At 39.7% G+C, this 144,179-nt stretch overlaps 1 protein-coding gene across 6 annotated transcripts; it reads right to left on the bottom strand.

Moving 5' to 3' along the window:
* Positions 1-94,070: 94,070 nt before the first annotated feature.
* On the bottom strand, positions 94,071-141,563 carry LOC126108595 (uncharacterized). Of its 6 annotated transcripts, XR_007523561.1 has the most exons (8): positions 141,506-141,563; positions 139,416-139,502; positions 132,963-133,105; positions 121,132-121,224; positions 100,665-100,710; positions 100,065-100,223; positions 95,006-95,068; positions 94,071-94,211 (listed from the first exon to the last, which is right to left on the bottom strand). XR_007523561.1 is itself a non-coding variant. In XM_049913893.1 (5 exons), exons 2-5 carry the CDS (start codon positions 139,482-139,484, stop codon positions 120,444-120,446), a joined length of 402 nt encoding a protein of 133 aa, XP_049769850.1. In that variant the 5' UTR covers positions 139,485-139,502; positions 141,506-141,563; the 3' UTR covers positions 119,621-120,443. The 6 variants fall into 6 exon arrangements, 2 of the variants coding, with proteins under 2 accessions (XP_049769850.1, XP_049769851.1); XR_007523559.1 differs by lacking the exon at positions 100,065-100,223 and having other exon boundaries at positions 132,963-133,108; XR_007523560.1 differs by lacking the exon at positions 100,065-100,223.
* Between the last annotated feature and the right edge of the window lie 2,616 nt (positions 141,564-144,179).

The following is a 144,179-nucleotide window of genomic DNA, read 5'->3' as shown; positions in this document are numbered from 1 at the left end:
GCTGGCAAGGAGGAGAGCATTTTGTGACGGAAACCGAGTCACAGACCAGAGCGGGTAACTGGCTGCAGACACTGGGCTGCATTCTCTGATGAGGGCATTGCAAAGCTAGTACCGCGGTATGGCAAATGTCTAAGCCGCAGTCGCAAAGGTGTACAGGAGTAGCTGGAAGGTGTAGCTAAATGTTGCCGATAAAACGTTTTTGATTTTCACTGTGGTTTTGTCTTCGCGACCGATCGGAGATTATATATAATGCCCTCATATTTTTTCTTAATCTTATATGAATCCCCAACGCGTAGGCTTAACGCCACTGTAGCGCATGGAGAATACGCGCAGCTTCAAGTTTTCCCAGCGTCCTCATCATTCAATCAAGTTTCTGGATTGCGGCCGTCCGGCGCCAACTCGCGAGCGTAGTATTTCAACTTGACGGCTGTTCACTGAACCTCGACGTGCCACCCAAATGAGACTCTGGGCAATCACGGCGTGCTGTCTGCTTACGGTCCGCTCCACAGCGGCCGCCTACGTCAGACTGACGTCTTACTGTCTAGTGTTGCGAGGACGCTGCCAACTGTACCGCCTTCAGCGCGGACCACCACTTAAAGTTTCCGAAACAGATGACCTCACTGATACCACATATACCTCGAAAGAAACTGATCTCTTTAAAATAGACTAAAAATGAGGCAGCACGAAGAAATTGTCCGAATTGGACGTAAATACGTAGATGTGATGTATGTGTACAGACGAACAAATCATTACAATAAAAAAACTGGTTGATGGTTGATTTATTGAAGGCAGAGAGCTTCACAAATTGAGTAAGTCAGTACCTCGCTGATCGACCTCTCGTCCTCATGTAAGCCGTTACTCGGCTCAGCATTGATTGGGAGAGTCGTTGGATGTGGTCTGGAGAGATACCGAGCCCAATTCTCTCCAACTGACCTCAAAATCCCGAGCTGCTGTCAGAGCCCTGCCCACAATTCTCCAGACATGGTCAATTGGGGTTGGGGGGGGGGGGGGGGACGGGAGGGATTCGGCGACTTTGCTGGTCAAGGTGGGATTTGGCAAGCACGAAGACAGGCAGCAGGAAGTCTCGCTGTGTGCAGGCGGGTATTATCTTGCTGAAATCTAAGCGCGCGATTATTTGCCATGAAGGGCAAGAAAACGACTTGGAGTGTCATCGACGAACCGCTGTGCTTTAACGGGGCCAGGTGTGGCAACCAAAGTAGGTATGATATGAAGATCTACACCCCACACCAACACTCCTGGTTGTCAGGCCTTATGGGATGTGGGGGGGTGACACATTGGTACCCCTCTGCTGTCCAGATCATATCCAGACATGTCCTTAACTTATAATGTCATTGACTGGAGCCATCGCACATTGAATCGAGCCTCAGTGAACAGTAAAAATGTTCCTGGAGGCGCGCTGGACAGTGGAGTGGTACCAGCCTGTCACCCACCATAGGGTTGGACAACCGGGGGTGCTGGTGGAGGCTACTACTTCTTTTTATGGCGGGACCCCTTTCGTCGTCACCCACAGCACCGTTACAGCACAGCAGTTTTCAATGGTAATCCGTGCCCTGTTTTGTTGTCCTTCATGACAAGCAATCCGTGTCCTTCATTTCAGCAAGATAATGCATGGCGACAGTTTCTACTGCATGTTTCCATACGTACCAAACCCTTGACTGGCGTGGTTGCCGGTCTCCCCCAACTGAGAACGTTTGGAGACTTATGTTCAGAGCGGTCCAACCAGCTCGGGAGTTTGCCGATCCAATGCACCAGTTGCACAGAACTGCGGACGATATCCCTCGGGAGAGCATCCAACAACTCTGTCAATCAGGGCCAGACATAAAGCTACGCACTGTTGACTTGCTCAAGTTGTGAAGCTCTCGAATGAATCGTACAATTTTTCTGACATTCATTTGCTCGTGCGTACATGTACATCACATGTACCGATTATCGTCGCATTCCGATAATTCCTTCGTGGTGCTGTGGTTTTTGTGTCGTTCATTACAAAAACACTGTCAGTCTACAGTTACCAAAATTATTGAGAATATAATTCAGGGTTTGAAGCAGATGTCATACAACTGCGTGTCCATTTCTTGTATCAATGTGTTCACTATACATTTGTGTCTGTGCATGTACAACAGTATTTATATACATATATATATATCCGTGTGTGTGAAACAATATGGCTGTGTTAAGCAAACAAAATCTGTATTTTATTCATCTATTTTGTTGTCGATAAGCATTTATAACCTGTTAAGAAATGGATGTTAGATGTAATTTGTTGTAGATCGAAATATATGTTGTGTGTAAAAATGTGTGTGTTTACCTTGTACCAAACTTCAAAACTCGAAGAAATTCAAAATGCATAGTTTCAGTCTTCTGCATAATAAAAAATGAAGTCAGTGTCTGTATGTGGGAAATGACTGAACTAACTTTACGTTTGCAGTACAAAGAGGTATTAATTACAATGTCCAAGGAAGACAATTTCTATTTGCTCTGCTGGGGAGAATTAAAAAGTTAGAGAGTGAAGGAATAAGAGAGAAAACATGAGGAAGACTCTCATTCCCATTCTGAAGCTTCAGCAGTGTTGGCAGCGCTAGAGAAGGTTTCAAATGGTGGCTACAGTGTGCAAGATTCCATGTGACGTGATATGAAATGTTTAATGTCGTTTTGTCGAAATATTCGGTCGTCGAGCGCTTCCGAGCTGTGAATTGTATTTGTAAATATTGCTTGTCGCGATGTGCAGGAAAGAAGTTTGCTTAAAACTTACCTTTCGTAATGTTAGGTTTGCAGTACAAAGAGGCATTAATTACGAAGTCAAAGGAAGAAAATTTCGGCTGTTTCTGCTTTGCCCGACACAATTAAAGAGTCCCAAAGTGGGGAACACAAGGGGAAATCTGAGAAAGACTGGCATGCTCATTTTGACCACTGGATAGAGGAAAAATTACCGACGGTTGTGCACGGTTCCATAGACGAACTTGTCAAAAATAATGAACTTGTCACAGCTTAGGCAGCTCACTCCAGCGCAGCACAACACAAACGACTAAACGGTGACATACGGTACGCGCCCCGGTGGTCCCGGTCGCCTACGGTGGACTGGAAGCCGAGCGGTGACCTCTCCAGTTGTCAGGATGCTAGGAAATGACTGTGGACGCGTCACAAACGCCAAAGAAACATTATTAATTCGTGACACCTTTATTCCTGCCAAGTACAATGGGGCCCACGTAACACAGGCTGGCTTTCGGCGATATCGACGACCTTCCCCGAGTTCGCTGACTCGGAGCGGTGACACAAGCTCCGGGCCGCACCAGTCTTGCTGGCGCAGCGCCGCGTGCTGTGACGCAGCGGCGAACGCCCTCACTTCGGCCGCGCGTGGCTGGCGGCGCCCGGTTGGCCGGCCGGCTCGGCGGCGGAAAGAAGGCCGCTGCGCGTAGGAGGCTCCGGGTTGGAGTCCCGGCGCTGTCGGCACGAGAGGCGTTCTCGTAGTGCGGAGTGTACTGTCCCACCCCGTCTTCTTCCCTGCTCCTCCTGGTGGCTCGTCCGCGGTGGACGGGCGGAACGGGCTGCAGACCCCCGGTGTCGTCGGTTGTGACGGCGGATGCACGGGGCCTAGGCCCCGCACGATCTCGACAATGGCTCACCGATGTGGTCAGCATTGGCGTCGAGCGAGTCTGCTGCGATGTCTGCTAATCCTGGGTCGACGATTGACAGCGGCAGCAGAGAGGACCGGAGCTGGTACTGTCCCCTCACGTCTGCTGCCGGATGAGCCGCCATTGCTGCAACATCTCCTTAATAAAGATTAACATGTCGGTCACCGAGCTGAGCGCTACTCAGCGATCCAGTACACACCTAACTGCAAGTCTAACTGCGAGTGCCTTGTTGCTATCAAAGCTGGCGTATTTAAAGGAAGCACGAGCGACGTCCTGACGTCATGCTCGTTTGTAATGAAGGCATTCGTTCCACTTATACGGCTGATTCATCTGTCGTACTGTCCCCTTAGGTGTTCTTGTGACAGAGTTACGTGTCGTTACGGCAGAGTTACGCGAAGTTATGAAATGCAGTACAACTGACACTATACCTCTGTCTTACACTCTACAAACGTCTCCGTCTAACACAAACCCGCGTGCTATGCAATTCTCTCTCGCCTGTTGTGTGTAACCGGGCCACTGCCCCTGCGTGACGACACATTTGGATACGTGTGCAATCCTCCTACCTCTTGGCTAACCTACTGCCTCTGGCTCTCGGCACAGGCAACGAAACTTTGACAATATTCCGCGTTTCGAACTCTTTACTGTTGCGCGACACTACAATACGACTGGAGTGTAGTAATGATAATAATCAAAATTCTTGCTTTGGTAATGAAAACAGATTTATGTATGACACCTCCATACACAACACACACCACACAGCAACAACTGTATACACCTATACTCATGTCACCTAATTACAGTTGCGATATTTATGGGCAGTACATTCCTTTCCTTTCACCAGCCGATCACTACAATAATTCCAGTGAAAGCAATCGACATTACACTGCCAAAGAAGAAGAAAGTCTGATTAAACATCAGCAATTTCAATCTTTCATCCCAGAAAAACGAACTGTACATCCTGTAATTTTTCCGAAAGCGTTTAGAAACTCGTTCCCAAGGGCATGCAGTGACCGAAAAAGAATTTCTTACGTTGTAGGTTACATCCAGGATGATGCAGCTGTTTAGGCCGACAGATACGTGTCATATGGACAGTTTGAAAGAGTTTTCTTGGCCACATTTTGTTCGCAGTCGGTATAAGAACATGTAAGGTAAGAGACTGTAGAACCAGATTGTTTCAGTGCCAAATATGGCAATTTGCGCCGCTATTTTGAGAAATACACTACTGGCCATTAAAATTGCTACATGAAGAAGAAATGCAGATGATAAACGGGTATTCATTGGACAAATATATTGTACTAGAACTGACATGTGACTACATTTTCACGCAATTTGAGTGCATAGATCCTGAGAAATTAGTACCCAGAACAACCATCTCTGGCCGTAATAACGGCCTTGATACTCTGGGCATTAAGTCAAACAGAGCTTGGATGGCGTGTACAGGTACAGCCGCCCATGCAGCTTCAACACGGTACCACAGTTCTTCAAGAGTAGTGACTGGCGTATTGTGACGAGCCGGTTGCTCCGCCACCATTGACCAGACGTTTCCAATTGGTGAGAGATCTGGAGAATGTGCTGGCCATGGCAGCAGTCGAACATTTTCTGTCTCCAGAAAGGCCCATACAGGACCTGCAACATGCGGTCGTGCATTACCCTGCTGAAATGTAGGGTTTCGCAGGGATCGAATGAAGGGTAGAGCCGTGGGTCGTAACACATCTGAAATGTAACGTCCACTCTTCAAAGTGCCGTCAATGCGAACAAGAGGTGACCGAGACGTGTAGCCAATGGCATCCCATACCATCACGCCGGGTGATACGCCAGTATGGCGATGACGAATACACGCTTCCAATGTGCGTTCATAGAGATGTCGCCAAACACGCATGCGACCATCACGATGCTCTAAACAGAACCTCGATTCATCCGAAAAAATGACGTTTTGCCATTCGTGCATCCAGGTTCGTCGTCGAGTACACCATCGCAGGCGCTCCTGTCTGGGGTAACTGCAGCCACGGCCTCCGAGCTGATGGTCAATGCTGCTGCAAACGTCGTCGAACTGTCCGTGCAAATGGTTGTTGTCTTGCAAACGTCCCCATCTGTTGACTCAGGGATCAAGACGTGGCTGCACGATCCGTTACAGTCAGCGATACGAGGCCGTTGGTATCCAGCACGGCGTTCCGTATTACCCTCCTGAACCCACCAATTCCATATTCTGCTAACAGTCATTGGATCTCGACCAACGCGAGCAACAATGTCGCGATACGATAACGATAAACCACCATCGCGATAGGCTACAATCCGACATTTATCAAAGTCGGAAAGGTGATGGTACGCATTTCTCCTCCTCACACGAGGCATCCCAACAACGTTTGATCAGGCAACGCCGGTCAAATGCTGTTTGTGTATGAGAAATCGGATGGAAACTTTTTTCACGTCAGCACGTTGTAGGTGTCGCCACCGGCGCCAACGTCATGTGAATGCTCTGAAAAGCTAATCATTTGCATATCACAGCATCTTTTTCCTGTCGGTTAAATTTCCTGTCTGTAGCACGTCATCTTCGTGGCGTAGCAATTTTAATGGCCAGTATTGTATTTGAATATGGGACACATTCTTGATGAACCTGTAGCTACGTGCGAATACTACGCGCACTGAAAGACAGATTGCCTTTTAACATTTAAGAGGAGTTACTGCACATTCCAGACAATGATGCAGAATATTTGCTGACAGGCTTGATTCTGTTGATATGTTATACAGGGATCAACGTTCCACACGGCGAAACAGCTGCCACTGTGTGTACGTCGGCGGCATGCAGAACACGCAGGCTGGCCAACTCAGTCCCGGCGCGCCGGCCGCTGTTGGTTACGTAGCGCAGCAGAATCAACAGCTTCCATCCGCAAACCAATACAAGTATCTACATCAGCAGACACACTCAATTATGAACAGCAATCATAACACATCAAACACGGCAATCGACAACCCACACAAGAGGCGACGCAACAATAGTAATGGAAATAACCGAAATGGAAACAACATAAAACTGGAACGTAAACAGAAACAATTACCAGCCTGTACAAAATCAACAGCAAAAGTGGAACAGTAACTACGGTAATGCGTTCCAAAATACTGGGCCACCACCTAAGTACAGCATCAACGCAGGTTTGTGGTAAATATCGCCACAGCCTGTACAAAATCAAAAGTGGCCTTTACCCACCAATCAGCAGGTAAGTCAAGGTGCTCAACCACAAAAGCCACAACAGATTTGAGAGTTGTATACACAATACCCTGTTGTTGTTGTTGTTGTTGTTGTTGTTGTTGTGGTCTTCAGTCCTGAGACTGATTTGATGCAGCTCTCCATGCTACTCTATCCTGTGCAAGCTTCTTCATCTCCCCGTACCTACTGCAACCTACATCCTTCTGAATCTGCTTAGTGTATTCATCTCTTGGTCTCCCCCTACGATTTTTACCCTCCACTCTGCCCTCCAGTACTAAATTGGTGATCCCTTGATGCCTCAGAACATGTCCTACCAGCCGATCCCTTCTTCTGGTCAAGTTGTGCCACAAACTACTCTTCTCCCCAATCCTATTCAATATTTCCTCATTAGTTATGTGATCTACCCATCTTATCTTCGGCATTCTTCTGTAGCACCACATTTCGAAAGCTTCTATTCTCTTCTTGTCCAAACTATTTACCGTCCATGTTTCACTTCCATACATGGCTACACTCCATACAAATACATTCAGAAATGACTTCCTGACACTTAAATCTATACTCGATGTTAACAAATTTCTCTTCTTCAGAAACGCTTTCCTTGCCATTGCCAGTCTACATTTTATATTCTCTCTACTTCGACCATCATCAGTTATTTTGCTCCCCAAATAGCAAAACTCCTTTACTACTTTAAGTTTCTCATTTCCTAATCTAATACCCTCGACATCACCCGACTTAATTCGACTACATTCCATTATCATCGTTTTGCTTTTGTTGCTGTTCATCTTATATCCTCCCTTCAAGACACCATCCATTCCGTTCAACTGCTCTTCCAAGTCCTTCCTCTTTCATTTCTTATCCCCAATCCATATTCACCTACTACGTTTCCTTCTCTCCTTTTCCTACACTCGAATTCCAGTCACCCATGACCTTTAAATTTTCGTCTCCCTTCACTATCTGAATAATTTCTTTTATTTCATCATACATTTCTTCAATTTCTTCGTCGTCTGCAGAGCTAGTTGGCATATAAACTTGTACTACTGTAGTAGGTGTGGGCTTCGTATCTATCTTGGCCACAATAATGCGTTCACTATGCTGTTTGTAGTAGCTTATCCGCGTTCCTATTTTCCTATTCATTATTAAACCTACTCCTACATTACCCCTATTTGACTTTGCGTTTATAACCCTGTAGTCACCTGACCAGAAGTCTTGTTCCTCCTGCCACCGAATTTCACTAATTCCCACTATATCTAATTTTAACCTATCCATTTCTCTTTTTACATTTTCTAACCTACCTGCCCGATTAAGGGATCTGATACTCCACGCTCCGATCCGTAGAACGCCAGTTTTCTTTCTCCTGATAACGACATCCTCTTGAGTAGTCCCCGCCCAGAGATCCGAATGGGGGACTATTTTACCTCCGGAATATTTTACCCAAGAGGACACCATCATCATTTAATCATACAGTAAAGCTGCATGCCCTCGGGAAAAATTACGACCGTAGTTTCCCCTTGCTTTCAGCTGTTCGCAGTACCAGCACAGCAAGGCCGTTTTGGTTATTGTTACAAGGCCAGATCAGTCAATCATCCAGACTGTTGCCCTTGCAACTACTGAAAAGGCTGCTGCCCCTCTTCAGGAACCACACGTTTGTCTGGCCTCTCAACAGATACCCCTCCGTTGTGGTTGTACCTACGGTACGGCTATCTGTATCGCTGAGGCACGCAAGCCTCCCCACCATCGGCAAGGTCCATGGTTCATGGGGGGGGGGGGGGGAACACAATACCCTAATGTAGACATAATACAAGTGACAAGCGGAGGTCCACCTTTGCCTTTATCATCACCTACGCCAATTACGACGACGTCAAACTAAAGACATTCACTACTGTGCTCCAGGTCGTGGCTGAAGAAGGTTTGGGGGGCGGCTTCCATATCATGTCATTGTTTGATACGCCCACAGATGAACAACACAATAATTATGTAGCAAATAGTTTTAGGCAGCAACTACTGTTATTTATACGCTACAATGACGATGAGAGCTTATCTGATGAACGATTGCCGGAAAATACACAATGTCGTTCATCTAGCAATGAAATATTTTTAACTACTTCTGCTGGTATAGTAGGAGGTATTCCAATCACTATTGTTTTGGACAGAGGAGCGGCTGTAAGTGTTTTGTCCTATAATTTCTATAAGAAAATGACTGCATTTGAATCTGTACCAGAGTTTCCTGTTCAAAAGTGTAAGATTTTTACTGCCTTAGATAATAGCTTGCGAGGTGCCGGTACCTCTTTAATTCAGACGAATTTCAAATGAGAACGAGTCATGCACTAGACTCCCTCCATATGTACAAGCTAATTAATTATGAGCACAACGGTAACGGAAGGAAATGATGGTGGACCTTGCTAGTTGGCAAAATACGGATTGGACACTCACAATAACTTAATAAGAATCCTAATCTACTCAAAAAAAGAGAACTTTATCACAATAAGCAACAGAAAAAGGGATTCTGCCTATATCTACGAAATGATACGAGGATTAAATATTACAATGAGATTTATTATACATCAGAACATAAATGCACATGTCTGTCGACACAAACAGTAGGTTAAAGGACAGGGTATACTGAAATATTATGAGAATAAGAGTTGGCTCGAGAACTAGGGGCTCCTACTCTCTGTGATGCAAACGATTGACGATAATGACTGGAGGTCCTAATGAATCAAATATTAATCTTCTGACTATACAGCAGTATCGCAATTAGTAGTGAGACCTCAAATGGGATCACATTGAGAAACAAGCAAGGTGGACTCGTAGCAAAGCGAACGCGCGTGCTGGTGAGGAATTCAGTACAAAATTGATAAGGTCCTACAATGCCGGAGCCACAAAATGCTGTACCAGTACTGAAATCTGCAGCACGTCATCGGTAGGCAGCTTCCTGATGATGTAGGCGGCGACTTCTGCCGTGCAGCGACTCTGAGTCAACCCCTGGCCTCGAAGACTGTCCGAGAATTCTAAGTTCTTCCGAAAACGAGCGACCAAGTCGCAAGACCGTCCGACTCCCAGGAAGATCAGATCCCGAATCTCTTCTGTGATACGATGCAAGCAGCGGAGCCAGCATTGCTCTACTCCCTACTCTCCTCGAAAAACCGCGAATCGGCATTCAGTTCTGATTCCAAAATTCCCCCACACTGTCTCAGAGCATCATTCGCGCCAATAGCGACCATTCCCTCCAGTTTCGAACAAGGCTTTATGACGTCAACTAGCCTCAGTTTAAGTTGACCAATCATGCCTCTGCTACTCAGCTGAGGGCACTGAACTTGCCTTTTGACCAGCTACGAAAACTACCTGCCTAGGCCACGGGGGATCTGGTGCCAGACAGTCGCACCCAGCAGATCACAGTCCTCAAGTATTCTCAGAATCGAGAGGGGAATGCAGTCAGTCGGTGCCAGGAATCTTCGTTCCGGACTCGCCAGAATGGTAAACACATAAACTGCGGTGACACTCAGATGCCTCGCAGGTCGTTTCGCCCTGCATACAATAGGCGAAACTCGATTTACGTCAGTCGTTCCACCAGGGGCTTAAGCCTATTATACGAACCCCACAGAATACAGGGAAGTGCAGCCCCCATCCGGAAACGCAGTGTGCCGCGTCCTCCAATGCTCTCCTCGGCCACCCAGGGAACTAAAACAACATATTTAGGAATCAAGTGAAAAGTATTTTTTTGAGCTCTCAGTACAAATACTCTCATTAGAATAACCTTGTTCGGTCTGTTACTACCGTGCAGTGACATAGAAAACTAATAAAACTGATAAAAATGAGAGGAGACGAAACAGGTTTATGTGATCATTAAGATTGGTAATGGAAAAGTATAATGGCCATTCCTTGTCGTTCAGAATCTATTGTATTATGGGTTTAGATATTGTATTATAAGTTTAGATATGTTTTGTGATAAGGACAGTATTATTGACTTTTCAAAACGTAAATGTCTTGGATACCAGGACTCTCAAATATGACAAGTATTGTACTAGCTACAAAATTCAATTTTTGCAACAGAGCTACGTAACAAAAATACATACACTTGCACCTGATACAGAATATGATTATTTGAGAACACTGACTATCTATAAGGTAAGTGAAACCACAGCTATTACTGGCGATGAACGCAGTGATCTTTATCAAGTGTTATCTACATATACAGGTCTTTACTAAATGACCAGGTGTCATTAAGACATATGTTTATAAAACTGAAGTCAAACCTCACCAAATTTTCTATCAGAAAACCTATAACGTACCACTGTCTCAACGACCTGCAGTGTGGCAAGAACTGACAGACGTTAGAGTGGAAGATCATCGAACCTTCCACATCTCCCTACTGCACTCCATTACTTGTTGTCAAGAAACCTACCGGGAATATTAGTATGGGTGTTGGACGCACGTGCCATAAACGAAATTATACTCCCTGTACGCACTAAACCAGAAAATTTAGATGAACAAGTACAGAAATTTTCCACAATCCACGTTTTGGCAAGTGGAAATCACTCCTGATTCCAGAAACTATACTGCTTTCATATTCGGGGGGAAGGGGGGGAGGGGGGAGGGGGGAGGGGGTAGGAGGGGAGGGGGGGAGGGAGGGGGCAAGCATATTAATTTTGTGTTCAGTTAAGGTGTATTTATTACTGCATGGGATACTGCGCTTGAAGACGAGTCAGTTGAGACTGTTACAAATTATGTCGATGATCGTTTGATAACTACTAAGACTTTGAATGACCATCTTTACAGCCTTGAAAAGATTCTAGATAAATTTGCATAAGCTGGTGTGACAGCTAATATAAAAAAGGCAAAGTAAGATTAGGTATCTTGGACACATAATTAATACGCAAGGTATACGCCCTGATCCACGTAAATTGTACGCTGTTAGGAATTTTCCTACTCCTCCCACTAAAAAACATTATTTCTAGGACTCTGTACTTTCTTTCGACGTTTCCTGAACAGTAAGTATCTCCCAGATTTACTTAAGAATAATCAGGTATGGATCTAATCTAAGCAGTGCCAGTGACATTTTGATAACATTGGATTGGTGAATGCAAACATTTTAGACCATCCAGACTTTAGTTTAGATTTTTGTATGACGTGTGACGCCTCAAGCAGTGTCTTCGATTGTTGCCTATTTCAAGTAGTTAAGAACGGAGGAGAAGAAGACGTAAAAATCACTGGATTTGCAAGCTGTACTTTAAGTGAATGTGAACGTATTTATTCAACCACTCAACCAGAAACTCTTTCTATTGTCTGGGCTTTCAGAAAGTTTGAAACCTTCCGGTCTCCTCTCTCTCTCTTTTGTTGTACGCAATAACCGTCTCCTCTTTATCTCATTTGTTACTCAACCTTCCCTTCTACAATAACCTATGAAACCTTTCCTTAGGATTTCTATCTCTTGCTTAATAATGACAAATGAAATCTTCTCTTTGAAATTTATTCTCTTTCTCTATCTTTGCATTCAAATTTAATTGTTGCTTATTAAAAGTGATTTTCCGATTATTTCGACGAAACATAGAATGTGTCGTCGTCGTGGCCCTCAGTCGTAATCTGCAATAACCCAAAAGTGTTCCTTACCTTTTTTACTGTTACTGGATCGCCATCTGACTGCTACATCGAACTGCGAACTTACTCTGGTTTACTATACTCTATTAACTGCTGGTGGGCTGTCGTAATAAGTGGCTGTATTTATTATCAAAGCTGACGTTATTCTTTAATAGCAAAGTTGACGTTATTCTTTAATTAATTTGACTGAAGTTACGTTAATCATAGTTACACTTTTGCTTGACAAAATTCAAATTTTTGCAAAGTTTTACATTGATGGTTTTTGGGATGGATTGTAATCAGTAATGCAACATTGCTGGCAAAAATTAATTATATTCTGAAAACGTTTCTTCAAACATTTACTGCTGGTAATGAAATGATTTAACAAACGTTCAAATGGGACTTGCTTTTTACAATAATCTTACAACTAGCATTGTGCAAACATACCTTCAATAGTCTTGAGTTTCGCAAAGAAAATAATTCAATAATATTGGTTCTTCTTATGATAGTAGTTAGCTGCTGTCTCTGTACATCCGTTTATAATCTCCTGTAAATCACAGCTGGTGGCTGGCAGGCACACCGCTCCTCTCAACCTCTCGCTTCAGACCTGCTACCGACTCGCTTCACTTCTCGCTTACTACTGACTTCCTACGAACGCTAAAGTGCGGTCTCTGCTGCCAACAATGCTTTCTGGTGCAGACAATCCCTGCTACCATTACAAAATGTATCAATGCGCGGTCTTTCCTGCTCTTTTCTTAAAATGTATCCATACGCGGTCTCTCCCGCCCTTTTTAAAATTATATCAGTTTGCGGTCTCTCTTGCCAACAATACTTTGGTGCAGACAATCCCTGCTACCACAATTATTTCCAACATGACAAATATTAATTATTCCTACTTAATCCTATTATTAAAATATAAACACCTTAATAAATTGTGCTTTTACAATAGACAAAAGACGTGTATATTTCTATTGATTACATGCTTTGTAATCGGAGGTGGAAGAGCGCGGTTCAGTCAGCTACAACAAGACCTCGGGCTGACTGCGGATCAGATCATGAGCTACTGATTGCAAAAATTCGGCTGAAACTTCATAATGTAGCAAAACGTATCCCAACTTGCTGATACGACCTTAACTCTATACCCTCCGACTACACTGTAGAGGTGCAAAACAGATTTAACGTATTAGAACTGGAGGACAAAAGCTCACAAGAGATGTGGACAGAAGTAGCTAATACTGTCAAGGAGGCGGCAGAGAAACATATTCCCAAGAAAAGGATCAGCGAGAAGGCTAGATGGCTATCAGCTGAGACACTGCATGTTGCAGAAGAACGAAGGAAAGCAAAAATCAAGGGAGATAGATCAGCTATGTTTGAATTAAATAAAGATTTACAGAAATTAGCTAGAAGAGATAAAAATATATTCTTTAATGAACAGTGCAAGGAAGTTGAAGATAGTAACGGAATGGGGAAGACAAGAGATCTTTATACGAAAATTAGAGAAATTAAAAAGGAAAGTTCCAGGCAATAATTGGAATGATAAAAGATAGAAACGGGAAAGATCTGAGTGAAGCAGAGGATGTTAAGGAATGACAGGCAGAATATGCAGAAGACCGATACAAGAAAGAACTGCATAATGACAGGGCTCTTACTGCTGATGTTAATGTTAATTTAGAACTAGCGCCAGATATTTTGGAGAGCGAAATCCAGTAGGCCCTTGAAATTATGGCTGATAACAAAACTAGTAGACATGATGAAATACCAGCAGAATTGTTTAAAGTCACTGGAAAGGATGCAGTGAAAGTGCTGCACTCAATCTGTCAAAAAATATGGATCACGCAGCAGTGGCCAGAAGACTGGAAAAAATCAGTATTCTTCCCCATTTCAAAGAAGAGAAGTTCTAAAGAATGCTCAGATTACGAACAATCGCACTTATCTCACATGCTAGCAAAGAAATGTTGAAAATCTTACAAACTATACTTCGCCAATATCTAGATCGAGAGCTACCAGAAGAACAAGCTGGATTTAGGAAAGGAAGAGGAACTAGAGATCAAATTGCTGACATTCCGTGGATTATGGAAAAAGCAAGAGAATTCCTGAGAGATGTGTACCTCTGCTTTATTGACTACACCAAAGCCTTTGACTGCGTCGATGACAACAAATTATGGAACGTGCTGAAAAACATTGGTGTACCACATCACCTCATTCATCTGATACCTTGACCAAGAAGCCACGGTAAGAACTATGTATGGAACAACGAAATGGATAAAGATTCAGAAAGGAGTCCGGCAAGGCTGCATACTGTCACCGTACTTATTCAATCTGTATGCAGAACATGTTACGAGGAATGCGAGGCTAGATGAAGGAGAAACAGGAATTAAAACAGCTGGAATAAATGTAAACAACCTCAGGTACGCGGGTGATACGATCCTATTGGCAGAAAGTGAAGAAGAATTGAGAACACTCTTGCTGAAGGTGAAAGACGAAAGTGAAAAGGCCGGTCTTAGGCTGAATGTGAAGAAAACGAAAATTATGTCAACTACACCTACCAATTCGTGGGATACAGCAGGAGAAGCCATGGATGTAGTGACCACATTCAGTTATCTCGGTTCCCAGATCTCTGCTGATGGCGACTGCAGCCATGAAATCCGGAGACGGCTGTTGCTCGGTAGACAGGCAATGTCAAACCTTGACAAGGTTATGAGGTCCAGAGATATAACAGATCCGTAGTGTGAGGGCTATGGTCTTTCCAGTTGCGAGGTATGGATGGGAGACCTGGACCATTAGAAAGGCTGAACGGCGAAGAATTGACTCCTTCGAATTGTGATGTTGGAGGAATCTTCTTAGAGTTCCATGGACTATAAAGAGAACCAACAGATAAATATTGGAGCAAATAAAACCAGATTTCTCCCTGGAAGGTCTAATGTTAAAACAAAAGCTGACCTACTTTGGACACACAATGCGAAGGCATGCCTCGCTGGAAAAAAACATTAATGCTGGGGAAGATTGAAGGAACTAGAAGAAGAGGACGTCAGAGGATGAGATGGATCGATGGCAACACAGAAGCAATGTGTTCCAACCTGGAAGGCCTACGGGAGAAAGTGCAAGACAGGAAAAAGTGGCGAGATTTGGTTAATGGGATCACGAAGAGTCGGAACCAACTAAACGAATAGAGAGAGAGAGAGAGTGAGAGAGAGACAGCCACTTATTATGACAGCCCACCAGCAGTTAATAGAGTATAGCAAACCAGAGTAAGTATATTCATGTCGCAGTTCGATGTAGCAGTCAGATGGCGATCCAGTAACAGTAAAAAACGTAAGGAACAGCTTTGGGTTTTGTAGATAAGGACTGACGGCCACGACGACGACACATTCTATGTTTCGTCGAATTAATTGGAAAACCACTTTTAATAAGCAGCAATTAAATTAGTGTGCTAAGATAGAGAAAGAGAATAAATTTCAAAGGGAAAATTTCATTTGTTATTATTAAGCAAGAGAGAAATCCTAAGGAAAGGTTTCATAGGTTATTGTAGAAGGGAAGGTTGAGTAACAAATGAGATATAGAGGAGACGGGAAGGTTGCACTTGGCGACATCCAATCAGTAAAGCTCTTTAGTGAATCTACTGTGAAAATGAATATACTGACTCTGACAATTGTATGAATAAGCTAGTGTTCAGTGGCGCAGCGCTTATACTAAACTGTATACCTTTAATTCATAGTCCATCGGCAATTCTGTATGTTCTATTGATTCTGCGTTGAAAAGTGTTTGTTCAGTGTTAAATTCGCTTTGAACAGTGATATATTTTGTTGCGTGTGCTAATTATAGACAATGTCCCGCAGAATAATTACTCGTTCTCAAAATGATAGAAGTGTAGAAAATGCTGACGAGAAATTCTTTTCAGGAATAACAGAAATATTACGTGTGAAAAACTCGATAGTGAAACGTTAGCTGAACAGATATTAGAGAGTAGTAATAATACGAACAATCAACTTCAGAAATGCCAACTGATGATGAGACATTAGTGCAAAATAATTTGTTTTTAAATACAACAGACGCTACACAGCCACAAATTACGCGTAGCAGACATAATAGTTTCAGTAACGAAACCACTATATGCAGTCAAACAGTGTGACTCCATTACGTGCCGAAACAGATTCAAACGGTACACAGCAACAGAATCTGCGTAACAGATACCACAGTTTTATTGACAAAAATTCCGAAACCACGGAAGAGGTGACACGATTACAATCGTCTGAGGCTGTTCAAATGAACACAGATGTACAACCTTTAACAACGAATACAAATACACACAGAAGTCAAACCGAAACGGATCCCATAATGGCATTTTTGCTACAAATGAGGCAAAACATGAATCAAAACTTTAAGAGAAGGGGCACAAGAATCAGCAGACCTAAAAAGTGAAATCAAGGTAGTCGCTGAAAAATGTTCACAATCAAACCAAGAATTACACGCCAAGATTCAAGAAATAACAGATAAACAAGAAGCATTCGCGGTTAGCATACGAGAAACAATGACAGAGAACTTTTCTAAACAAAACGCTCACATTGATGAACGTTTTAACAATCACACAGAAAACTCTTTGATACGTCACTGCAAACTGGTGCAATCACATGATAAAGAACGAAAAGAACTATTACAAACAATTAATAAACAGCGACAGGACGACAAATAGAAAGTGTTTGCTCAGGGAAAAACTTACGTGGGCAATCACATACACTCGAGTTCGGAAGAAATCGAAACGGTTAAGGAGACAAATATTCAAATACAAGAGAGGCTCACGGAAATCCACTCACACATAACTGAGGCGAAAATTTCTACAGACACTGAAATGCAGAATATTAGGGATAAATTAACAGAAGAAATCCAGACACTAACTGACAAAATATAACACACAGAAATCAATCAAGACCCTGAAAATTTTAAAGCAGATTTTAAGAAAGTAACCAAAAGTAATCGTAAATTACGAAACGAACTGACAGAAAAGATCAACGAACTCACTACAAGAATAGAACTGTTAGATACTAACAGTGACAGTAAATCGGATGACACTACACCAGTCTCAGTTCAACAGATTTCTAATAGTAAAGATACGCAAATTACAAACGTGCAACAATACTTTGGTGTAGACATTCCCTGCTACCACAATTATTTCCAAAATGACAAGTATTAATTATTCCTACTTAATCATATTAATAAAATATAAACATCTTTCATAAATTGTGGATTGAGAATATACAATAGAAATATATACGTCTTACAAGTTTAACTATTATTTGTATGCTAAACAAACGAAAATTTATACAGATCACCAAGCTATGACATTTTTGTTAGGATGTTAGTTCACCCTAGACTATCACGCCGGGCTTCATCTCTGCAGAATTACTTATTTGAGATTGTATACACGAATGGCAAAGAGAACATCATTGCTGATGCTTTCTCTAGTCTTCCACAAGGTTTGAATGATTGTAACACTCATCTAACACTCATCTTGAAAATATGAACGACTACAGAATACTCCTAATGCTGAATAAACAATATTATTGTGTAGAAATATGGCAGCTTTACAAAAATATGATCCGCACTGGAACAAGGTAATAACTTAAGCCATAGATCGACCTAACCGGCCACTGACTAGCCGATCAGATTAATAATGACGTGTTATTCTATCTTCGTCATCCTGATGGCTTTAACTGGTGTGTATGAATTCCCAAGGACTCTGAACACAACTTAATCTAGCATACACAGTTTGGAGACATTATGGAACGAAGACGTGTCTTGAATAACTTAGCACACATTGTTATTTCGCTAATGTGAGACGCAAAATTCACAATGTACTTAAGCCATGCATATCTTGTCAGAAATCTAAACCTCAGAACCTGTCTTCAAAGACAGATCTACATTCCACGCTACCCTCTGCAGATTGTAAGTACGTGTGAGGTACATATTATCATTTTATTACATGTTTTCTAAACATGTTAAGCTGTACCCCATAAAATTTGCAACTGCTAACGCAATCATCAGACAATGCTCACGTGACTACATTCCTTACGTGGGAAAACCCAAAGCAATTTTATCTGATAACGCCACGTACTACACAGGGTACAAATGGCGTAAATTCTTAAGAGACAATAGCAATAAAAGCATCTTTATCTCGACTTTTAGCCTACAATCTAATCCTACTGAACAAATTTTCAGAGAATTGAGCAGATTCATGAGGATTTTTTTCTTTTGGTATGTTATTTGTCACTATTTGAAGAACTTCACAACAACCTGAATATATATGACACAACCTATACACCTAACGAGCTTACGTTCGACCGCAATCCGTTGCCAAAAATTTCCTCTCAGCAGCTGTCGTATGATGAGAAGGTAAGAAAAGTACTAAACACGCTGACGCAGCACGCTGATGCAAGAAACAGACTCCACTCTAGTACTATTAAGAGAAAGCAGGAATTCAAGGTAGCAAAGCCAAAACTATTGCATACTCACCACGAATGTTCTGCACTAAAACGGCGCAACGCGGAGTGGCGTCTGCTGTGCGACGGTCGTAACGTTATTGTCAACATACCGCATCCTGGTGCATACCTATTGCAGAACCCAAAAACAAATAGAATCATTGGGCTTTACGTTCTTCAAGACTTCAGAATATTTAATTCTAAGCAGTAAACTTATATCTGTAAGTATGTTTATATGTGTATGTATATATATGTTTATGTAAGTATATATATATATATATATATATATATATATATATATATATATATATATATATATATAAAGTATGTTTATATATATAAATAACGAGTGAGTTTATAAAACCCACGTACCTCTCAGTACTATTGCAAGGAAATTACGTAGCGTAAGATATTTTATATCAGATTATCCAGCCAGCAGTAGAAGAAGGAATAAGAGATTTCGACTTCGCTGAACCTACATAAACAACATTAGCCTAAATTTTAACGCAAAGTTTATGATTACATTTACACAATTGTTTTGAAAATATTTTTGAGACACATAATTGACTAATTTTAGCGTCGGTCAAAGACTATTCATGACTGATTGACGTATACAGGGTGGTCCATTGATAGTGACCGGGCCAAATATCTCACTAAATAAGCATTAAACGAAAAAACTACAAAGAATGAAAGTCGTCTAGCTTGAAGGGGGAAACCAGATGGCGCTATGGTTGGCCCACTAGATGCTGCTGCCACACGTCAAACGGATATCAACTGCGTTTTTTTAAATAGCAACCCCCATTATTATTACATATTCGTGTACTACGTAAAGAAATATGAATGTTTTAGTTGGACCTCTTTGTGATAGATGGCGCTATAATAGTCGCAAACGTGTAAGTACGTGGTATCACGTAACATTCCGACAGTGCGGAAGGTATTTGCTTCGTGATACATTACCTGTGGTAAAATGGACCGATTGCGGGAAAGATCGATATCGTGTTGATATAGTGATCAAAATGCCCAACGGCCATGTGCTATGTATGCTGCTCGGTATGCTGGACGACATCATCCAAGTGTCCGCACCGTTCGCCGGATAGTTACATTATTTAAGGAAACAGGAAGTGTTCAGCCACATGTGAAACGTGAACCACGACCTGCAACAAACGATGATGCCCAAGTAGGTGTTTTAACTGCTGTCGCGGCTAATCCGCACATCAGTAGCAAACAAATTGCGAGAGAATCGGGAATCTCAAAAACGTCGGTGTTGAGAATGCTACATCAACATCTATTGCACCCGTACCATATTTCTATGCACCAGGAATTGCACGGCCACGTCTTTGAACGTCGTGAACAGTTCTGCCACTGGGCACAAGGTACATTACGGGACGATGATAGATTTTTTGCACGCGTTGTATTTCACCAACAGCGGTAACGTAAACCGGCATAATATGCACTATTGGGCAACGGAAAATCCACGTTGGCTGCGACAAGTGGAACATCAGCGACCTTGGCGGGTTAATGTATAGTGCGGCATTATGGGAGGAAGGATAATTGGCCCCCATTTTATCGATGGCAATCTATGTAATGTTCTTCCGATGTTACTACAAGATGTTTGACAGCATGATAGAATGGCCATGTACTTCCAACACGATGGATGTCCGGCACATAGCTCGCGTGCGGTTGAAGCGGTATTGAATAGCATATTTGATGACAGGAGGATTGGTCGTCGAAGCACCATACCGTCGCCCGCACGTTCACCGGATCTGACGTCCCCGGATTTCTTTCTGTGGGGAAAGTTGAAGGATATTTGCTATCGTGATCCACCGATTACGCCTGACAACATGCGTCAGCGCATTGTCAGTGCATGTGCGAACATAACCGAAGGCGAACTATTCGCTGTCGAGAGGAATGTCGTTACACGTATTGCCAAATGCATTGATGTTGACGGACATCATTTTGAGCATTTATTGCATTAATGTGGTATTTACAGGTAATCACGCTGCAACAGCATGCGTTCTCAGAAATGCTAGGTTCACAAAGGTACATGTATCACATTGGAACAACCGAAATAAAATGTTCAAACGTACCCACGTTCTTTATTTTAATTTAAAAAATCTACCTGTTACTAACTGTTCGTTTAAAATTATGAACCATATGTTTGTGAGTATTACAGCGCCATGTCACAAAGAGAAAAAAGTGGTCCAACTAAAAGATGCATATTCTTTATGTACTATACGATTATGTAATAAAAATGGCGGTTCCTATTTTTAAAAACGCAGTTCATATCCGTTTGACCTATGACAGCGCCGTATAGCGGTCCAACCATAGCACCATCTGGTTTCCCCCTTCAAGCTACACAAGTTTCGTTCTTTGTAGTTGTTTCGTTTGACGCTTATTTCGTGAGATATTTGTCCGGTCACCATCAACGGACCACCCTGTAGTCAAAACCACACGACGACCAAACACTATCACCTAGGAACGGATAAGATGCACTTCATACTGCATAACACATGTTTATGTGAAGCCAGATCCATATACACACTCTATAAACACTTGTAACACGAGAATTGCGTAGGTTTCTTTCTAGTGTGTTGCTTTAGACGTTTGTCCATTAGTGTATGTGCCTCCGGGCTTGTTTGCTGATGTATCCAGATGTTGTGTCTGATCTTTCCAATTTCAGGTGACATCGTGACGCAAATGCAAAATTTGGTTAAATAGTCTGTAATGTTTGTAAAATTATGTGAATCCTTCTATTCCATGTAAAGCCAAAATGTAATATATTTATGTGTAATTATCTATACTGATGTAAAGCAAAATGTAATATGTTGGTATGTAAATTTCATCAGAATTTGTCACATGTATCAAAATGTGTAAAACAAAGAGGTTTATGTGAAAGAGACTGCTTTAAAGACATTCTACATACATCGCAATGCCTGTAACTGCGGTGAAAAAATGGCTCTGAGCACTATGGGACTTAACTTCTAAGGTCATCAATCGCTTAGAACTTAGAACTACTTAAACCTAACTAACCAAAGGACAGTATACACATCCATACCCGAGGCAGGATTCGAACCTGCGACCGTAGCGGTCGCTCGGTTCCAGACTGTAGCGCCTAGAACCACTCGGCCACCCCGGCCGGCTACTGCGGTGAAGTATGTGTGCAAAATTGTTAAAAACTATTCTTTATATATCACTATGACAATAATCGCGATGAAATATTTATGTAAGGAAAAGAAAACCTTGTTAATAAACATTATTTGTAAATCGCCAGATCAATTGTGAGCGTGATGGAACTGCGCATGTGAAGGGCAGTAACATTTGTATTGCAGCGGCTAATGGCGTTTACCGCGATGCAGCTGTGCGAAATAAGAAACTGGTAAACCACTGGACCTACGGTCGCGACGCACAAAAGCATTGAAGACAACTCCATGGGAGGAGAAATTTTGGATGTAACTCCAGGGAATGTAATGCTCTCCAAATACGACAGCCAGTCTCACCTGGACAAATGGAGAACTGATGCCAGCATTTTGCCTTCACGGAAATTATGCTGTGAAATGGAAATTCACTGGTCTTCAATCACGCGACTCATGACCTAGGAAGAACAATGCTATGAGTGAAAATAGTGCAACGAGTGAACATGCCCATATATCGATTGTCAGATGTGTAATCAGCGACGTCGATATGCAGTAACATTTACGTTATGCAAGGTATGCTAGCCACTTTTTTCGTTATACCATGTTGTTTTTAACCGTTACACTATTTTTTCTTGTGTTTTGCAGACGTAATGACTGCTACAGTACATTTGTCCTTTTTTGTTCTATCTCCTGTAACATTAATGAAAATGTCGCATGAAAGTCCTTTTTTTGTTCTATCTCTTGTAACATTAAAAAAAGTGCTGTGCGAAATAAGAAACTGGTAAACCACTGGACCTACGGTCGCGACGCACAAAAGCATTGAAGACAATTCCACGGGAGGAGAAATTTTGGATGTAACTCCAGGGAATGTAATGTGTTGTGTCTAGACAAGACAGTCTAGACACAAGGCGGAGATACCGAAAGGGCACGCGTCAACTCACGCCGACTGGCGTGAATTCTGGAACAGGATACGTAATTAATGCTATAAGAAAAGTACGTAGCTGATGTGATACTTAACTTTTAATTCATCCTTGTGGTACATCGCTATTGTTGATACAAGTGAGATTCTCAGATATGGTTAATGGAGCCTTGCTAGGTCGTAGCCATGGACTTAGCTGAAGGCTATTCTAACTGTCTCTCGGCAAATGAGAGAAAGGTTTCGTCAGTGTAGTCGCTAGCAAAGTCGTCGTACAACTGGGGACGAGTGCTAGTCCGTCTCTCTAGACCTGCCGTGTGGTGGCGCTCGGTCTGCGATTACTGACAGTGGCGACACGCGGGTCCGACAAGTACTAATGGACCGCGGCCGATTTAAAGCTACCACCTAGCAAGTGTGGTGTCTGGCGGTGACACTACATAATGCTCTCCGAATACGACGGCCAGTCTCACCTGGACAAATGGAGAACTGATGCCAGCATTTTGCCTTCACGGAAATTATGCTGTGAAATGGAAATTCACTGGTCTTCGATCACGCGACTCATGACCTAGGAAGAACAATGCTATGAGTGAAAATAAACAGTGTAACGAGAGAACATACCCATATATCGATTGTCAGATGTGTAATCAGCGACATCGATATGCAGTAACATTTACGTTAAGCCAGGTATGCTAGCCACTTTTTTCGTTATACCATGTTGTTTTTAACCATTACACCATTTTTTCTTGTGTTTTGCAGACGTGATGACTGCTACAGTACATTTGTCCTTTTTTGTTCTATCTCCTGTTACATTAATGAAAATGTCGCATGAAAGTCCTTTTTTTGTTCTATCTCTTGTAACATTAAAAAAAGTGCTGTGCGAAATAAGAAACTGGTAAACCACTGGACCTACGGTCGCGACGCACAAAAGCATTGAAGACAATTCCACGGGAGGAGAAATTTTGGATGTAACTCCAGGGAATGTAATGTGTTGTGTCTAGACAAGACAGTCTAGACACAAGGCGGAGATACCGAAAGGGCACGCGTCAACTCACGCCGACTGGCGTGAATTCTGGAACAGGATACGTAATTAATGCTATAAGAAAAGTACGTAGCTGATGTGATACTTAACTTTTAATTCATCCTTGTGGTACATCGCTATTGTTGATACAAGTGAGATTCTCAGATATGGTTAATGGAGCCTTGCTAGGTCGTAGCCATGGACTTAGCTGAAGGCTATTCTAACTGTCTCTCGGCAAATGAGAGAAAGGTTTCGTCAGTGTAGTCGCTAGCAAAGTCGTCGTACAACTGGGGACGAGTGCTAGTCCGTCTCTCTAGACCTGCCGTGTGGTGGCGCTCGGTCTGCGATTACTGACAGTGGCGACACGCGGGTCCGACAAGTACTAATGGACCGCGGCCGATTTAAAGCTACCACCTAGCAAGTGTGGTGTCTGGCGGTGACACTACATAATGCTCTCCGAATACGACGGCCAGTCTCACCTGGACAAATGGAGAACTGATGCCAGCATTTTGCCTTCACGGAAATTATGCTGTGAAATGGAAATTCACTGGTCTTCGATCACGCGACTCATGACCTAGGAAGAACAATGCTATGAGTGAAAATAAACAGTGTAACGAGAGAACATACCCATATATCGATTGTCAGATGTGTAATCAGCGACATCGATATGCAGTAACATTTACGTTAAGCCAGGTATGCTAGCCACTTTTTTCGTTATACCATGTTGTTTTTAACCATTACACCATTTTTTCTTGTGTTTTGCAGACGTGATGACTGCTACAGTACATTTGTCCTTTTTTGTTCTATCTCCTGTTACATTAATGAAAATGTCGCATGAAAGTCCTTTTTTTGTTCTATCTCTTGTAACATTAAAAAAAGTTCCGCATGAAAGTGACCATTGGCAAATATTTTTTGAGGAACAACTTGGAAAGGGTAGTCTTCTTGGTTGTTGTGAAGGTTCAGGGCAACCGATTCCTTGCTCTTGAAACAGTATGACAAGCATATCGCCGAAGTTTTGCTTCTCGCTGATTGTTCGTGTGATTTTCTACCGTGCAGTGTCCAAGTAGGCCATGAAACTGATGAGATCGTCGGCTCCAGTTTCATTGGTGACATACGCCACATAATGGCCTAATAACCACATAGCTGTGTTATTTTTTGTGTACGGGTAGAAAGCTGTGTCGGGCCATAACAATATTTTTGTCGTGTAAATTGCTTCTGCGCTTCTGGTCGCACAAACTTCCAGTTACCCACGTGGCCGCCGCAGGTAAATCTGTGAAGCACCGTCTCTACTAGCCCACAAGTAAGACGCTCAGTCCGATGCGATGTAGCGTGTCATTGGTTGCCACAGTGTTGTGAACCACTTTGTACCATGTGGACGCCACTTCCGACGTGTGGATCCGGAGAGTAATGTTACGCCACACTGTCGACCAACCGATGGTGGGGCACTTGAGCATAATGGTGTTAGGCTTCTCCGTCGTTTGTCACGTTTGAAGTATAGTCCTGGTACATGAGGAAGGTGTGCTGACAAAGCCGTCTCCTAAGTAACTGAGCTCCAGAAAAATTATACTGACATGTTTGAGATGGATGTTTAAATTCCGGAGGTCAATCGGCGGTTGCATGCTCTTGGGTTGTACGATGGCGAAAACCTTTGCTGTGATGGTAGTGCGGCACTCACACGTCAGCCTTGTCGTCCTCTTCAAGTATAATGCAGTGGCCTTTCTACCAATACCAGTGAGTTCAGGTCCTCCCGTCAGCCGTGGTTTTGTTAAAGTGTCATGGTGGACTTTGAAGATTTCTCCTCTCCACACATAACGAGCTGTTGCATAATCTTCCTTGCTTGCAACTTGGGTATGGGGAAGATCTGAGCCACGTAGTAGGCTTCAGAAAACAGGTAGGTGTTAAGTAGACGAACTGGTTCAAGGAGAGCCACCGAATGCCAGGTAGCATCTAGCGCGAAGCCCGTCATTTTGTTGATCGTCTCTCTCCAGTTTTTCGCCGTCATCTTCAACGGACATTTATCGGTAACGATGGGCCCATGGTATGGTAACGTCGTCGAACGCTCTGATGTTCATTAGTTTCGACTTCCCAGTGTTAATTCTAGCCCCAGACAATGCGCTATATGTATCTATTGCACTCATCAGCATGGCTATTTCACCTTCAAGTCGTGTGAGCACGCCCACTTCGTCAGCATAAACTCGGACAACGAGGGATGCACCGGAAAGTGTAACGCCAGACAACTGTCTTTGCGATGCGTGTGAGCAGAGGCTCCAGCGACAGTACAAAAAGCAACATCGAGAGAGGACTGCCCTGTGGCACACCCTTCTCAACGTTGATAGCCTGCGTCATCTGCCCATCGACGCTCATTCTTGCCTTTATCCTGGGGACCAGTTGTCGGACTACTCGTAAAACCCTGTCCTCGAAGCCAGTTCGTGTCATTATGTGCTCCAAGTATTGGTAAGAGCACAGGGAATGTTAGTCACAGAAGCAATAGAAATGACGTCCCGGTAGTGGCAGATCGCTGACATCACGGTCCGGCCTGGGAAACAGGACTGGTTGTTGTGGACTACCTTGCGGATGGGGCGAGTCAATCTATTGCTAACCGCCCTGGCGATGGTTTTATAATAAAAGATTTTGCAACGTAAGTGACCGGAAATAGTCAATACGTTTTTGTCCCTTATTCTTTGGCACTAAAACGATTCTGCCATCCTTCAAATCGCTGGGCACAAACGCTCCCTTTATTATTTCATTTAAAACCTCAGTAAAAATGGAGCCTAAAATGTTCCAAAATTTACAATACAATTCTTTTGACAGTCCGTCTGGTCCCGGGGATTTATCTGCTGGCGATCGAAGGATCAACCAGTAAACGTCATCTTTACTAAAATCAGCTAAAATTTCGCTGTTGTCTTCGGAAGTATAGCCCCGATGGAGGCCCTGAATGATGTCGACCATGGAGTCATCGTCATTGTGTTCCATAGCATACAAGGCTTCATAATGTTGCTGTATTTCTTGTACCATGTCATATTGTTGGCAGAGTAGCCACGCACTGCTGGTCAGTAATTCATCAATGGACGTCCTTCTACGGTGTGACTGATGTTTATGGAGATGATACATGGACATCATCTCTTCTGCTATCAAGGAACGGGCTTTGGACTTAATTCTTAGAGTTGGTGGAGCTGGATACTGACGAGTTTAGCTTTGATATACTTCATTCGCTGGAGACACGTGGGAGAAGTGTCAAATTTCTCATAAAGCTCTCTTAAAAGAGAGTAATAAAACTCCGTAGTCTGCCTAAGACTTACGGCCTTCTGTCACCCATAAACCACTGACGCTGACTTTTTTTCGCAACACTGGTCCACCACTCGATTTTTTACGTATACCTATTCAGTGAATGGAAACGAACAGTCCCTGTCGCTCAAGAGGGAGACATTGAGCATCCACTGGGTTCTGAAAAGCTCTGTGGGCTGTTTGTCTAAGTTGACCGAGACGGAAAATGCTCAGTGGTCAGAAAAAGGGTTTGGGATGACATCAACAGCGGGAACTCTACTACTAATACCATCGGTGACACACACCCGGTCAAGACGATTGCACGAATGTGAGGTAAGGTACATAAATCCCACAAGGATGGGATATTTCAATTCCCAAGTGTCCTTCAGGCGCATATGTTGTACAAGGTCAGGCAACGCCTTGCAATCATTAAAATTGGGTGCATGGTCTTTCACATTCAATACACAATCAAAATCACCACCAACTAGGAAGTACGGCGGGTTTCTGCGAGGAACGTACACAAGATCTTCTTTAAAAAATTCCATACGTTTGGTGACATTACTACTGCAAGGCCGCACGTATAAATTTACAACAGTGACACATAAATTGTGCAACCTATGCCTCGACCGGAATGTACTTTTTCATCGTTATGAACTGGAATACCTTCTCGAATCAGTAGTGCGGTGCTATGTGCCCTGTCACCAGCGCCATATTGACTGGAGTTTACTGGCAGTGAATTATTCCACTTGGCGGTGAGTGCATGTGCATGTATTAAGAATATTAGAGGTACCTGGGGTATTGATCCTACCACCTCCCGCGAGCACTCCACCATCTGAGCTACGCATCCATCCATTTGAGATATTGCACATTCAGCCATGTCAATGTCACAGACACTTATATTGCCATTGTTCCGCAGACAAACACTACTCTCAGTGTGTCCGTCAAGGTATCTTTCAGGTTCCTGCATTTTGTATCAAACCGTAGATGACCACTATAAAAGTCTCCACTGCATTGCACATAATGCAGAACGCATCCCCACACTAGGCATTCACCCATGCAGACGGAATTTGTCTCCATTGCCTTGCACGTACTACGAAACGCTCTCCAGACTAGGCACTCACAGAGAAGACGACTTCAACGACTTTACGCGACGGTCACGCTACTGACATCCTTATTTAAAACTTAGCATCGCACCTAAACGAATGAGCGCATATGTCCTACGGCTTAGGCTGCCCTCCTACTGTGGCTGCTCGATGTCTGTAGGCAGTGAGGGGCTGCAAGCTTTCTGTGTTCGTGCATATATCACCTCTGTTTCTTGAATGAAATTTTCACTTTACAGCGGAGTGTGCACTGATATGAAACTTCCTGGCAAATTAAAACTATGTGCCAGACCGAGACACGAACTCGGGACCTTTGCCTTTCGCAGGCAATTGCTATTGTGATGAATGATCAGGACTGTCTTTATGAGAACAATTTTTGCTTTTGACCAACATTGCATCAGTAAGTGTGTACATTTGATATCTTTGTTACTGTAATTACGAAAAATTGTGAGGAGATGGCGCTGTTTCCGAAGTGACCGTCTCTTGCCATTAACTGGGCCAGGGTAACAACAGTCATGATTAGGTGGAGTGGTGGCTGATATGAGCGTCTGTTGCCAGGACTTGTGCCAGGGTGGCAACAGGCGCAAGGAAATCGTATGTTGGCCAATGTGAGCATCTATTGCCTGGACCTGGGCGAGGAAGGCAGAAGGTGTGGGTTGGTGGCGTGGTGGCAGATGTGAGCATCCATTGCCATGACCTCATCCAGTGTGGGAGCTGATGTAGGGAGGTGGAGCAGTGGCTATTGTGAGCATCTATTGCCAGGACCTAGTCCAGAGTAGCAACAGGCGCGAGGTGGTGGAGCGGAGGCTGATGTGAGTGTCTACAGCCAGGACCTGGGCCAGGGTGGCAGCAGGCACGAGGTGGTGGAGCGGTGGCTGATGTGAGTGTCTGTAGCCAGGACCTGGGCCAGGGTGGCAGCTGGCGTGAAGATAATGCCTTGTTGCCGATGTGTGTGTCTATCGCCAGATCCTTGGCCAGGGTGGCAGCAGTTGGGAAGAGATGGTACAGTGGCTGATGTTATTGTACATTGCAAGGACCTAGTCCTGGATGGAAGCAGATGTGGGGAGGTGGCATGGTGGCAGATGTGAGCATAAATTGCCAGGGCCTGGACCAGGGTGGCAGCAGGTGGGGTGAGTTGGAGCAGTGGCCAATGTCAGCATCTATTGCAGGACCTGTGTCAGGGTAGCAGAAGTCGCAAGGAGGTGGAGTGTTGGATGATGTGTCTATTGCCAGGAAGTGGGCCAGGGTGGCAGAAGTCACAAGGAGGTTGTGTGGCTGCCGATGTGAGCGTCTATCGCCTGGTCCTGTGCCAGGGTGGCAGCAGGTGTGGGGAGGTGCAGTGATGACCAATGTCAGCGTCTATTGCCAGGACCTGGGCGAGGGTATCAGAAGGTGCAAGGAGGTGGAGCAGTGGCTAATGTGAGTGGCTATTGCCAGGACCTGAGCGAGGGTATCAGAAGGTGCAAGGAGGTGGAGCAGTGGCTAATGTGAGTGGCTATTGCCAGGACCTTGGCCAGGGTAGCAGTGGCCATGAGGAGGTGTAGCAGTGGCTGATGAGAGTGTCTATTGCCAGGACTTCGGCCAATGTGACAGCCTGTGTGAGGAGGTTGTGTGGTTGCCGATGTTAGCGTCTATCGCCAGGTCCTAGGCTAGGGTCACAGCAGTCATGAAGAGGTGGCGCTGTGGCCGATGTGAGCATCTATTGCCAGGAAATGGTTTAGGGTGGCAGCTGGCACAAGCAGTTGGAGCAGTGGCCTATGGGGGCATCTATTTCTAAAACTTGGGCAGAGTGTGTGATATTCGCCATTTTTAGCTTCTTTAAAACAGCAAATAGTTAATACTTTCAGCCAGAAGGCAAAGACTTGTTTATAAAGAATGATTAACGTACTGTTTTTCTTAAATAAGATGGATGCAGATTCCTGGTGGTCTGATCTAACTTTTTACTAAAGGTATAAAAACACGACGCACTGGCGACTCTTTTTTTTCCTTTATTGTAATTTTTATACCTATACATAGGTAGGCTGGCAGCAGCATCATACGCTGCTCTTCAGCCTTTGAGTCGACAATGACAAAAACATGAAGAAGATACATAATAGATATTTGACGGACAAAAAAAGTAGACACAAAAATACAAAACATGGAGCCGTTCAAACTCGACGAAAATGACACTGAAACACGTTGGCACGGCGCACAAACACTGATGATTCGATGGCACAGGTGAATGTTGGAGTGTGACGGTGAACACCAACACAAACACAACGGCATACACACGAGAAACTGATGGCGATGATCTCCGGCGCGGGACCTGCCAAGAGGGGAAGAAGGGGGAGGGGGGGAGAGGGGTGAGCAAAGATGCCAATGGCAGAGGAGACGGGAGTAGGAGCGGAGGAATAAGGGTAGGGGAAGCCCAGGGGAGGAGTGTGGAGAGAGGGAGGAGGGAGAGAGGGTGCCCATAGGAACAAGACACATGAGGAGGGAGGGAGGATCAAAGTTGGTAGGAGGGATAGATGGAGGGAAGGGTGGCATCATCAGGGAGGGGGAGCTGGCGGAAGCCACCTTGGGAGAGGATGTGGCGAGTGGAGAGATGGAGAGCAGGGGGGAAGTGCAAGCACAGGCGTGGCAGCAGACGAGGGCGGGAGAGGATGGGAGATAGCAGTGGGTGAGGAGGATCGAGTTTACGGGAGGTGTAGAGGATCTGTATCTGTTCAAGGAAAATGAGGAGGTGGGGGAAGGGAATAAGGTGGTACAGGATCTGCATGGGGGAGGGGAGACGAATGCGGTAGGCGAGGCAAAGAGCATGGCGTCCTAGGATCTGAAGGGATTTGTAAAAGGTAGGGGGAGCGGAGATCCAGGCAGAAAGGGCATAGCAAAGGATAGGGCGAATGAGGCATTTATAGGTATGGAGGATGGTGGAGGGGTCCAGACCCCAGGTATGGCCAGACAGGAGCTTGAGGAGACAGAGGCGGAAGCGTGCCTTGGCTTGGATTGTCCGGAGGTGGGGGGTCCAGGAGAGGCCACAGTCGAGGGTGACACCAAGGTACTTTAAGGTGGGGGTGAGGGCGATAGGACAGCCATAGATGGTGATGTATAAATCCAGGAGGCGGAAGAAAGGGGTGGTTTTGCCTACAATGATCGCCTGGGATTTGGAAGGATTGACCTTAAGCAACCACTGGTTGCACCAAGCGGTGAACTGGTCAAGATGGGATTGGAGAAGGTGTTGGGAGCACTGCAGGGTGGGGGCAAGGGCAAGGAAGGCGGTGTCATCGGCGTACTGGAGAAGGTGGATGGGGGGTGAAGGTGGCGGCATGTTTGCTGTATACAAGAGGTACAGAAGAGGGGAGAGGACGGAACCCTGGGGTACACCGGCGGAGGGGAAAAAGGTGTAGGAGTCCGTGTTGTGGATGGTGATGTAGGAAGGATGTTGGGAAAGAAAGGAGCCGATCAGACGGACATAGTTAATAGGAAGGGCGAAGGTTTGGAGACCGGAATGCCACATGTGGTCATAGGCTCGTTCAAGGTCAAGGGAGAGGAAGATAGCGAAACGACGGGAATTAAGCTGTTCAGAGAGGAGATGAGTGAGGTGAAGGAGAGGGTCATTGGAAGAGGACGGCTGAAAGCCACACTGGGTAACGGGAAGGAGATGTCGGTGGATGTGTCAGGTGAGGATGGATTCCAGGACCTTGCTGAAGACCGAGGTAAGGCTGATGGGATGGTAGGAGGAGACAGCGGACGGCGGTTTACCGTGTTTGAGGAACATCAGGATATGAAGGTTTTCCACTGGTTGGGGTAGTAGCCATTGGACAGGACTACATTGTAGAGCCTGGCTAGGGTGGAGAGGAAAGAGGCAGGAGCTTTGCGGAGATGGCGATAGGTGACACGATTGACCAGGAGTGGTGTTGCATTTCTTGCAGAGTGTGGCTATGAGATCCTGTGTAGTGATAGGGGCATTGAGTTCTGTGTGTTCAATGTTGTCCAAGTACTGGAAACCATGTGCGAGGGGAGGGACAGAGGTGTCAGTTCGATCACAGACATCTGGGAAGTGGGAGTAATCGAACTGGGGATCGTCAGGGATGGTAAAGACATCGGAGAGGTAAGAGGCAAAGTGATTTGGCGTCAGGGAAGGGTTGGTTGCCATGAAGGAGAGGATAGTAGGAGGGGGGTTTAGATCCGGTAAGGTGGTGGAATGCTGACCAGTACTTGGACGAGTTGATAGGAAAGGTAGCGTTTAAGCGGGTGCATGTGTATCGCCAGTTCCGGCGTTTCTTAGCCACGAGCAAGTTACGGATGTGTCTCTGGAGTTGCTGGTGGCATCGTGTGTGTCTGGGTCAGGTGTGCGGAGGAAGGCATGGTAGAGACCGGTCGGGATTCATGGAGGAGGAGGACGGCCTGTGGGGGTAAGGTAGGATGATGGGGGTGGATGGCGATAGAAGGGACGTGGGCAGCCACAGCCTCATACAAGGTCTGCTGGAGAAAGGAGGCAGCATGGGTAATATCGTCAGGGTGGTGGTAGGTGAAGGGGTGGCCATCGACCTGGGTGGAGAGGGTATCCCAGTAGGCATTCAAGTCTTCATGGGAATAATCATGGACATACTTCGGGGAAGGGTTATGATGGGGGTCGGGGTGGGGGCGACGACCATCTGAAATGGTAAGGACAGGGAGATGGTCACTACCAATGGGGTCCAGGACATCCACCATTATGCGGCCAAGGAGGTTAGGGGAGGAGAGGACGACATCAGGAGTGGAGTTGGTTTCGGGGTGGGTGTGCTGGGGAATGGGGACGAGGTCGCCTTGGAGGGAGGAGAGGAACCGATGCCACTGCCGTAATTGGGTGGCGGAACGACTATGGATGTTGAGGTCGGCGGCGAACATGTAGGAGGAGAAGGTATGGTCAATGTGGGAGAGGAAGTCAAAAGGAATAGGGGTGTTAGGGTGGACATAGAATTTGGCACAGGTGATGGTAAGGCCAGGGAAGAAGAGGCTAAGGATCAGGTGTTCGATGGGGTCGGGAAGGAGAGGTTGGAGCCGAACTGGGATCTGATGGCGGTGACCAATGGCAACTCCACCACGTGCTATCGGGAAGGGATTGTTGGACTGGTGAAGGAGGTAGGGCGAAGTGTGGAGGGTGTGATGGGGCTGAGGAAAGGTTTCATTGAGGAGGAAGGCATCCACACGGTGGGTGGCAAGGGTGTTCATGAAGAGGTTCTTGTTGGTGGGAAGGGAACGAATGTTGTTGAACAGGATACGGAGCTGTCACGCCATGACAGGGATTTAGACAAGACTGTCGAGACGGGAGAAGGTGAAATGGGCCATACATTTTTAGGTGAAAGACGGAATGGGCGGCGAGGGATATCTGTTGGAGGGTGTGATGGCGCTGGAAAGGGTGGATATTTTGCAGAACAATGGTGCAGAACCTGATGATGTCCTCAGCGATGGGGGGGGGGGGGACGAAGGGAATTGCCAGGAGGGTTGGGGGCGTCCAGAGGGTGGACAGGGACAGTGAGTTCAGGAGTCGTCGGAGGGGTCGGGCTTTACATTTTTGGGAGTAGGTGGGATGCAGGAGATTGCAGGTATTACAGGAGGGAGGGGACTGAAGTTTAGGGCACTGCCGGAGGAAGTTCACTTGTTTACAGTGCGGGCAGTTGGGGGCCTTGCAGCACTCAGCTGTTGTGTGTGCACTGTAGTGCAGACACCTCTGGCAGTGGAGGGATTGAGGAGGGAAACGGGAAGGGTCGACCTTGTATCACTGGTGGAAGAGGAGGGCACTCTGCTTCAGGAGACAGTCAATAGAGGGGGCATCCTCTGAGGAAACCTGCATAATTCGGGTGGGGCCGGCGGAGTTAAAATGCGGCGGACCGCCCGCATCTCCAGCGAGGGATGCGCCTCGAGCTCCGCCAAAACCTCCTCCTACAGCGGTGAGGGTTGGCGGGCGACGCGGGTGTTGGGGTTGGCAGATACGAGACAGGGAAGGAGCAGGGGTGAGTGAGGCGTTTGGAGCCAAAAAAAACGGGTGATGGGGATGCGGGAGAGGATGTCAGTATGGAGGGTGGGACTGGGGGAGGAGATGAGAACTGAGTCCTGTCTGGGAGTGAGGAGGGAGATGGGGGCTCAAGGGAAGTGTTGGCAGAGGAGGAGGGAGAGGTTCCGGGCCTCGAAGAGGGCAGGTTCAGGACGAGAGAGGAGGTATTTGTAGGAAGAGGGAGGGGGGATGAGGAGGAGGTGGAGGGAGCAGGGCCAGGCGGGGTGACATCCATGGCATCCTGGGGGGGGGGGGAAGGAGGACGGGGCAGGGCCTTTTTGGGAACGGAGGAGGTGGTGGTGCCACTAGGGCGTTTAACGGTGGCGGAAGGGTGAGTGGTGACATGAGGGATGGGAGCTACAGGGAGGTGGCGGGAAGTGGCAGGTCCCAGGGTGGACGCAGTAGTCGGCGCCGGAGATGGCGACAGTGAAGGTGACGGCGACGGCGACGGCGATGATGGTGATGGTGAAGGCAATGGGGAGAGCTGGGCATGGGCAGTGTCCTGTCGGGCCACCACCCTAGCTGGAGCTGCAGTGACAGGCTGGGGGAGTCGGGGGAAAGGATCAGAGGTAGAAGAGCGGGAGGAAGAAGCTGGGGAGGGGGCGACAAAGTGTGAGGGTGTAGGGAGAGTTAGAAGAGGAGGGATGGAAAGAGGGAGGGGGCGACTGGGCACACCATGTAATGGTGGCGGTGGCGGCGGCGGAGGGCTAAGTATAAACTATGGCAGTGTTGGTAGTAGTGGCAGTGATGGTGGGTGCTGACAGGACGACAGGTAGGAACTAAGACAGTACAGGACGAAAACGAGAGAGGAAAAACCGGGGACGGACGAAGATGGACGAAGACGCGGACCAAAGTCCCACGCTGCTGGCGCTGGTGACTGCTGGCAGGAACGCCGCAGCTGCTGCTGCCGCGGACAGGGCCTGGGCCGGGGCCGGAGTCGCTGCTGCCGCTGCTGCTGCTGCTGCTCGGCTAAACCGCTGCTGATTGGCACCTGCAACCCCAACACTTCGATTAGTGACAGGCACTAATCGAAGGACGGTACTCATTGTGAGGTACTGCCAGAGATGCACAGGCGACTCAAGAGGGCAATGGCTATATAAAAGAGCGCTCAATGAACATGAAACGGGCATAAAAATCTACCGTCATTGTAGTACTAAGCTTAAGGTACGATATATGTTTTAGTTATAATAAATATTTGTTCTGGAAATATTGGATCATTTAGCAGTGCTCATTCCTATCATCTGCTCAGTATTATTTTCATTTTAGTCATGCATTTTGCTAAGACTACAGACACCAAGATCAGCAGTCCAATGTGCGTGTTACACTGACAAAAACAAAACTGTTTTATCGTCTTCATGCATCAGCTTTGATATTGAATTTCTATTTTGTGTGATGTTACAGTTGTTTTTGCGCCCATAAGAACTTTCTGGTCCCTTAGGAGATTGTTTTGCCATAAGAATAACTTCACGAACGGGTACGATCGTATCTACGATCATGAAGTAATTAGAAAGACGATAATCCAATTTCTTAATCAATAGCACGCTAGCTGTGACTGCTTCAAGCCACTCGAAACTGCAACTAAAGACTATTTACATTTCATAATGCAATATTTTATGACAATGGTCAATCTATGATTCTTACGCCAATTGTGATTGATAAAACAGTAAGCGAAATCTCAAATTCCAACTTTTCCATTGAATAACAACATCACTTCTATTTTGTAACATCACACTTGGCGCCCGAACAGGGACCTGACCAAAAAATTAGTTCAAATTCTTGGAAAAGTTTCTATGTGCTTGTGTTAATATATGTTTTATGTACACATCATCTCCCGAGAGAAAGACGGAAAATATGCTGGTCGATAACGCAGTTTAATTACCGAGAGAAAGGAAAAGAAAAGAGACGCGAATTTGCTGAGACAACATAGCGGTAATCAAGCCATCAAAAAGTAAGTCAGAATTTTGCATATACAGTGTAGTGCTTCAGTTGCAACGTTGCTTTTCAAAGTCGATCCACATCCTTTCTGTCTCCTTCCCGCTATAGAAAATCTGCTTTATTTTATCTTTCAAAGTAAAATTCTTCGTAGTCTGATAATAGAAATTTTTTCTCCATTGTTAGAATAATTGTATTACATTTGCAACATGGTGGATACTGTGTGCAATTTGCAGTGAAGAGCATCTTCATTTATTTGTCTGAAACGTTTAGGTTCCATCTTGTCTTCTCGCCAGATAGAATTTCATTTGTTGCTCACGCGAGAGCGGTGCTCTTAGCGGACTCACCACATCACTGACAAACGACGAAAGCCTTGCGTAGCACGTGATTTTCTGACGAAAATTGCAGATAGTAAACAGAGAAAGGTGACAACAGGAGACGGGAGTGAAGATGTTAACAGTATTCCATACCCTTTACGATCGCGAACGGTAGGTTCCCGTGTGGAAACTGAACTAACTACTTCTGTAACAGGGGAAAGTGACCCTTAAGTCCAAACTCTTGCCGCTGCAGCTACAAATGACTTCGGTGCGTTAATGGAAATGCTGAAACAACAGTTTGACGCAGTAAATGAGACCATAAAAACACAAAATGAGACTGTTAACGCCCGATTAGATGCTGTAAGAGAATCAATAAAAACACAGCTAGGCACAATCAAAACAGATCTGCATAAAGAAATTACAGATGAACTAAATACCCAGTTGGGTGAGGTGCAATTTAAGATCAGTGATTAAATTCAGAAAATGCAGTAACAGGTGAAAAGTGAAATAGATGAAGTATCTGGAACATTAAACGCAATAATTCAGACAGCTACCAAAGAAATAAACTCAGTTAGAAATGCGGTATCTGACATTGAAGGTGTAGTAGAGGATTTATCCAGGTAGATAGACTCAATCAATATCGAAGAACAGGTTAAGAGCACCGTGAAAGCACACGCGGAGGCATTGTCGGAACACTATGGTGAATGGAGAAAGGGTAAAGATATTTTCATCGAAAAGAAGGTCAGGGAGGAGCTTAGGGAGACTGTCAAGGATGTAACTTATGAAATCTTAGCTGCTCCTGGTAAGTCGGGAGACACAGTGGTTTCTGAATTGAGACAGATTCGGAGGACACTTACACGGGATCTTCCCGAGTGGAGGCAGCAAGTAGTGTACGAAGTCAGAATGCTGAGAAACTGGGTAGAAAATCCGCACACTTCGTCCACTACTTGCTGCTTCCACTCGGGAAGATCCCGTGTAAGTGTCCTCCGAATCTATAGGGAACAACTCTTTAGATGGTGACGAATATCAGTCAACTCCTTATGGTTCACCGCCTGATTACATGCAAAACAACAGTTCTGTTGAGCCCTGAGTGGGGAAAATAAATGATCCACCCAGAATTGTGAGTTTAGTGCAAGAGGAAAGTGTGATTAAGCATCGCACTTTTTCTGTTTTTCATCCGCAGAAGCGAGAAATATCCCCGATCGTGTTCCTAAAGAATTTTTCCGGAATATTTCCCAGGAGGTGGACAGACAGACAGCGTATTCAGTTCGTCACTGCCTTTATTTCCGGTGATGCAGCATTATGGGGAACGGAAATGGTAGACACGTGTAGGAATTGTAAAGAGTTTGAGAAAGTGTTCTTGGCAAAATTTTGGGGTAATGGGGTACAGCAGAGATTAAGGAAAGAGGTGTATGGTGCGGAAATTTTCAATGAGAAGCATGGAAGTCTCCGGCGATACTTGGAGAAGTATCTAGCAAAAATTAAATTCTGGAATTCTCCGATTACTTCCAAGGACGTAATTAGGATACTCGGAAGAAAACTCCTTGTGACTATTAGAGACAAACTAGTAAATGTGTCCGAAGAAGACACAGATGCATTCCTTTCTGTGCTGGATTCCTTAGATTTAATTAGGGAGGACGTGCACTCCAAGGTTGGCAGCGGCAAATTCTTCCCTGGCAGACAGCAGAATGCATCGCACGGGGACAACAATGCGCCGAAGGAGAGAGCGTCTACTGCGATTGCTGCTACCAACCTGCCAGCCGTTATGAAAAGACAAACGGCAATAACTTTAAACGGAAGCAGAAAACCAATGACAGTAATCAGCAGAGATACCACCCAATTTGCAACCACCAGGTACAACATTAGTACGGAAACCCACCGTTTAATTCTGCGCCTGAGCAGTATGGAAATTCTCCACAAACGAGTGGTAATTTTTCAAATGGGCCAGTGTACAATCAAAGTTATAGGTCGAAAAATAGCAAGTGGCATGGGAAGGGCGGAGGCCACCCAGCACAATATCAAAACAACTTTTCACAGGATAGAGGACCGCGAAACAATTTTCAAATGGCACCAAATGCGAAATTTCCTTCACAAGGAAATGGTTTTGCCGGCAACCAAAAGATCGAGTGACAGCAGCCGTCTCAAGTATTCTATTCACAAGTGAATGCACCCAGTGGATTTGGCCCCTTTATACCGGCATTTGTATCACATAACCAGCACCAATATGAAACGGAACAAACACTTCAAGCCATGAATGACAAACAGACTAAACATCCTGCGGAAAATTAGAGGCAGCGCCTTTCAGCCTCCTAGAGGTCGCTGCCGGTTCGAGTGCGGGCACTAACGAATCCTCTGGTTCAGGGTATGTTACTGCGATTCTGTACGACCGTGAGAACGACTTACGAGATGACCTTGCACCTGACAAAGAAGCTCAAGACATTAACGACATTTATGATGAACAGGTCCAAGCTTCGATTAAGATTTCTATTGCCAACATTCCTGTCACAGCCATTGTTGATACAGGAGCAAACATCAATGTCATGTCATCATTTCTCTTCAGACAGGTATCTTCTGTTTCAAAATTTTTATCATTACCGATTCAGGGTTACTCCATATCGGGAGCGATTCGTCCATTGAAACAGAGAGTTAGTTTACAGACACAGCCTCAGCTGCAGATAGAATCTGTTTTGGTTTCTTGCCTCTTGCGTACTGGAAATTTCCTTGTGTAAACAGTTAATGATAAGTATTGTGTTGAACAGCGCACTGACTACATGGTAACGGCTGTTACATGGAAACTTTAACTATTAAATGCTAAGTGTGGAAAAATTGTTTATAGTGATGGACATGAACTGATATTTCTTCAACAAGCTGAAGCACGAAATTAAGGTTGCAAAAAGAATTTCAATTTAAGTTAGTATACAAAAAAAAGGTGCTTGTGAGGTGATTTCCCGGAGCTATATAAATATATAAAGGTGAGAAATGGAGGAAGATGCGTAAATAAGCACTTCTCTCAAGGTACAAGAAGATTTATAGATTTATTTTTAGTAATGTAAGTACTTGAAGTTCCATTGTAACCGCCCAAATTACCTGCTTAAAAAAAAGGTACATGTTCAAACAGTCCAGACAGTGGACAGAAGTAGAAGAAATATCTTACCTTAAAGTAAAGTTAGAGCGTGCTGTTAAATGAGAAAACAAGTGGTAACTCACATGTGTTCCCGCAAGGAGACAATAAGCTGTAGTAAACTTAGTTGAAATGCAGTACAAAGTGAGGCAAACCATGAAGCATGAATAATGTAGCGTAAGTACTCCTCGAGGCTATTTATTAATTGCTATGTAAGTAAACTGTTTCACTGTGATCTGAGCCCAATGTAATGAGTATATGAAGAATGATTCTACTGAAATCAATACGTCCGCTAACAAAGTACTAAATAACCACACAGCAAGCCCCCTGTATTATAAATAAATCCAAGTAAAGAGCTTCAGAAGTTTTATAGTGTAATCTAGCGACCATCAAATACCCTAATTGAACGCTAATCTAAAGGACAAGCAATGCAGTGATGTTTAAACTTAATACTGACTATAACCAGAGTAAGACGTAGAAGTAGCAAAGCATGCTGTGATGAAAGAGGTTAAAAATTTATATATGTGGCTATGTTTATAATGATAATTTTATTTACATGCAGATTTTATTGCAAAAGTGTCTCCTAAGACACGCCTCTTATGAAATCCATTTTCCTTGTGCCCGTTCCTTTTGATCCTGGTTCACTAACCCAGACCAAGGGTCGACTTGTAAAAGGCACGTGTGCTTGGAGGCAAAGCAGTGCTTATGAGAAATGAGACACGTAGCGCAATGAACTTCGCTAGCTTTGGTAATGTTTGTTATGGACAGGTTGCGTAAACCCAGTGAAATGTGGGTAATTCCATTCATGCGAAAAATAGTAGACACGCGTTACTCTATTTTATTTTCATTTTTTTTTCCCAGAGAACGCTTGCTGAGTACATGAAGCGGAGAGGGAGACCTATTGTTATCCAGTCTGCCCTCAAATATAAAATTTTTTGGCAAGCACAAAGGAAAGCACAAAACAAAAGGTTCAGCGTTAAATGCGTACTCGTTGAGTAGTAGAAATGCTCCGTGGCGATAGAAAATGATCTTGGGTGCACTAAAGAATAAATGCAACGAGTGTTGCCTAATCTGTACTTTTCATAATGAGGAGATGAGCCCTCAAAAGAAAGTTTGAAAGAATATTTTTAGGTTCACTATTGAAAGTAAACCTTGTAATGTAAAGAGTCCATTCATAAAGCAATTGTTCACTGGACTTAAGAAAAGGAGTGACCATTAATTGCAAATATTAGCTCGTAAGTGATCTTTTGTAAATAGTAGAATATAAGTCTTTCTGTACCAATGGAGGAAACCTGCAAATTTGATTGTTCTGTAAATTGAGCACGAATGCAGTGTGAAGATGCACACAAAAGTGCGACGTGCATCATAAGAATAACTGTTCAGTGTGTATTAGTGGTAGTGTTATCCTGCAAGTATAAAAAGAAGTCAAGGCTACGACCATAGGTGCAACTCAAAGTTCCGTGTTGTTATAAGTGCAGTGACAGCTAAAATATTCGTCGTCACTTACCTGTGAGCCTCACGGGAGGCAGTTCACAGGGAAGTGTGGAGTCAGCTTCAGTGTCCGGCTCCTCCGATGGAAAACGCGAGCGAGGTGTGTATATCGATGCATTCGCGTGATACTAAGTTCACAACAAACAAAAAGGCGATCGACGACCGGCAGCCCTGTTACAACCTGAGCGCGAATGGATACTGAGTATTGGTGCTCACGCAACACTGTGCAGCCGCTGTGAGTGGCTTACGTGTGGGTGACGAAACAATCCAAACTTTAAACTGCTAACCGCCATGACTTCAATCGTACATACTGAAGGAAAGACATTTGTACACTTGTGTGACTGCATTTTCATACGTAAATTAAGCAATTTTTTTGAGTTGAAGTTAAGATCAATGAGAAGTAGATTGTCAGATTACTCAGACCTTCAAGTCATTAATACCAGCACTCCTGAACACTGCTAAAATGAATTATAATCCTGTCTCTTGATGGGCAAAGAAAATGAATGTGCACTATAGGAAGACCCTGAACTCCAGACCAGTCCCGATCCTTAACCAATTTATCCAATAGGTTGTAAGTTATACTAATAATTTTTCACTTCTTCTGTTTAATATTGTAAATAAAAACCCCAGAACCACTTGAATTCCTGGCACCACAGTGAAAAGGATAGATGTACTGCATGATAAATGCCGTAGACAGCTAACACAGAAAGTGAAAGCATCACGAAGCGTAGTGCTACATCATTAAACTGTAATTGAACCATAATGAGTCAACAGAGGCTCGAACATTGTCCACTCTAGTTTAGTAAAAATAAACACTAACTGTACTCGTGTATTAGATGTTAAGCTCAAGAGAATGTAAATTTTGAATTCTATCCCCTGAAGTGAGAAATGAACGTTCACATATTGTTATAAGCAAATACGGACCAAACTTAAATATGCACATAAATGTGAATCTTGGTATGAGCGAATGAAGTGACTGATGAACAAAGAGTGAAAAACTTTATTTTGAAAAATGATAAATACTTGATATATGTTTATAAATGTAATATAAATTTATGTACTTAGTTCCCTAGTAACTTCCGAAATTATGTCTCATACCAAAAATGGAGAATATCTAATGATGACATGAGGATCGAGGTAATCCTTCGGCACTCCCTCTCTCCTCATGGGAGGCAATGTGATATGCGCTATTTTTGGCTTAATTAAAACAGCAAATAGTTAATACTTTCAGCCAGAAGGCAAATACTTGTTTATAAAGAATGATTAATCTATAATAAGGCGTCGCATAGCGACGGTAGAATTTCCTAAATAATGTAATTCGTCGTCTTTGGGCGGCAATATAAACAGAAAAATATGGATAGATATGCGATCCTTCACTATTTTGTTCGGTGGGGAGCAAATGAAGCCTTGCGTACTGAAGACTTGTGCGTCCAGCTTACTTAAGAAAAACAGTACATTTCTGACGGTCTGATCTAAATTTTTAATAAATGTATAAAAACGTGTTCCATCTAAGTTTCAGTGAAGTGTAAAAAAGAAGAACTGTTATAACTTATCGTGACGACGCACGGACGACTCAAGAGGGCAATGGCTATATAAAAGAGCGCTCAATGAACATGAAACGGACATAAAAATCTACCGTCATTGTAGTACTAAGCTTAAGGTACGACATATGTTTTAGTTATAATAAATATTTGTTCTGGGAATACTGAATCATTTAGCAGTGCTCATTCCTATCATCTGCTCAGTATTATTTTCATTTTAATTATGCATTTTTCTAAGATTACAGACACCAGGATCAGCAGTCCAATGTGCATGTTACACTGACAAAAAGAGAACTGTTTTATCGTCTTCTTGCATCAGCTTTGATATTGAATTTCCCTTTTGTGTGATATTACAGTTGTTTTTGTGCCCTTAAGAACTTTCTGGTCCCTTAGGAAATTGTTTTGTAATAAGAATAACTTCACAACCAGGTATGATCGTATCTACGATCATGAAGTAATTAGAAAGACGATAATGCAATTTCTTAATCAATAGCACGCTAGCTGTGACTACTTCAAGCCACTCGAAACTGCAAGTAAAGACTATTCACATTTCACAATGCAATATTTTATGACAATGGTCAATCCATGATTCTTACGCCAATTGTGATTGATAAAACAGTAAGCGAAATCTCAAATTCCAACTTTTCCATTGAATAACTACATCACTTCTATTTTGTTACATCACAAGTGGCAGCAGTTGTGTGGAGTTGGCACAGTGGCTGATGTGAACGTCTATAGCCAGGACTCGAGGCCAGATTGGAAGCAGGCACGACGAGGTGGAGTGGTGGCTGATGTGAGCGTCTACAGCCACTTTCTGGGCGAAGAGGTAGATTGGAGTCCGATGTGAGCATCTATTGCCAGGACCTGGGCCAGTGTGGTAGCAGGGGCAACAAGGTGGAGTATTGGCTGATGTGAGTGTTTATTGCGAGGACCTGGGCCAGGGTGGCAGCATGTGCAAAGAGGTGGCACAGTGGTTGATTTGATCATCTATTGCCAGAACCTGGGCCAGGGTGTCAGCAGGCTAGAAGAGGTGGAGCGGTGGCTGATGTGAGCATCTATTGTCAGGACTTGGGACACGGTAAAAGCAGGCACAAAAAGGTGGAGGCCAATTTGAGTGTCTTACCAGGACATAGGGACAGGGTGGCAGCAGGTGAGAGGAGGTGGAGCATTGGCTGATATAAATGTCTACTGCCAAGATCTGGGCTAGGGTGGCAGCATGTGTGAGGAGGTGACACTGTCTCCGATGTGACCATATCTTGCCATTAACTGGACCAGGGTGACAGCAGTCATGATTAGGTGGAGTTGTGGCTGATATGACCGTGTATTGCCAGGACCTGTGCCAGGGTGCAGCTGGTGCAAGGAGATCGTATGTTGGGCAATGTGAGCATCTATTGCCTGGACCTGGGTTAGGGTGGCAGCTGACAAAAGCAGGTGGCGCAGTGGCCAATGTGAGCATTTATTGTGAGGACCTGTGCACTGTTGTGAGGACCACGGAGAGGGTGGCAGAAGGTGCAAGGAGGTTGCATGGCTGTGGATGTGTGCGTCTATCACCAGGTCCTGGGCCAGAGTGGTAGCAGGTGTGGGGAGGTGCAGTGGTGGCCAATGTCAACGTCTATTAACAGGACCTGGGCGAGGGTAGCAGCATGTGCCAGAAGGTGGAGCCGTGGCTGATGCATTGTGCCTTTTGTATTCACTCCCGATGGACGTTCACATTGACGATGAAACACAGAAATTCCAAGTATTACAGTAAACCTGCAGCGCTGCATTGGTATCTACTACTGGACTCCAAGTAAAGTTACCAACACTGAATGTATGAAGCGTCACTCCCTCTGGACAGAAGTCGAAATTGTGCCTTTTGTATTGAATTTCAGTGTTCATCATCAATGTGGAGGCCAAAGTTTACAGTTAGCCTGCCATGGTGCATCGATATCTAATACTGGTCTCCCAGGAAAGTTTCAAAGCACAGACTGTTTGAGTGTTACTCCCCATGGATGGAAGTCGGCATGGTGACATATGTATTCAGTCCCGATGCAATTTCTTTGATTAATCGTCAATTTTGAAGGTCCAAGGGTTACAGTAAGCCTGCAGTGGTTCATCAGAATCTATTACTGGTCTTCCACGAAAGGTTCCAACACAGACTGAATAAAGCATTGCTCCCCCTGCACAGAAGTCTTCTTGGGCCTTATGTATTCAATCCCAATGACATTTTTGTGCTTCATCGTCAATTTGAAGATCCAACGGTTTCGGTAAACCTAGCGTGGTGCATCGGATTTGAATACTGATCTCCCACGATAGGTTCCAAAACAGACTGTTTGAAGCATTATTCCCCTTGGACAGTAGTCTGCATCGGGATTATATACAATAAGCACAATGCAGTTTCTGTGTCTCATCGTGATTCTGAGTTCCAATTGTTACAGTAAAATACAGGGGTGCATCGGAATCTATGATTGGACTCCCAGGAAGGGTTCAGTCACATAATTGATGATTTACTCGCTCTAGACAGTCGGCATTGTCCTTTTTGTATTCAATCCCGATGCAATTTCTGTCTCTCATCGTTTATGTGAAGGTCCAACGGTTACAGTAAACCTTCATTGATGCATCGGAATCCACTTCTGGACTGTCAGGAAACGTTCAAAGCAGGGATCGTTTGAAGCATTACTACTTCTGGACAGATGTCGATATTGTGACTTTTGTATTCAATCGCTTTGCAATTTCTGTGTTTCATCGTCTACGTGAAGGTCCAAGGAATACATTACATCCTCCGTGGCGCTTCTGAATATTATACTGGCCTCCCAGGAAAGGTTAAAGCACAGACTGTTCGAGGCGTTACTCCCCCTGGACAAAAGTCTGTATTGTGCATTTTGTATTCAATCCCGATGCAATTTCTGTGTTTCATCATCAATTTGAAGGTCCAAAGGTTTCGGTAAACCTGAAGTGGTGATCTCCCACTAAAGTTTCCAATACAAACTGTTTGAAGCGTTACTCCTCTGGGCAGAAGCTGTCATTGTGCCTTTTGTATTCATCCCGATGTAATTTCTGTGTTTCATCGACCATGTGAAAGTCCAACGGATACAGTAAACCTGCAGTGGTAAATCGGAATCTACTATTGGATTCATAGGTAAGGTTCAAAATACAGACTGTTTGAGGCGTTACAACCCCTGGATAAAAGTCGGCATTGTGCCTTTTGTATTCATTCCTGACAATTTCTGTGTTTCATCGCCAATGTGAAGGTCGAAGTGTTACAGTAAACCTGCATTCGTGCATTGTAATCTACTATTGATCTCCGAGGAAAGGTTCCAACACAGACTGTATGAAGCGTTGCTAGCCATGGACCGAAGTCTTCTTGTGCCTTCTTTATTCAATCCCGATGCAATTTGTGTGTTTTGTCGTCAATGTGAAGGTCAAGGCGTTTCCATAAATAATAAATACTTATTTTTAACGTAATATTTAAAAAACATGTTTTTCACAGAAGTAAAAAATAGAACATTTTTAGGGGCTAAGAAAATGTTATAAAAATGCTTTTTTTTAAATTTGTTTTAAAAACAATTTTAAAAAACACGTTTTTCACAATAGTCGAAAACAGGAAAATTTTGGAGCTAAGAAAATGTTAAAAAAATGCTTTATTAAAAAATAATAGTTAATTACCTAATTTATTTATTTAAATTACATTCACCTATGGGAAATGTATGCAAGATAAATGATTTTTTATTATAGTTATTATTATATTATGTTATTATTAGGTAAAAGGGATAGTAGTTAGATTTTGTAGGTTCTGGATCATTAGATCAATCTTATGGAAAATATAAAATTGCGAGTGTTAACGAGTAATTTTTTATTTTTTATTTGATTGGTCTAGTGGTCCAGAACCTACAAAACTAACTACTGGGGAAGTAAAGCCACAAACGGCCTGTGTTGGAACAATTCCCTGGAGTCCAGTAGTAAATTATGATGCACCCCTGCAGGTTTACTATCACCCTTGGACCGTCACATTGACGATGAAACACAGAAATTGCACTGGGGTTGAAGACAAAAGGCAGAATGCGAATTCTATCTAGGGGGAGTAACGCTTCAAACATTCTGTTCTGGAACGTTTCGTGGGAGATCATTATTCAAATCAGATGCACGGTAAATGTTTTCTGAAGGAAGATTTATTTACAGTTCCACCACTTTAACAAGTAACTTTAATTTTATTACGTTCCTTACAGCATTCTTTACATACATATTTATATCCACCTGTTCGATATTTATCTTTATAAAATTCGTCAATACTTTTTTAATCGTACATTCACTACACTGTCTTAATTGTGGCTTGGCACAGCCTAAAGACTGCTTTAGCTGTTGCTTAGTGTTGTTCATTTAAAGAATATAAATTTTTTCAGTACCTGAAGATTGCAAAACATCCAACACAATGTACTACACATTTTCTGTGTTTCGGTCTTCTCTGACCCTATGTACACAGCGCTACACGAAGACTAAGTTCTGAATTAACAGAACTGCTTCTTTTATTCAGGCTGTTTTTAAATACATAGGCGAGTGTGTTAGATATTTTAGCCAAATGGCTAGTACTTTCCACACAAATATGTTATAATGACCTTTGATATGCGCACTCTCTTTGGTCAACAACTGTGTGAAGTTTGGCTGATGTAAAGGAGCTTGATGAATGTAGATATATTTGGAGTTCTACTAACATAGTATTTTCTAAAAATCAACTTCTTCATCAATTTATTTAAGGCTCAAATTCATTATTTTCTTAACATTATTCCATTTTAAAATTGGAGAACAAGCCTGAACAATTGATTATGTGATTTGAACAACAAAATTAGAAACAAAAAATAGACAAAGTTACATCTAAAGTGAAGTATGTTACCAAGTTATTTTCAATTTAACATACACCAGTGCCATCTGTTGACAGAAGTTGGAATCTAGTTAGTTCAAACTACTTTTCACAGATGTCTCTACAGGTCTGAAAGTACAGCTCGAAACATATTAAATCCAACAAGTGGATAGCTTGAACTATATAAAACGCAACAAACCAAATTTTTTGTTTTAATATGCATCAAACTGAATTTTTTCTTCAAATACGTATGTCCCATGTTCACAGTAGGCCATATACCGAATTTTATCAAAATAACTTAATAAACAAAAAAATTGATTTTTATGACTCAGCACTTTTTGTCTTTACATTAAGTAACGATTTCTCAGTCAAATATTAACCGATTTTAAAAATTCAAAATGGTAGTATAATATACATAAAAAGAGCTATCTAGAAAAAATTTAATAAAATAAATCGGAAATCATTTACTAAGTAAGATACTTAATTTTCAGTTTTTATTTTCTTCTATCTTTCTTACCTTCTTGCTTATATACATTTCTGAAACATTTTAACACTTTTATAAATTTGTTAAGTTTTTCATTCATTTATATAGAAGCAAATGTTAATAATTAAAAATTTTCAGTAAGTAATCTATTTTGTGCAGCGTATGTAAGATTCTTTTCGCATTACATTATTACACAAGCAAGTGTCTCATTTGGAATTTTATCATTAAAAGTTGCACAAAGTTTAATAGTATTTTCCGTGTAGTTAGAACATTCTTTCAGCATGTCATATTGATTACATAAATTGGATAATTATTTATAAAACTAAATGGACTAATATCAATATCTGATTATAGTAAAGTAATTCTTTGAAAATCAGGAAATGCATGATATGCCTTGAGAAAATTATTTGGCGGATTAATATTCCACATTTCTTCAGGAAAAACTTCATTTCTATCGTTTTTAAATAAATATTCTGTAGTTTAACATGATGAAATAATGATGAATCAACCAATTAATTATTTTTACAATTTGTCTGAAATATAACAAATATGAAGTATGGCATAACAAATTCTGTAGTTATAATAATTTGTAATATCTAGTTCAAAACTGTTTTACCAGATAAACCAGCAACTTCTTGTGTTTGAAGTTCATAAAAAGAAATAGGAATTTTCGGATTTTTAAGAATAATTTCACGTGGTTCAAGTTCATAATTTGGTTCATATTTAACAACTGGTAAACTAATTTCCATAGATTCTATAATAATTTTACCTTCTTTAGGAAGAGTATCTTTTATTTCAATTCCAGCATCGTTTTTAGCAGATCAATGAAGAATTATGTCTCCAGAAGATGTACTACATGTAAAAATTACAGTTAAATCTTCTTCCCACATAATTTCTATATAACCTTTAAAAAATCCACCAAGTAATGGTAAAGGGTTAAGTACTTCATTTCTTTTACTATTTATTTTTCCTGTATTAATTATATGTCCTTCTAAACTTATTTTATCAGTAACAAATGAACTTAGATGTAATAAAACTGATGAAGAAATAAAAGGATGTTCAAATCTAGATAAAATATTATTTCCTTTCTTTATCGTTATAAAATCAAACAATTTTGCTACATAATTATCAATAAATTTTTTATTTGATTTTCCATCATTAGTTGGATATTCTGTTCCATCATTTCTAATAATACTAAAATTTCATATACAATTGTGCATGATTTGGATGAAGCCAACCATCACCAATATTTATTTCAATTTCTGTATCTTTGTTAGGAACATTTAAATTATTTTTAGTATTTTCATTCACAGGGAATGAATAGAATTGATAACTTTCAATTTTGTTCATGCCACAGTCTAAGATTCTTTTAGCAATTACTTATTTATTAAGGAAAAAATTTATTAGGATATTTCTGAAACAACTTTTACAGTAGCACCATTAAAGTCAGTAAAATTATCATTTTGATCAGTTATAGTAACTTCTAACTCTTCAATTGTATCAAAAATAGGAACATTTACAAGATATTTTGGTTCATAAATTATCGGTCCACCAAATTCTGCTTTATGTTTAAATGAAGCAATGATATTAGTTTCTTTATGAAAATGATCATTATGTTTTACATACATTCCATCAGCAAGAATAAAATTTATATATATTAATCCAAAAGAAATTATTTTAGGAACATCTTTAACTGCAGATTTTTCATTAGGTAAAATAATTTGATTACTAAAACCACGTAAACTTTCAATACTATCTTCTATATCCATATATATTTTTACATCACTTTCAATAACAATTCTGTTCTGCTTTAATATGTATATTATGCTTTTTCGAATGAATAGATTTTTCTAAATTTTTAAAACTATATTGACCTATAGGAAATTTTATCATGTCTCCATCACAATAAAGTTTATTATTTTTTGTTGTAATATTTGGTGTTAAGAAAGTTGAATGAAAACCATCTAATGAAACATTAGTATAACTATCACGTATCGGAACAGTTAATCTTTTTCCAAGTATTGAAGATTTATCACTAAGTTGAAATAATCTTCTCATTTACTACTAAAAGAAAGTATTAAATAAATGAATAAAACAGATAAGAACCTTAAGTAAGAATTCCAGAAAAGGCATCGAAAAACAAACATGGTAAACTTTTACTAAATTCTATTAGACGTGTGATAATTGGACCAAGTGGTTGTGGAAAAACAACATTAATGATTGATAATTATATTGTAGCTCCAGGATGGTTAAATTGGAATAAAATTATTCATTTATACATTTATTCAAAAAGCTTAGATCAGCCAAAGTATAAAGAAGTTACAAAACAATGTAAAAAAATTGAATATAAAGTTAATGTAAATATTGTTAGTTTTATTGAAAATAACGATGAAATTATTCCTTTAAATGAATGTGAAGATAATTCAGGTGCGGTATTCGATGATTTAATTTTAGAAAATCAAGATATTGTAAGAGAATGTGTCTGCCTCTAGGTATTTTCGAATAAGTTTGAGCTAAATGAAAGCAATCTATATCTTTATTTTACTTAACAGTTAGTTATAGACAACTTAATTTTTTAAAATATCTTCAGACGAGATGATACAAATTTTAACCATATTTATCACGAATTTGTTGGTGGAGATTTAAAGTTCGATAATTTAAAAAAAATATTTAGTAAATGTTGGAATGATGAATTTGGATTTTTCACAATAGATATGTCTAGAAAACCAAATGAAGGTACGTTCAGGAATAAAGTACAACATTTCTTAACAACATAAACATTTAACAAAAACGTAAAAGTAAACATAAAATTAAAATAAACAGGAACATAAATGTTAAACATAAACATTATCATAAACATATTCATAATTAATATTTTTTATTCATTAGTAAATATTTGCAAAGTATGATGAAAAAGTTGTTAAACAAGCTAAACAAAATAAAAAGAAAGCTGAAGAATTAAAAGAACAATTTAAGCTTTGGAAGAGGCAACCAAAAACAGAATATGAAAAATATAAAAAGAAAGATCAACCTTGTTATTGATGTTATTGAAAAAGTAAAACAAGGTATTGAAGGATTAGAAGATAACATTCCAAAAAAAATGAAGAAAATAGAGATGCTGAATAACAAATGACTCCATGTCGTCATCATATAGAAGATTTTGGAGATTTATTATCAATTAAACCATGAAAAGATTGGTCTGATGAAAATATGATTATACATTAAGTGAATCAGAAATCCAAGGTGTATTAAATAAACATCAAGAAGAAAAAGAATCAAATAGCCATCAAAATTCAATTAAAAAGATAAATAAAAATAAAAAGATAAATTATAGTAAAAGATTGTTAAGGTACATTAATTATAGTGAAGACAAAGTTGTTGGTTTAAAACCTGTTGGCATGTTTAAATATGTTGGTAATTTACCTGTTGAATTCAGTAGAGATAAATTAAAAATTCTTGAAAAAACATATGACACTACAGATGGATTAATGAGACATTACTATAGATGATATGAATGACAAGCTTAATTCTGTTGATTTATCAAATTATGGAGACATATTATATAATTCTGGAGCATTATATTCTGATAATAATCCAAATAAAATAAGATCAAGTAAAGGTAATAAATATAAATACTTTGGAAAATAATCACCAACAATTTCTTTTATAAGCTGAAGAAGACAAACTATGGATTCTTCAGATTTTAGTTCTCCAGAACGAAAAGGTAAAAGTTTAATTAAAAAATATACAGATAAATTGATTGAATATGTTTGGAAGAGTGATATTAGACAATCAATTGATAGATTAGCAGTTATTCATGGTGAAGAACTAGATGGAAATAAGAATTATCATAATGAAAAAGTTAGTGTTGAACAAATGTTAACAAATAAATTTAGTGATTTTATAACTAATAATCCAAAAGGAATTTCATTTTTAATTAGATTTTTAAATAATCTTCCACATATATTTCGGAAAATTGGTAAATATGGGAAAGTATTAGTAAATACTTTAATTAACAAATTGCCATTTGAAATGCATCTTCCTGGTTGTAATTGTTGTGGTCCAGGTACAAAATTAGAAGAAAGATTAGCTAAAGGTGATATAAGTATAAATCCATTATATGAAGCTTGTAAAAAACATGATATTACATATAGAGATAATAAACATTTAGGAAAAAGACGTATAGCTGATAAAGAACTTCAATTAGCTGCAAAAGAAAGAATGTATGCAAATGATGCTTCATTTGGTGAAACAGTTGCTGCAACAGCAGTTAGACGAATAATGTATGGAAAACGAAAATTAAGTATGGGAATTAATGTTGATGAGAATGCTTGGGTATTATAAATTTTTAAACTACGTGAGAAATCTTTATTAAATTTTTAACTATATAAATGGTTAACTTTACAATTGATTTTACTTTGTTACCTAGTGGCAAAACAAAACCATAGGCAATTAAATTAAAGTTAAATAATGAACAATTAAATGCAGTTGAAACATTTTTAACAGATGTTCAAAAAAGGAAAAAAGAAAAGAAAGTTGGTGGAAAGTTACTTATTACATTAGGTATTCCTGTTGTTAAAAAAATTATTGAACATTTAACAAAAAAGAAAGATGGTAAATGATTAACACAACATGAAGGGGGATTTTTACCATTATTATTAGCTGCGTTACCATATTTAGCAAAAATATAATCTTTCGCTGGTGGATCTGCAGCAATTGCATATGCGTTTATAAACAAAAAGAAAGCTGATAAAAATTAGAAGAACAAAGAAGTTATAACTTAGAAATAGAAAAAAAGCTGGAACTGGAATAAAGAAAACATAAAAAGTAATTAATAAATATCGTATTGCATTAAGTATTTTTGATATAGAAGAACTTAACAAATATTTTAAAATTAAACACTTTCATGGTGTATATATGATAGATGTATTACCAAATAAGCCATTTAAAATTGAATGTATTATAGTAGTATTATAGTAGTTTTTTATTCATTTGGCGGTAATATACCAAAACAATTAACTATTTAGGAAAAAATTAAGTATATTACAATACAGAAAGAATACAAAATTTTAATGAAGTAATGAAGTCATTTATGTTTATTTGTTTTAAAAATTGTTATGTGAAAATTATAATTTTAATTATATTTTAGAGTTAATAAATGGACATTTTTGGAAATAATATACATCTAATTAAACAAAATGAACAAGTAGTTAATACAACTACATTAAATTTAGGAAATATTGAAAATAGTATTCAACAACTACAATCATCAATAGATCCAAAGATAAGTAATGCAATTAACAATTTCATAAATAATTTAATGTTATTTTTAAAGTAACTAAATGATATATTGGTTTTAAAGGTAGAAGACTTGCTAATGTAATTGATCCAATTGATGCAAAAGGTGTAGTTAACAAACAATACTTAGAAAAAGATTATGTTACAAAACCTGAATACACAAATATTTCAATATAGTTTAAGAATTATTTTACCAAAAAAAAAATAGAAAATGATTTTCCAGATTATTTCACTAAAACAGATTTAACTCCATATGTAGAACAGTTATGCAATTTTAAACAAAAAGTATATAATAAACAAATAATAGAATTTACTTTTATGATGGGTGGTGAAGAAAAAATGTATAATTTTGAATATGATTACATTCTTAAAAGAATTATTATTGTTTCTAAAAATATAAATAGAGATTTAAACTTTGGAGATTTTGATATTACAGACAGTGTAGCTGATAAGCTATATAAAATAAATATTAATATTCAATCAACAATGGTACATAAATAAAAAAATTTTAACTGAAATATTGAAAGATTCTGTTAAAACTGTTCCTGTAGATGTAAATATAATTGTATTTCGTGAAATAATTTAAAATTTAAACTTTTAATAAATCTTTTATCTATATAAATGGAAAATCATATTTCACATGTTTATCAAATTTATTGTTTAAAGTGAAAAAAGTTTACTGATGCACATAATCCGCATAGAGTAACATCTGAAAAATGAAAGACAAAGAATTGAAGGTCTTGTAAATCTAAAAAGAGTCAATTTGTTAAAAGATTTTGCAAGTGCTGGTGAAGGCTTAAATAATATTCGTCAAAATATGATTAATGAATTGCATAAACCAATGAGAAAGAATTTTAAAAGAAGAAATGTCTCTTTTAGTATAGATGATTTATGGCAAGCTGATTTAGTTGAATTGGATTCAGGTAATTTAAAAGGTATTTCTAAAATAAATAAAGGATATACATATTTATTGACTTTTATTGATGTCTTTTCGAGATTTGCTTGGGCTGTTCCTATTAAAGATAAAACAAGTAAGAATGTAGTTGATGCCTTTCAACAAATTTTTATAGATAGACGACCTAATAATTTACAGACAGATAATGGTAAAAAATTCTACAACACTGAATTTAATGATTAAAAAATTAATGAAAATATATAGCATTATTCTACTTTTCAGAATTAAAAGCATCTGTTGTTGAACGTTTTAACCAAACACTTAAAGAAAAGATGAAAAAAATTTTTTACAAGGAAATTATAAATGGATAAATTTAGTTAAAGATTTAATTGATGAATATAACAACACAACACATTCTACAATAAAAATGAAGCCAGTAGAAGTAAATAAAAAAAATTTAAAAATAGGTAACATTATATCTAGTGAAATAGTTAGTCAATTTAAAAAATGTGATAAAGTTAGAATTAGTAAACTTAAGGGTCATTTTAAAAAAGGATATGCAGCTAATTGGTCACCAGAGATATTTGAAATTGAAGATGTTATTCATTCTAATCGAATTAAACATAAATTGAAAGACATAAAAGGAAATTTTTATGAACAAGAACTACAGAAAACGAAATATCCAGATGTATACTAAGTTGAAAAAGTTTTAAAAAAGATAATAAAGTTTATGTTAAATTGTTAGGTTTTGATAAATCACACAATACTTGGGTAAATAAAGATAAAGTTATTTTATAGTAGTTCAGTTTTATTAAGACTAATTATATCATGAATCAGTTGTTCTAGTGTATAGTTATTCAAAATACTGAAATATTTGATATGACAGTGAATCGTTAAATTTTATTTCATTCCTTGAAACAGATTCATAGAATTAGGATTATAATTCCACCTTAACATTTCTTCACAGTTTAGATGCCTATCTTCCATTTTATATAGTTGTTTCTGTAAATGTTTTAGTTAGATGACATAATAATCATATACACATTCATCATCAAATAATTTAAAAAAAAATGAATGTTGGTCTTAAGTGTTCATTAATTGTTTTAGGAACTAGTTGTGGAAATAAATTATTTATTTCTTAATTTCTTTTACCTATTATTTCCAAAGCCACATTAACTGTTTCTCTTATATTTTCGATTTGTTTTTTTATCCAATGTACGTATTTCATGTAAAGATTCTATTTGATATTTATAAGCATCAAACATCTCTTTTCTAATCTTATATTCACCATGCTTTCTAACTGATGGTAAAACTTCTTCATAAACCCAATCTTGAAAATATTCTGCAAAATGCATTTTCTATTTCATAACTAGAGAATAGAGACCAGGTTCATTGATAAATTTTGTATATATTTAGGTAGCACTGTAATAGTGCTACCAAAATTCTTGTACGTTTTACAGTATTTTTGTTTAACGTTCTCTTCAATAGCATTCCAAGGCTAACATACCCTAACAGATCGGCAACTTGATTTGCATAAAACCATCGATTATTTTCTTCATCAATAATTATTAAAACTTGCTTATTGTTGTAAGTAAGCTTATAGTTGATGATATCTACAATTGTTTCCATTTAAGAGAAATATTTTTTATTAGTTTTGCAAAAAATAAACATGTGAAATTTAAAGTTTGTATTTATGATTAAATTAAATTGTAAACGAAACAAAATTGGGTATTATATTATTTTTAATTCTATTTAAATGAAGATTCTTGTGTTATTACTGTTTGTGAAATTAATAGTAGCTGCTCCAGGCTTAGAACTGCAAAAGAACAAGGTAGTTAAATATATAAAAGATTTTGGTTACTTAGATATTTCACCAAAAACTGAAATAACCGAAGTTCGTGATTAATTATTAAGAGAATCATTAATGTTATTTCAACTAACACACAATCTTGAGGTTACTGGTGAATTAAAGGAAGAAACGTTACGTTTTATGAACGAAGGATGTGGTGTAAAAAATTCATTTTGTAGTTATAGAACCAGTATGTATAAATGGAATAAAAAGAAAATAAAATGGGATTATAAAGTAGCAAATAAAAGAGTATTGGAATTAAGAAATGCATCTTTCAGTCTATGGCAGAAATATAGTGGTATTCAGTTTATTCATGATATATGAATTTAATAGTCAACATTGTCCAAAGGAGTTAGATGGAAAAGGAAATGTGATAGGTCATGCTTTTTTCCAAATAGGAATAATGATCCATTAGAAATACACATGGATAAATATGAAAACTGGTACTTGGAAATTGATAAAAATGCACAAAAATATCAAACAAATCTATTTGCAGTTTTAGTGCATGAAATTGGTCATGCATTGGGTGTAGAACATTCAGATGCTTTTGAATCAATAACGTATCCTTACTATTATGGTTCACATTTAGAATTATCTCAAGACGATGTAGATGCTATTAAAAGTTTATATGGAACACCAACAATACCAACAACAACAACTACTACTACTACTACTACTACTACTATTGCTACTACTACTACTATGTCACCTAAATCAATTGAACCAACTCAATCATTATGTGAACTTAAGAAATTTGATCATCTGCTATTTGCAAATGGATTTTGTATATTTTCCACAATAAGTGGGTTTCAATAAATGAGAATAAGTTGCAATTAATAACTAATTGGTTAACATTTTTACCAGAAGGTTTACAGAAAATAGATAGAATATATCAAAGACAAAGTGGTGAAATTGTAGTATTTATATACAATATGTTTTATATGTTAGATTTACACACATTACAATTTCAAGGTATCCTAAGTCAATAATTACTATACGATTACATAAAAAAATTTTATTGCATGGTATAGTTAACACCTATTCAGGATGAACATTTTTATTCTTTAACAATTTCTATGTAGAGTTAGATTGATGTACTTTTACATATAAATTATGGGGAACTATAACTAGAAAATTTCCAGGATTACCACCAAAAATGAATTCTGCTTTTAGATACAGTAATGATTTGTTGTATTTTTTCAAAGATGATGTATTCTACGAATACAGCGAATTTACAAAAAAAGTAGTTATAACTGGTACAACTCATTTATCTTTATTTGGTATTGGTTGCCATAAAACATCTGAATTAATTCCTAAAGTAATAAATACATTGAAAGATAAAGTACAAAAATTAGAGAATTTAACTTTTTATAAATCTAATAAAAATTATTTCTTATAAATGGAGAACCAAAACGAAATGCAAACTAAACTAAAAGAAACTTATGTACTAATTAAGATATGTGAAAAAGATATTGAATGTCCTACTTGTTTAAGTGATGAAAATATTGATCAATTTGTTAAAACAAGCTGCAATCATATTTTTCATAAAGGATGTATTGATGTATGGTTAAAGGAAACTACAAGCTCTTTTCATCCTTACTTGATACAATTCATCAATTTAGAAATCAGGACTATGAATCTCATAATGTTTATGATGATGATTATTGGTGAAAATTATTTTTAAAATAATTTATAGAAATAATTTAAAATTAAAAGAAATTTACTTCTGTACAATTCTAATAAATTTATTTCTATATAAATGGAGAAGTAACATTGCTGCTCAACTAGAACAACTTGCTAATCAGCTACAACAATTTCCTGTTTTTAAGACTTCATTAATTTTGTAGAGTAAATAATTTACGAGGCTATTCAAGTTTATATAAAGCTGATTTATTTAGATTTATTATGAGTAATTATTCAATTATAATTAGTAATCATCCTAATATTGTTGGAAGTAATACGCCTATAGTAAGTGAAAATAATACAAATATTGTTAAAAATAATATGTCTATAATAAGTGAAAATCATACAAATTATTTAGCTTAAGTAAGTAAAAAATATAAAAATATCGTTAGTATTTATATACCTGAACACAGATCTAGGAGTGCGACAGCTGTCACTGAAGAAATAAGTCAGGGTGTATACGTGAACAAGGAAAAAAAATTCCCGGATTTTTCCCGGATTTCCCGGTTAAAAATACACTTTCTCCCGGATGAAAACACACTTTTTCCGCGCTATTAAGTGACAGGTATTTTTTTTTTTTGCATCAATAAGTACGCTGTATATTTTCGTATCATGAAAGTATAAATTCGAATCCCACCAAACACCGCATGTTACTTTCCGAACCATGTAATCGAGATTACGATACGCTTTTGTAAGCAAGTCATTGCTCATGTCACGTGATTCCGCCAGCCGATGACAGCGGATATTCAGAGCGTAGGACACGTGATGTAGTCCGCTAATAGCAACATCACTGTTAAGTAGCACGGATACACAAACAGGAAAAGTTAATGTTTTAAATTAATATACATAGTGTTGCTACAAGAAAAGCAAAGCTTTCACGTACAACATTGGTCTCTAAGGTTAATAAGCTGCAACAGAAGCTAAGCTTTCACATATAATAATGTTGATTTTTCTTGCCCGTGTTACACTTTAAGATACATCACACAAATGTACCAGTAAAATTTTTAGCCAAGTCCAGTGACTTGTTCTCATAGTTTTCCATAAATAAATTAGCTACCGCAGAGGAGCGAGAGCTTCCCGTAGCACTACATCAATTTGCTCATAATAACGACACGATTGTCTGATCTGGGCTCTAAATACTTCTAATCGCTCGTCATCAAACGCTCTGTGATTTAAGGAATTCATCGCACATTCTCACACATAGTTCCACTTGCGAAAGAGGAAATTTGCCTTGAAAGTAATGTTTTTCAAACAGCCATTCGCAATAATTTCCCGCGACCTGTTAGAAATAGGTTCGTTTCAGCAGTCGTCAGAGAGTGCCAGGTAAGAGGCGCCACCGCGCTTTTGGCAGCTACGATGATGCAGGAAGCCCGTATGTTCGTATGTGTAAAACTATAAAAGATCTTACGTTATGTCATAAAAGAAAAGAGGCCGAAATATCGTTGTCTAATGCTGCGTAAGTTGTTAATACAAATACTACCCATGACTGGTGTGGTGTCTCAAATCTGATTACGTTTATTTTGTCGCTGTCTGCTAGATAAAACAAAATAGGTCTTTCTAACACTGCAGAAATTGTAACACATACCAAATAAACGAGACTGTTTTTGCACAAATGGTCATTTTTATAACACGACAGAATATAATTCACGAAGACCAACATAAAATGCCTATTAGGCCTACTACAAGCAAATAATTTAATGTTAGAAAATAGTTTCACATTTCATTCATACGCCCCAGTTTCTCGAGCATGAGATCGAAAAGTAGATTTTTACTTAAATTTGGAATCGTCATATTCTTCCCTAATTGGTGTGATGTCCCCGTTCCTCGTTCTAACAAACAATCTTGTCATGACTAACTCTGGAACTATTCATGCCTTTGTCAAAATTTAGTCGCTGGTTAACTTCACTAACCCTGCCAGAATCGCCGGTTTAGTTATCCCTGATTATTCTCCGGTTAGGCGTTGTTATGTTCGTACAAACCACTTTCCGCCCTACTTCCAGAATAGAAGTTAATCGGCTGCTAGAAGGGGGCTGTACAACTGGCCCTTACAAGTGGAGCGATCTGGCCAAAAATTTTCTGACAAAATTTCATTTTCTTGGTTCCACCGAGAAGATAATACATAATCTTTCTTACCTGTTATTCCTGTTAGTCATTTATTTCCACTCTGGTAGTCTGACTCTATGGATTTCGCTAGTAATTGTAGCACAGCTGATCATTCCAAGCCCAATCAACCACATAATCAGACAGCGGTTGGCGTTCCCTCGTTCGGCTTTACTCTGCTCAGCTCGTATAACCCGGTACCCGTTTGCTTGCAGGAAAGTTTATTTCTAGATGTGGCAAGGATTTCCCTGGCAGACATCATGTACACTAGGCACACATTCAAAAATTAACTTATGATTCGTTCAGATATCAACTTACAGAGTGCGTTCAAAAACCAAGAGGGATGAGTTTCAAAATCATGAGTAATCGGCAGACCAACGTGCGCTGGATGCTAGGCTCTTTGTGAAACATGATTTTTTTCTTCTCAAGATTATGAATTTGGCGCCCCCTCCACCCCCGTAATTGTCATTCGGGTCAGATACATCGGTTTGCCCCGCCACTCAACTGCACATGCGCATGAGCCCGCTCGTAACTCCTATAACGAATCTAGTTAAACCGTTGTGACGTCACTCTCATCAGAGATATTTTGTTGTTATAAAGCATTGCATAGTTTTCCTAACACCTTTGACACATTTTGTTGTCGGCAAACGTTTGTATGAGCACTGTGTTCTGTTATTGTATATGGCACATTTCCTTTGCAATTTATGTTTTATTTTCATATTTTTTTCTCGTTCACGTTTTATTGTTCTAGTATTATTCTGCAGTAGCGGGATAGAGTAATATCCTTTGTTACAGCATCGATTCTTACTAGTCAATATTGCAAAAATTTAACTGAAACCTAAAATAATGAAAAATTCCCGGAATTCTAAAAAATTCCCGGGTTTTTCCCGGTTTTCTCCCGGATGAAAAAATTCCCGGGTTTTTCCCGGATCACCCGATTGTCCCGGGTCATATACACCCTGTAAGTGATAATCAAACAAATATTGTTAAAAATAATAAAGCTGAACCTAGTGGAAATCTTTGGAAAAGTTAACATTTTATGATATTTGTGATGTTTTTACAACTAAAGAAGATAAATCATTAAAAGGATTATTTCCATTTTCTACAAATATATTTGTAAAACCTAAAGATAGAAAAACAATGAATTGTTACTTAGTTCAAAAGGCATTTGGAAACAGATAACAAACTTTAAATTTTGTAAATAATATGGATATACTTGATCCTAATCATTTCTTAAATGCAGTAAAAACAACAATTTTTAAGATTGTTAAAGACCATTTGAAAGTACATCATGATGTAAAGATAAATTTTAATTTATATTGTGAATGTAAACTGCAAAAATGATGAAACAAATGGAAAAGTTGAAGAATTTGGACAACAAACTATAGAATTTCAACAGAAAAATATTTTAATAAAAAATTCAAATATGGTAAAAGAAATATTGTAGAGAGTATATCTAATTTTCAAGCACAGGTTCTGGATGATCATTAAATAGAATAATTGGCTTACAATTAGCAATTTTTGTGTTACCAGATAAAATTAAATATAAGAAAGCATGTGTTAATGTAAAGAATAGTGATCAAAAGTGTTTTCTGTGGGCTATAAAATCAGCTTTGTTTCCTGTAGATGATCATTATAATAGAATAACAAAATATAAAAATGTTGGTCTTTATCTTGATTAAAAAACTTGAAAAATATAAAATTTCCTTTATGAGTTGATCATATTCCAAAAACAGAAAAAATAATGAATGTATCTATTAATGTTTATACATTTGATGATGAAGATGAAAATTGTCAAGTGTATCCATTAAAAATAACAAAATCTATAAAAGAAAAACATTTTTATTTAAAAAATTTATCTACACTTGTATCAAGTCAAATTACCAAACATGAAACAGGAAAATTTATTTGTGATTTATGTTAACTACATTTTAATAGTAAAGAATAATTAGATGAACACACAAAAAATTGGTTAACTAATAAACCATTAACAGTTGAAATGCCAGGTGAAGAGAATATGTATATTTTGAAAATTATAAACTTACACAAAATGTTCCATTTGTTATTTATGTTGATTCTGAAAGTTTACTTTTAAAGATGGATAATTGTGAACCAAATCCCGAAACACCAAAACAATGAAATATCAAAAATATGAACGAAGTGGATTTTGTTATTATATATATATGTATATATATATATAAAGATAAGATATAAAGATCCTCTTGTTTATAGTGGACCAAATTGCCATAAAAATTTATAGAATGTACAAAACAAGAAGTTGAAGATATTGGAAGAATTTATTCTCAAATTGACGAAATGGAACCACATACACTTGATGAATATAAAATGTTTCACAAATCTGGAATTTGTGCACTTGTAAATGCCCTTTCCCAAAGTGAATAAGAAAGTACTTCATCATGATCATTTAACTGGAAAATTTATTGCTCCATTATGTAATATGATAAAAATGTACAAAAATATCAAACAAATCTGTTTGCAGTTTTAGTGCATGAAATTGGTCATGCATTGGGTGTAGAACATTCAGATGATTTTGAATCAATAAAGGTATCCTTACTATTATGGTTCACATTTAGAATTATCTCAAGACGATGTTGATGCTATTAAAAGTTTATATGGAACGCCAACAACAACAACTACTACTGCTACTACTACTACTATGTCACCTAAATCAATTGAACCAACTCAATCATTACGTGAACTTAAGAAATTTGATCATCTGCTATTTGCAAATGGATTTTGTATATTTTCCACAATAAGTGGGTTTCGATAAATGAGAATAAATTACAATTAATAATTTATTGCTCCATTATCTAATCTGTGAATTTAAAACTACGACAACCTGATTTTGTATCTATTTATTTACATAATTTGTCTGGTTATGATTCACATCTTCTTGTAAAAGAACTTGGTCACGATGATAAAGAAATAGAACTAATACGAAATAATGAAAATAAATATATTAGTTTTGGTAAACATACAAACAAATTAAAAATGAGATTTGTTGATAGATTTTGATTTATGGCTTTTTCACTCGACAAACTGTCATCAAATATTAAGGAAAATCAACTAAAAATATTAAAAATTACCAACAAAAGATAAATTTTATAGTGAATTAAGTGATTGTGACATAAGTGATGAAGTTTATGAACATGCAAAACTAGTTTGGGAAAAATTCAATATTAAAAATCTTGGTGAATATCAGGATTTATATCTTAAAACTGATGTATTATTGCTAAGTGATGTTTTTGAAAATTTTAGAAATACATGTATTAATACATCTAATTTAGCTCCTTCTTGGTATTTTACTGTACCAAGTTTATCTTAGGATGCAGCATTAAAAATTAGTAATCAAAAACTTGATTTATTTAATGCCAATGATATGCTTCTAGTGATTGAAAAAGGAATAAGAGGTGGAATTTCACAATGTTGTAAAAAAAAAATTTAAAAACAAATAATAAATATTTAAAATATTATAATAATAATAAAATATCAAATTATATAATATATGTAGATGCAAACAATTTATAGGGTTATGCTATGAACCAATATTTACCATATGGCGGATTTAAATGGGATGAAACAAATAATTTTAATTTTACAAAAATAAGTGTAATGTCAAACAATAGTCAAGATGGATATATATTTGAAGTAGATCTAGAATATCCAAAAGAATGACGTGATTTACATAAAGAAATTTTGCTAGCTCCTGAATCAAAACTTGTTCCAGGTAAAAATGAAAGTAAATTAATAACTACTTTAGATGAAAAACATAATTATGTAGTACATTATAGAAATCTTAAATAATATTTATCTTTAGAAATGAAACTTACACAAATACATAAAGTGTTAAAATTAAAACAATATAATTGGTTAAACAAGTACATAGATCTAAACACACAGTTAACAACAAAAGCCACAAATGACTTTGAGCAAGTTTTCTATTAAATTATGAATAATTCTGTATTTGGTAAAACAATGGAAAATATAAGAAACAGACAATATATTAAATTAGTTTCAGATAGTAAAGTATGTGATAAACTTGTAGCTAAGCCAAACTTTAAACATAGAACAATATTTACTGAAAAACTAGCTGCTATTCATATGAATAAAGCTAAAATAATATTTAATAAACCTATATATGTTGGATTAACTATACTTCATGTATCTAAAGAATTGATGTACGATATTCACCATAGAGTTATGAAACCTAAATATGAAGAAAATATTGAATAATGTTATCAAGATACAGATAGTTATATTTGCAATATTAAAACTGAAGATTTCTACGAAGATATGAAATCCATGATTGATTATATTGATACAAGTGATTATCCAACAGATAATATATATAATATTCCACAAGTAAACAAGAATGTTATTGGTAATTTGAAAGATGAATGTAATGGAAAAATAATGGAAGAATTTAGTGGTTTAAGAGTAAAGATGTATGCTTATAAATTTGGTGACAAAATAGAAAAGAAATCTAAAGGAATTTAAAAAATGTGTTGTTAAAAACAAAATAAGTTTAGAAGATTAGAAAGATGGCTTGTTTAACAATACAGAACAATATAGCAAATTTAATTTAATTAAAAGTGAAAAACATGAAATATATACAATTAAAGTAAACAAAAAACACTATGTACTTATGATAATAAAAGATATGTTTCAGAAAACAGAATAGATACATTACTATATGCTCATTACTCATTATTGAAAATCTAATATTTAATTATTATATATAAATCAGACAAAATTTGTTCTATTTAAATGGAGACATAATCAAGAAGCTTAATGATGTTATTGTGTCGAAAGGGATTAAAATATAACTGAACTAGAGATTAATATTTTATACAATGTTGCTAACTGTGAATATTTAAATACTAGATATGGAGAAAGATATGTATGGAACTTAATAATGATTTTAAAGTTACTTTAACAGATAGATATTACAAATTAATTGATCCTTGGGAACTTGAAATAATTAAAAAAGGACAAATGACACTCAAATATAAAGGAATGAAGAAACTGAAAAATAGAAATAATGAATTTCATGAAATAGAATCCAAGATGTAAAATTTTTATATGATTATTTTTCTTATTAATTTGATTTTAATCTAATTGGACAACACTAGGCGACAGCTAAGGCAGTCTTTAGGCTGTGCCAAGCCACAATGAAGACAGTGTAGTGAATGTATAATTAAAAAAAGTATTGAAGAATTTTATAAAACTAAATATTGAACAGTTGGATATAAATATGTATATAAAGAATGCTGTAAGGAACGTAATAAAATTAAAGTTACTTGTAAATGTGGTAGAACTGTAAATAAATCTTCTTTCAAAAAACATTTACAAACAACAGTTCCTAATAATCTTATAGCTGCTAAAGTGGAAAGTAAATCATTATTTATACTTATTTTTTAATATAATTTATAAAAACACGTTTTTACCAGAAGTCAAAAATAGAACATTTTTGGGGCTAAGAAAATGTTATAAAAAATGCTTTTTTTAAAATTAGTTTTAAATTTTTTAAAAAAACACGTTTTTTACAATAATCGAAAATAGGACAATATTGGGGCTAGTAAAATGTTAAAAAAATTTGTTTAAATAATAGTTAATTACCTAATTTATTTATTTACATTACATTCATTTATAGGACATATATGCAAGATAAATGATTTTTTATTATACAGGGTTTTACAAAAAGGTACAGCCAAACTATCAAGAAACATTCCTCACACACAAATAAAGAAAAGATGTTATGTGGACATGTGTCCAGAAACGCTTAATTTCCATTTTAGAGCTCATTTTAGTTTCGTCAGTATGTACTGTACTTCCTCGATTCACCGCCAATGGCCCAATTGAAGGAAGGTAATGTTGACTTCGGTGCTTCTGTTGACATGTGACTCATTGCTCTACAGTACAAGTATCAAGCATTGTTGGTGATGTCTTGATTGGGCCCCATGTTCTTCCACCTACTCTCAAAGGAGCACGTTATCATGATTTCATACAGGATACTCTACCTGTGCTGCTAGAACATGTGCCTTTACAAGTACGACACAACATGTAGTTCATGCATGATGGAGCTCCTGCACATTTCAGTTGAAGTGTTCGTACGCTTCTCAACAACAGATTCAGTGACCAATGGATTGGTAGAGGCGGACCAATTCCATGGCCTCCACGCTCTCCTGACCTCAACCCTCTTGACTTTCATTTATGGGGGCATTTGAATTTGTCTACACAACCCTGGTACCAAAGTAGGGACTCTTCGTGCTTGTATTGTGGACGTCTGTGATACAATATTGCCAATCTCCCGGGCTGCATCAGCGCATCAGGGATTCCATGCAATGGAGAGTGGATGCATGTATCCTCGCTAATGGAGGACATTTTTAACATTTCCTGTAACAAAGTATTTGAAGTCACACTGGTACATTCTGTTGCTGTGTGTTTCCATTCCATGATTAATGTGATTTGAAGAGAAGTAAGAAAATGAGCTCTAACATGGAAAGTAAGTGTTTCCAGACACATGTCCACATAACATATTTTCTTTCTTTGTGTGTGAAGAATGTTTCCTGAAAGTTTTTGTAACACCCTGTAGTTATTATAATATTATTATATTATATTATATTTTTATTAGGGAAAAGGGATAGTAGTTAGATTTTGTAGGTTCTGGATCATTGGATCAATCTCACAGAAAATAAAAAATTACGAACCGAACCTAACCTAACCTAACCTAACCTTCCAGAACCTACAAAATCTAACTACTTTCCCCTGGACAGAAGTCAGCATTGTGAATTTTGTATTCAATCCCAATGCAATTTATGTGTTACATCGACAATGTGAAGGTCCAACGGTTACAGTAAACCTGCAGTGGTGTGTCAGAATCTACTACTGGACTCCCAGGAAAGGTTCCAAACACAGACTGACTGTTTGAAGCATTAATCCAACTGGACAGAAGTCTACATTGCGCCATTTGTGTTCAATACCGATGCTATTACTTTGCTTCATTGTCAATGTGAAGATCCAAGGGTTACAGTTAACATGCCTTGGTGCAACAGAATCTAATACTGATCTTCCAGTAAAGGTTCAAACCACAGACTGTTTGAAGCGTTAATCCCCATGGGGAGAAGTCGGCAATGTGCCTCTTATATTAAATCCCGATGCAATTTCTATGTTTCATCGTCAATGTGAAGGTCCAAAGGTTACAGTAAATCTGCTGCGGTGCATCGAAATCTACAGCTGAACTACCAGGCAAGGTTACTCCCACTAGAGAGAAGTCTGCATTGTACGTTTTGTATTCAATCCCGATGCAATATCTGTATTTTATCGTCAGTGAGAAGGTCCAAGGGTTACAGTAAAGCAGCGTGGTGCATTGGAATCTACTACTCGAATACCAGGAAAGGATCAAATCACAGACTGTTTGGGGCGTTACTCCCCCTGGAAATACGTCGGCAGTGTGCCTTTTGAATTCATTCATGTGAACGTCCAAGGGTTACAGTAAATCTGCAGTGGTGCATTGGAATGTAACACTGGTCTCCCCGGACAGGTTCAAAGCACAGTCTGTTTGAAGCATTGCTCCCCCTTGACAGAATTCGGCATTGCACTTTTTGTTACAGTAAATCTGCTGTGGTGCATCGGAATCTACTGCTGGACTACCAGGCAAGGTTGAAAACGGAGATTGTTTGAAGTGTTACTCCCACTAGAGAGAAGTCGGCATTGTACATTTTGTGTTCAATGCCGATGGTATTTATTGTGTTTCATCATCAATGTGAAGGTCTAAGGGTTCCAGCAAACCTGCAGTGGTGTATCGTAATTTCCTACTGGACTGCCAGGAAAGGTTTCCATCCCAAAGCGCCTGAAGAATTACTCCCCCTCGACAGATGTCTCCATTGTACCTTTCTTTCCAATAGCGATGTAATTTTTGTGTTTCATCATCAATGTGAAGGTCCAAGGGTTAAAGTAAACCAGCAGTGGTGCATCGGAATATATTACTGGTCTCCCAGGAGAGGTTCCAACACAGACTGTTTGAAGCGTTATTCCCTCTGGATGGAAGTCGGCATTGTGCCTTTTGTATTCGATCCTGATGTAATTTCCTTGTTTCATCGTCAATTTGAGGACCAAGGTTTACAGAAAACCTGCAGTGGTGAATCGGAATCCAAGACTGGACTCCCAGGAAAGGCTTAGAGCACAGACTGTTTGAAGCATTATTCCCCCTGGACAGAAATCGGCATTGTGGATTTTGTATTCAGATCCAATGCAATTTCTGTGTTCCATCGTCAAGTGACGTCCAGCAGTTACAGTAAACCCGCAGTGGTGCATCGGAATCTACTACTGAACTCCCATGAAAGGTTCAAAGCAGGGATTGTTTGAAGCGTTACTCCCTGGACAGAAGTCGGCATTGTGCGTTTTGTATTCATTCCCGATGCAATTTCTGCGTTTCGTCGTCAATGTGCAGGGCCAAGAGTTACAGTAAACCTGCCGTTGAGCATCGGAATCTAATATTTCTACATCAACATCTACATCCATACTCTGCAAGCCACCTGACGGTGTGTGGCGGAGGCTACCTTGAATACCTCTATTGGTTCTCCCTTCTATTCCAGTCTCGTATTGTTCGTGGAAATAAGGATTGTTGGTATGCCTCTGTGTGGACTCTAATCTTTCCGATTTTTTTTTTCATGGTCTCTTCGCGAGATATACGTAGGAGGGAGCAATATACTGCTTGACTCCGCAGTGAAGGTATGTTCTCAATACTCCAACAAAAGCCCATACCGAGCTACTGAGCGTCTCTCCTGCAGAGTCTTCCATTGGAGTTTACCCATCATCTCCGTAACGCTCTCGCGATTACTAAATGATCCTGTGACGAATCGCGCTGCTCTCTGTTGGATCTTCTCTCTCTCTTCTATCAACCCTATCTGGCATGGGTGCCACACGGCTGAGCAGTATTCAAGCAGTGGGCGAACAAGCGTGTTGTAACCTACTTCCTTTGCTTTCAGATTGCATTTTCTTAGGATTCTTCCAATGAATATCAGGTTGGCATCTGCTTTACCGACGGTCAACTTTATATGATCATTCCATTTTAAATCAATCCTAATGCGTACTCCCAGATAATTTATGGAATTAACTGCTTCCAGTTGCTGACCTGCTATTTTGTAGCTAAATTATAAGGGATATATCTTTCTATGTATTCGCAGCACATTACACTTGTCTACATTGAGATTCAATTGCTATTCCCTGCACCATGCGTCAATTTGCTGCAGATCCTCCTGCGTTTCAGTACAATTTTCCATTGTTATAACCTCTCAATATAGCACAGCATCATCCTCAAAAAGCCTCAGTAAACTTCCGAGGTCATCCACAAGGTCATTTATGTATTCCTGGTCTCCCAGGAAAGGTTCCAACACAGACTGTTTGAGGCGTTACTCCTCCTGGACAGAAATCGGCATTGTGACTTTTGTAATCAATCCCAATGCAGCATCTCTGATTCAGCGACAATGTGGAGGTCTAAGGGTTACAGTAAACAGACAGTGGGAAATCGGAATTTACTACTGAACTTCCAGGAAAGCTTCCAAGCCCAAAACGCCTGATGTATTACTCCCCCTTGACAGAAGTCCGCATTGTACCTTTTGCTTTCAATGGCGATGCTATTTTTTTGTTTCATCGTCAATGTGAAGGTCGAAAGGTTACAGTACAATGTGTTAACTGTAAGACAGCAGAGTTGTGTGGGAAGTGCGGGTAGAGTAGGAACCAAGCATTGGCTGGCGAGGGGCGGGGGGGACAAGGCAGGCCTACCTGTCGCAGTGCTGACAGTTGCGCTTGGGACGCAACAGCGATCGGACATGTCGGTACTTCCGCGTAGTCGAAGCGCCGCAAGCCGTGTTTATGGAAATTCTTGGATTGTGACCTGTGATATTCTCAGTGCTTCTTCACTACCGTCCTACACAAGCTTCTTAAATCACTCACAGCAGTCTCGACCACTCATATAGTGCAGTTATGGCTCCCAGTGAACCTCGTAAGAATACCCTGTGTTTTGCGTTTGAGAAATCTTCCAGGAATGTGCAACCGAGTTCTCTAGAAATCCATGACTGGATAGTAGATATTATTGGCATCACATCCAATCAGGTCCACACAGCACATTATGACATGGCGGAATACTGTTTCTTTGTGAAGTTTTTACACCAGATACAACTGGAGAAAATTTTGGTGAATACTGGTGGGAAAGCAGACATCCGACATCATGATCAGTCGGTGAGTACAGTTTCAATAACCAACGCTGACATTGAGTATAAACAAGTGCGAGTGTTCAATTTTGCACCTGAGGTTGTTAAAGAAAAGTGCACCAAACCAGTCTTCAGACTGAAGACAACAAGAAAAAAATTTGAAAATTGTGTTTTGAGACAAGATATTGTAACTATAGTCAGATTTAAATTAAGACAGTTTAGATCTGTCACTTGCCGCTGCAGTAATGCCACACTGGCGGCCAGTTGCTGCTCCATTGTAGGTGGCACACAAACACAGTGGGTCACTTTGCAAATGCTTTTAATGTGTAACATGAAGCAATTTTCAAGGTACCCACCATTAAGTATGATGCAAAAGCAAGATGGTTTTGTCTACAGCTAATGTGAAGTGACCAATGACTGAACTGGCGCAGATGAGTCCTTAATTTAAGCTCGTGACTTGTCTTGACCACAACCTGCCACATATTTCAGAAAATGATGGTAAACAATCCACGGACAAACTAAAAACACAATCACTTTGGTCACAGCATTTCAGGGTAATATCTATGAGCAACTCAGCACAGAGAAAAATTCAGTATAAGCACTAAAAGCAAATAGTAATTTCTCACTCTCATTGGTTACCTGAAACTATCCTCAAACTGCTTACATGAGATACCCTGTAACCAATGAATGAGTTCTCTAGGTTGGCACTTGCTTTCAGCTTATAGGCAACACACGATGGTTCTGAGCAGAAAAAGAATGATAGGAAGAGAAATAAGACAAAATAGAAAAGACAATTTGATGATGAAAATGAGACAGTAAAGTATTAGAAATAAAAAAATTACATTTAAACCAGTTAACATAATATAACTAATAACTGAAGTCTTTTGATTAAGTTTAGAAACAAGAAAAAATGCTGTTTGAACCTATGGGCTCCTACACATCAAATTTTTAAGCTGGCTACTATGCTACACTACTGCACAGTCACTGGTTATATCTCTGATTGTGGTGACCCAGTCACAATGATGGAGGAATGATAGCCTTGAAAAATTTGACTTCACACAATGTCATGCGAAACTTATTATAATTACAGAGATTCGCTTACATTAAATTACAGGTGGGTGAGTGGGTGGGTTGGTTGGGGGTGAGTCGGTGTGTTGGTTGGGGGTGAGTGGGTGGGTTGGTTGGGAGTGGGTGGGTTGGTTGGGGATGGGTGTGTGTGCATGGTTTTTTTTGTGTGTGCGTGCGTGCGTGCACGCGTGTGCGCCCCCAAATTTTTTGGTATGGTTATCACATGTGATGAAATGTGATATATGTATGTGGGCCAAACCCAATATATGCGATCGAAACATCACAAAAAGAAAGCCAGACAAAGAATTGGAAGGGAACTGACCAATTGTTATAATAGTTTGGCAACAGCGAACAGTTGAGGCACGACGCTGAGTTCTCCGATTTAAGGAAAGCAGCTCCAACATTTGTAGTGTCAACTATCAAGTAATTTTTATCTGAGTAGAGTTGACAGAGGCTTCTCACCGCATCTTGTGGTGCTCCGTTGTATCTTCTCTAAAACTAAGAGCTGTGCTCCTTGGACTATCGGTGTGAACTTAGTCGAATGCCGGATACAGGCTCAGCTTCCCTGCAGCTCCAGCATCTTCTGCTTGCATCAAACTCTTCTCCTAAGATTCTATATTTTGAAGAAGGTGAAAATTCATCTACTATTCCAAAACCCTATTATCTAGTCCAAATAAAGACTCTCTCAAAATTCAGTTGCTGTTAACATATTCTATATTCAAAATTCAATACACCATTTCACTGCCACATTAAACAGTAAGCCTATACTTTCTTAGGGCATTCACACACGACTGAATTCAACCAAATTAAATAACATTTTTTCTTAACGATACATGTCTGTCTGCTCGTGACCAAGTCACTATTAATAATAATCTTTTTTTTTCTTCCGTTGTCTCTCGACAACACAGGACAATTACCAATGTTTTTAATGCACAAAATTCGTCCACAGAATTCTGGGCCGGAAGTTTTCCTTTTTTCTTTGCTGCAACCTAGCACATCAGTTGTTGGCCCGGTTTTGCTCTTCTTTCTCAGTTATCCTGCACAAATAACATTCTGCAGCAGTGTTTATCTGTTTATGCCACAACCCACTACAAAATAATGTGTGATCGAAGTGGCTGGAACACAAGTGACTCCACACTTTCATAAAATTCTGGGGGTACTACAATCTACATCAAAAAATGAGCCACAATCCATTGATAGAGGTACAGATGAGGTCTGAATGTCATTTTATAATCATAAAAAATCTGCTGAGGTCTTGAAAACAACTCATGATGACTGGTAATGCTGCTGGTTCTCAAGATATTGCAAAATATCAACCAAAGAAGAGGGAGGCAGAGAGATAAGTGGATCTAGAAGGATTTTACAGGTCTGATAAGCAGAACAAATGCTCTCTGCAGTTTTCTTACATTAAAGTGGAAAAATAGTTGTACTAGTGTGAAAGATAAAACCACATGCCATATTTGTACAGGCATAAAACATTATGACAGAACACTTTCAATACTTATGTCTGGTCTCTTAGGCAGCAACTTTACAAGCCCTCTTCCCGAAATTACACAGTTATAAAAGGATTTTCTTACTTTAATAACTATGATCCCCAATAACAGATGTACAAAATCTTCCAGGCCTGCAATTAAACTCCTGAAGTGTTGCTCTTCATGGCATTTGATACACTTTCCAATGTCCAGGTTGTCACTATTCACGGGTTGTATAAGCAACAAGTTCATTAAAATTACTATATAGTAATGACTAGTTGTTTGCTTCAGAGTATCATCAAAGCTGTGAAAAAATCTACAACATTTGTTGTAGCTCTGACATATGATACAATGCAAATGATATTAGCTAAACCATTTTCTGAATCCATTAGGTAACAGCAAGAGCAAATGTGTTTCCTTCAACAATCACCTGTTGAAATTGTACTGGAGTGAGTACACAAACAGAGGCATTTTCCTGTGTGATAGTTTGAAAATTAGAATGTTTCTCTATCACGCCATTTGTTAACACCAAAAGAGTGAATTAACAATAACACACCCCTTACACTTTAGTGTAAATTGATGAGCAACGCAGAATGGATGTCATCACACATATTTTCATGACTAACACTTCAGGTCTTGAAGTATATTCTACACAAGGACACTATAGAAGTTGTTCAATATATCAAAGATGTTATTAACTCCAGACCTTCAAAAGATAAATGTTCACCTCTGTGTAATGGATTTGGAACCAATATTACAATACATGAGAATACTATAAAAGACATCCTTGCAAACATTCTACTCATCTCATTGGTTATAATGGATTGTTTCCTTTCCAAAAGGTTTCATTACAGCAATAAAATCTTTCTTTGGTCTTTTTGAAAACCAAAAGTAGTATGAACATCAATTATGGATTAAATTCCAGTCTAAGTCAAAATGAGAAAAAAAGTTTTTCAATAATTCGATGCCTTTATGAATAAAGATCTTACTCCCTAGTCTAAGGAGATGCACCCTGTTCCCACATGACACCTCAACATTAGCGAGATATATCCTATGCTTGTATTATCTTCTACATAAATTGATCAGCTGGCACATGCAAATGCTATTGATGGCAAGAACCATAACCCCGTTTTGCCTAACCTTTCAGGCTATTCAAATAATTACATCAATGCTGTTTATAAAAAACTGCAATTAATACTGCTGCAAACATCTCAGTGCAGAAATATGATATGGAAATACTGACCTCTAATTTCTATCCAGAGCATATACATCTATCCAACACAATGTGGTGTATCAGTTACATATACTTCAATCATGGCTAATCCAGAAACAGCTACACAACATGAGGTCATGTCAAGTTACGTGAGCTGGTTGCTTACATACACAAATCTGAACAGTCTGCCATCAAATTTTGATTTTACAAGTTGACTAATTCAACTCAATTCTGATGTTGGTTTAGGGTAGACAACAACCTCGATTCAGCAGACATACATGCACTCTGCTAATGGGGCCAATATGATATTCAGATGTAGAGAGGAGATGGTCTGATTCACACTACGAAGAATGGGAATCTGGCTATCTCTCAGTACTGCCATGGAGACCCAATCAACGGTAACCTCATTCAGGATGTGTACTCTTGTTTTTCAAGCACATGAATCATCTCAATTATGAGCCCTGAATGAACATCATGATTAACTGCCTATCTCAAGTACTGATTGTGTACATACAAAATGTTTTCGATGTCTGGGATGAGTGGAGTGTGGCAGAAGACATACATTTTCTGCATGTGAGATAATTACCCATTGTAAAATTTGAAGAGATTTCCTCCTGGTGTTTAGTGAGTGAAATCTGATAACCAGTTCATTTCTATATGAAAAACATCAAATACTGAAATGATACTGACCAATGGATAGTCAGCTGATGTATTTAAGTCTTCTACTAGAATGTTGATAGCACTCTGCTAAGAAGTGCTGTGCCGCAATAGAATATATTGGCACAGCCAAGTAAAAATTCAGACATCCTCCCTGCAGCTCGGGAAGTGCAGGAAAGCAGGCCAAGCCACAGTAAGGGAGTGGAGTTTTACATTGCAGAGACCATTGCAATTGCAAATAATATCTTCACATTATGGAACAGATTGCTACATACCATATGAACTGCATCGTCGGAGATACATATGGATTGAATTATCTTAGGAGAGTAGTGTTGTCATTCTGTTGACCATGCATGATTAAGCAAGAAAGTCTAACTCACTTGCATTAGCCGTATACTGAGGCTACTAAAGCCAGAGTGACTGAAATGTAACGTTGCAACATTGCAAAGTGTTCAGGAAAGCTGATCAGATAAGCAAAGCAGGCCAGATGCGTTTTGAACATGGAGTGGCATTGCATAAAAACTGCTTATTTCCAGTGCAGCTATGTCACTCTGGAGCAAAGCGAGACTCTATTTGGGTTGTGTAGTAGTCATGTTGGTGATGTTATTGTCTTCAGTCCTGAGACTTGTTTGATGCAGCTCTCCATGCTACTCTATCCTGTGCAAGCTTCTTCATTTCCCAGCACCTACTGCACCCTACATCCTTCTGTATCTGTTTGGTGTATTCATCTCTTGGTCTCCCTCTACGATTTTTACCCTCCACGCTGCCCTCCAATAGCAAATTGGTGACCCCTTGATGCCTCAGAACATGTCCTACCAATCGATCCCTTCTTCTAGTCAAGTTGTGCCACGAACTTCTCTTCTCCCCAATCCTATTCAATACTTCCTCATTAGTTATATGATCTACCCATCTAATCTTCAGCATTCTAAAGTAGCACCACATTTCGAAAGCTATTCTCTTCTTGTCCAAACTATTTATCGTCCATGTTTCACTTCCATACATGGCTACACTCCATACAAATACTTTCAGAAACGACTTCCTGACACTTAAATCAATATTCAATGTTAACAAATTTCTCTTCTTCAGGAATGCTTTCCTTGCCATTGCCAGTCTACATTTTATATGCTCTCTACTTCGACTTTCATCAGTTATTTTGCTCGACAAATAGCAAAACACCTTTACTACTTTAAGTGTCTCACTTCCTAATCTAACTCCCTCAGCATCACCCGACTTAATTCGACTACATTCCATTATCCTCGTTTTGCTTTTGTTGATGTTCATCTTATACCCTCGTTTCAAGACACTGTCCATTCCGTTCAGCTGCTCTTCCAAGTCATTTGCTGTCTCTGACAGAATTACAATGTCATTTGCGAACCTCATAGTTTTTATTTCTTCTCCATGGATCTTAATACCTACACCAAATTTTTCTTTTGATTCCTTCACTGCTTGCTCAATATACAGATTGAATAACATCGGGGAGAGGCTACAACCCTGTCTCACTCCCTTCCCAACCACTGCTTCCCTTTCATGTACCTCGACTCTTATAACTGCCATCTGGTACCTGTACAAGTTGTAAATAGCTTTTCGCTCCCTGTGGTTTACCCCTGCCACCTTCATTTTCCATTTGTCGGTAAATAATTCGTGTTAGTATTTTGCAGCTGTGACTTATTAAACTGATAGTTCGGTAATTTTCACATCTGTCAACACCTGCTTTCTTTGGGATTGGAATTATTATATTCTTCTTGAAGTCTAGGATATTTCGCCTGTATCATACATATTGCTCACCAGATGGTAGAGATTAGTCAGGACTGGCTCTCCCAAGGCTGTCAGTAGTTCTAATGGAATGTTGTCTACTCCCAGGGCCTTGTTTTGACTCAGGTCTTTCAGTGCTCTGTCAAACTCTTCACACAGTATCATATCTCCTATTTCATCTTCATCTACATCCTCTTCCATTTCCATAAAATTGTCCTCAAGTACATCGCCCTTGTATATACCCTCTATATACTCCTCCACCTTTCTGCTTTCCCTTCTTTGCTTAGAACTGGTTTTCCATCTGAGCTCTTGATATTCATACAAGTGGTTCTCTTTTCTCTAGAGGTCTCTTTAATTATCCTGTAGGCAGTATCTACACTCCTGGAAATTGAAATAAGAACACCGTGAATTCATTGTCCCAGGAAGGGGAAACTTTATTGACACATTCCTGGGGTCAGATACATCACATGATCACACTGACAGAACCACAGGCACATAGACACAGGCAACAGAGCATGCACAATGTCGGCACTAGTACAGTGTATATCCACCTTTCGCAGCAATGCAGGCTGCTATTCTCCCATGGAGACGATCGTAGAGATGCTGGATGTAGTCCTGTGGAACGGCTTGAAATGCCATTTCCACCTGGCGCCTCAGTTGGACCAGCGTTCGTGCTGGACGTGCAGACCGCGTGAGACGACGCTTCATCCAGTCGCAAACATGCTCAATGGGGGACAGATCCGGAGATCTTGCTGGCCAGGGTAGTTGACTTACACCTTCTAGAGCACGTTGGGTGGCACGGGATACATGCGGACGTGCATTGTCCTGTTGGAACAGCAAGTTCCCTTGCCGGTCTAGGAATGGTAGAACGATGGGTTCGATGACGGTTTGGATGTACCGTGCACTATTCAGTGTCCCCTCGACGATCACCAGTGGTGTACGGCCAGTGTAGGAGATCGCTCCCCACACCATGATGCCGGGTGTTGGCCCTGTGTGCCTCGGTCGTATGCAGTCCTGATTGTGGCGCTCACCTGCACGGCGCCAAACACGCATACGACCATCATTGGCACCAAGGCAGAAGCGACTCTCATCGCTGAAGACGACACGTCTCCATTCGTCCCTCCATTCACGCCTGTCGCGACACCACTGGAGGCGGGCTGCACGATGTTGGGGCGTGAGCGGAAGACGGCCTAACGGTGTGCGGGACCGTAGCCCAGCTTCATGGAGACGGTTGCGAATGGTCCTCGCCGATACCCCAGGAGCAACAGTGTCCCTAATTTGCTGGGAAGTGGCGGTGCGGTCCCCTACGGCACTGCGTAGGATCCTACGGTCTTGGCGTGCATCTGTGCGTCGCTGCGGTCCGGTCCCAGGTCGACGGGCTCGTGCACCTTCCGCCGACCACTGGCGACAACATCGATGTACTGTGGAGACCTCACGCCCCACGTGGTGAGCAATTCGGCGGTACGTCCACCCGGCCTCCCGCATGCCCACTATACGCCCTCGCTCAAAGTCCGTCAACTGCACATACGGTTCACGTCCACGCTGTCGCGGCATGCTACCAGTGTTAAAGACTGCGATGGAGCTCCGTATGCCACGGCAAACTGGCTGACACTGACGGCGGCGGTGCACAAATGCTGCGCAGCTAGCGCCATTCGACGGCCAACACCGCGGTTCCTGGTGTGTCTGCTGTGCCGTGCGTGTGATCATTGCTTGTACAGCCCTCTCGCAGTGTCCGGAACAAGTATGGTGGGTCTGACACACCGGTGTCAATGTGTTCTTTTTTCCATTTCCAGGAGTGTATCTTACCCCAAGTGAGATAAGCCTCAATATCCTTACATTTGTCCTCTAGCCATCCCTGCTTAGCCATTTTGCACTTCCTGTCGATCTCATTTTTGAGACGTTTGTATTCCTTTTTGCCTGCTTCATTTACTACATTTTTATATTTTCTCCTTTCGTCAATTAAATTCAATATCTCTTCTGTTACCCAAGGATTTCTACTAGCCCTCGTCTTTTTACCTACTTGATCCTCTGCTGCCTTCATTATTTCATCCCTCAGAGCTACCCATTCTTCTTCTACTGTACCTCTTTCCCCCATTCCTGTCAATTGTTCCCTTATGCTCTCCCTGAAAATCTGTACAACCTCTGGTTTAGTCAGTTTATCCAGGTCCCATCTCCTTAAATTACCACCTTTCTGTAGTTTCTTCAGTTTTAATCTACAGTTCATAACCAACAGATTGTGGTCAGAGTCAACATCTGCCCCTAGAAATGTCTTACAATTTAAAACCTGGTTCCTAAATCTCTGTCTTACCAATATATAATCTATCTGAAACCTGTCAGTATCTCCAGGCTTCTTCCATGTATACAACCTTCTTTCATGATTCTTGAACCAAGTGTTAGCTATGATTAAGTTATGCTCTGTGCAAAATTCTACCAGGCAGCTTCCTCTTTCATTTCTTAGCCCCAATCCATGTTCACCTACTACGTTTCCTTCTCTCCCTTTTGCTACTGACGAATTCCAGTCACCCATGACTATTAAATTTTCGTCTCCCTTCACTATCTGAATAATTTCTTTTATTTCATCATACATTTCTTCAAATTCTTTGTCATCTGCACAGCTAGTCGGCATATATACTTGTACTACTGTCGTAGGCATGGGCTTCGTATCTATCTTGGCCACAATAATGCGTTCATTATGCTGTTTGTAGCAGCTTACCTGCAGAACTTCACTAATTCCCACTATATCTAACTTTAACCTATCCATTTCCCTTTTAAATTTTTTAACCTACCTGCCCGATTAAGGGATCTGACATTCCACGCTGTGATCCATAGAACGCGTTTTCTTTCTCCTGATGATGACATCCTCTTGAGTAGTCCCTGCCTGGAGATCCGAATGGGGGACTATTTTACCTCCGGAATATTTTACCCAAGAGGACGCCATCATCATTTAACCATACAGTAAAGCTGCATGCCCTTGGGAAAAATTACGGCTGTAGTTTCCCCTTGCTTTCAGCCGTTTGCAGTACCAGAACAGCAAGGCCGTTTTGGTTAGTGTTATAAGGCCAGATCAATCAATCATCCAGACTGTTGCCCCAGCAACTACTGAAAAGGCTGCTGCCCCTCTTCAGGAACCACATGTTTGTCTTACCTCTCAACAGATACCCCTTCGTTGTGGTTGCACCTATGGTACGGCTATCTGTATCGCTGAGACACGCAAGCCTCCCCACCAACGGCAAGGTCCATGGTTCATGCGGGGAGTAGTCATGTAAATGTAGATAAATGACGTACAACACTAACAGCATCAAAGTGCCTGGCAGAGGGTTCATTAAACCACATTCACATTATTTCTCTACCGTTCAACACTCTAACTGCACGCAGATAAGACAAACTCTTATATCGTTCTGTGTGGGCTCTGATCTCTCTTAATTTATTACAATGGTAATTTCTCTGTACTTACATGGATGTCAACCAAGTATTTCCACATTTGGAGGAGTACTTTGTAGATTGAAATTTCTAGATAAATCTCACTTCAACAGAAAATGCCTTCATTTTAATGATTGCCACCTCAAGTCACTTTTCCTTCCTTCCTTCCTTCCTTCCTTCCTTCAGTAGAACTAATAACCTTTAAGTTTATTTGATTCATTGTGTATTCAAAATTTAACAGATTTCCTTTAGTACTCATACAGATGACATACATTTTTATTTTTTTTTGGGTCATATTGCCACTCCTCTCACCATACAGACATTTGTCTAAATCATTTTGCAATTAGTTTTGATACTGTGATGCCTTTCTTAGATGGCAAATGTCAGCATCATCTCAACAAATTTTAAGAGGGGTGCTCAGACTGTCTCCTAAACCATTTATATAGTTTAGGAAGAGTAGGATGCTTATTACACTTCATTTGGGAACACCGGATATCACTTGCAATCTTTGTGACAGGAAATCGCAAACCCAGACACACAATTGTGACAGCAATCTATATGAAAGCAATCTGATTAGTAGCCACTTGTAAGGAACATTATAGAAAGCCATTTGGAAATCTATAAATATGGAATCAATTTGAGATGACCTGTCTGTAGGACTTGTTAGTTGAAATAAAACTGGCGACAGACAGACAAGCGGCATGAATTCAGAATATATACTTCCTGTGAAATCCAACTAGTTCTATATCTTCAGAAAGTAATGTGCAATGTTCAAACACAGTTTACATACCAAAATACTACTGCAAACAGAAGTCAATGATACGGGTCCATAATTCATCACAATACTCTTAGTTCCTCTCTTAATTAGTGGTGTGATCCGTGTGGCTTTCAGCAAGTGAGTAGTTGTAGACGATTGTGAAGTGTAGAGATATTGTACCAGTATACTCAAAGTGATCTAAATGGTACATAGTTTGGATTGGAGGACTTGTCTTTATTACATGATTTCAGCTGCTTCACTAAAGTGAGGACATCTACTTTGAAGTAATTAATACTTGAATCAGTTCTGGATTGAAATTCTAGCATATTTAATTGGTTTCTTCTACTGAAAGAGTTTCGGAGTCCACTTGGAGGCGTCCACTGTGACTGTTGCTGCCTTCCACCCTGACGGACCCTCAGTGACATACAGTTGTCTCTGCTGCCCACCTCCAGATCCCCAGTCACTCGCTTCCAAAGCCACCAGCTGCCTCTGACCTCTGACAGCACAAGTGAAATCACGTTGGAAGGAGGTAGTATTTCCCACTCTTGTGATGTTCACTCTGTGTGTGTGTGTGTGTGTGTGTGTGTGTGTGTGTGTGGGTGGGTGGGTGTGTGGGCACAACATGTGGCACAATTTGGTCAGCAACTAACTGTGTTTTACTACTGAAAGTTGACTGCCTTGCCAATGGTGACAGAAAAGGCTCAAATATATATTTCTTTAAATGCTGCCTGTCGTCCTTGCCTTCCATTATATTCTCTTCTTCCTGTGTGACAGTGCAAAAATAACGAGGTTTGGAAGCTCATTTCTCTTGTGCTTCATCAGGGCCTGAGGGTAGTATAGTGGTGTAGGTTGTGGGTACCAACTTAATTACTTCCTGTCTCAAAGCAGATTCAGAGAGGTTACCTCATGTGAGAGGATGGCCAGCTACCCACGGAGGAAGAGCAGTTAGTGGCAGTGGTCTTCCTTCCCATTCCCTCGCAAAATCTTAGGCGGACTGAGCGGCAAGGCTGTCCGGGACCAGGTGAGTGTCTAACCCCTTTTTCAAAGCTCTGCAGTCTTCTGAGAACAAAATTTAATTTCCTCATAATTAATTTATTTGACCTCTTTTGGAGTAAATGCAAGTTGTAAACCCTGCTTTGTTTGTGCTGACATATTTACAGTTCCAGATTTTGTCCTAGCTTAGGAGGCCCTTGAACAAACAAGCTGTTAATGTCACCATTTATTAAGAGATGGTAGAAATAAAATAATGTGTGTATTTAATTCAGATATTAATGAAATTTCTTTGTACAAGCTATAACCTCCGAGTCCAGCCACTGTGTGGTTTTATAATTCGATACATACCTCAGCTAAAACATTGTGCAACAATGGACAAAAGAGGATGAAATTTCACTGTATCTCTATGTCAGTACAAACAGCACGACCATAACATACTTGCAAACTTAGTAACTGGGGTCATAATAGACAAGTAATTGTATCCTTTTGCATATTAAATTATGCTACCCTAATTTGTATTTCAAACATGTATGTTATTCTCATCTTGTGTTTGTGAGGGAACCTTATTGCGCCCATATGAACATCTGCACAGCATAATCTACTTCTGTCTCTGCATCTCTTCGACTCAGTTTGTGATAATAATCCAAAACAAATGAACATTTGCTTGCTTATTTCTGGAACATGTAAGAGTGCTCTATAGATACCGGGTTGAGCAACCTCACACTTTTACTTAAATGTTTCTGATCTGTTCACCCTGTTCGGTTTTGTAAATTAATCTGTTGTGCATCGTGGTCTGACAATCCGTTTACCACAGGGAAACAAATGTTTGTTTTACATCATCTTTCTGTACAGATACATTATCTATTAGTGTGCTATTGTCTTGAGCTATATGTGTAGGGAAATTGATCACTGATTCTAAGATATATGAGGTTAATAACCCTTCCAGTTCACTTTTCTTATCAGAGTTAGTTAGAAAGTTTACATTGAAATCACCACAGACTAATAACTTCTTCTTCTTGTCTGACAGACAGCATAAATGGGAGTCAAACTTTTGTATGAACAGCTCCCAGTCTCCTAATGGGGACCTGTACACTGTTGCTAATATCAATACTACATTATCTAGCTGAAGTTCACATGCACAAACCTCACAAGTGCTGATGAACACAAAATTTGCTTACTTCTACAGGTTGGTTGGTTGGTTTGGGGCTAGGAGACCAGACAGCGTGGTCATCGGTCTCATCGGATTAGGGAAGGATTGGGAAGGAAGTCGGCCGTGCCCTTTCAGAGGAACCATCCCGGCATTTGCCTGGAGTGATTTAGGGAAATCACGGAAAACCTAAATCAGGATGGCCGGACGCGGGATTGAACCGTCGTCCTCCCGAATGCGAGTCCAGTGTCGAACCACTGTGCCACCCCGCTCGGTCTTACCTCTACAGTTTTGCAGTTCTATCCTTGTTTTATGAAAATGGCAACTCCTCCTTTATCTGTTCTAGATCTGCAAGTGTAACATGCTAAATTATACCCACTTATACTGACACTATCCATGCCCACAGTTACATGGTGTTCAGACAGACAGAGTATATCAATCTCATTCTTATTTTTGAGATCATTTAAACACACTAATAGCTCATGTACTTTATTTTTCATTGTCTTGATTGTCATCTGTCTAGGCTTTGCTTTAATCTAAAACCTGTCTGCCTGGACCCAATAACAGGGATCACTTCTTGTGTGACTGTGGACGCCCTTACAGTTTCTGCTAATAGAGAACCTAACGTATTTTTCCCCATCCTATTCAGGTGCAGGTCATCTGTAGTGTATCCCCACCTACCAAAATCATTTACTAGAACAACACTTATGTGAGATTTAGCTGGTGTCTGGAGCATCATGTTCAGCTCAGTGTTAACCTGCTTTACAGCAGTGTTTTCCCAGGGCTGACCATGGTGCTGAAAGACCTCCACAGACCCCACATTTGTGTGCTCAATTTCTGCTCCTATTTTATCCAGGTCACCCCTAATACTGTATCTTGGACTCATAGCCAGGCTGTTTCCTGTTCCCCAAGTATAATTACCTGATCTTCCTTCTCAAAGTCCCTGCATAAATGACCTAAGCTTTCTGTCACCTGGCTAAGGCTAGCACTTGGTTTCACAAAACTTGTGACCTGGTACCCTGCACCTAATTTCTCCTGAAGCTGCTGGTCCACACACCTCCCATGACTGCTGCTTATAAGCAGAATTCTTATTTACCTATTCTGGTTTGATCCCGACTCATCTTTTTTCTTTAAGCTAATATTCTGCTTCAACCTACTTTCAACTACATCCATATGAGGCACTTCCTACACATCAGATTGCAAGCCAAACTAATTTACTAATTGAATTTCTGGAGTTTTTTCAAGTGTTTCCCTTTTTCCCCCCTTTGCTTGCTACCTTTTCTTAGTTACCAGTCTCTTTTTTCCTCCCTTAACCTACATAATTCCAAGTTCGCATTTTCTAATTCAGCCTTATGGGTACAAATTTTTGCCACTACATTTGCCCCAATTAAACCATAACTTTCAGTCCACACAGAACACCCCCCTTTCAAATTTCTATGGCAACCACCACATTTGTCACACATGGTTTGATAGGCAAACTTAACACAAAAGCAGAGAATAAGTTGGCACAAGACCACAGTAGTTTCATAACCTGTAGTCTACTAATCCATAAATAAACATTAATGTAAACAAACTTTTAAACTTAGTTCCAAAAGTTCTAAGTAAATGCTGTATGACTGACATGAAGTAATTTGACTTTGAAGCACTATGCTATTGTGAGTATTTCTTGTTTCAGGCATTGTGTTCTGGGTTACAAACACAATTAGACCACAGGATGTTCACCTCAACTTAAAAGTCTCTTTACTGAAGTTGCATAAGCCTGTGGGCCTTTTACGGTTTAGGAGCAACTGTATAAAACACTATCAGCATTCAGTTAGGTGTCACTGTTGCAGTTTGTCTGGTAACAAGTTGCCACACACAATGAAAGTGCCAGTTACACTTTACGATGGCCTGACAAGAGTCAGAACTGTTGCACACTGTAGCCAAATCATCTAGAATATTACTTGTAAGGTTTAATCTTAGTCAGTCCCTGGTTGTTTGTTTACTGTGGTGATCCAGCATATTTTTTTGTATCATCAAATGGAGACTGCACAAGTAATGGAAATGTGTACAGCACCAACACATGAAGTGATCGAATTTTTGAAATTGCAAGTAACATGGCTAAATCTTTCAGCAACTCTGCTATGGAGATATAATACTGCATCACAGGAGCCCTTTGGCGCTTTGCTAGCCATTAATGAGTGTGGACTAGCTGAGACAAAGGAGATAAAGGCCTTCCTGAATATCCCTATACTTCCTACAGATGCTTTTGCAGCTAATTTGATGCCTCCTTTTTTGGGCAAATTCTCTGAGAATGTGTCAGTATTTATTAGTGATTTGGAAGCTGCACCTAAATAAACCATACGCAGCATGTCTCAACTGGCCGGTTTGCTAAGTTACGATTGAATGATTACACAAAAATACTGATATGTACCTTGAGGGATTGACTAATGAACAGACATATGAACAGATTATTAAGGTCTTTACCAATTATATTGCAAACAGAATGGCGTGATGTTTTTTAGAGACCAGCTTAACAGGTTGTTGCAGAAATGGAATCAATCTGTAGAAGCATTTCAGACATAATTATGCGTTAAGTTAAAATGCTGGAACTGGTAAGACTTACTCTGCTGGAGGCTGGGTTATGGATGTATTTTTTGTGGTGTTTCAAAAGTCTAATCAGGAAACATCACATTTCTTTACCGCTTGAGTGACGCCAGGTAAGAAATGTTAATATATAAATTTATTTATTTGTAGTATGTTAAGTGAAGACTTGTTATTTAAAAAGATTTTGTTTCTTTCCTTTCGTGTCTAGTGTGGCAGCAAGATGATCCAGTGGGGACTCCAGACGCTGCGGACGATGAGAGGTAACCACTGTTGCATCGTAGTCGACAGCCGGTGGCTGGAAGAACCGTTGAAACATCATGCTGACCATTATTAAAATATGTTTTATGTTTTCCTTTTATAAAAGGAAAAGGATTTCAATGTTGAATGTGGAAGGATAAAGTTTGTAATTGGATGTCAATTGGTTATCAACTGTTAAATAAACTTCGAGTTGGAAGTTGGAACAGTCAGTTGACTCTGTTATTATGACTTGCATCGGAAATATTACTTGTGTGAGATTTGCAAGTTTTGTTAAAATTCAGCCTTCTTGAAGAGGTTTTGGAAGGGTTTTGTTGAGAGTGTGGACGATCTTCAATTGTTGACTGATTTGAAGTTTTATTGGTGTGAGGTTGACATGTATTGAATAATCGGTACTGTGAAGTGTGTTAGGATTCTCTTTTGAAACTTTTTTGGCGATTGTGGTCGGGAGGATCAGTTTTTAATTGGAATATTTCGTTGAATGAAACAGGATTGAGTCTTTAGCGACATTAATTAATTATTTAAGGAAAAATAAGGAGAATTTCAATTTATTCCGGCAAAGATATCAAGGAGTGTCAGACCGCACAATGAATATATAGAAACTCTGTGACTTTGTTGAACGGTCAAAAGCAATGTTTTTTTACAATAAAACTTGTGTACAACAGGGACTGGTGAATTTTGCTGCATCTATCCTTATCTAGGTTGAACCTGCTACAGCTTAATGTTTTTCTATATGGATTTTTCAAGTAACTGGGAAAGAACTTATAATTTGATCTGCGGCGGACTGTCGACATTGGGTACACGGTTAGGCTGTTGTGCAGCTTGTTGTTTTCCAGATTGCCTTTGTTTCCCCTGCTGCAGACATCATTGCTGAGTTGCTGCGACAGCGCATTTTTATGAGAATTTCCAGGAAGCATTTTTAGGCTACATGATACAGGTGGAGTGGAGTACAAGACAATGATGTTCTGTCATTGGGATCAACATGGTTCAGTTTCATTCTAGGGGCAAGAAATTTTCAGGATTACATTGTGATGGATACTGTGTGGTCCTGGACCTAGATTTTCTGGATATGGGGCAACATTCCAGCTGTGAACAGCCACTGCTAGTGTGACATTGTCGCAAGTTACATGTGTAATGAAGATGGTACCAAATAACCGACGGACATGTCCACAAAATTTCAGTTTTCACGGTATGGTACCGAGTGATGCAGAAATGATAGTCTTGGTGAATGTAGGCTGTGAGCTATTAAGTAAGATGATGTGTGCTGGTAAGTTGTTGGAATCAACTACAGAAATGAATACATTTTATTATTTTCTGCTTCGTAATATAGCAACTGTCAGAGAAGCAGGCGGAGATTCAGTAGTCCAGAGGTCTGTGGATACCTTTGGCACAGACGAGGAATTCAATGTGGACATCCTGCAGGATGATGATTTAGGTATGATGAGTGGAGACCTTAGTCCCATGCAGACTGTTGACACATCAACATTTCATGAAAAGGTGATTCGCTTCGTGGAAAAAAAAGGAACAATGGTCTAAGCTTCAGTGCTATGATTCAGACTTTTCAAAATCTTGGTGTACTATTACCAGCACCAACAGCAATGCAACATATGATACCAGTGGGTAGTAATGGTCCAATTCACAGGAAACTATCCAGAAACCTGAAAGACCTACAGTCAATAATGGAAGAACTACTCGATCAATAGGTTGCTTATGGCATTATTGAATGCAGTGATAATCTGTGGGGTACAGTTGTTCTAATTGTTGCCCAAAAAGTCATCAGATGGAATAAGGAAGTATAGCTTTTGATGAGACTACAAATAACTGAACATATGAACAACCACTGATGCATATCCTATACCAAATGTAACAGAGAGTGTGAACAGTTTAGGTCTGTGTACATACTATTCGATGAAGGACTTGAAAATTTTTATCGGTAGTAGCAAGTAGTTCCTATCAATTGGCCAAATACTACACTCACTGTCCCAAGGAAGTGCGATCAATATGACTGGGTGCCGTTGGGCTTAAAGAATACACCAGCTACTTTCCCCAGGCTGTTAGATAGTGTGCTGACTAAAACCAAAGCAACGGATGGCTTATCTTGACGATATAATTCCATTTTCTAAGGTACAGAAGAGGATGTACAGTTCTTCGAATAGGTATTCAACAGACTGTATACCACATGTTTAACAATGACAACTGATAAATGTCACTTTGCTGCATATTAGTCAAGAGGAAGTGGAAACTGAGCCAGATTTAAGTTTTACTATACATGAGTTCTTGCCACAACAGAAAAATCTGCTTCAATCATTTCTAGGACTTTTTAATTAACACAGAAAAATCCTTCAATGTTTTGTCAAAGTTGTTGCGCCATTATACTGTTCTTTAAGGACAGGAGCAAAAATTCAGTGGTCTGTGTTTCACAATGTAAAATGAGGATTATTAAGAAGCCCATTATTGGTGTTTCCAGCTTTAAAAAATAACTAATTTTAGTACGTCATGTGAGTTATTTGGCTGTTAGTTGGATTCTCAGCCAAGATACAGATGGCAAATAACACACAATGGCAGATTAATACGCGCAGTGGAATTTTTTTTTATGTACTTACATTTTTGCCTGCATGGAAGAAAATTTTAATTTGTGACAGGCCATGCTGTGTTGAAGTGGTTTCTAGGATTAAAATGCTCTTCAGCTGGATTACTGTGAGTAAGAGAACTGTGAGCAGTGGGTAAGAGCATTGCTGTGTGGCAATAGGCATGGTCTGCTGACACTGACTGCCGAATTTAGGGCGCAGCCACGGAAAGGGGAACACGGAGAGGAAAAAGAAAGGAGCAGAAATGGGGAAGACCCATGGGTGCATTGGCAGAGAACAGAGTGCAATGAGGAAGAGGAAACATGAATTGGAAGGAAGCGATAGTGCAAGTGGGAGGCCAGAAACTTATGTGGATGGTGTAGGGACAGAAGGTTACAGTACGTTGAGGTCAGGATGATTTCAGGACAGGAGAATGCGTTGTAAGGATAACTTTCATCTGCACTGTTCAGAAAACCTGGTGGTGGAGGGGAGGATCTGGATTGCTTGGGTTGTTAAGCAATCACTGAAATCAGACATGTTATGTATGATTGCATATTGTGCCACAGGATAGTCACTTTGCTCTCGGCCACTGTTTGGTGGTAGCCATTCATCCTGCTGGACAGCTGGTTGGTAGTCATACCAATATAAAAAGCTGTGCAATGTTTGCAGCAGAGGTGGTAAATGACATGGCTGCTATCACAGGTAGCCAGCCTCTGATGAGGTTGAACAAGTCTCTGACAGGACTGCAACGGAAAGTGCTGTGTAGGTAGATTGGGCGGGTCTTGCACCTGGGTCTTCCACTGGGATATGATCCCTGTGGTAAGGGGCTGGAATTGGGAGTGGCATGTGGATGAACTAGGATGTTGTAGGTCTTGGGAGGGTGACAGAACACCACTTACATAGGAGGAGTGAGAAAAATCTTTGATAGAATGTCCCTCATTTCGTGAAGGAATGAGGGCTAATCAAAGCCCTGGCAAAGGATGTGGTTCAGTTGTTCCAGTCCATGGTGATACTGGGTCACAGATGACACACATCTTTGTCCAGTTTTTTTTTTTTTTTGGGGGGGGGAGGGGGTTGATGGGAGGGTTTACATGTGTAGAATATGGCATGAGATATCTGTTCGCAAACAAAACCTGGGAGGCAGTGCCTGTCTGTGAAAGCCTTTGAGAGACCTCAGCATACTAGTGAGGGAGTCATTGTCACTGCAGATATGGCATAATGTTGGGATTTTTTGGTGTGCAAGGATTGGCAGCTGTTGAAATGCAGGTACTGATGCTGGTTGATGGGTTTAATATCGACAGACATGTGGGTGGACTCATCAGAGATTTGAGGGTTGGTAGGAAGGTGGCATGCCGGGTCGAGGAGTACCAGGTGAAGCAGATCGGAGAGGTGTTGAGCTTGTTAAAGAATGAGGATAGGAGGTCTTGGTCCAGAGTCCAGGCCATGAAGATGGTGTCTATGAACCTGAAGCAAACCAAGGATTTACAGTTTTCAGAGGCTGGAAAGTTTCCTCTAGATGGCCCATAAACAGGGAGGGTGCAATGCAGGTGATCATGGCTGTACCACAGATTTGTTTGTATACCTTCTCCTCAGAGTAGTAGTAGTAGTAGTAATTGTACGTAAGGATAAAATTATTAAGGTCTATGAAAAATGAGGTAGTTGGTTTGGAGACTGAAAGACACTAGCAGAGGTAGTGTTCAATAGCAGCATGAACATGGCCATAGGAAAGTGGTGTCAACAGTGATGAGTACGGATACAGGAAGTAAAGGAGTGGGGATGGCACAGAATTTGTGAGAGAAGTGATTGGTATCTTTTACATGGGAGGCTAGATTTCAGGTAAGGTTGGAGGTGTTAGTCAATGAGCGCTGGAATTCTTTCGGTAGGAACACCTAAAACAGCTACTAAGGAGCATCCAACAATCTTGCTCAATCCATTGTAGCTGTTTAGTGCACTCTCTTGAGAAGCGTTTTGTAGCTGTTTATTGGACTCTCACGGAAAGAGGTCTGACCCATCCTCACCAATACCACCCTCCAATTGCCTGTATTCTAGCCTCCCATGTTGAAGATAGCAGCCACTTCCTTCATCGTCTCTCCACCATCCACAATCCTTTACCTCCTGGGTCCCTGCTCATTGCTGATGCCACTTTCCAATATACCTCATGCCCATGGTCTTGTCACTATTGAACACTAACTCTTCCAACATCCTCCGGACTCCAAATCCACTACCTCACTCCCATACCTCATACTAATTTTATCCTAACACACCGCTACTACGCCTCTAAATGGAAGGTAAACAAACAAACCTGTCCCACAGCCATGGGCACCCTGCATGGCACCTTCTTATGCTGACCTGTTTATGGACCGTATAGAGGAAAATTTCCTAACCTATTATAACCCCAAACACCTGGTCTGGTTCAAGTTCACTGACAATATCTTTATGATCTGGGCTCTGGGCCAAGACACACTCTCCTCATTCAATCACAACTTCAACACCTACTCCCCCAACAACTTCACCTGGTCCTCTATAATCCAGCATGGCACCTTCCTAGACACTGACAACTACTCTCCGATTACTTCATCCACATCCATGTTAACATCAAACTCATGAACCACCAGCAGTACCCACATTTTGACAGCTGCCAAATCTTCCACACCAAAAAATCCCTCCCTTAAAGCCTGACTACCAAGGGGCAGCCTATCTGCAAAGACAATAACTTCCTCACCCAGTATGCCAAGGTTTTGCATAGAACTTCATGGGTAAACACTATCCCACAGACCTAGTCCACAAAAAGATTTTCCATGCCATATCCTCCCACATCCAGTGCTTTGAACACCTTCTAAGAAACCTTTACAAAGGATTGCTCCCATTCGTCACCCACTACCACCACAGATTGAAACAACTGAACCACACCCTTTGCCAGGGCTTTGATTATCTTCATCCTGTCCTGAAATGAGGGATATCCTACCTAAGATCCTTCCCATCCCTCCTCAAATGGTGTTTCATTATCCACCCAACCTCCACAATGTCTTAGTCCATTTCTATGCCACTCCCAATCCCAACCACTTTCCACATTGATCATATGCCTGTGAAAGACCCAGGTGCAAAACCCACTGCACCTACTACTGCTGCTGCCTTGTCACATGCTTATCCTACCCTAACAGAGGCTGGGTCACCTACATAAGAAGCTGTGACACATACCAGCTCTATTGTAATCCTTACACAGATTTTGTATTGGAATTACTACCAACCAGCTGTCCACCATGGGGAATGGTCACCACAAACTATGGCCAAGGGCAAAGTGACTACCCCGCAGCACAACATGTTGCATATGAGTTATCCTAACAACACATTGTCCACTCATGAAATTATCCCAGCCTTAATCTATCGTAACTTAATGTTCCCACATGTTCCACCCAACAGTTTCTGCACTCTTCCTCCAAATCATGTATCCTCACACTAAATGTGTGCTCCTCTCTACCCACACACCTACTTGTCTTTTCCCCTTCTCTGCCCCCTTCCTTTTCCACTCCCATTTCCCCCTTGCTTCCTCTCCCACAGCCTCCTGACACTGCACCTGGCAGCCTTGCCTTACCACCACATCTAGTCCTTGCACACTATGCCATACAGTGCTCACTTCTCTCTTCCCATCTATACCCTGCTATCCCTCTTCTTTCCTGCTCTACTCTGGATTGGTGCTTCCATTCAACACAGTTGCATTGTCGCTGAAGCAAGCAAATACAGTGGTCATATGTATTTCAGGTACATTTTCTTGTGCGATTGTGAGTGTATTTCCTTTCCCTTCCCTTCTGAAGAAGGCTGTGGCCAAAAGCTCAATGTATAACAGTCTTATCATTCAGCTTGTCTGCATCTCAGTGTGTTATATTAACAGTGAGCAGCAATCCTCCCCTTTCATAATATTTTTTATATTCCAATCTGGGATTTCCACTGTGAGTACCAGCAAGTTACATATGTATCCTCTTGTTTTATACATTTTTCTATTAGTCAGTAAGTGCACAAATTGAGAACACTGCACTATTCCAGTTACGGTCTTGCCAAAATCTTATTATAAACTAGCAACTGAATCAGTTGGTATTTGTTTTCATGTGGGTGTATGATATTGCTTAGAAGTTAGGATAACTGATCAGACCTTCATCAGATATGCGTAACTTACCAATATCTATGTCTCTGAATATGGACAATGAATGAAACCAGTCATACAGAAGAAATTCGATGGACCATAAGAACTTAAAATGTACATCCTAAAATGTACACTAGATTACACTAGTGTAATCATCTGACACCAAATGGTACACCAAAGCATATACAATTTCATTTACATAATGAAAAAGGTCAAGACTACATCAGTTTGTACAGAAAACATTCCATAAACAGAAACTAGGTTAAAAATCTTTTCACATATTGACAGTCTAGTTAAAAAGCATTTTTGTATCATACTGTTCCATACAAATTATTTAATGTCTAGAACAACCTGCCTGCATTCAAATGACATAGTAAAACTTAACTATTTCAACAGACATTTTTAAGAAGACAACATTAAGATTGCATTTGTGCAACAGTCATTTTACACTGCACAACTCAGCCAAGAAGTATGTCATGTATAAACAGAACTGTTTAGAGGTGTTTGGATATATTGCATTATTTTGTAAATTAGTCTAAAACAGTCCACTTTTAGTGAAAACAAACGTAATATTTAGCTAATCCTGTGTATGAAGCAATCAGGATTACACCATCTGTATGAAAGCAGTTCTATCGCTCTGCTGAACTGTATCTATAAGCTGCTGGAACGTATCATCTACAACAGAATAAGCGGAAAAATTCTTGAAGTGGTACCGATTGAACAGGCAGGTTTTCGACCCAACCGCAGTTGCACCGACCAGATCCTCTCCCTAGCAACTCACATAGAGGCGAGCTTTCAGAAAAAAACTCATAACATCAGTAGCCTTTATTGACCTATCAGCCGCTTATGATACCATTTGGTGACAAGGCCTGATATTTAAGTTGCTGCGGGTCATACCATGTAACAAGCTGGCCAACCTCATTAATAACATGCTCACAGATAGAAGTTTCAGAGTCATAATGGGCGACTTAAAAAGTGACCAAATGAAGCTCAACAATGGTTTACCACAAGGCTCCGTTCTGGCGCCATTGATGTTTAACCTCTACATATCTGACTTACCTGAAACCACTTCTCAAAAATTTGGATATGCCGACGACTGGGCAATAGCTGCAAGAGGCAGATCAATGGAGGCAACGGAAAACACATTAACTGCGGATCTAACAAAGCTGGGAGATTACTTCCGAAGGTGGAGATTACGGCCCAACGCGACAAAAACGGAGGTGACATGCTTTCACCTCGACAATGCCCAAGCAAAAAGAAAGCTCAACGTTCATTTCGAAAACAGGCTGCTAAACCATAATAATTACCCCAGATATCTAGGCGTCACCTTTGACAGAACCCTAACATTCAAGGAACACCTACGTAATATAGCCACAAAACTTAAAACTCGAAATAATATCATACAGAAGCTATGTGGGACTACGTGGGGCTCTTCCGCGGCTGTACTGAGATCTTCAGCTCTGGGACTTGTCTACACAACAGCAGAATATGCCGCACCGGTCTGGCTAAACAGTAAACACACAGGCTTGATCGATGCTCAACTAAACTACACAATGAGGATGATATCAGGAACAATAAAGCCAACGCCTTTACACTGGTTACCTATACTGAGCAACATTCCCCCACCGGACCTGCGCAGAGCGAACGCTCTCTTACGCGAGTATGGAAAAGTGCTGAACAATGAGAAACTGCCAATCCATAAGGATGTTCCTGCCCTGGAGATGAACAGATTGCGCTCCAGACACCCCTCTTTAAAAAAGGCAAAAAATACGCATCCTCTCAACCCGGATTATGGCAACCTCTGGAAAACGCGGTGGAGAGAATCTGTGCCCCAAAACCTGCAGAATATGCCATGTATCAATGTCCAACCACCAGGATTCAATTTGCCAAGGAAAACTTGGACGACCTTGCAGATGTGCAGGCAGCCTCCACAGGTGGGGTAAAATCACCACCCCGAGATGTGACTGCGGTGCGGACCGGCAGACGATTCGTCACATCGTGGAAGATTGCCCTCTGAGACGTTTCGCAGGAGACCCCAATGAGTTTCTGACCGCGACTGAAAGTGCAATAGATTATGTCACAAATCTGGATGTTTGTTTGTGAACTTTTGTTTGTTATATACACTATTTTAAACACTTTCATATCTACAACTACATGTTATACACTGTGACTACTCTTTATTTCTGTGTCTTATGATTTTTATGTCTTTTTTATATGATGTGTTACATGCCATAAGCTAAATAAATATATTATACTCTAGCTGCCTAAGCTAAAAAGAGACATAGTTTATTTACAACATGTTAGTCATTGGAGGTAACATGATTGTGGTCACTTGGCCAAAACTGATTTATGATAAATAAACATGTATTATGACAGCCCATGGTTGGTTTGTGATGCTGTTCTTTAATTCTGGAGCTCATTATCAAACTTAAAAAGAAACCAGTTCTGAATCATATTACGTCAATATACAACATTCTCAATCAAAATGTTCTATTGCTTTGTAATATTCATTGGAAAAGAATATATAAATTACAATTTATATTATTAAAATATTAACTGAGTTATTTAATTACAAAATGACTAACGGTTGGTCACTTCATTGCCCTTAAAAACTTCCATTTAAAAAAAAAAAGAAAAACAAAAAGAAAATCAGCTGTACCAGTGCACATGACAGCAGAATACTTGAGGTTTTCATGATGTCAAAGTCATTCAGCTGTTATCAATTCACGTTTCACTTTTCTACACTTAAATGAAATGTTACTATATAAATAACTCCCTGGTAACACAAAGTTATTATTAAATTATGATGATACCCTCAGTTAAAGTAACTAAAGGTGATCTATGACTTACCTTATCATCTGTTGTCCTCAATGAATCACACTCACCAAGATCATCATTCTCAAATGTTGAGCCCTGCACAATTTGAAGAGCATTAATAGAGAAATTAAAAAAAAAGGAATTAGTTATGTGTACAGAACTGAATACTGTGGCTCCAAACAAAACAGAGAAAAGAAAGGCAACCACACTATTTGTCTGATTGTACTAGCCTAATATTGTCATTAATGTACATTGGAAATTAAGCTATAGTATAAACAATAGCATAAGATAGGTCTCAACTAAATGTAAGGAGGAAGTTAAATAAGGATTACACTGCCAGAAGCACATGCTGAGATAATCTAACAATGTGTTTTGTACTAAATAACGCTAGTGCCATAAATTAGCTACATAATTTAAATAATGTAACATCAGGTACTTGATAATACAAACTCGAAAATTTTTTTATAAGTTATACAGAATTTGTGGTCAGTGCTGTATTTCCAGCACAACAAGAACTTAAAGTACTTATGATTGTGCAATGGCACACATGTATTACTGCATTATTTGAACAGAACATCAGACTGCACCACAAAAAGAGAAATTGTACAGGTAGGTTGGCAGAATATAAAGAAGAATGTTTGCCTCATGACTCTTTTCTACCTGATGGAAAATCTTATACATATTTAATTAAGAAGGAACTCAGTATTCAGGTACATGAGACAATATTCAAAGGGAATAAACTGGCTGATGAAGAACCCAGGTCTCTGCAGTTTGATCCCTGTGTACTGCTAGAAAAATTCTGCACACTTACAAGAATGTTCTTGTATATGATTTTCGGAAATCTGAAGAGAGATGTCTTGTTTGTCTGAACACAGTGCATACACAGATGTATAATGTAGCCGCCTATAGACTATCCTCAGCTTTTCTATAACAAATACAAATTTTAAGGCTAGAAAATCTTTTCTTATCATATTTGTTTGGAGTGTAGCCATATGTGCAAGTCAAACGTGGGCATTCAGACAAGATGAGGACAGCAGCTTCTGAAATGTGGTGCTATAGAAGAATGATGATTAGATGGATAGATAGGATAACTAATGGGGATATACTGAATCACATTGGTGATAAGACATTTATGATATACCATGACTAAATGAAAGGTTTAATTGTTAGGACGCAGTCTGAGACATGAAGTAATTTTCAGTATGCTATTGGAGATAAGTGTGGAGGGTAAAAGTTAAGGAGAACAAGGGATGGAGACAACAAACAGGTTCAAATGTATGTAGGTTGCAGCAGTAATTCAGGGACGAAGAGGCTTCCACATAATAGCTAGGATGGAGAGCTACGTTGTACCAGGCTTTGGACTGAAGTTCACAACCACAACAATGACAGCATATAGGGTCTCTACATTTTTAATTATAAGATTTATAAGGTTGTGACTTCCTTGAGGTGATTAAAATCCCCTGTACTGTTATAGTATCTCTTAGATACATATGTACCGGGGAAGAGGTTTTGTGTGCAATAATTTGATACTTTAGCAGAATAGTCTGCTGGAAATTTGAAGGATTTAACTATAACTTTTATCCTGATGCATAGTTGTGGTTCATTCCCAAGCCATGTCTCCCGCAGACACAATTTCTACATCACTTCACTGAAGATTTTTCATTAGTGCTACAAGTGAACTACACTGAATCCCATGGACCATCTATTTCAGATGAACACTTCTATTTAATCCAAACAATACAATAATTTTCTGGCTTTACTCCCTCTTGCTGCTATTAAGTGGGGCGCACAATTTTTATACTGCTTTGAACTCGACAACAAATGAATACACCATGCACATACAAATTCTACATCATTTTGACAATTTTAAAATCGTCTATCGAACATGGAACAAACTCACATCTGGTTATTCCCCAAGGGATGTGAAACATCTAAAATTGTACCTTCAGTACAGGCCCCACACTAAAGGGAAAGTGAGGGTTTGTTTTAACACCAAGATTTTCCATTAGACATAGCCTTATTGAAAGTGACCCTTGCCTTCCCTTGACTACTGAACTGGCATACTCAGCTTGTTATAAGGAGACCTAGTGTTGAAAGTGGACTCCAAACACAGCTTCCTGCAACTTGGCAATTTTCATGTATACATTCCCAAAGTCAAAAACCAAACACAGCTATGGAAGAATATTACAGGACCAAAAGAGGATTGAAACAAAAACCTTTGGGTTAGTAGTCTGACACTTATCCTCTTACAAGAACTGACAGAGTAGGAGCTCCAGATTGCCAAGCATTTTGAAACAATAGCATTTTTTGTCCGAGTCGGAGAAGGCGTGAGACACTTATATTAGCACACTTTTTAGGTTGTGATTGGTGCAGCTAATAAAATACAGGATGGTAATCCACTGATGGTGGAGTCTAGTCCATATGCAGGATTTTTCTTTTGTTTCAATCCTTACATTAATTGCCCTGCAAATAAACCAAAATAGTGCTCAAAATATTGCATTCATTAGTATTAGCTTAAAAGCCATGAAGAGGATAGGCAAAGAAAAACTTGGGATGGTTACAATGAAACTGAATACTACATCCTGTACACTTTAATTACAATCCAAAGTGATATACAAAGTTCTTGTGTTATTTGCACTCCCAATTTTCTTCTGCCTGCCTTTTTCATGCCTTTTATGAAATATTAATAATAAATACACTGGATATTATTTCAGTTTATTTGCAGTGTAATATAAAAACTGAAAATAAAATGATTAAAAATAGAACAACGGAAAATCCAGGATGGAATGGAACAATATTGTGTAAAGGATAGTCTCTACTCACCATATGGCAGAGATGCTGAGTTGCATATAGGAACAACGAACAGACTGTCACAAATGATGACAAACACACACACATATACACACTCATGCAAATTCAACTCACACAAAACTGACTGCAGTCTCAGGCAATTGAGGCCACACAGTGAGCAGCAGCACCGGTGCATGATGGGAGTGGCTACTGGGTGGAAGTAAGGAGGAGGCTGGGGCAGGGAGAGGGGGATGATATGGTGAGGGTGGTGGACACTGACATGCTGTTGGGGAACATGCAGAGATGAAGTGGACAGAGGCTTCGGCAGCTATGTGACATCACAAAGTTAAACGAAGGGCAGTGGAGAGGTGGGGAGTGGGGAAGGATAGTGGAAAAAGAGTGAAGTAGAAAATACCATTGTGGGTATTCCAACATCCACCAAACCTACACAATATACTCTTCCAGCTCTACACAACGCCTGTGTCCAACCCTATACCTCACAGCTCATAGCAATGTTATAGACCTAGACGCAAGATCTGTCCTATACATCCTCTCATCACCACCTACTCCAGTCCGGTCATGAACATGACCTATCCCATCAAAGGCAGGCCTACCTATGAAACCAGTCCTGTGATGCACAAGCTAAGCTCCCACCACTGTGCTGCATTTTACTTGGCATGACAAATAGCAATCTGCCTGTCAGCATGACTGGCCACTGACAGCCTGTGGCCAAGAAACAGCTGGACCACCACATTGCTGAGCATGACACCCAACACAGCATTTTTCAATTCAATGACTGCTTCACAGCCTTTGCCAACTGAATCCTTTGCACCAAAGCCAGATTTTCTGAATTGCGCAGGTGGGAACTTTCCCTGCAGTATAGTCTATGTTCCTGTAACCCTCCTGGCCTCAACCTTCATTAGTCATTGCTCTCTCCCATCGAGCCCCTTCTCTGTTCCCATTTCAGCACTACATGCCCTCATTCCTCCATCAAACTCAGTCTTTATACTTCTCTCTTTCTCCACTATCCCTCCCCACTCCCCACATCTCCACTGCCCTTCATCTAACCTCCTAAAGGCACATAGCTGCCCTAGCCTCTTTCTATATCATCTCTGTATGCTCCCCAACAGTATGTCACTGTCCACCACAACTACCCTACTATCCATCCCCCTTCCCACCTATCCTCCTCCTTACCCCCACCCAGTCACCAGTCCCATCATGCACTGCTGCTGCTGCTGCTGCTAGCAGTGTGGCCTCAGTTGCCTGGGACTGCAGTCATGTGTGTGTGAGTTGCGTTTTCATGAATGCGTATGTGTGTGTTTGTTGTCTAATTCTGACAAAGGCCTTACTGGATCAAAGCTACATATCTGTGACTCAAGATCTCCACTGTATGGCAAGTAGCAGCTTTCACAATATTGTTAAAGGATTAAAGGATTATCCACATAGGGACTTTACCTAATGACCACATTACATGAATGTGTAATGTCTGCTCTTTCCAACATGCCTGAAATAACAGACACCACGCAGAATCCGCAGCTGTTATCCATTATATTTAAACTGAAGGTGGAGAGGGGAAGAAAGGAAAGGGGAGGGGGGACCACAGCAATCAGCTGTATTGGAACTTTACACAGAATCGGCAGTGACAAGTGAAAATGTATACTGGACTGGATTAGAACCCAGGATCTCCTGCGTACTACACTTACTGCACATCCGAGACTCCGTGTTACTGCAACTGCATGGACTACATTGGCTCACCTCACAGCTGATCCATGCTCTTATTGAGCGGCACCTATGCGCAGCTCCTGTCAATGTCCGAAAGAACAGACACCACACATTCATATAAATTGATAGGTCTAGCTGGGCAATGAATCCACCTTCTTCAGTGCGGATGAACAAATAAGTCTGACCTGTGGTTCCTCAGAAGAATTAATAAGGTGGAAATAGACAGGGGGTAGAGATAGGCGGCACTTGATGGGAGTGTGGATCAGCTGTGAAGCAAGCTGAGATAGTCCGTGCAGTTGCGATGACACTGTGACCCAGATGGTCCAGTAGTTACCACACCGGCCTAGTATGCAGGAGATCCCGGGTTCAAATCACAGTCCAGTACACATTTTCACTTGTTGCCGCCAATTTCCCATAATGTCCCAATGCAGCTAACAGCAGTGTTGCCTCCCTGTTCCTTTCATTTCTTCCCCTCTCTATCTTCAACTTATGTATAACCTTCAGATTACTGTTTTGTATTCTTTCCTCTGTGCCAACCACTACCTATAAACTATACTAATATAAATGGCTCATGCCTTACCCGATCTGCACCAAAATGGTATTCTTTGGAAATACTTGGACATCTGGAATTCCCACTTCTGTCACTTTCATTTCTGGCCAAGCCCTGTGTGTATCATAAACTTGGGTGAAATCAGTGATGCCAAGGTATATTTCCTTCTCAGGCTTCCCAACCTATTATCTGCCAAGTAAGTGAGTTGACGTTACCTTATATTCAAAAAAGTTTTAACATTTTCCAATATGGACTACAATGCTAAAAGTACAGCGAAGGCTTACATATGTGCAGAACTTGGGTCAATGGTTCCAAAAAGCAAGGAGTCTTATTTCTCCTGCAGATATGATGTACAATAAAAACTACCCATTCATCTGTAATCTGTTTGATTCCCATACCTCGCAAATTACAATGGATTAGCAGTATGAATTTTGTGTTTCCCCAAGTATCCACCTGTCATAAAAAATTTAGCACATAAAGCTGAAAGTACTTTTCTTTGTGAATACTACACCCACCTCCTCTGAAATTTCAGGCTCCAGTAAGTGCACACGGTTAGAAATTATACAAGTGATAGTTATATTCCTGATAAAAGAAAGCACTAGCAGACCTTAAGATATTGCAGTAGCTTACCTCCTCTGTCTTAACTCCCAGAGAATCATTCAGAACTGCTGAACATCTGTAACAAAGGAATAACGTAAGAGATTCATTACTATCATTGAACATGCAGTACAAGCACACACTAAATTCACAACATTATAAAACAGTTGAATGAATTATTGTGTTAAGTAACTTTCTTTACGATAAGGAGATTACACTAATGGCATGCACCAAATTAAAACATGACTCAAAATAAGACACTTCTCTTTAAGTACAAGTTCAGTGTTTTCATTCATTCATTCATTCATATATAACATTTTTAAATGATAATATTTTGGTAAGCTTTCAGAAATGAGAAAAATGTCAACATATACTAATTGACTAATAGCCCAAACCAACCATCACAGACAATTTCTTTGAAGTACACTCACAACAAATTATTACTAGTACTAAACCAATCACACTGATAATTATGCACATTACTTTCACATTAATTGCTGTGAACATGAATATTATGAGAAAAAAGTATTTAGTATGCAAGATATATGAAATAAACAAAATATTCTCAGAAGTGACTTACAGAAACCAACTTTGGGGATGTTCATTTTGATTTCTGGAGAAATGTAGGAACACATGAAGAAATACTGACATCACAACTTAACTCAGCAGATAAGAAAGGCTGGCCTCTGTTTATAGGTCTTTTAAATGTAAGGTGAGCTACTGACAATGCTGACTGGAACACATTGTTTGAAATTTTGAAGGTAGCACAGCTGAGATACAGGGAGCAAAAGTTATCAGCAACATGTTCAGAAACCAGTTTCTAAGATTTAAAGGACATGAAAGGAAGACAGTAGTTGAGAAGCAAGTGTGATGGAGTTGTAGCCTATCCCCATGTTTTTTGATTTGGACATTGAGCAAGCAGTAAAAGAAAGCATGGAAAATTTACTGACGGGATTAAAGTTCAGGGAGAAGAAATTAAAACTAAGGTTTGTTGACAGCACTGTAGTTCTATCAAAGACAGAGCTCCTTGAATAGAAAACTGACTGATGATAGGCAAAATAGAAAGGCTATAAAATGCAGATTTGCGGTAGCATGAAAATGCACTTCCGAAAAAGGAACATTTTGTTAAGTCTGAATGAACATTTAGCTGTTAGGCAGTCTTTTCTGAAGACATTAGTCTGGAATGTAGCCTTCTACAGATGTGAAATGTGGACGATAAATAGTACACTTGATGATAATAGCGATGGGTGATAGAGACCAGAAGCATTTGAAATCTTACCACTGAAGGATGAGTATTGCTAATGTAGATCAGATTTATAGTGGCAATTGACTCATATTTGGCACAACCTGACCCCAAAAAGAAATCAGATGACAGGCTCACCAAAGAGCAATATGAAATTGTCAATTTGATAATGGTGGAAGTGGGGGTGAGGATCAAAATTTGTCTAGGGAGCAAATGGCTCGACTAATCAGATTAAAATGAATTTAAGTATCAGCAGAGATATGACGATGCTGTGCTGAGTATATTTATATGTTTTGACGATGTCATTACGGCCTTATCCCTTTAGGATATGTTGTACAAAAGATCCGAGGATGGTCATCACTGACAGAAACTGGCCATCGTCAAAAGAATCGATATTGTGATCGAAGACTGGAATAAAAAACTTTTTTTAAGCATTATTTGTAAGATTTTTGGAAAACATGGTTGTGGAGATTAAGCAGGGATTAGTATGCTTAATCAACTATTCAGAAACAGTCTTAATCACATTTATTATTATTATACTGCCAACCGGTTTCAACCTGACGTACGTATCATCTTCTGGGCGTTTACACCACTGGTCAACTGCTGGTGTACACGCCCAGAAGATGACGCCTACATCGGGTTGAAACCAGTTGGCGGTATAATAGTAATAAATGTTTTTGAATAATTCATTATTTATAAGCCACAGGCAAATCAAACTTTACACCATGCGGAAAGTTATGCTGGCCAAGAAAAGTGAATAAACAAACAACCTTTGTCTGTCAATATGTGGTGCAACCTTCTGAGGAATTGTGTGTCGTGCACGTGTTTGACTGATGGGGCTCCAAATAGCTTCAAGTCTCTGCAGGTCATAAGGGATATGTTGCTGCAGTTGCTGGAAAGATAACCCACTAGCCACAATGCAATCCATTTAGTATCACCACAACGAATGTACAATCGACTATGAAAGTAATCACAGATATTCTTACCAGAAAACTTTGGGATTGTTAGAGTGATCATTTGTGAAATATAAAATGGCTTGCATGTCTGACAACCTTAATGCATCTGGTCTTTTATCTGTGGTGAAAATTAAAATAGGAAGTCTATGAGGAAAACTAAGAATCCTGATGACAAGAAGTGCCATGCAACACAGGCCATTGCTCCCATAAGGTCCCAAATTCAGTATACAGTACTGTCAGTCAAGCAGTCTCAGCACTTGGTAAAAGAGTCATACTAATAAAAACATGAACTGTGCCAGAGTTACACGTTTGCTTACATTTGGTGCAGTAGCACACAAAAGTCCTTCTCCTAATGGTGTGGAAGTGGTTTGCGGTAGTGTTATCATGTTACCTTTTGGCCAAGTTAAACAAATGTTGTTGCATTAAAATCCCCTTTGCACTCTCTTTCTGATGCTAGTGAATGAAGTACATAATTCCATTTCTTAAAGTCAGTGTCATAATTCAGCAGCTATAAGCATTAAAAATTACTTGAGTGAGACAAAAAATTCACCACGATGTCTGCTATATTTTAGATAAAAATCACAGCTTGCTAAATCTGCTCATTCTGGATATATTTGGGGTTGGCTGCTCTGCTCTTAGTTGTCTCACCCTACATACAGGCAAAGTTGAAATCTTATTTTTGAAGTACAATATATTCTTTATTTTGTCTGTTTTCACTGTTTTTCAGTGTTGTGCTGAAAATAGAAATATACCCAGCAATTACATTACATTTATTGCTATTGCAGATCACATTTATTCACATTATCAAAAAATGTGTTCAGAGTAAACCCATTAAACCTAGTTGAATAAAGAAAAATGTAACTTGACAACCACTTCAAATTTCTCTTCTGAAACATAATGCAGCCAATTCTTAAAAACTTCACTACAGTGTGAAAACAGTCACTAGAGTCTAAATTAGACCATGGAAGACAAATTGCCTTCAGCACAACACCAGACATTTGGCCAATGGTATAGAACTTTTAAGTGTTACAAGGTTTTGGTTAGTATCTCACTTTTTTAGATCAAAAATGGAGAAAGGAGGGGTTGCCACATTCATCAGGAACTGCCATAAATTTAAGAACATAGACATTCATAAATTTTGCCTAAAACAGCATATGGAAGCATGTGCAACAGTAGAATAATTTCAAAAAAAATCCTTCATAATATTAAGTGTATATCGAGCAGCTGCAGGTAACTTTAATCTGTTCATAAACCACTTTCAAGCTGTACTGGCCCTCTTAACAACCAAAAACAAAGAAATAGTGGTTGCTGGTGATTTCAATGTAGATTTCCTTAAAGACTCTCCCAATAACTTATTTGAGTTAGTAACACTATCGTTCAACTTAATTCCCACTGTAAAGTTCCCCACTAGGGTAGCCAATTGCTCACAAACAGCCATTGATAATATCTTTATAGAAAAAAACCAATGAACAAAATTATATTACAAAACCTATAGTCAATGGACTCTCAGACCATGACATGCAGTTCCTTCTGTTAAATGTTAATACTGAACAGGCTATAAAATCTGTTAAATCTGAGCTCAAGAGGGTAATCAATAAGCCAAAAATTGATTCTTTTAGGACACTTCTCAGAGACATTCACTGGACTGATGTTTACAGTGCTCATGGTATGAATGAAAAATATAACACTTTTGCTAATAAAGTGCTTACCTCATTGGAACACGGTTTTCCCCCAAAACTTACCAAGGTTACAGCAAAGTCTACAAAGAAGCCATGGATTACTCAAAGAGTAGGGGTATCTTGTAAAAGAAAAAGAAAACTATCTGTCAATCCAAAACAGTTCCGATGTTGATGCTATAGCACATTACAAGAAATATTTCAAAATATTGAAGACTGTAGTACAGACATCAAAGCAAATATATTACAAGGAATAGATAATCATATCAGATAACAAAATAAAGGCAATATGGGATATAGTGAAGGAGGAGACCAGTAGAACTTGACATCAAGAGGAACAAAGAGCATTAAGAGTAAATGATACATTGGTGACAGATGTGTATAGTGTTGCAGAACATTTTAACAAACATTTTATAACTGTTACTGAAAAGATGGGGTTGTCAGGTTCAGTAGATGCTGCTATGGAATAGCTCAGACCAGACATTTCAAGTAACTTCCATAATATGAATTTCACCCTCTCTACCTTAGCAGAAACAATGCCCACCATAAAATCTTTAAAATCAAAAACATCTAATGGGTATGATGAAATATCAACAAAGTTAATTGAAGAATGTGATTCTGAGCTAAGTAACATATTAAGCTATCTGTGTAACCAGTCGTTTATCAGTGGAATATTTCCTGAATGGTTGAAATATGCTGAAGTTTAAGAAGGGAGATAAAGAAATAGTACCAAATTTCTGTCCAATTTCACTGTTGCCAGCATTATCAAAAATTTTAGAAAAAGTAATGTACAATCGGCTTTATAACCATCTTATCTCAAATAACATACTGTCAAAGTCACGGATTGGATTTCTAAAGGGTTCTGATATTGAGAAGGCCATCTACACTTACAGTGAAAATGTGCTTAATTCATTAGACAAAAAATTGCAGGCGACTGGTATATTTTGTGATCTGTCAACGGCATTTGAGTGTGTAAATCACAATATCCTTTTAAATAAATTAGAATATTATAGTGTAACAGGAATAGCCATTGTGCCAGTAGTGTCAGTGTCGTCGTAACTGCCATCTGCTTCACATCTGTTGTGCAGTGAGCTACGTTAATTTAAGTATTAACTGTACTTTTCTTACTTATCACTTTTTCCATGTGTTTTTGTTTTTAGGAAGCTTTAATTTTTGAGTACTACTAACAGTGTTCCATAGATTTTCTGTTTGTTTTGAATACAGTCAAAGAGAGTCCTTTTAGTCAGCTGTAGTGCCAGTAGTGCTAGTATTTCTTTTGAATACAGTCCAGAGACAGGTAATGCTTATTTTCATTGTTTTCAACAAGAAGTGTCTAGTAACCAAAGTTTAGTCAGCTATCAGCTGCCTTTAGTGAATTAGCAGTCTAGTTAAAAGTTGATTAACTGTCTACAGTAAATTGATTTCTTAGGATGGACAGGATATTTGACTGCTGTGTATGGATGCAGGAGGAGCTGGCTACTGTTCGCCAACAGCTGAACGTGTTGATGGCCACGGTCAGCCGTCTTCAGGCTGCTGCCTCTGAGTGTAGCATCAGTGGGGAGTCTGGTGCATCGCATGGTACACCCGATGTGTTATACGCTTCACCCATGGTCCCTGCTGTCAAGACATCTTCGCGGGTACCGGGCGCATTTGGGCCACCCTCTCCCCAAGGGGAGTGGCGGGTTCAGCGGCATTCGTGGCGCACGAGGCAGAGGGTCAATGTGGAGGCTGGCCATATGGCAATGCCTGTTCTGCTTGTGAGTGGACATGTGGCTGCTCCTTCAGCAAGGTCTGAGCAGGCACACGGGGGGAGTGGTTTATTAGTGATTGGGAGCTCCAACGTTAGGCGGGTGATGGAGCCCATTAGGGAAATAGCAGAAAGGTCGGGGAAGAAGGCCAGTGTTCACTCTTTCTGCTTGCCGCAGAGGGTCTCATGCGAGATGTGGAGGAGGCCCTGCCAGCAGCGATAGAGAGCACTAGGTGCACCCGACTGCCAATTGTTTCTCATGTTGTCACCAATGACTCCTGCCATCTGGGTTCAGAGGTCATCCTCAGTTCATACAGGTAGTTGGCGGAGTTGGTGAAGGTGGAAAGCCTCGCTCACAGGGTGGAATCTGAGCTAACTATTTGTAGTATCATTCCCAGAACTGCTGAGTGGAAGGCTTAAACTAGAGGCTCAGACAATTCTGCAGAGTTCTGGTGTGCAAATTTCTCGACCTCTGCTACTGGGTGGAGAAATGTACAGTCCCCCTGAATAGGTCAGGTGTGCACTACACGCAGGAAGTGGCTACAAGGGTAGTGGAGTATGTGTGGAGTGCACATGTGGATTTTTTAGGTTAGAGAATGCCCTCCATAGGCCCGACAAGATGCCTTCTGAGATGCTACAAGGTAGTAGTAGGCAAAACGCAACGGGGCATAACAATATTAATGTGGCAATAGTAAATTGCAGGAGCGTCTATAGAGAAGTCCCAGAACTGCTCTCATTAATAAACGGTCACAATGCCCACACAGTACTAGGGACAGAAAGTTGGCTGAAATCAGATGTAAACAGTAATAAAATTCTAAACTCAGATTGGAATGTATACCGCAGAGACAGTCTGGACAATGAAGTGGGAGGCGTGTTTATAGCGATGAAAATGCAATAGTATCGCAGGAAATTGATGGAAATCTGAAACAATTTGGGTGAAGGTCACAGTTAAAGCAGGATAAAACATGGTAATCTGATGTCTCTATAGGCCCCCTGGCTCAGCAGCTGTTGTGGCAGAGCATCCGAAGGAAAATTTGGAAAATATTTCGAGTAGATTTCCCAACCATATTATACTTCTGGGTGCAGATTTAGACTGAGAGACTCAAACGTTTATAATGGGTGGCAGGGACAAACAGTACAGTGAAATTTTTTTAAGTTCATTATCTGAAAACTACCTTGAGCAGTTAAACAGAGAACCGACTCATGGCGATAACATATTAGACCTTCTGGTGACAAACAGACCCGAACTATTTGAAACAGTTAATGCAGAACAGAGAATCAGTGATCATAAAGCGTTTACTGCATCAATGATTACAACCATAAATAGAAATATTAAAAAAGTAGGAAGATTTTTCTGTTTAGCAAAAGTGACAAAAAGCATATTTCAGAGTACTTGACGGCTCAACACAAAAGTTTTGTCTCAAGTACAGATAGTGTTGAGGATCAGTGGACAAAGTTCAAAACCATCGTACAATGTGCATTAGATGAGTATGTGCCAAGCAAGATCATAAGAGATGGAAAAGAGCCACCGTGGAACAACAACAGAGTTAGAAAACTGCTGCAAAAGCAAAGGGAACTTCACAGCAAATACAAACATAGCCAAAGCCTTGCAGACAAACAAAAATTATGCAATGCGACATGTAGTGTGAGGAGGGCTATGCGAGGGGCGTTCAATGAATTCGAAAGTAAAGTTCTATGTACTGACTTAGCAGAAAATCCTAAGAAATTTTGGTCTTATGTCAAAGCGGTAGGTGGATCAGAACAAAATGTCCAGACACACTGTGACCAAAATAGTACTGAAACAAAGGATGACAGACTAAAGGCCGAAATACTAAATTTCTTTCTCCAAAGATGTTTCACAGAGAAAGACTGCATTGTAGTTCCTTCTCTAGATTGTCGCACAGATGACAAAATGGTAGATATCGAAATAGACGACAGAGGGATAGAGAAACAATTAAAATCACTCAAAAGAGGAAAGCCCTCTGGGCCTGATGGGATACTAGTTCAATTTTACACAGAGTACACGAAGGAACTTGCCCCCCTTCTTGCAGCAGTGTACTATAGGTCTCCATAAGAGCGTAGTGTTCCGAAGGATTGGAAAAGGGTACAGGTGGTCCTCATTTTCAAGAAGGGACATCAAGCAGATGTGCAGAACTATAGACCTATATCTATAACATCGATCAGTTGTAGAATTTTGGAACACGTATTATGTTCGAGTATAATGACTTTTCTGGAGACTAGAAATCTACTCTGTAAGAATCAGCATGGGATTCGAAAAAGACGATCATGTGAAACCCAGCTCACGCTATTCGTCCATGAGACTCAGAGGGCCATAGACACGGGTTCCCAGGTGGATGCCGTGTTTCTAGATTTCCGCAAGGCGTTTGATATAGTTCCCCACAGTTGTTTAATGAACAAAGTAAGAGCAAATGGACTATCAGACCAATTGTGTGACTGGATTGAAGAGTTCCTAAGTAACAGAATACAGCATGTAATTCTCAATGGAGAGAAGTCTTCCGAAGTAAGAGTGATTTCAGATGTGCCACAGGAGAGTGTCGTACGAACGTTGCTATTCACAATATACATAAATGACCTTGTGCATAACATCAGAAGTTCACTGAGGCTATTTGCAGATGATGCTTTGGTATATCGAGAGGTTGTAACAATGGAAAACTGTACCGAAATGCAGGAGGATCTGCAACGAATTGACGCATGGTGCAGGGAATGGCAACTGAATCTCAATCTAGACAAGTGTAATGTGCTGTGAATACATAGAAAGAAAGATCCTTTATCATTTAGCTAGAATATAGCAGGTCAGCCACTGGAAGCAGTTAACTCCATAAATTATCTGGGAGTAGGCATTAGGAGTGATTTAAAATGGAATGATCATATCAAGTTGATCGTCGGTAAAGCAAATGCCAGAAAGATTCATTGGAAGAACCCTAAGGAAATGCAATCCAAAAACAAAAGAAGTAGGTTACAGTACACTTGTTCGCCCACTGACTGAATATTGCTCACCAGTGTGGGATCCGTACCAGACAGGGTTGACAGAAGAGAGAGAGAAGAACCAATGGTGAGTAGCGCACATCAATACAGGATCATTTAATAATCGCGAAAGCATTACGGATATGATAGGTAAACTCCAGCGGAAGACTCTGCAGGCGAGATGCTCAGTAGCTTGGTACAGGCTTTTGTCGAAGTTTCGAGAACATACCTTCACCGAGGAGTCAAGCAATATGTTGCTCCCTCCTACGTGTATCTCGTGAAGAGGCCATGAGGATAACATCAGAGAGATTAGAGCCCACACAGAGGTATAATGACAATTTTTCTTTCCACGAACAATACGAGACTGAAATAGAAGGGAGAACCGATACAGGTATTCAAAGTACCCTCCGTCACACACCCTCAGGTGGCTTGTGGAGTATGGATGTAGACGTAGATGTAGAAATGCTGTAAAATGGTTCAAATCTTATAACTCTGGCAGGAAACAAAGAGTGTTATTAGGAAAGAGCCGCTATCAGGCATCATCCAACTGGGAACTAATAACATGTGGGGTCCCACAAGGTTCCACTTTGGAGCCCTTACTTTTTCTTGTGGATATCAATAACCTTTCATCAGTAACATTACCAGATGCAAAGTTCACTTTGTTTGCCAATGATATAAACATTGCAATAAATAGCAAATCAAGTGCAGTCTTAGAAATGATGTATGAAATGAAGTCCCATGCTTCTTTACAGAGCGTAAGGGAACGATGCGGGAGACCCGCACCGCCTTACTAGGCAAGGTCCTAATGGAGGTGGTTTGCCGTTGCCTTCCTCCGACCGTAATAGGGATGAATGATGATGATGATGATGATGAAGACGACACAACAACATCCAGTCATCTCGAGGCAGGAAAAATCCTTAACCCCACCAGGAATCGAACCCGGGACCCCGTGCTTGGGAAGCGAGAACGCTATTGCGAGACCACGAGGGCGGACAGTCTTCGAAATATCAGCTAATAAAATATTTGTGGACATTGATCTCTAGTTCCTAGCCAATTCTTTGTCACTAAACTTTGAAAAAACACACTACATGTAGTTCAGAACTTGTAACGGGTGTCCCACGATGACAAGCAGCTAGAAGAGATAGACAGTGTTAAATTCTCGGGATTACAGATTGACGATGAATTCAACTGGGAGGAGCATACCACAGAACTGCTGAAGCGTCTTAACAAATCTCTATTTGCAATGCGAATTGTGTCAGACATAGGGAATGTAAAAATGACAAAGCTGGCATACTATGCTTACTTTCATTGCACAATGTCATATGGGATTATTTTTTTGAGGTAATTCATCAAGCCAAGCTACAGTTTTCTGGGCACGAAAACATGCAGTAAGAGTTATGTGTGGTGTGAACTCAAGAAAATCCTGCAGAAGCCTGTTTAGGAAACTACGGATACTAACTACTGCTTCCAAATATATTTATTCCTTAATGAAATTTGTCATTAAAAATATGTCACTTTTTCAAACCAACAGCTCAGTTCAAGGAATCAATACTAGAAATATGAATAATCTTCACAAGGATTTAAAGTCACTTAGTCTTGTACAAAAAGGTGTGCATTATTCTGGAACACACATTTCCAGTAACTTGTCAGCAGCAATAAGAAGCTTAACAACCAATGAAATTCAGTTTAAGAGAAGCCTAAAGGATTTATTGGTGGCCAACTCCTTCTACTCCATTGACGAATTTCTCAGTAAAACCAACTTCTGCACCATTTCAGTGCAGTAATGTGTTCATAGTATCTAAGTATTATAGTAGTTGTATTGCACATTTATTACCTTATAAATAAATTAAAAAATTTTATTTTAAGTTCAGTGCATTAGTATTTGTAAAATGACTTTCATATAGTGTTCATTAAAAAATGACGATCATTCCACTTGGGACCTGTGGAATGGTACATTAGCTTATTGGTTTTAGTTGTAAATATTTGTCATGTATTGTTGTTTTTCTGACATGTTCTACAACCTGCACGACCTCCTCACCACGGATCAATTGGAATGAAAGTAAATCTAATCTAATCTAAAACAATGCACACATATCCTGCAAGCATGGAAAGTTGTTTTTCCACTAAATCATGGATCTGTATCCCTTCAGAAGTCTTATAATACCGGCATTAATAAAGTTCATTATCCAATGGTTGAAACAAGAACCTAGCGCTAAAAACACAGAATTGGTATACAGTTCTGTGGCCGAAGTAGTGGTTAATCTAATATGAAGAGGCAGCCCAGAGCATTCCCATGTTTACTTCACCTCTGTCAGAAGTGTATCATCCATCCTACTTCTCACAATCTTACTGGTGGAATCACCCTAAATTCTTCATATTATTCCACCCCTTTGTCAAAGTCTGATATGCAGTAACCCCTGTCTTGTTCAGTCTAACAATATCTTTGAATGAAATGCTCCTCACAACATACAGATTTGGACATCTCTGGGCCACTATGCCACATGTCTCGACAAGAAATGTAAGAGACCAAAACCAAGCTTCTGAAGAGACTTTTTGATCGATAGCCTACTATAGAACATTGTGTGTGTATATATATATATATATATATATATATATATATATATATATATAATAGAGGGAAACATCCATGTGGGAAAAATATATCTAAAAAGAAAGATGATGAAACTTACCAAACAAAAGCGCTGGCAGGTCGATAGACACACAAACAAACACAAACATACACACAAAATTCTAGCTTTCGCAACCAATGGTTGCCTCGTCAGGAAAGAGGGAAGGAGAGGGAAAGACAAAAGGATTTGGGTTTTAAGGGAGAGGGTAAGGAGTCATTCCAATCCCGGGAGCGGAAAGACTTACCTTGGGGGGGAAAAAGGACAGGTATACACTCGCGCACACACACACATATCCGTCCTCATATACACAGACACAAGCATATATATATAAAGCATATATATATAAAATAAATATAGCATATATATATATATATATACCTAAAAACAAAGATGATGTGACTTACCAAATGAAAGTGCTGGCAGGTCGACAGACACACAAACGAACACAAACATACACACAAAAAGTATATATATATATATATATATATATATATATATATATATATATATATAATAGAGGGAAACGTTCCACGTGGGAAAAATATATTTAAAAAGAAAGATGATGAGACTTACCAAACAGAAGCGCTGGCAGGTCGATAGACACACAAACAAACACAAACATACACACAAAATCTAGCTTTCGCAACCAATGGTTGCCTCGTCAGGAAAGAGGGAAGGAGAGGGAAAGACAAAAGGATTTGGGTTTTAAGGGAGAGGGTAAGGAGTCATTCCAATCCGCTCCCGGGATTGGAATGACTCCTTACCCTCTCCCTTAAAACCCAAATCCTTTTGTCTTTCCCTCTCCTTCCCTCTTTCCTGACGAGGCAACCATTGGTTGCGAAAGCTAGATTTTGTGTGTATGTTTGTGTGTCTATCGACCTGCCAGCGCTTCTGTTTGGTAAGTCTCATCATCTTTCTTTTTAAATATATATATATATATATATATATATATATATATATATATATATATATATATAATAGAGGGAAACATTCCACATAGGAAATATATATATATATATATATATATATATATATATATATATATATATATATATATATAGTTATAATAGAAGGAAACATTCCACGAGGGAAAAATATACCTAAAAACAAAGATGATGTGACTTACCAAATGAAAGTGCTGGCAGGTCGACAGACACACAAACGAATACAAACAGACACACAAAATTCAAGCTTTCGCAACAAACTGTTGCCTCATCAGGAAAGAGCGAAGGAGAGGGAAATACGAAAGGATGTGGGTTTTAAGGGAGAGGGTAAGGAGTCATTCCAGTCCCGGGAGCGGAAAGACTTACCTTAGGGGGAAAAAAGGACGGGTATACACTCACACACACACACACACACACACACACACACACACACACACACACACACACACACACATATCCATCCACACATATACAGACACAAGCAGACATCTTTCCACTCTCGGGACTGGAATGACTCCTTACCCTCTCCCTTAAAACCCACATCCTTTCGTCTTTCCCTCTCCTTCCCTCTTTCCTGATGAGGCAACAGTTTGTTGCAAAAGCTTGAATTTTGTGTGTCTGTTTGTGTGTCTGTCGACCTGCCAGCACTTTCATTTGGTAAGTCACATCATCTTTGTTTTTAGGTATATATATAGACACACACCTGGTTTCAGTTGCAAAGACATTCAATAGTAGGCTATCAATCGAAAAGTGTTTTCAGAAGCTTGGTTTTGGTCTCTTACATTTCTTGTCAAGACATGTGGCATAGTGGCCCGGAGATGTCCAAATCTGCATGTTGTGAGGAGCATTTCATTCAAAGATATTGTTAGACTGAACAAGACAAGGGTTACTGCATATCAGACTTTGACAAAGGGGTGGATGGACCGAACGGCAGAAGGAACGACCAAAGCACAGTTGGGCAAGAGTGGCAGGATAGGCATCCTTCATGCTAGCACTGCTCATGGCTTCATACCAAGCTGTTTATTGCTGTTTCAGGAATCAAGGTGACTACCATGAGGAAATAAATTTCACAATTTTCATGGAGTGGTTTTCAGTTTTCAGATGTTCTGCTGCAAAGTGTTCACCTGAATTCGATAGTAATAATGGACAATGTGCCATACCACTCTGCTTGGTGGATAAAGCTCTAACAATGAACAGGAGGAAATTGAGTATTATGCTCTGTGTACAATGAAACATTCTATCAGATAAAGTTGAACTTGGCATGAATAAAGCATAGTTAATGGATCTTTAGCTGTAGAAGCCAAAACCTCCACAATCACAGGTCAACAAAACAGTTAACACTAAAGAGCATAGTGTAATCAAGGCTTCCTCTGTATCACTGTCATTTGAATCCTGTTGAGCATGTATGGGCCCAAAGGAAAAGTAATGTGACAGGAGACACCAAAAAGTTTATGCTCATTGAGGTTGAAATGTTGAAAAAAGAGGCCACTGCAAACCTTACTCCAACAGATTGATCGGGAGTTGTCACCCATTCCCAGAAGGTAATTGAGGAGACATGGATTTATGAAGGACTGCTGGAAGAACAGATAGAACAGAGTCTTTTCAGTCAGCTCCAGTGCCAGTTCCAGTTCTGAGGAGGACAGCGATGACTCTCCCATTGGGGTCACTCAACTTACCCTTTAACTGTAAGTAGGTATGAAAGATTCATTGATGTAACTGCTCTGTTTAGTATTGTCATTCCTTTACTGCTAAAGACTGTTTGCCTGGCAGCTGACTATTGATCATAACCTAAGACAGGCATTGTTATCACTACCCATTGTAAACTATGCTTCCCTGCACTCACTCTTCACCAAATTGTCTGAAGTTTCAACTTCTTTTAAACACACTATAGTAGCTTACTAACTCTGTATTTCTTTCTTTTTTGCACAGTTCATCTGATAATAGCTTGATAATAAATTAAAACTGTTAATGATACCATGTGTGTGACATGAGGCTGAAGTATATAATAAAAGATTTATAAGACAGTCACTATTTCCCCAGTTCACTATGCCTAGTCTTTGTACATTTTAGCACATTTGATATTTTTCCCACTCTAGAAATTTTTTACCACAAACTCACAAATACAGAGACTCTCTGACAAGATAAGAGCCAAATGTACTCAATCACAACACATTAATCATAGATACTGAAGTGCACAGTCTTCTTCAAACAATGTGAAACTCCAGATAGGAATGTCAGCAATGTAGGAAAAGATGGACTGCTACTAATGTAAAGTTAACATGCTAACTTGCTGACAGGCAAAATTAAGACATTTACACATAAGCTTTCGGCCACAGCCTTTATCAGAAAAAGAACTACTCTCCAATAAAAATGAAATTGAATTAAAAATCAAATAGTATATTTCTCTACTAGAGCAGAGATTTAGAGACATTTGATACACTGTGCATAAATAATGTTTTTACACTAGTTACAAAATACAAGAAGAACCATTGTTTGAGGATATTAAGATAATATAAGCAGCTGCAGCAGCAAGTCATATACTCCTAGCTCACTCATTTGTTACATAGTTTAATTCTTAATTTCTTTGCGTGTTTTTGGTACTTGCATTGTTTAATTCATAAATTTCGGGCGTATTATAGTATTTGAGAGTTGTAGCATCACGTTTTAGTACTCGAATAGTGTTAAATCGCGTAGTCTCCTTCCGCCGCCGAGCAGTGTGTCAGCAGTGCACAAGTGGCAGCATTACTGCATTTACTAGGCAATCTTGTATTTTAATAACCGCTTCAATTTTGTGTCGTTTTGTTTGCGCTCTCTGTAGATTAGTTCAGACGTTCTTTGCACAAGTTTTTAGCATGGATAGGGACTGCAACTGCTGTGTTCGGATGCAGGCTGAGTTGGCATCCCTTCGCTCCCAGCTTCAGGCAGTGTTGGCTTCGGTCACACAGCTTGAGGCTGTTGCCAATGGGCATCACTGTGGGGGTCCGGATGGGGGTTTGTCGGGGACGGCCAGCTCGTCCCACGCATCCCCCGATCGGACTACGATTGTGGTTGCCCGGGATACTGCCCGCATTGAGGCTGATCCCTCACCTGTGGTAGAGTGGGAGGTCGTCTCAAGGTGTGGCAGGGGGCGAAAGACATTCCGGAGGGCTGAACGGAAGGCCTCTCCAGTTTGTCTGACGAACCGGTTTCAGGCTCTGTCTCAGGCTGATACTGATCTTCAGCCTGACATGGCTGCTTGTCCTGTTCCAGAGGTTGCCCCTCAGTCTGCAAGATCCGGGCAGTCGCAGAGGGTGGGCTTACTGGTAGTTGGGAGCTCCAACGTCAGGCGCGTAATGGGGCCCCTTAGGGATATGGCAGCAAGTGAGGGGAAGAAAACCAAAGTGCACTCCGTGTGCATACCGGGGGGAGTCATTCCAGATGTGGAAAGGGTCCTTCCGGATGCCATGAAGGGTACAGGGTGCACCCATCTGCAGGTGGTCGCTCATGTCGGCACCAATGATGTGTGTCGCTATGGATCGGAGGAAATCCTCTCTGGCTTCCGGAGGCTATCTGATTTGGTGAAGACTGCCAGTCTCGCTAGCGGGATGAAAGCAGAGCTCACCATCTGCAGCATCGTCGACAGGACTGACTGCGGACCTTTGGTACAGAGCCGAGTGGAGGGTCTGAATCAGAGGTTGAGACGGTTCTGCGACCATGTGGGCTGCAAATTCCTCGACTTGCGCCATAGGGTGGTGGGGTTTCGGGTTCCGCTGGATAGGTCAGGAGTCCACTACACGCAACAAGCGGCTACACGGGTAGCAGGGGTTGTGTGGCGTGGGCTGGGCGGTTTTTTAGGTTAGATGGCCTCGGGCAAGTGCAGAAAGGGCAACAGCCTCAACGGGTGCGGGGCAAAGTCAGGACATGCGGGGACCAAGCAGCAATCGGTATTGTAATTGTAAACTGTCGAAGCTGCGTTGGTAAAGTACCGGAACTTCAAGCACTGATAGAAAGCACCGAAGCTGAAATCGTTATAGGTACAGAAAGCTGGCTGAAGCCAGAGATAAATTCTGCCGAAATTTGTACAAAGGCACAGACGGTGTTTAGAAAGGATAGATTGCATGCAACCGGTGGTGGAGTGTTCGTCACTGTTAGTAGTAGTTTATCCTGTAGTGAAGTAGAAGTGGATAGTTCCTGTGAATTATTATGGGTGGAGGTTACACTCAACAACCGAGCTAGGTTAATAATTGGCTCCTTTTACCGACCCCCCGACTCAGCAGCATTAGTGGCAGAACAACTGAGAGAAAATTTGGAATACATTTCACATAAATTTTCTCAGCATGTTATGGTCTTAGGTGGAGATTTCAATTTACCAGATATAGACTGGGACACTCAGATGTTTAGGACGGGTGGTAGGGACAGAGCATCGAGTGACATTATACTGAGTGCACTATCCGAAAATTACCTCGAGCAATTAAACAGAGAACCGACTCGTGGAGATAACATCTTGGACCTACTGATAACAAACAGACCCGAACTTTTCGACTCTGTAAGTGCAGAACAGGGAATCAGTGATCATAAGGCCGTTGCAGCATCCCTGAATATGGAAGTTAATAGGAATATAAAAAAAGGGAGGAAGGTTTATCTGTTTAGCAAGAGTAATAGAAGGCAGATTTCAGACTACCTAACAGATCAAAACGAAAATTTCTGTTCCGACACTGACAATGTTGAGTGTTTATGGAAAAAGTTCAAGGCAATCGTAAAATGCGTTTTAGACAGGTACGTGCCGAGCAAAACTGTGAGGGACGGGAAAAACCCACCGTGGTACAACAACAAAGTTAGGAAACTACTGCGAAAGCAAAGAGAGCTTCACTCCAAGTTTAAACGCAGCCAAAACCTCTCAGACAAACAGAAGCTAAACGATGTCAAAGTTAGCGTAAGGAGGGCTATGCGTGAAGCGTTCAGTGAATTCGAAAGTAAAATACTAGGTACCGACTTGACAGAAAATCCTAGGAAGTTCTGGTCTTACGTTAAATCAGTAAGTGGCTCGAAACATCATATCCAGACACTCCGGGATGATGATGGCATTGAAACAGAGGATGACAAGCGTAAAGCTGAAATACTAAACTTCTTTTTCCAAAGCTGTTTCACAGAGGAAGACCGCACTGCAGTTCCTTCTCTAAATCCTCGCACCAACGAAAAAATGGCTGACATTGAAATAAGTGTCCAAGGAATAGAAAAGCAACTGGAATCACTCAACAGAGGAAAGTCCACTGGACCTGACGGGATACCAATTCGATTCTACACAGAGTACGCGAAAGAACTTGCCCCCCTTCTAACAGCCGTGTACCGCAAGTCTCTAGAGGAACAGAAGGTTCCAAATGATTGGAAAAGAGCACAGGTAGTCCCAGTCTTCAAGAAGGGTCGTCGAGCAGATGCGCAAAACTATAGACCTATCTCTCTGACGTCGATCTGTTGTAGAATTTTAGAACATGTCTTTTGCTCGAGTATCATGTCGTTTTTGGAAACTCAGAATCTACTATGTAGGAATCAACATGGATTCCGGAAACAGCGATCGTGTGAAACCCAACTCGCTTTATTTGTTCATGAGACCCAGAAAATATTAGATACAGGCTCCCAGGTAGATGCCATTTTCCTTGACTTCCGGAAGGCGTTCGATACAGTTCCGCACTGTCGCCTGATAAACAAAGTAAGAGCCTACGGAGTATCAGACCAGCTGTGTGGCTGGATTGAAGAGTTTTTAGCAAACAGAACACAGCATGTTGTTCTCAATGGAGAGACATCTACAGACGTTAAAGTAACCTCTGGCGTGCCACAGGGGAGTGTTATGGGACCATTGCTTTTCACAATATATATAAATGACCTAGTAGATAGTGTCGGAAGTTCCATGCGGCTTTTCGCGGATGATGCTGTAGTATACAGAGAAGTTGCAGCATTAGAAAATTGTAGCGAAATGCAGGAAGATCTGCAGCGGATAGGCACTTGGTGCAGGGAGTGGCAACTGACCCTTAACATAGACAAATGTAATGTATTGCGAATACATAGAAAGAAGGATCCTTTATTGTATGATTATATGATAGCGGAACAAACACTGGTAGCAGTTACTTCTGTAAAATATCTGGGAGTATGCGTGCGGAACGATTTGAAGTGGAATGATCATATAAAATTAATTGTTGGTAAGGCGGGTACCAGGTTGAGATTCATTGGGAGAGTCCTTAGAAAATGTAGTCCATCAACAAAGGAGGTGGCTTACAAAACACTCGTTCGACCTATACTTGAGTATTGCTCATCAGTGTGGGATCCGTACCAGATCGGGTTGACGGAGGAGATAGAGAAGATCCAAAGAAGAGCGGCGCGTTTGGTGACAGGGTTATTTGGTAACCGTGATAGCGTTACGGAGATGTTTAACAAACTCAAGTGGCAGACTCTGCAAGAGAGGCGCTCTGCATCGCGGTGTAGCTTGCTCGCCAGGTTTCGAGAGGGTGCGTTTCTGGATGAGGTATCGAATATATTGCTTCCCCCTACTTATACCTCCCGAGGAGATCACGAATGTAAAATCAGAGAGATTAGAGCGCGCACAGAGGCTTTCAGACAGTCGTTCTTCCCGCGAACCATACGCGACTGGAACAGGAAAGGGAGATGATGACAGTGGCACGTAAAGTGCCCTCCGCCACACACCGTTGGGTGGCTTGCGGAGTATAAATGTAGATGTAGATGTAGATGTAGAAGCTAGTTAATAAGGAATATTGTCAAGAGTTTGGTGCAGTTTAATTGGAAACTCTATCTTTAGAAATAGTACAGATATCTGACATTCTACTGGGCATGGAATATGCCAGACTGGTGTCTACCGCTGACGGTTCAGCTGAAATTATCTTCTGAGCACCCTCAACATTGCACAAATTCAAACTTTTTTCTTGAATTGAGCCCTTTTTTGACAATTATTTTGTATGATGTTCAGATTCACAACTTCAAAAGCACTGTATTATTGTCTTCTCTTAGTGAATTTCACTAAAGTGTCTAAGGCTTCTATAGCCTCAACACAAGAGATGTTAGTTGTAGGCATTTTGCCTTCATCACTGGGGCCTCCTGTGACTTCAAAACACATTATAATATCACATCATCAGTCAACTCTCATTTGTTAACTGAATTTCTGCCTATGCCAATCCATTTTAATTTCTTCTCAAAAAGAACTCAGTTCACTGGTAGATGTAGAATGTATCATTTGTACAATTTCAGAGTGATCAGGAGTAAACTCATCATTTACTTTCTTTTTCATCTCAGTTTCTTCAATCATTTTGGACCATAGCTCACTCGTAATATTGTTTTGGTTCTCACTTTTTTCCCATCAGTTTATGATGTCTTGTCAACATAACAAGTTTGTGTTTTGCTGCTTTAGGTGCACTTTTGCTCTGTTTGGAAAATGTATTCACTGTACATTCGAACGTTTTACTGTGGTGTAATCTAATTGACAATCATACAAGTGGCTGAATATTAAGACAGCACAATGACTTCATTAAATAATTAAAATACCACAGCACTGATGCAAACATGGAAATGGAAATGAAGTCCCATGCTTCTTGACAGAGCGTAGGGGAATAATGCAGGAGACCTACACTGCCGTACTAGGAAAGGTCCTAATGGAGGTGGTTTACCATTGCCTTCCTCCGATAATAATGGAGATGAATGATGATGATAAGGATGACATAACACCCAGTCATCTCGGGGCAGGTGAAAATCCTTGAACCCGCCGGGAATCGAACCCAGGACCCAATGCTTGGGAAGCAAGAACGCCACCGTGAGACCACGAGCTGTTGACAATGCAAACGTATGTACTGTAAACTTATGTTTAGTGAATGAAGAATCGTTGATACTAGCACAAAGCCACTAATGCAACTGGCTTATCTTGGCGAGAATATAATCACTTAAAGAAACAATTGTTGCTGAAAAGGCAACATGCCAAAAGGTTTCAATGTTTCTCGAAGGCAAGCAACTGACCTAAGAATATGGGGGAATACCTGACTCATGTTGGACTATTGGGTCTGCTGGATTATAGTGTGCCAGACGATCATGACCTTACTGTAACTGATATAAACCTGTGTCAGTAAAAATATGATTACATATACTGTTAAAGCTCTGTTGAAATTCTACTCATAACAGTCGGCAAATAACTGACAGTAACTGAAGTGGAATAATACAATACTACAAAATTACTAAGTGGTATAAACTATGCTAACTTCACTGTAATGCATCCTTTGTATTCCACAGTTACCAAATGACATTTTCACTTCACATGCAATTCATCTATAAAATGTTAATACTTACAAAATTCTCAGTTTCTTCTGCTCCGAAACTTAGTACTGGATCCTCCTTGATAGAATCAGTGAACCCTGAAGCTACAACTGGGTCTTCCAGATACTGAGAAAAGAAAACAAAACCTCTGTTACTTACATACAACATAAGTCTCAATATTTCATTATGATTATCATACTTTTCAGTGACTCATCTCTTATTCAAAGGTTAATTTAATAAAGCTAATTTCTGACCAGATATTCTAGTATCATGTGCTGTTGAGCAAACACATAAAACAAACTGCTTTATAGTGTGTTGATCCATATCTGCAACACAGTACAGCAGCACTTCTGGATAGCATAGATTTGACAATTTCTTGGTAGGTTTCTGGAGGTATATGGCAATAGATGTGCCTAGAATTTAGATCATGCAAATCCGATGAATTATGGGCGGTTGGTTTGTGGGCTCAGAATCAATATATGTTCAATGGATGCCGATCGGTTGAATTTGGTGCCCAACCCATGTATGTGCATTCACTATAATACTGTTCAAACCACTGCAGAATGGTTCTCGCCCTGTGTCAAGGACAGGTATCCAGCCGGAAGTATGCAGTTACCATTAGGAAAGACAAAGCATTAAGGGAACCTTGTTCACACAGTCCACAGTTATCAGAGTGCATTTGGTTGTTACTAGAGGTTCAATGGAAGCCCAGGTAAATTTCTCCTTTAGTATAATAATACCCCCACAACCCTTAGTCCACAGCACAGTGCATTCACTCTCATGGTGGGCAGTAGCTATATTGTTTGCCTTATCAGTGTATATCCAAATGATGCTGTGCTGTACTGGTCAAAGGTTAGAGGGAATTAGATTAGGAAATGAGATACTTAAAGTAGTAGACAAGTTTCGCTATTTTGGTAGCAAAATAACACAGCAGTCGAAGTAGGGAAATATAAAACGTAGACTGACAATGGCAAAAAAAGTGTTTCTGAAGAAGAGAAATTTGTTAACATCGAATACAGTGTTAGAAAGTCTTTCCTGAAGGTATTTGCCTGGAGTGTAGCCATGTACAGAAATAAAAGATGGAAAATCAACAGTTTAGACAAGAAGAGAACAGAACCTTTTAAAATGTGGTACTACATAATAATGCTGACGATTAGACTGGTAGATGACATGACTAATGAAGAGGTACTGACTGGTTTTGGAGAGGAAAGAAATTTGTGGGGCAACTTGAATAAAAGAGGGATTGGTTGATAGGATGCATTCTGAGACATCAAGGCATCACCAATTTAGAACAGGAGGGAAGCATAGGCAGGGGAGGGGGGCTAAAAACCATAAAGGGAGACCAAGAGATGAATACAGTAATCAACTTCAGAAGGATGTAGGTTGCATCAGTTCTTTAGAGATGAACAGGGTTACACAGGCTTTGAACATACCACCACCACCACCACCCACCACCACCACCACCCCCCCCCCCCACCACCACCACCACCACAACAACAACAACAACAACAACAACAACAACAGGAAACATGTAACACAGAAGGATAACAACAGTCATGGAAATTCTACACAAATACTAGAAATGACATATCTTAGATTACAATGGCTCTCCATCTATCATCTTTTAACTATATGCAGCCATTACATTCCATGATCGTCTTGTTGCACCTCAAGCATAAGACAACACCGATTTGAAAATGTACACTATGCTAAGAGAGAGACATATTCAGTTTTAGTCCTGGATCTTCGTTTATGTCATAATATGGTTCCTCAATTTTTAATGGATCTTGAATTAACTGAAAGACGAAAAAAATTATCCATGTAAAGCTTGCACATAAACTTCTGTGACTACTGTATGACTTAAGAGGGATGGAAAGGTTTTTCTTCAACCACACCTCACATAAAATATTACATTGCTGGAAAGCAACAATCATACCAACAGAATAAGTTTTCATTCCCCAACAGAGTTTCTGACCTTGCCTGCCTTACTCTGTGATTTGGATTGCTCCCTGAACTGTTTATGTATGCTTACGGCAACCTTTGCTATTGTCTAGACTTCAGTTCCTGTTAACTGTTTACTTTGTCAACACCCTACCATCAGTAACAACCAGAACCTCCTGTTCCACCAACATCTGTTATACCACTAGTGCAAGCAGTCATAAACTGTGTTTGATATGTGTACATTAGGACAGAAGAAGAGTGATGAGAACTTTCTCAACATGTAACTATCCAATTAAAAACTCTGCATGTAGTGGTTAATAATGGGACAGGGCAGCTACAACACCCTGATGTTAACAATACATGATAACAGTACAATGTTTCTTTACAAGGAAATCCTGTGCCAGGAACTAATCTTGTCATTCTCCTTCCCATGCATGAAGGTCTAATGACTAAGTTTTCCAGGTGGACAGAAACGAAATAATGAAGATATGCAAGGGAGATAGTTGCATGTTTCCAAGTCTGGAGTCAGATTTCCAAACAGACTGAAAGGAGTGCAAGGGACATAACAGTATATTTGTGGTTGAGGAATCACAACCGAGTATCTATAGCTTGTGCACAGATAAACTCTGTCTTATATGAGGGCGTACATGCAGACAAAGGAAAAAATCTTAGTTAAAACTACACTCTTCCCTGGATGGACATACACTTTTTCTATTGTAAGTGATAGTATATTTCCCTCGGAACTGTGAAACATACCAACCTTTGAATGGTTAAGGATTTATACAGCAGCATAGAACTACTTCCCAGCACTTTAGATAACAAAATCCAGAAAAAAATTTAAAAAAGAGCACTTCTTTTTTTGAAAGAACTGTGGTATGCTGCGAAGTGTACACTGCATACTTTCATACTACAAAAGTATAAAATAAAGTTCCACCAAACACAGCATGTTAGTTTCCAGAGCACTGAAATCGAGACTGGTGTGCTTTTGTAAGCATCACTGATCTCACCAGCTCAAGTATCCGCCTTCCATCTTAGGAACAAACAAGCCAAACGGAAACTCCAAGTCATGTGGCAAGGGAAGAGCTGAAACATACAAACAGCCCAAAATACCTGGGAGTAACATTGGACAGAGCACTTACTTTTAAGCAGCACTGTGACAACACAAAAAAAAGGTCTGTGCCAGGAACAACATACTGCGGAAGCTAACATGTTCATCATGGGGAGCTCAACCACATGTTTTGCGCACCACGGGTCTGCTGCTGAGTATCTCAGCAGCGGAATATGCGGCGCCAGTTTGGAGGAACTCTGCTCACACTAAGCAAGTTGACGTTGCCGTAAACGAAACTGTACGTATTGCCACAGGATGCCTCAGACCAACTCTCACAGACATCATTTATCCCATAATAAGCATAGCACCACCCACTATCCACAGACAAGTAGCCGCCGAGATCGAAAGATCAAAACAAAAGAATGATCCTCGACACCCGGCTGAAATCCTGCAGGAGTTTCATTGAAACTACTGAAGAGCTCACCAACAAGCCCGTCGCAAGGCGGCTATCTCTTTGGGAAGAAATGGTGCCACACTCCACAATGGAACTACTTGAGGAGGGACCTGCAGGATTTCAACTACCTTTTACAACTTGGAGGTCATTAAACCAGCTGCGCACTGGAGTAACTGGGTGCAAATCAAACCTATTTAAATGGGGTTACAGTGATAGCGATAGGTGTGAATGCAGAGCAATACAGGACTTGGACCACCTACTGATTTGTCCAGGTATGTCTGTCTATAACATGCACTAAAGATGATATTTTGAAAGTCAATGACAAAGCAAATTATATTGCTAATTACTGGGAAGGGAAGATATAATTGGTGCATCTGGATACGGAAGAAGAAGAAACCAGCTGATGACAGCAGATATTCAGGGCATAGGGCACGTGGTGTAGTCAGCCAACAGCAACATCGCTATTAAGTAGTGCAAGCACAAAAACAGAATAGCTAAGGTTTAAATTAATATACATAGTGCAGCTACATGAATAGCTAAGTTTTCACATGTAATACTCATCTTGAGGACCAATAAGCTACGAGAAAAACTAAGCTTTCACTTATAACATTCGTCTTTTTTGCATTATTACACTTTAAGATACAGCACACAAATTTTAAATAATCACATAAATGTCTGCTCTTCTGGCCATGGAATTATTCTAAGTGGCTGGTCCTGAAAGCGTCAAGTTTTAAATTAGAGTTAAACACACTGTGATTTAAGACATTCATCACCCATCTCATATGCAACATAATTCATGGTATGTAAAAGGAAATTTACTTTGGAGGTAACACTTTCAAACCACCATTTGCAATATTTTACCATGATCTGTTAGAAATAGGTTCATTTCAGGAGTTACCAGAGAGCACCTAGTTACAGGTGCTACAGTGCATGCACAGCAATAATGACACAGGAATCCTGTAAATTCATACATATAAGGCATGAAGAGACCTCTCATTACGTCACAAAAAAGGACATAAGAGGGTACTTCAAGAGCATCAGAATTTCATAAACCATATAAAAACTCATAATTTGGCTTTACGTGCATGCTTGTGTGTGCAAATTCACAGTGATGTAGGCCCCAACCCGTTATAAAGTTTTTCAGTGTGATTTTTAGGATGAAAATTTTTTTGTGTACGAATACTGTGTTATCTCATGTTTCATTCTTTATTAAGACATAATGTTATATGGTCAGAAGATGAAAAAGTGCACATAAATTTCAACAAACAGCTGAAAGTAGCCAATAATGTGGACTGAAACATTTTGTTTCAAATAAATTGACTGCCTCTGGGGAAAGGACAAATAAAAGCAAAATTTCTTTAGCAGACCAACAAAATTAACTTCACTATTCTGCAAGGTGATTAATTGACTGCCAAAATGTGGAAATAAAATAAAATGAGAAATCTGAAACCAATAAGATATTTTAGCCTTCCATAATTATGTGAATGCATTTTAATTCACTTCATAGCTCCAGGCCAAAGAAATTCATTTCGTTTTTATTCTATGTGAGAGCTGTAAATCAAGAAGAAATCAAAATCACTAAACATAAACAGGGGTCATATGGTGACTACCCCGCCTCTGCCCCCTCCCACCCACCACTACTTTGACTGTTCTGCGCATGCCTGAACCTGTCAGCTTCAGTGAGGCAGAAAATTTTTTCATGTAGCTAGAAGTGGAGAAATGTACTGCTCATACATGACTCAACTGCACATGTGCGTGAGCCCACTGGCAAGCACTTGCACGAACCTAACAGTCACGCTAATCTGAAGCTGTTTGTTATTATGTTGCATAGTCTTCATCGTAAGCCTTTTGACACATTTTGCTTTTGCTGACACTTGCGTGTACACTGTGTGTTTTGTCATTGTAAATAGCACATTTCCTTTGCAGCTTATGTTTTATTTTGGTTTTTCCTCTCATTTATGTTTTATTTCTGCAGTATTATTCTGCAGTAGCAGGAGGCAGTAAAATACTTTCTTACAGCATTAGTTCTTTCCAGTCAAAATCACAAAAATTTAATTGAAAACTAAAACAATGAAAAATTTCCATAGTCCCAAAAAATCCTAGGTTTCTCCCAGATGAAAAAACTCTAAGATTTCTCAGTTGCACCAGAGCATATACGTCCTGTATAATATTCCTGGAAGAATTTTGAGCCTTGCGTAGACACTTTCAGTGTGAAAGTGTTCAGACCACATCACAAGTGCCATGCAGTTTGAATCTGAAGATGTGGCTGTCAGCTCATAGGAACAGGCCTGCCAGCTCTGTCAGGGTTGACTCCTTACCCATTACTAGGGTGAAAACGGAACTAAAAGCTTTGTTTTTATAGTATAATACCTCTCAAGTGCAGAAACATTGCCGAGCAATTCAGTAGTACAACAGGTCAGCTATTTTATTTATCTGAAATATGGTATCACATACAAACATGACAAAGATACAAACAAGAAAGTAACAAAATTTTGACAGTACATGTAAAAGCAAACAGGTACTTTAGAAAGAAGACACAGGAAATAACACAAAGGAAGTTTTAGATAATGATGGCCATCCCCACATTGCCCTATGGAGAAGAATCATGAGTCATTTACAAATGACAAAGCAGTAAGATCCACGCAGCTGGAATGGGATTCCTTACACCAACAAACGGCTGTCTGCACCAGAGAAAACAAATTAAGGCTCAGTAACATTACGGCAGAATTAACAATTTGTAACAAACAAAACAATATTGATGACAAAGAAGAAAATTGAGTCAACATCTTGACAGGATGAACAGTAGCAAACAATATTATAACATAAATTATAATGCAGTAGGTTGATGAAACCTGAGAAGGACAAGAAAGAGTGTACATATAATATGCAATGCACAAAAGTCAAAGTTGTTCATAGTGCATTTAAAATTAGTTGTGACTTGACAGTTCAGTATGGAGCATAGTTGCCAGCATAGAACATACCAGCAGGCAAAGGTAACACCAGGCCTGCTTGCACATAACCTGTCAGTTGCACAAGCTGGTTGATCTGTAATCTTTCTAGCATATCTTATAGCTTCATTCGTCAGCTTTCTGGTAAATTACCCTTCATTTCAAGAAAGGCCATAGTTTTTGTGATATTTCAATATAAGTTAAACTACTGCAAGAAATTCTCAAAGTTTGCAGTGAAAAACAGGGGTCACTATGAATTTGCATTTGATTCGTGTTAGGTCATATGTTGGCAAATATAAAGGTTAGATAACATATTGAATTATTCTTTAGACCTCTAAAAATATCGCTATGTATATCCAGTGCCAAGAAAATTGAATGTTTGTAAAGGTCTCCACCACGAACACACACACGCCAGTGAAAAGATGAGAATGAAATATTCATAAATCCCTTGTATATCGTACATGGTTTGAGATATCGAAACAAGAGTGGCATATGATAGCATGCAGAGAGGAGAGTTCAAAAATCGTTCTGAGCATTATGGGACTTAACATCTGAGGTCATCAGTCCACTAGAACGTAGAACTACTTATACATAACTAACCTAAGGACATCACACACATCCATGTCCTAGGCAGGATTCAAACCTGCGACCGTAGCAGTCGCGCGGTTCCAGACTGAAGCGCCTAGAACCACTCGGCCACACCGGCTGGCAGAGAGGAGAGTATTTTACCATATGATTAATATGTGAAACTGCCATATTTACTATAGTTTTTTAGTGAAATAAATTAATTTTTAAGGACCAGCAATAGGCTGTGAAACAAGAATTTCTGTGTGCTTTGCAACAACATAAGTGAAGAAGCTGAACATTTATGTTTATACTGAGAATGTTCTTTCTCAGAACTACCGATATCTCTCGCCTACAGTTGCTCACTTAATAACACAACGTCTTAAGATTCGGTTACCATTTAAAATGCATTAGAATGTTAGTGATATGTATATCCGTAAACTCTGCTGTTTTTAGGTGAAACAAGCAGATGTTAAAACAGCAACAAGAGAAGTAACACATTGCTCAAAACTTGCCACAGTCCATGAATCCAGGTCTCCTCATCTACTTTCTTGGTACTCCTGACAACTTGAGACCAGTCCTCTGACTTAACATTTGCAGTGACGTCTTTTGTCAGTATTTAAACCTCATTGAGCATAAATTTCTTGCTGTTTTTTTTCACATTACTTTTCACCCAGGTCCGTATATTCTCTGTTGGATTTAAGCATAATACAGAGGAAGCCTGATTAAACTATGCCCAAATGTTTGCCAGTTTACTGACCTGGTAGTGTGGATTTCTTGGCAGTTACAGTACTGAAAGTTCCATTAACTTCACCTCACACAAGCTTGGTTCAACTTTATTCAACTGAATACTTCTTTGTAACCAGAGAAAAATAGCTGCTTTCCTCTGCTGCATTCTTGGAGCTTTATACATCACAACCGAGTGGTATTATGCATTGTCCATTACTATTTTCAAATTTGGGGGAATATTTTGCATCAGAGCCCTTCACAGCCAGTGAACATGTTCTTGGATGATCACTTTTACTGCAAATCTCGTGTTCAGGCATGCTGCACTGTTGTTATTAATGCAGCAGCAACATGAAACACTTGTTTATGATACCTGATGACTGTAGAACATTTCAATGCCAGAAAGTACTAAATTACAATGAAAGAAAATGAACATAGGAGTCTCTAATGTGTGACATCATGTGGTACTGTTTATTCATGGTGTTGCAACAGGTCCACTTTACCAGCCTAACTGCTGGTGGTGTGGTAGGGAAAGGTGGCTCACCACTGATGTTACCGAGGCAATGACATTTGGTGAGCCAAACGGCAAAATTTACAACTAATTTTAAAAACTTGTAGTGTATATTGTGCATAATCCACAGAACACTGGCTTTAGGGACCAAGTGAATGAGGCATTGAAGTTGTTCAGGCCTCTTATTTTGGAGGATGGAGTTTGCTCCATCTGTTTCCCAAATGCAGAAAATGAAAAAAATGTGGACATGAAAAGGAGAGTAAAAAGTACTTAATGAAGGAAAACACACAAATAAAAAAAGAATACAGAAAATTTAATGAAAGCAAACAGAATTGATCTGCAGTTCAGGTAAATACCTTTATAACAAGGATAATGAAACAACCTGAAGTACATGACATTGCAAGGGTTTAGTACAATATAGAAGCATGAACAAAGGACAGAAGCCTATACTGGAGCTGTAATTTTAATGGTAGGTTAAACTTAGGTGAAAAATATGAAAACTGCCAGATTGTTGTATATGTGTATATTATACAGTATCATGTTGATTCATATAATGATATGAATGAGAAGAGTGTTGATAAGAGACAAGATTCACTTTGGTTTTCCTGACATATTGGAGTATTTTCAAGCAAAAGCAGTCATATCCTGAATCGTACTTTGTCATCATTTTCACAGCATATAATGAATTCTCATTCTTGCTCTGCCCACCAAGCACTCTTCCCATGAGAATGACAATTATCCAGTCAAAGGAGTGACTGGATAGTTTACTCATCAAGGCAACTGGTCAAATAGGCATTGTTCAAGTCCAGTGGATTGTAGCAACTATTATGTATCACTTTATATGTACATCAACATATTCACACATACTTCGTATTTGTATTTATATATACAAGGGTGTGCTAAAAAGTAATGCCCCCAATTATTTTTATCTTTTTCTCAGTGTCACTTGAGGTAATACATGTCACACATATTAGTCAACTGAGTAATGTGCATGACATGAAATGCCTCAACTGACTTTCTTGCTCCAGTGACCTGAACTGGAACCATCTGCTGATAGAAGGCTCTGGATTGTAGCATGTAACACGAACGTATGTAACGTAACTATGTTGGTGCATGAGGAGCAGCGTACTGTGATCAAGTTTGGAATTCAAAGTGCCCGTCCACACATGCAGTGCCCTTTCCTTTAGCATGACAATGCCAGACTACACATGGGGGCTGAAACATTGCAACAATTTGCCAGCTGGGATTCATTGCCATTGATCATCCTCCAGACATTCCTGACTTGGCCTTATCCAATTTTCAACTATTTCCAAATCTAAAGAATACCTTTGAGGATTTCAATTAGATGGTGACTGAATCAGTGAAAAGAGGCTCTGTCAACAAACTAAAACATACTGTAGTGTCTGTATCAATGAACTGGTCTCCTGATGGGAGAAATGTGTTCGTTGTGTGTGTGACTATTTTGAGGAATAAATATGTGGACATGTAGAATGAAGACGTAAAATGTTAACAAAGCTTGTTTATTTAAAAAGCTTTATGAGTTTTCACATTAAAATGTTGAGGCATTACTTTTCAACATACCCTTGTACAAGATAATAATTTTATTAATGTATACAGGGTGGTCCATTGACAGTGACCGAGCCAAATATATCACAAAATAAGCTACAAACAAAAAAAACTACAAAGAACGGAACTCATCTAGCTTGAAGGGGGAAACCAGATGGCACTATGGTTGGTCCGCTACATGGTGCTGCCATAGGTCAAATGGATATCAACTGCATCTTTTTAAATAGAAAGCCCCATTTTTATTACATATTCGTGTAGTACGTACAGAAATACGAATGTTTTAGTTGGACCACTTTTTTCCACTTTGTGATAGATGATGCTGTAATAGTCACAAATGTATAAGTACGTGTTGCCACATAGCATTCCGCCAGTACGGATGGTATTTGCTTTGTGATACATTACCCATGTTAAAATGGACCGTTTACCAACTGCAGAAAAGGCTGATATCGTGTTGATGTACGGCTATTGTGATCAAAATGCCAACAGCCGTGTGCTATGTATGTTGCTCGGTATCCTGGATGACATCATCCAAGTATCCGGACCGTTCGCCAGATAGTTACATTATTTAAGAGGAAACAGGAAGTGTTCAGCCACATGTGAAATGTCAACCACGACCTGCAACAAATGATGATGCACAAGTAGGTGTTTTAGCTGCTGTCGCGGCTAATTCACACATCAGTAGCAGACAAATTGCGCAAGGTCAGGAGTCTCAGAAACGTCTGTGTTTAGAATGCTACACCAACATCCATTGCACCCGTTCCAGATTTCTATGCACCAGGAATTGTATGGTGACTACTTTGAATGTAGTGTATAGTTCTGCCACTGGGCACAAAAGAAATTACGGGACGATAACATTTTTTGCATGCATTCCATTTAGCGATAAAGCGTCACTCACCAACAGCAGTAACATAAACTGGCATAATATGCACTACAGGACAACGGAAAATCCATGACCTTGGTTGGTTAATGTATGGTGCGGACTTATGGGAGGAAGGATAATTGGCCCGCATATTATCGATGGCAATCTAAATGGTGCAATGTATGCTGATTTCCTACGTAATGTTCTACCGATACTGCAAGATGTTTCACTGCATCACAGAATGGCGATGTACTTCCAACATTATGGATGTCCGGCACGTAGCTCACGTGCGGTTCAAGCGGTATTGAATAGCATATTTCATGACAGGTGGCTTAGTCATTGAAGCACCACACGATGGCCCACACGTTCACCATTTCTGATGTCCCCCAAGATTTCTTTTTGTGGGGAAAGTTGAAGGATATTTGCTATTGTGGTCTACTGACAACACCTGACACACATCATCAGCTCATTGTCAATGCATATGCAAACATTACGGAAGGTGAACTACTAGCTGTTGACAGGAATGTTGTTACACGTATTGCCAAATGCGATGAGGTTGACAGACATAATTTTGAGCATTTATTGCATTAGTGCTTTATTTACAGGTAATCACGCTGTAACAACATGCATTTTCAGAAATGATAAGTTCACAAAGGTACATGTATCACATTGGAACCACCGAAATAAAATGTTCAAATGCTCCTATGTTCTGTATTGTCATTTAAAAAACCTACCTGTTACCAACTGTTCGTCTAAAATTGTAAGCCGTATATTTGTGACTATTACAGAGCCCTCTATCACAAAGCAAAAGAAGTGATCCAACTAAAACATTCATATTTCTTTATGTACTACACGAATAGGTACTTAAAAATGGGGGTTTCTATTTTAAAAAAATGCAGTTGATATCCATTTCACCTATGGCAGCGCCATCTATCGGGCCAACCATAGTGCCATCTGGTTTTCCCCTTCAAGCTAGACAAGTTTCGTTCTTTCTAGTTTTTTCATTTGAAGCTTATTTTGTGATATATTTGGCCCAGTCACGATCAATGGACCACCCTGTATATTGAAACTAATGTTCATGTACTAAGACAATACTTCAATCCATACACAGCAATACCTAAAAATACTATATTTAGGCTTCAATGCCATATTTGACACTAGTGGGCAAATTATGATATTGTGAGTCAGTCATCATTACAAGCATTACTGGACAAACCTTGACACTAATGCACAGCTATATTTCTTACCTCTTCCATCATATTCACCACAACTTTGAAGTAACAAATCATTGACTAATTCTAGTCAGTCACAAAAGCTCTAGAAATACCTCTTGATTCCCAGTCTCCTGCGATTCTTCCTTTATTTTCACACTGGAGGGGCATACCTGAACCTGCTGTAAATGTAACATGAAGCAAAATGAGTACATTTAAACAGTCATACTCTCCACACAGTGTTTACAACTTTCACAACTTTTAAGCCAAATCAAAGTACTTGTCAAGAATAATCAATACCACATAATTTACCAACAACTATCATTTTATCGCCAGTTCTCAGTTTATGTTCTTTTGTGAGACGGTAATTCCAGTTGACGCAAAACTAATCTGTTTTAGTTCAATCAGAGTGAAAATAAAATTACGTGAATGACAGCATTATTTTCTAGATGTTAGTCACTACAGAACTATTATACAAATAATTTCTTATTGCATGATGAAACACCCACAGCACAGAATTATTGTAAACTCTTATACAATGGAGGTAGCACAAGTAAATGTCATATATATGTTGGTTTCTGTGGTTATTCCAAATGGGAGTGGCAAAAGACTCCTACAGCACACACAATACCATTCAAAGAATAAAAATGAGCAAAATAAACCTATAATTTTCACAAAAATGAAGAGAAACGAAATATTATCAAGGTGAAAAGGTTGAAAGCTGGACAACACCCTTCTCTATACTGTTCTTCTTAGGCCAGGCTTACAATAAATGTGAAGTCTAGCATGACTCAATGCAAACTTTGCTACGTTGTCAACACACACAGCTAATCTGCCAACACTGTTTTTGCAAATTCAATTTATGGAGCATGTTCTTAAATTTCTACTGTCGCCAATTCTGCAGGAACATTCAAGATTTGGGAGGCAAAGGAAGCAAGAAATCTTTTACTGTGCAACCAAAAGTTTGGGTCAAACTTCAAGTTACATCATTTACACCAAAAATTCCTTAATATCTCTGTAACATCCTTGCAATTTTACAAATATCGTCTATCATGGAGTAATGTATGAAGACAAGGTAGTTGCAAAAAAACACCAATACTGAACTAACAGCCTCTTAGTTTTGCCACAACTTTGCTACCATCACATATATAGACTGTGGAATGTATCAGCGTGCACGTAATGCACTAATGTGAACTAGTGACAAATGTGATTCATGGTGTGGGTTCCTGGTGTCAAGTCCTTGTTCATGAGCCACAGGCAACGTATGAGTGGCCAAGTAAGTGGTGCTGACAGTCGGGATACCAGTTACTTTGGAATAAGGCTGGGCATCTCTGACATATTCCGAGTCGTGGTCAACTTTGTGCTCAGACGGCAAAGACTACCAAATCCACCAGTTAGTCCCTCAACCGTTAGGGGGTAAAACTCAATGGGACCCAGGGCAAGTAAGGCTAGCAACCTGCTTCCCTGGTACTATAAATATGATTCTGGCAACAATCAGAGCAACATGCTTCGGACCTTTGGAGGTGACGAAGTCCCACCTCTAATTGACAAACCAGGGACTCCTAAGATACGACTTGGCAAACGAATGGTAACGAGATGGGGAGCTATTAATATCAATGGGGGCTACTCTGGGAAGAAGGTAGAGCTGGCAGAGGCTGCAAGTAAGATGGGATTGGACGTTTTAGCTATTAGTGACATTTGGGTAAGGGGTGAAAAAGAAGAGGAAATGGGAGAATACAAGGTATACCTGTCAGGAGTCAAAGCAGGAATAGCACAACGGGATGTAGGAAAGAAATGGAACCCAGTGTAGTTGCAATAAGGTACGTAAACGAACGACTGATGTGGATAGATTTGACAGTGCCTAGCAAGAAAATTAGGATTGTGTCAGTATATTCGCATTGTGAAGGGACAGATCAAGATAAGGATAGTTTTTATGACAAACTCAGTGAGTTGTTAGAGTAAAGGACAATGACAGTGTTCTGCTCATGGGTGATTTTAATGCCAGGATTGGAAATCGAACAGAAGGGTATGAAAAGGTTATGGGTAAATTTGAAGAGGATATGGAGGCCAACAAGGAACGGGAAACAACTCTTGGATTTCTGTGCCAGTATGGGCTTAGTAATCACAAACTCCTTTTTTAAACATAAGAACATTCACCGGTATACTTGGGAAGGCAGGGGAACCAGATCTGTCACTGGCTATATAATAACAGATCAGGAATTCAGGAAGGCTGTGAGGGACACACGTGTATTCAGGGGATTCTTTGATAACACTGATCACTATTTAATCTGCAGTGAAATTGGTATTGTGAGGCCGAAAGTGCAGGAGGCCAGGTCCATGTGTAGGAGGATAAGAGTGGAGAAACTTCAGGATAAGGAAATCAGGCACAAGTACATAACAGTTATCTCAGAAAGGTACCAGTTAGTTGAATGTAGTCAATTACAGTCACTGGAAAAGGAATGGACAAGGTACAGGGACACAGTACTAGAAGTGGCCAAAGAGTGTCTTGGAACAGTAGTGTGTAAAGGTAGGATGAAGCAAACAGCTTGGTGGAATGACACAGTCAAGGCAGCCTGTAAAAGGAAAAAGAAGGCATATCAAAAATGGCTACATACTAGAATTCAGGTAGACAGAGAAAGTTATGTTGAAGATAGAAACAATGCTGGAAAACCATTCTGGAGTGTAATTGGCAGTCTTCGAAAGGGAGGTAAGAAGGAAATGACAAGTATTTTGGAGAGGTCAGGAAAACTGCTGGTGAATCTTGTTGATGCCTTGGGCAGATGGTGGGAATATTTTGAAGAGTTGCTCAATGTAGGTGAAAATATGATCAGTAATGTTTCAGATTTCGATGTACACTGGGACAGGAATGATGATGGAATTAGGATCACATTTGAGGAAGTGGAAAAAGTGGTCAATAGATTGCAGTGCAATAAGGCAGCTGGGCTGGATGACATTAAGTCGAAACTCATCAAATATAGTGGAATGCCAGGTCTTAAATGGCTACACAGGATAATTGAAATGGTGTGGGAATCGGGACAGGATCCATCATACTGGACCAAAGCAGTAATCACACCAATCTTTAAACGTGGAAACATAAAAGACTGTAACAACTACAGAGGTATCTCTTTGATCAGCATTGTGGGTAAAATCTTCTCAGGTATTGTTGAAAGGAAAGTGCGAGTATTAGTTGAGGACAAACTGGATGAAAATCAGTATGGGTTTAGGCCTCTTAGAAGTTGTCAGGACCAGATCTTTAGCTTATGGCAAATAATGGAGAAGTGTTACGAGTGGAACGGGGAATTGTATATATGTTTTATAGATCTGGATGAGGCATATGACCGGGTTCCTAGGAGGAAGTTATTGTCTGTTCTACATGATTATGGAATAGGAGACAAACTTTTGCAAGCAATTAAAGGTCTTTACATCGACAGTCAGGCAGCAGTTAGAGTTGACAGTAAATTGAGTTCATGGTTCAGAGTAGTTTCAGGGGTAAGACAAGGCTGCAACCTGTCTCCACTGTTGTTCATATTATTTATGGATCATATGTTGAAAACAATAGACTGGCTGGGTGAGATTAAGACAGGTGAACACACAATAAGTAATCTCGCATGTGCAGATGACTTAGTTGTGATGGCAGATTCTATTAAAAGTCTGCAAAGTAATATTTCAGAGCTATATCAGAAATGTAAGGACTATGGTATGAAGATTACCATCTCCAAAACAAAAGTAATGTCAGTGGGAAAGAGATATAAACAGATTGAGTGCCAAATAGGAGGAACAAAGTTAGAACAGGTGGACAGTTTCAAGTACTTAGGATGCATATTCTCACAGGATGGCAACATAGTGAAAGAACTGGAAGCGAGGTGTGGCAAAGCTAATGCAGTGAGCGCTCAGCTAAGATCTACTCTCTTCTGCAAGAAGGAAGTCAGTACCAATACTAAGTTATCTGTGCACCATTCAATCTTTCGGCCAACTTTGTTGTATGGGAGTGAAAGCTGGGTGGATTCAGGTTACCTTATCAATAAGGTTGAGGTTATGGATATGAAAGTAGCTAGGATGATTGCAGGTACTAGTAGATGGGAACAATGGCAGGAGGGTGTGCACAATTAGGAAATCAAAGAAAAACTGGGAATGAACTCTATAGATGTAGCAGTCAGGGCGAACAGGCTTAGATGGTGGGGTCATGTTACACGCATGGGAGAAGCAAGGTTACCCAAGAGACTCATGGGTTCAGCAGTAGGGGGTAGGAGGAGTCTGGGCAGACCAAGGAGAAGGTACCTGGATTCGGTTAAGAGGCACCAATGTTAGCACTGAAAAGGGGATCATGGAGGAATTTTATAAGGGGGACTATGCTCCAGACTGAATGCTGAAAGGCATAATCAGTCTTAAATGATGATGATGAGCAACACAAATCAAAATTTTCCGTCACCGGTGATATTGAGGCTTACTTTACATATTCAGAGACAGGTGCTAATGCAAAAAATTATTGTATGAAACTAACTTCTTAAACCAGTGTTCACAGTAAATGTCTCTTCAAACTTCTTTCAAGGTAACTATGAGATAACTTGACTGAGCACTGGTGGAATGGTAATGTCAGTAACACAGCAGACATACAGACCTTAACAAATGATCAGTGGATGACTTCACCAACATGTAAATATTAGAAAAATAAACTGAAAACTATTAGAATCTACACAAGACAAGTTATGAATGGGGTTAACACATTCAGAAAATCTAAAAAACCTGAAAATACAGGACTACAGTAGGAAAATAAGGGTTTTCACCGATGGCATAAATGTAACTATGGAAAAAGATTGTTATAAAAACATTCATTGGCATTCCCAACCCACAATTAGACTATCACCTTCCTACTTAACCTAGGCCTTAGGCTATGCTACAACTCTATAACCACAACAGGTATAGTATAGAACTCAATCCAAATCACTGCTTGCCTCAAGTGATCACCATCTCCACTAGACCTATACAGGTATAGCAAAAAGGCAGTCTAAGCCACCACTTAACTTGTGACATAAACAAAAACGACAACCACAGTGTACAACAGGAAACACACAAACAACATCCAAGGTGCCATCTATGTAACGTAAGCTACACTTAAAAAACTATACTGATAGCTCATATTGTTCACCAGACCCTTAATTAGTTTTAAGTTCCAGTGAACACTTAATACTGAAATTACAAATTCTATTCCATGCACTGTTTTGTTATTGTGATCAGTCTTAAAACTTGTTTGATGCAGCTCTCCACACTAGTCCAGTCCACACTTCATTTCTGAAACTATTTGAACCTGCTTACTGTAGTCAATCCCTTGTCTCTCTCTACAATTTTACCCCAAAATTCTTTTATTCAAATTGTAGCTTAAATTTCTTTTCTCTCTATTCTGTCCACTTGTTCATCAATCGCTATCTGATCTCCCCATGAAAATCTTCAGCAACCCTCTTTAGTACAACATATGAAAAGCATCTACTGCCTTCAAGTCCAGTTATTTTCCACATTTCAAATATGGAATGTAATAATGCATTACCTGAACCTGCTTTATTTTGAAATTACACTGCTAGTATTCGTTATAATGTCATATTCATTCTTACATTGTAGATTAAAATTGACTTTAAAGGAAATGTATCAGATCAGATTAAATCTGCCTCTAAGCAAACATTAAATCACTGCCAGTGCATTAAGAAATTGCTTAAATTTTTTAAATTGATCTGTAGCAAGGCCAAAGGTCTAGGTTAGTGTGTAAGGAGACAGTATTGACCCAAGTTTCAATGGCAGTACTGAACAAATTGTTTAATCCCGTACTATGCATACAATATAATATGAACTGCCTATAACCGTCTTACTTTTAAATTTCATTAAATTCCTAACAGACATCGTAAAGTCATATTCATACTTATGATGCACAATGAATCTGATGAAAAAGTGTATTACGATGAATAATTTATGTGATTCTTCAACCTCTCTCAGAATAACTCATGATAAAATAATCCACAGGTGAACAAATAGATGTCAGTGTCCAATGGACACAATATACTGGAAAGCAACCACATTGCCATCATCAGGTGCACTGAGAAAACAGTCAATGCCCAGAGTGATGGCAATGTGGTCACTTGCTGAAATACTGTGCTCATCGGAACTGACATCCAACCTATCACTCGTGGACTATTTTGTCATACTAGCTGAATTTTATATGAAGATATTATCACTGACAGTAAGATGTGCATTAAAAATTTGTCTAAATTCACAAAAATTAAATTCAAACCATCACCCGCATCATCTGTGAATTTTGACACACACAATTTATGCATAGTGCTGTAAATGTTGTGTGTAACCATAAAAACTAAGCGGATTTTTTTTTTTTGCCCTTAATTACTCATACTTTCAGAAAAATGGCATGAATTCTCTTTATTCATGTAACATACCGCACACTGAAATTAATGAAACAGTAAAAAAATAAATTAAGAAACTACTTACAATGGAGCCTGGTGAACTTGGTATCTCATTAGTTTCCTCTTTTATCCATGTGGTTTTTTTGCGGTCCATTACTGCAGTTATTATCCGCTGAAATACAAAGAACCAGATTTAAAAAAGTTACATCCAGTTTCCATTATTAATGTCAGATACAACTCAAAGGCAGTATTTTCAGTTAATTACTGGGTGCAGCAAATGAAACATTAAACCAGAAATAAATTTAACACTAGCTGAAGAAAAGAGTCCACTGACAAGAACTGATTACAATAATCTCATTACAAAGTGTAATAACATATAATCTCAATATGATAGAAAAACAGTGTTTTGCAAAATCCATCCCACAGAAAAAAAAGCTAGACTGATTGATACTGTTTGTTCCTGTCACTGGATTAGGGTATACTATACTACTGTGAGCATTATTTGAGAGGTGTCTTGCTGTTTCCCACAAGAACTCTAACTACAGCATTATGAGCAGTAAAAACAACTAATAAATGGAAAGTGAATTTTCTACAGACAATCAGTTACTAACATCAACCACAATTTTAAAGTTGAAGAATGACAAGTTGGAATACAGGCTTCCATCTCTGGGATCACCCTAATGTATACAATTATACAAACATGTTATAATCCGGTTATCATTGATGTAGGTAAGAACAAAATGGAATTTGCAGTTATTAATCATGTATGCAGAACTTTCAGTACTTAATCTCTAAACTCAGACATTAGTCTGCAGTTTGTCTTCATTTACTCATCATCTTGACATGCACAATTTGAAAATCTAACTATATGGGGTGTTCAGCAGCCTACAAACCATCATTTTACCATATGTTTATGTTTGTTTTTGACATAGTTGATCCTGGAAGCCTATTGTTGTACAAGGCATTACTGAATACCCAGATTAGAGCAAATATTGCCATGCTGAATTTTTTTTATCCATTCACTAACGAAAAATCACACACACTGTACTTTTTCATGAAGTAGTGGTTTTTTAACTATCGACTATGTTTTTGGTTAATTTTGTATTACTACACATATTTACTGACTCTCTCCCCTCATAACTACGAACCCACATTAAATATTCTGTTACATAGTAGCTCTTTCTACAACAGTACTTTCTCTCTACATCTATTTGCAAAGCTGCAGCATTACTCTTATACTAAACCACATTCATATACGCATATTAATACAAACTGTTGTTAATGTAAGATTTCCAGGTCTATGCAGCAGATCAAATAATAGGCCACTAAAATGACCCTAAATAGCCACAACAAATGAATACGTGCTACATTTTCTTTTATCTGCAGATATCCAATTTCTGAAACGAGGTAGTAACTGTGTGCACTAAAGGACTGAAGAATACTATCGAGTTACTAACGCTATAGTCGGGATGAGCATCTGATTACATCATAGCAAACGCCGTTCTTATCCCTCGTCGTTCCTTCACAAAAATTACAACACAACAGAGATACAAATTAAGATCACCAAATAGTGAAAGTGAGAACTTCGCTATCTTAGGTCGTCCTTCCCACAGAAATTATTTGACTATCACTTTCACTGGAGATCACAATACATATAAACTCTTGAAAAAACGTTGAAAACATAAATAGTATTTTTTACAGTGTTACACAATATACTTTTAGAGATTTTACTGGATGGGACAAAAAAACAAGTACTTCACAAGACGCAACAAACGGCACACGTACTTTTCGTAATTGATGTACAGCATACGTAGAGTACATAATGTGCACCAAAATACTGGTGGAAAAATTATTGATCTCTGTCTATATGGGAAAATTACAAGCTCTTGGAAAACGAGCCGATTGTTTTGAGACACATAACCTAAAACAAGCATAAACCCAATTCACACGCTAGCCCAAACCATAAACAAATCCAATGATGATAATTTAATCATAGCCGTTTCGATACACAACAAAATAAATTTCAAATATGCCGCAAAAAGCCATTAAATTAATACAACATTGAAATTATCACCAGAACATCATAACAAAATACGTGGAAAATGCTTCGTGTTACCCATGCAGTTACATGAACAATGAAAATGTGATCGAATGAAACAAGAAGTTTACATTTACCTCAGCTCATTTATCTCCACGATTTACATTTGTTAGTATGACATACAATCTAACATAAAGGCCTCCACACGCAACGATCTGTCTGCGCAAATGTCTGCGCACATCACATCAGCGCAGACAGATCGTTGCGTGTGGACAGAAGATTTGCACCAACCTGAGGTGTGTGCAAACCTGGAAGTTGGAGGTTTGAGCGAAACCTCTCAAATCTGTGGGTTCAAACCATATCTGCGCAGACAAGTTGGAGCGTGTGGACAGGAGATCGCCGCAAATCCGGCGCGAAACAGCTATTTGCTCAGTCTAGTGTTTGTATTTTGCGCACAGTCATTAAAATGGCTGGCACTCGTCAGTGTTCTCGAGAGGTTGTAAGTGAATTCATTGAAATATATAGAAACCACCCATGTTTGTGGAAGATTAAAAGTAAAGAATATAGTGCCCGAGACAAAAATACAGCAGCATACAATGCTCTAATTGGAAAATTGCGGGCAGTTGACGCCTCGGCAAACAGAGAAACGGTAATAAAAATAAAAAAAATTCGTTGCGAACTGGCGAAATTATTAGCGGATGGATGTCGAAACTTATAATTATCTCTTAAAGCTTGTAACCCCTCATATTATGAGAAAAATACTTGTATGAGAAGGGCAATTTCTCCTCATGAACGGCTGGCGGTAACATTAAGATTCATAGCAAAAGGAAGGAGCTGCAAGGATTTGGAATTTTCAACTGCAATATCGAAACAAGCGTTGAGTAAAATAATACCCAACACATGTGAAGCTATTTTCGCTGTCCTGAAGGATGAGTTCATGAAGCAAGTCAAGTAAATTAAGTCTGTCAGCGAACTGTTTACCGAAAAGAGTTATCCAAAGATCAGAAATCTAGAAGATCTGGTGTAAGAGTAGATCAAGTATACCAGCCAACGTTATGGTATTTCGATCTGCTTAGCTTTCTTAGTGATAATGAAACGCCAAGACCAAGCAGGAGTACAATTGAAGATGAAATTGGAGTGTCAATGCACCAGGAAATGGAACACGAGGTAATTTAAAACAAAATAGGTTCGCTGTGCAACTCTCGCAGTAAATGTACGTGAGAAAACTGCTTTCGCTTTAGCAGCCACTGTCTACACCATTTTGACCGCTTTCTCTGTTTCCTGCGGTTGGTCTGAATGTTTTTTGCAACACAAGTTGCGAACATAGACCACAACAGAACTTCCTCCATTTCTATATTTGAAAATAACTTAATTAAATTTTTGACTTTATGGGGAGCGTAGTCGCTTGCCACTGATATTTCTTTTCTACACCGACAGATGGCGGGCGAGTAGTAGATTGGGGTTTGTGTCGTGTGAACACACCACATTTGCAGCGATCTTTTGCATGTACAGACATCTGCGCCGATGTCTGCGCACTGCGCAGACAGATCGTTGCGTGTGGACCGGGCTTAACAGTCGCAACACGTCCTGTTGTTAAAGTTGTCACCATTTGGCAGCTGGAGCGACACTAGCGCTTCAAGCAGACAGGCGTCTAAAGCTAGCGAAATGAGGGATGCTCAACTACCGGACCTACCGATAGATGGCTCTAGCGCGTGCCGGTCAAGAGATCATATCATTGAGTGTCCGCCATATCTGAATTTGACAAAAAGCGAAGTGTCAAAACACGGATGAAAATGTTTTTCTTTCTGCGCCCTCATAAGTATTTTATATTGGATGTTCTAGATATCTACACATCAACATAATGAAGTGTTTCTAATCTAGCGTGAAAAAACAGTGACAGTTCTGCTATGAAATTCCTAAATTCGAGTGTGTTTTGAAATTTTGACAAGCTGACCTATAAATTGTTTGCTATTATTTTACGAGTGCTTTAGTTATTTGCCCGTTTTAAAACACTATTTAAGATTCAATGGAGGTCAACAAATTACCTTACTTGCCAAAGCTGTTAACTACAGGTATAATTCGGAAAGTCAAGTGTGGAAAACAGTGAAGACGTCTCTTGAAAAAAAGTTGACATCGTTTGCTTAAGGGTGTCTTTACTGACAACAGAAATTACAACTGAACCATTAAAGTATTACTTACGTATAAACGGAAAAAAATCTTTTTTTTTCTTTATCTGAAGTGTTGCATTACCGATCTGCATATATGCTGACACTGTAATTGCAACATGCACTTACGAATTTGGCTCTCTCTTTGATCAGAAATTTAAATGCCATGATTTTATTAACGCCTGTACATGACACTGTGTATTTTAACTGAGTGATAAGGTAGAAGCACCAGTTTTTAACAGTGCTTCAGTCTTTGATACGAGACAAGAAATACATTTAAATCAGACAAACACAAAGGCCAACGTTAAGGCTCCTCTTAAATGCATGACTTGTATCATTTGGAAGTTAAGTCTGGTAATAATATTATATTGGGCTGATCCATGATGATGTAGGAAGTGAAGGAACTTGTTGAAAATAACCTCGACCACAGCTGTTAATTTTAAGGCTGGGGTGTCTTAAAACTGTAATTTTCCAGTCTGACACCCAAACAATGACTGGTACCATGGTTTTATTTTAAAATTGAATTCAAAACATGTCAGTGAACAAAATTAATTACACTTTGAATTACAACCACGGAATTTTATTTCTGTGAATGTTGGTTCCAGTCTTTGACATGGTGTCAGTCACTGGAATGACTGGTTGTCAG

Source organism: Schistocerca cancellata, chromosome 11, assembly GCF_023864275.1.
Source record: "Schistocerca cancellata isolate TAMUIC-IGC-003103 chromosome 11, iqSchCanc2.1, whole genome shotgun sequence".
Classification (NCBI taxonomy): Eukaryota; Metazoa; Arthropoda; class Insecta; order Orthoptera; family Acrididae; genus Schistocerca; species Schistocerca cancellata.
Note: the sequence above shows the minus strand (reverse complement) of the source record. Positions and strands in the feature narration are given on the sequence as shown.

Coding starts and splice junctions, on each gene's coding strand:
- LOC126108595 (XM_049913893.1), bottom strand. CDS start 139,484: ATGGACCGCAAAAAAACCACATGGATAAAAGAGGAAACTAATGAGATA. Junction 133,109..139,415: donor CAAGTTCACCAGGCTCCATT/GTAAGTAGTTTC, acceptor TTACATTTACAG/CAGGTTCAGGTATGCCCCTC. Junction 121,225..133,042: donor AGGAGACTGGGAATCAAGAG/GTATTTCTAGAG, acceptor TTCTTTTCTCAG/TATCTGGAAGACCCAGTTGT.